Genomic DNA, 144,179 nt, shown 5'->3' on the forward strand with positions numbered 1-144,179 from the left:
CCAAAAGAGAGAAACTACAAATGTATGCAGTGTATAGATATGAATATATTACATGTAGATGTGTGTAATGTACAGATATGAGTTGGGTTTGGGAGGGATTGCTTATTCCCATGCAGAAAAGGAAATACTAAACATTATAGAATTATAGCATACGTTACACGATGATCAGAGCAGAATTCAGTAACCTATCGCTTAGCTGGCAATGTCAGCTAAGTATCTACTATTTAAGTCTCCTTAGGACATCTCTTGAATATGCCCCGTTCTCTTCTCTGACAATGCCACGGCTTTAATGAAGGTTCTCAGGCTTGGACTAAGCTGCTAAAGAGTCTGTCTGCTTGCCTCAAGTCTCTTTCTACTCTAATCCATCCTCCAGTCACTAAAGTAATTTTCCTAAAGTGTAGTTCTGATCCTGTCAAGCCTAGTCAAGCCCAATGAATTCCAGTGGCTCTCTATTGCCCCCAGGATCAAATACAAAATGCTCTGTTTGACTTTCAAAGCCCTTCACAACCTAGCCTCCTCTTACCTTTCCAGTCTTCTTATACCTTATTTCCGCTAGTTACTCTTTGATCCAGCGACACTGGTCGCCTGGCTGCTCCAATCAGACACTCTCTCTCTTGATTGTGGGCATTTTCTCCATCTCCTATCCCTGCAATGCACTCCATCCTCCACTCTGACTCCTGACCTTCCTGGCTTTTTTTTAAGTTCCAACTAAAATTCAACCTTCTCCAGGAAAGACTTCCCCAATCCCTCCTAATTCTCCAGCCTTCCCTCTGTTAATTATTTTCTATTTATTCTGTATACATCTTGTCTGTATATATTTGTATGAATGTTGTCTCTCCTATTAGATCCTAAGCTCTTTGGAGGCTGTAACTTTCTTTCGCCTCTTTTTGCAACCCCAATAGGACCTGGCACATAGCAGGTATCTAATAAACATTCATTGATTGATTGATTGATTGCTGAAAGTTTTGAATGAAAAAGTATTTATTAAATGCTCATTATGTGCAAAACACTTTGTGTTGAGAATAGAAACAGAAAACCAAGAGAGTCTCTGCTCTCAAGGAGGCAATATTCTAATTGGAGGAGACAACATAAATAGGAAGTATAAGCTGTGACTCAAATGGAAATGTTCCATGCTCCTTAAGATGTTTCTTCTTTAATGTCATCTCCACTGATAAAGCCATATCTATTTTTATATTTAGGCATTTACATTTATATTTTTATATTTAGGCATTTCAGAGACTTGGGTGGATATAACTTTCTTCTCTCAGTAGCTGTGGCTGCTGAGGAGTCAGAGTCTGTAGCGTCTGCAGAAGTATTTGCCAGATCACATTATCTACAAAAGCTGCTGCTTTGTTCCATGGTTACATGGTAGGCTGAAAGTAGGGCTGATAGTCTGGGGGAGGGGAATATTTCTATTTCCAGAACTCTTGGTTTCAGGGTCCTAAGATGCCTCCATCCAGTTCTAAGGGAAGGTGGTGATTGAAGCTTGACTCCCTGTGCATATGCCACCTCTTTTCTCTCTCTCAAAGTGTCTTACTATTCCACCAAGGAGAACTTGTTTCCCCTGTATGTAACAGTTGGCTGGCAGTTGGTGAGAACTGGTTGGCCCCTTCTCTACAAAGTTTGCTTTCCTGGATGATGGATACGGTCTGATCCGTATAGTTTCTAATTAATAATTTCCTAGTTCACCTCTGGGTGACTGTCCAAACATTGGGCATTGGGCATTGTCCTATCAAAGAGCAAAGCTTGATATTTGTGCCAGTGAACTCTCTCTGGTGCCAATTCTTTCCTGGTCACAAGCCCAATACGTCCTCTATTGCTGCTACAACCCTCATCCTCTGGTAGTTACTGCTATTGCCACCACATTCCTAGTCTTCCAGGCCATCCTAATGCTCACAAGCTAAATTACTATAGGAAAGCAAATGCAAAAGGAAAGGAGAAAGGAGCCAGGGTTCCCCATGCAAGTCCAGTTAATCCATATTCCATGTGGGTAGTAGCGACTCATACCAGCATTATGTTGAGAGTGGAGAAGGGTATTCCTTCTTCACCCCTCACTGAAATCACATCTCTTGGAGGGCTATATTTTAAAGTATCAGCTGAAAACTACATCTTCTTTTATAAGGTATAACAGCAGCCCACACTTTGCTGCTATAAGGAAAAGGAAGAGGAGATTAGAGCATCAGACCCATGCTTTCTTCCTGTATTTCTTTCCGTACATCTCTAGTCAGTTCCCGGTATTTTACACGAAGAACCAGCTTGCAATTGTACCAAACAGGAAGAAATGAATCTGAATGCTTGATTTCAAGATAGCCCCTAAGGTGAGAGAAGAAATTGTTCCATAGTATAGATTTATCTTTTCAACAGATTAGACCCTTATAGTTGTGTTGTGGGTCTGACTCAATGGGGTGAGTTTCTTTATAGATGAGATCACAGATCTATCAGTCAACCAACAAACATTTATTCAGTGCTTACAAAGTGATAGATACTGGGGATAAAAATACAATAAATTAAACAATCCTTATTCTCAAGGAGCTTACATTATAATGGAGGAGAAAACCACAATATGTATAAGTATATACAGAATTAATCTAAAGTGACTAAGTACCCCCAAAATACAAAATTGTCAAATACTAAGTAGCTTGAGAGGGAGGTCACTAGTAGTCGAGAAGATCAGGAAAGTCTTCACATAGAAGATAGTGTTTGAGCTATCTTGAAGACAGGGAGGCTACGCAAAGCTATGCTATGCTATGTGCATCCTGGTGTCCCATGAGGCACACCAGTGCAAAGGCACAGAGAGACACAAGAGATGGAAAGTTACATGTGAGGCACAGAGAGGACAGTTTGGCAGGAGCAAAGAGTGTTGAGGGAGATCAATGACCAAGGAAACTGAAAAGTTAGGTTGGGGGAAGGTCATGAAGGGTTTTAGAAGCTTAAAAGAGCAGTTAATATTTGGTAGTAGAGGCAAAGGAAACTACCAAAGTTTATCAGGTAGAATGACACGGCCAGATTTACGCTTAAGGAAAATCACTTTGACAGCAGTGGGGAGGATGAACTGAAAGAGGAAGAACAATTAGTCTGCTGCAATGATCTAGGTCAGAGGGGATAAAGGGCTTAGATGGAAGTTGTGTGAGTAGAAAAAAGGGGTGGGATGTGAGAGATGTGGCTTGGGTAGAAAACACAAGATTTGTTAAGTGATTGGATGTGAGGTAACTGTCAAGAATAATGCCAAGGAAACAACCTGTGAGACTGTAAGAGTGGTGGTGCCTTGCCACTAAAATGATGAAGTTGGAAGAGAGGGGGTATGGATAATGGTTTCGGTTTTTTGCACATGTTGAAATGTACTGTAAAATAACGTGATGAGGGATTGAAGCTACAGAGAGAGAATTAAACCTATAGGAGTTGGTGAAAGAAGCAGGAGAAAGAATGAGACAGAGGGAGACAGTGAGAGAGAGACAGAGAGACAGAGAGACAGAGGAAGGGAGCTAGACGGAGTCTTAAGGAACGCCTACAGTTAGGGGCACGATCTAAAGAATGAACCAGCAGCAAAGGAAACTGAGAAGCCATTGAACAGGGAGGGAGGGCAGTGATAAGACAGACCAGAGAAAAGAGAAGGTGGTCAACAAAGCAGGGTCAAGAAAGATGAGGACTGTAAAGGGGATCATTAGAGGCGTCAGTTAAGAGATCATTGGTAACTGGGGAAAAAAAGTTTGAGTCAGATAATGTTGGAATCCCAATGGCAAAGGGCTGACGACTGAGTAGTAGCCAAGCAGCTCACATGGACAGCTTTTTCTAAGAATTTGATTCAGAAAGGAAGACAGACACAGGGTGACCGTCTGAGAGAATTTTCTGAAGCAAAGGAATGTTTTGCTCTGATCGCGTACAAGTATAACAGGAGAAAACTTGGGGAAGGTCTGAGGGTAAAGGGATGGGTTCAGGAAGAGACGTTATTTTGAAGTTCAAAATTATGGTTACTCAAGCTGTGATAGCCTCCCCTTCCTTTGCACAACAGAAAGAAGGCTCCAACCAAGGAAATACCCGGAGGGGAAAATGTCTAACTTCGTCAGCTAAGACCCAAAGCCGAAGACTGAGCCGGGCTGGGGTATGTCCGGCTGGCTCTCGACCTAGAGGAGTCCAGGCTCGCCCCCCTCGTCAGTTATTCTTGCTCCTCCAGCGCCCAGAGCCGCGGCGGAGCCCAGCCAGGGTGGGACTGGAGTCAGGGCTCCTCCCTGGGCGCTTGATTGGGTTGCTCCACTCCACTCCCCACGGCTCCTGGAGCTCCTCCTGCCGAGGCTGGGCTGTGGGGACGGAAGAGGACGGGATCGGAACCCAGAAACCAGGCTCCTCCGTGCCTGCGGATCCAGTGTGGCAGCCCGGACTGAGGCGGAGACAGCGGCATCATGTTGGGCATGATAAAGAACTCCTTGTTCGGGAGCGTGGAGACCTGGCCCTGGCAAGTCCTGAGCAAGGGGGGGAAGGTAGGAGCAGGGCTGCCAAGGAAAGGGAAGACAGGCTCCCTTTCCCTCCAATCAGAAGCTAGTGGTTGAATGAGGAAGCTGAGACTGACCCGCACAATTTGGCTGGAGGGACGGGGCGGGGTCCGGGACGGAGGGAGAGGGGACACTACGGAGCATCGTTTGGTCTTAGCGCCCTTAATATCCTCCATCTGGATTCTGGATTGAAGTGCATGGAGGGAAAGGAGCACAGCCTTTGCAAGGAAGGAGGACATTCATTTACATGTGGTTTTCCATTTGAATAGAGAGCACCCACTTGGTCAGCTGCCATGCCCCCGTTAACGCAGCCTTTGACGTTTAGTTGTGTACCCTTGCAGTGCACCAGCAGAGATGGATCGCTGTGGGGGCAAAGGACGTTTTCATCACAGTTCCCTGAACTTCTGTTTTGTTTGTCAGCTGTTGAAACAGGACCTAGAAATGCAAAGATGAAAAAGTGATGGACTCCTTACCCCTTACCACCTCCTTTGGAAGTTTTACATTAATAACGGGAGTTAGCATTCAAAGCTCTTTAGAGATAATATTCCGTTTGACTATCTTTTGATGGTCAGTCTGAGAGCTGTGTTATTGTTAATTATGTTTATATAATTATTATTCATATAATATATAATATAATACTATAATGTGATATATAACACAATTATAATTAGTATGATAACATCATTATACTATATAATTAATATTAAATTAATTGATTGATTAATATAAAATACGTAATATAATATATAATTAATATAATATATAAATTCAGAGAGCCACATTATTATTAATTATATTTATATAATTATTAACATAATATAAAAACACAATATATTAATATTATGCAATAAATTAATGCAATATAATTGATATATAATATAATAATTATTAATTTAATTAAATTAATTAGGGTTGAGTGACTAGGTACTATTATTAACTCTGTGTTATAGAGGGGGAAACTTGAGTCAGAGAAAACAAGGAACTTTTCCAGGATCACACAGCTAACTAAATGCCAGAGGCAAGATTTAAACTCAGGACTGTCCTGACTCCTGTTCTAGTGACTTATCCACTGAAGCACAGAATTGACTCTTTAAAAAAAAAATAGTAAAATCCAAGGTAGAAGGTGATAGATTATCTTAGAATATTGAAGGAAGAGCTGAAAGGATTGGAGGATCCTCTTAGAGGAGCTGGATCAGGAAGAAAAGAAGGATTTTAACCAACCTGCATTGAGACTATACTAAAAATGTGCTTGTTGACTGACTGATAGGCAGGGAGTTCTAGAATGAGTCATTCTCTGTCGTTGTGTGAACAAGTGTAGAAAAACCAGGAGGGGACCAGAGCAGCTGCAGAAATGAAAACAGAATGCATAGAGGAGAACAGTGGCACATGACAGAGCAGTAGCTTGGAGCAGATTGTGGAGGGCCTTCTTTAGAGTCTGTCAGTGAGTCAGTACACATCTATTAAGCACCTATTATGTGTCAGATCCACTAAGCTCTGAGAATACAAGGAAAAGCAAAACACAAGCCTTGCGTTGGGGGAGGCAACATACAAACAAGCATGTACAAACAAGCTAAAGAATAATAAAAATAATAGCTGATACACACATGTAGTACGCGCCATTTACTGTGTACCAGGCACTGTGCTAAGCTCTTTACAATTACTGTCTCTTTAATCTTCACAAAAGCCCTGAGAGGTGCTATAATATCCCTATTTATAGATGAGGAAACTGAGTCAGAGATAAAGTGACTTGCCCAGGATCACACAGCTAGAAAGTGTCCAGGGTCAGATTTGAACTCAGGTCTTCCTAACTCCAAGCCTGGTACTCTCTCCACAAAAGGAAAGAGGTAGGTGGCTAAGAAGTTTGTAATTAATCCTATAGGTAATAGGGCACTGCGTAATGTTTTTTCAGAAGGGCCAGGCTTGTGCCTTTGAAGATTGTTGTGGCAACCTTGTGACATGGAGAGGAAAGACTAGGGGTAAATAGGACAGTGGGGAGGCTGTTACAATAGTCCAGGACGAAGGTTTTATTGGACATACACTAGGTTTAGCAGTGTAAGAGGAGGGGATAGATTCAAGAGATATTATTGAGGTAGCATTGACAGGACTGGGCATTGGACTGGATGTGTGGGATGACATACTAGAAAGTTCAAAATGATTTTGAGGCTTCAAGCCTAGACAACTGGGAAGATGGTGGTGCCATCGATAGAAAAAGCCAAATTGGGCATTATCCATATACTAACTTTTTGTTGATGACATTCAGAGTCAAAAGGTTCTTTTGCATGCAAGCTGGGGCTTTTCCAGACCCTACTCTGTATAGTAATAGCAATCGTGGGTCATTTTTTATTAATAGCAATCACCAATGTAGCTCCACTATCGTACATGTACCAGTAAGGTAGTATCACTAGAAATATGCTTAGTAATAAGCATTACTTGGCCAACTAACCAGGGGTGGGGAAACCTGTGGCCTCGAGGCCACATATGACTTTCTAAGTCCTCAAGTGCAGCCCTTTAAATAAATCTAAACTTCACAGAACAAATTCCCTTAATAAAAGAATTTGTTCTGTAAAACTTGGACTCAGTCAAAAGGCTATACCCAAGGACCTAGAAAGCATTTGAGGCCTGGAGGCCCTGATCCAACCCCTATCTCTTAACTCTTCCATCTGGATCAGTATTTTATTTTTTCTTGCCTTTCACTCCTTTTTTTGACAACTGTGCATATGAAAGAGTTCCAGTGACTTTTCTACCTTTCTCTAGTTCTAAAAACTTCAGCAGAGTAAGAAGCAGCTGTTCTGGAGTAGAGATTTTTGATCCTTGGTCGTCTCATGTAAGATACTTGTCTGTGTGCCCTGGACACTGAACTAATTCAGAGTAATACAAGAGCCACACATGGCTAGGCTTGGGATTTTCTACCCAAATTATATATCACATCATAGAAAAGTGATAGCTTTGTATAGTGGTTAAGGGCACTAGACAGTGTCAACAGACAGAGGTTAGACTCCTAACTTTCTTTGCCTAAGAGTATGACTGGGCAAGTCCCAGAGGCACAGTCATCTTCCTCTATGAAAAGGGGATAATAAGACCATTAATTACTTTAAAAAGTAGTTGTAAGGAAAGTTTTGTAAACTGGAAAGTAGAAAGTGACAATTAAAGCTACTACCTTTGAAAGGATCTAGGCAAGAAACCAAGAGGCCTTTCCCTATTCCCCTTAAGCCTATCCTTATATTTCTTTCCCAGTGTATCATAAACTTAAGTCCTCCCTGCTCTGCCTCTGTCTTAGAGTCAGATGTTAAGGACTGATTCTGTGTTGCTAGTGGCCTTATCAGCAGATATATGTTTCACCCTAGGCAATTCGTGGACTGTGCCCAGAGTCCCGTGTTAGTCTTGAGTAACTGGATATGCAGTATGGTTCAGTATCAAGAACACAGCATCTGACATCAGAAGAGTCAAGTGTTGGCATTTTTCCTTCCTAGCTAGTACTCACTAGTTCATTGCAATTACTAGCAATGACTTCAGAAGCACAGAATGTTAGTTACATAGAATTTACTTCTACTTGGCCAAGAATCTCGCCCCCCCCCCCCAATATCCCTAACAATTTATCCAACCTCTGAATAAAAAACCTACTACTGTGAGGGAGAACCCACCCCTTATATATATATATATATATATATACATATATATATATATATGTATATATATATATGTATATATATATGTACATATATATATATATTATGTAAAGAAAGTTATCACCCACGCATACCCCATCAAAAAAAGAAACCACTTCCCCAAGCTAAGTATCATAAACTTCCTTAGGCAGCTAGGTGATACAGTGAATATAGTGCTGGGCCTGGAATCAAGAGGACCTGAGTTAAAATCCAACCTCAGATACTTGTATGTAACCTTGGTCAAATCACTTAACCTCTGTCTGCCTCAGTTTCCTCAATTCTAAAATGGTGGCTTCTTAGACCTTTTCTAGCTGTAGCTCCATATCTGCTATGATTAGCTGAAAACTAGAAAAGATAACGTTGTGAAGGTCATGAACCACTATGGCTTTCTCTAGAACAGGTCATATCAAAATACATTCATTTCTATTTTTTAAAACTAGGTTACATTAGCAGAATTCTACAGATATAGTTAACCTAGATTTTGGCAAAGCAATTGATAAAAATCTTTTTTTTGTGCATGTAGACAAGATGGAAAGATGTGAACTAGGTAAGGATTCAGTTAAGTGGACTTGAAACTAGCTAGGTGGCCAGAGTAATTCATGATTCAACGTCAACTTGGAAGGAGATCCCTAGGGGAACGTACCAGGTTTCTGGGCTTGGCCTTGTGCTCTTTAACATTTTTTATCACTGGCTTAGTTAAAGGCATAAGTTACATATTAATCAAAATTGCAAATTACATAAAACTGGTAAAAACAACTAACACAGGTGACAGAATAATGATCCCCAAAGTTCAGGATGAATCACATAAGATGTCAAAATGTATCTTCTTGTTGTTCAGTCGTTTTTAAGTCATATCCAACTCTTCATGACCCCATTTGGGGTTTTCTGGGCACAGATACTGCAGTGGTTTGCCATTTCTTTCTCCAGCTCATTTGACAGATGAGGAAATAGAAGCAAACAGGGTTAAGTGACTTACCCAGGTTCACACAGATAGCAAGTGTCTGAGGCCAGATTTGAACTCAGGAAGATGAGTCGTCCTGACTACCAGGCCTGGTGCTCTCTCCACTGTGCCACCTAGCTGCCCTGTCACGATAAATAAACAGCTTCGCTGGGGCAGAATGAGGAAGGCATGGTTAAACAGCTGTTTGTCTGAGAAAAGACTTGGGGTCTTAGCAGACTATAAGTGTACTATAAATCAGCGTGATATGCCAAAAACAAAAAAAAATGACTCATACTGCATTAAGAAAGGCAATGGAATCTAGGCCTAAGGAGATGATCAGCCTATCTGCTGCCTTGGTCAGATCCCAACTGAAGAACTGTTTTTATTTGGGATGCCATGTTGATAAGCTGAACATCCAGAAGGAGACAAGCCAAAAACCCACCATCATGTCACATAAGGATTGGTTGAATAATAGAAACTATCCATTCTATAGTGCTTTAGCATCTGCAAAGTGCTTTACAAAAATAATCTCATTTTATCCTCACAACAACCCTGGGAGGTAGGTGGTATCATTATCACTATTTTACAGATGGGGAAATTGAGGCAGACAGAGGTTCAGTGACATGCTAGTATCGGAGGCTGAATTTAACATCAACAACAACAATAGCAATAATTTTAGTTGGCTACATGCTGGGCACTGCGCTAGTTGCTTTACTGCTATGAACTCTTTATTCCGTCAGCAGCCCTAAGAGGTAGGTGCCACGTGCTGCCTCTTGGTCTTCACTATTTCCTTTCTAGTTTTTAACCAATCATAGCATGTATCATAGAGGTACATCTGGAAAGGATCTCAGAAGCCATCTGATCCATTTTACATTTGAAGAAACTGAGGCCCCAGAAAGTTAAGTATCTCCCCCAAAGTCGCACATGTGATGTGTCAGAGGAAGGATTAGAAGTGAGGTTCTCTGACTTTGGAGGCCATGGTTTTTCCATTGCCCTGTGCTGCATCCTAAGGATCCTAATTATTCCTTTAATAAGACCCTCTAGAATTTTGCTAGGAGGACATGCTATGAAGATGAGTCCTCTGGCCAATAGTTTGTTGACCACACTTTCTATCACTTTTTGAAAATGAGGATTTTTTTAACATATAATTGTGAAAAAAATTAAGAAATAAATAAAATAAGTAATAATAAATAGTGAAAACAATTAATTATTAAAAAGAAAATTAGGATATTTATTTATCTCAGATTCTGTAGAACTTCTCCTCTTCTCCCTACTTTTTCAGAGTTCTCTAACAGAAAGTAACTCAGCAATCAGTCACACCTGACAATTTCTTTCAGTTCTCTTGGCTCTAGTTTCTTTTCCCCCTTCAGATTGTGAGCTCCTTGAGGGCAGGGTCCAGTTTTGTTTGTTTTGTATTTCCAGTGCTTAGTGCAGTGTTTGGATAGTAGGCATGAATAAATGCTTGTTGACTTGACTTAATTTGACTTGCATAAACCCCATGCCTGGAATGTGTTCTTTTCACAATTCTTAAAATAGCTAGTTTTCTATAATAAGTTTAAACAACACCAAGAAGCCTTTCTTGATTCCCCCAGATGCTTTATCCTCCTGCACCTAAAAAAAATTAACTTGCATTTCTTTTGTATATATCTTGTATCTATTTATATGTATTTATCTTCATACTCCCTAGTAGAATGTAAGATCCTTGAGGACAGGAGCTGTTTCCTTCTCTTTGTATCTATAGCAACTAGCACAGAGTCTGAACTAGTAAACACTAAATAAATGTTTGTTGATGAGGTGATTAAATAATTACTAAGTCTTTTACCCACTGTGTAAAACGATTTAGCATTTCTTGATTATGTCTAATGAAAGGTAGGTAGAGAAGGAATTTCTCTCTTTTAATTTACTATTTTATTTAAATATAAAGGCTAAATATTTAGATAGAAGATAAGGAGAGAGAAGCACAGCAGTGACAGAACATGTTAGAACCAGACTTATTTATCTTTCCCTGGGGTCAGTGGCACCTAGTTCAGGTAGGAGACCTTCCTTGACCTTTGTGACATCAACCTCAAACAGGTAAGGTATGTCCTCTGATGGATCTCTGTCATCAATATCAAGCATTTATTAAGTATCTTCAATATGGCAGGAGCTACGTTAAGCACTAGGAGTGCAAAGACAAAAACAAAACATCCACTGCCTTCAAGGAGCTTACATTTTAATGCTGGAAACATATACGGATGTAGATACAAACCAGACATAGACAAATGAAATACAAGTTTGAGGAGAAGATTCTGGTAAAGAGGGGGAGGGAAGGAAAGAGGACACTAGGAAAAGCCTCCTATAGTAGGTAACACTTTAGCTGAGTCTTGAAGAAAATTAGGAATTACGGGAAATGGAAGTGTGGTAGGAGAGCATATGCCCAATACAAGGCATGGAGATGAGAGATGGAGCATTGAGTGTAGAGTAACAAGTAGACTGGTATAACTGAATTGTAGAGTGGAGAGAAGAGCAATATCTAAATAGACTGGAAAGGTAGGAAAGAGCCTTTACTAAATAAAGAAGTTTACATTTGATCTTGGAGGGAGTTATAGGAGTTTATTGGTGAGGAAGAAGAAGGTTGACATAGTGAAACCTGAGCTTTTGGAAAATAGCTTTGCTTGTTGTGTGGATGGTAGATTGGAGCTGGGAGAGATTTGGGGGAGGCTGTACTAGGATGAGAGCCTGTACTAGGGTGGTAGCTATGTGAATGGAACAAGAGGACATATCAGAAAGGTAATATGGAGATAAAAATGAATGGATTTGACAAATGAGTGTATACATGTTGTGAATAAGAGTGACACTGAGGTTGTGAGCCTGGGTACTGGAAGAATGTCAGTGCTCTCACCAGTGATAATGAAGTTCACAAGAAGGGCCAATCTGAGGAGGGAAGTGGGGGGAAGGGAGGTAAGAAGTTCTCCTTTGGACTTGTTAGGTTTGAGTTGCCTTACAGAACAACAGATTTAGAAATGTCTAACCCAGTAGGACAAGCCAACTGGAAACTAACACCTCAACTCAATGGAACTGGAAAGGGCTTGGAATCTGACCTGTCAATTTTTCTGGCACCCGAGAGCAGTCTGTATTGCTCCTTGGGTCTGAAGGGTGAGAAAAAAAAAATCTAAGAATGAGAATCCTCAATGATCTCATACTTTTATCCTCTTCAGTTTCCACAATTGTTTGGGTCATTTAATTACATAACACTCTGGGTCTTGGGCACAAAAGAAGTAAATAGAGTTACGGCACGCTTTGGTTTTGGAGTTCTGACAAATCTAGAAATGTCAATAATGTATATGATATTGATATATGATACATAATACATATTATACATATGCACAATATATTGTAGCCTTGTAGGATTTTTGTAACTTTTTTGTATTATTCTATCATAATAAATCTTATTAAAATACACAAAAAAGAAATGTCTAAATTTTTAATAGTTTGTGATATAGGACTGGAGGTCAGAGAGACAAGAACTGGACATAGAGATTTGAGAGTTATCTGAATAGAAGTGATAAAGCCAAGGAAGTTGATGAGATCACAACATGAGAGAGTATAGAAAGAGAATAGGCCAGCACCTTGAGGAACATCCCACAGTAAATGGGTGTTCTATGGATGATGATTCAGTAAAGGAGAATGAGGAGTGATCAGATGACTTAGAAGAAAATCAAGAGAGAGAGAGAACAATGTCATGAAAACCCTGAGAAGAGAGAATGGGGGTGATCAACAGGGTCAAATGCTAGAAAGAGGTTGAGAAAGATGGGGATTTAGAAAAAGATTAGATTTAGTAATTGAGGTCATTAATGACTTTGGAGAGAGGAATTTCAACTGAGGTGGGAAGCTAGATTTTAGAAGGTTAAGAAGAAAGTAAAAGAAAGTAGAGGCATGAAATGTCAATGACTTTCTCAAGATATTTTACTAGTAAGGTGTTTTGTTTTTGTTTTTGTAAGGATAGAAAAGACTTGTTTCTTACAGGCAACAGGAAAGAAGCCACTTGATAGGGATAGATTGAAATTAGAGAGAAGGGGAAAATGTTCAGGGTGGTCTTCTAGAGAAGGCAGGGAAAAGATAAGATCAAAGGTACATGTGAGCCCTGGTGAGAAATAGATCCATCTCTTCAACAGGAAGAAGGAAATAATGAGAGGTGAAGTCAATGAGTGGTAAAATGAGAAGGAGGGAAAAAGGAATAGTAAGTGACTTTGATTTTCTCCATAAAGTATGAGATAAGAGCCTCAGCTTAGAGGGTGGAAGGAATGAATGCTTGTAAGCGGTCTGGAGCAATGGTTTTGGCAATGGTATGGTGAGGATGAAGAACAGACTTAGGAGGAATAAGTCATAAGAAAAGAAGGAATATAGATTATTACAATGTAAATTTGTCCTGGCCTAATTGCCGTGGGCTGCCCGGGTCATTTTACCTATCTTCAGGTCTTCGGTGGCCAGCCAGATAAACGTATCAAGAGAAGAGACTTCCAGGGTTAAACAGAAGTTGTAGGCTTTATTCAGGATCTTAGTTACATGTCAGCATGCAGGGCAAGTTCTTCCCGAGGAGAAAGGAACCCCAACCCCAGGCTTTCCTGTCCGCATTTAAGCTCTCCCCGCTGCATAGTTTGCTCGTGGATACTGTCCACGCTCTAAGCCCCTTAGCTAATTAACAAAAAGGTGTGCTCAGACCACGGACCAATCTCAAGGGTGGGATGCTCTCCCCAGCAAGTTTCCACTGAGAAGAGGTGGAAAAACAAGAAAGCTCGAGTCTCACACCTCAATTCCCAGCTGTTCCCTGGGGGGCCTCATGAGAGCTCACTATCAAGAAGCCCTCACTTTTACCTGCCTGAGACTGTTCATGTGAGAACTGAGCTTACACCCCAACATAAATTATTATTAGATAAAGGAAGTTCAGAATTCTTGATTATGGAAATGGAATACTTATGGGTAAGATAAAAATGTGACCATCCCTATGTTTAGCTGAGGTGGAGTGGAGGAATAAGCTATGACAGTTGAATAGATAGATTGAGGAAGTGAGAGAAATGTCAACATATATGTTGATGTTCTCAGTATCAGGACAGGAATGAAGATAGAGAGAAAAACTGTGAGCCAGCTTTTTAACTTAGTGAAAAAAGAGGAAGCACATTCTGGTAGTCATTAGATGGCAACCACAATGATCTGGGTTGGGTGATAAATTTAGGTAGACTGAATCTCAAAAGAGGAGAGGTTACCAAGTAATGGTAGTAGAGGGAGATTTTGAAAGTGGCAATGGTGAACAAGGAGTATTCCAGTTCCTCTTCCAGGACCATTAATTTGGGGAGGATGGGGAGACACTAGAGAAGGTACAACCAACATTGGAAAAGATGACCAGGAATACAGTGGCACTCTTTAATTCTCATCAAATCCATCATATGTTAACTGGTTTAAGCTTTCTTGGCCTTATTTCTCATTTTACCTACCACCACTATCTCAGGACAATGAGTTTCATTAATGTTATATTTACTCTTCAATGTGATTTGTGTATAGATCTGGCTCAGGTTTGCCTCTTTTTTGCTAAAAACAGAGTTCTTCTAAGAACTTTACCTTCCATGCTGGACCCTTTCTGTCTATCTGTCTCTCTGTTTGTCTTCTTCTTCTCCTTCTTATTCTTCATCTTCTTCTTCTTCTTTTTCCTCTTCTTCTCCTTCTCCTCCTTCTCCTTCTTCTTCTTCTTTTCCTTCTCCTTCTTCTTCTTCCTCTTCTCCTTCTTCTTCTTCTACTTCTTTTTCTCCTTTTTTCTTCCTCTTTCTCCTCCTTCTCCACTTTCTCGTCCTCCTCCTCCTTCTTCTTTTCTGATTCTGGTGAAGGTTTATTTCTGAAGAAATTAGCATGGTCTTTTTGGAGTATTTCTTGTAGGTAAAGCCTTGTACTGGTCATGGAGTTTTCAAAGAAATATGAGATGTTATTTCATAGGTTTCAGAATTAGAAAGGACTTAGAAATCATTCACTATAACTGGATAACACAGCTAGGTGGTACAACAGGCAGAGCCCTAGGCCTAGAGTCAGGAAGACCTGAGTTACCCTATTTGCCTCAATTTCCTTAGCCATAAAATGAGGATAATGATAGCATCTATCTCCCAGGGTTCTTGTGAGGATCAAATGAGATAATATTTGTAAAGTGCTTAGCATAGTGCTGGCACGTGGTAGAACTATAGAAATGCTAGACATTATTATTTATTAATTATTATCCTTGTGGTAGTTATCTGCCCATCTCCAGGACATTTGCTCTCCTTTCTCAGGAAATTCAGTTTCTAGTTCATTGGTGCTGTAGAGATGCCATGTAGAATGTAGAAAATTTGTCATTGTTGTTATTATACATGCCAGTGTTATTATTATTAATATAACTTCCCTCTCTTTAAAGATTAGAAAACTGAAGTCCAGAGAGTTTAAATGATTTCCCTTAGGGAATACAGATAAAAGTAAAAGATCTGGGATTCAAACCCAGTTCTGCTGCTTCTAACTACATTCCACTCTCTATATATCATGGAAGTCTCTTAAAGGAGTGTAAGTTAACTGTTAAAAAGTACTTGTTAAGGCTTAAATATCTGAAAAGTTAAATAACAGTACCAGACAATTATATGAGGGATGTTACAAAGGAGTATATGACTGATACATATGTAGTATGAATAATATTATGAGTTCAAAAACAGGGAAAGGTTGCTGTAGTTTGGAAAGCTACTTGGAGGAAGCAAAATGTTTTAGAACTTAAAGGATGGTAATACTTTGGTAGGTGAAGTACGATGAGGAGGGTGTCCCAGCTCAAGTGAATCAGTGGATCAAGAATAGGTGATAGGATTTAATTGATTCAGGGGGAACTCCTCTATGAGAGAAAAAATTCACTTTACCAATGCAAGTTGACTCTAAAACTTCTAGCATTACAGGAGCAGTTCTCAAAGTATAATGCAGTCCCAAAGCCCCTTTCACAAGGGCTCCATGAAGTCAAAACTATTTTTATAACAATACTAAATTGTTTTAACGTGAAACATATTAAATATCAATAGATATAATGCATATAAATGAAAGTTCTTGGGGGAGGGTACCTCAACAATTTGTGTGTGAGTGTGTAAATTTTTTATTCATTTGAAACTTAAATGCAAAAAGAGAAAAGAAAAAACAAACATTTCCATGTACACGGGAGAACATAAGAGAGGATTCTCAATAATTTTTAAGAATACAAATGGGCCATGAGGCCAGAGAGTTTGAGAATCACTATATTAGAAAATGGCTTAGAGAAGAGGCCAGTAAAAATTTTCTGTAAAGGGTCAGATCATAAATATTTTAGGTTTTGTGAGCCAAGAGGCAAAGTCAAGGATATTATGTAAGTACTTATATAACGAGAGAGAAAAAAAGCAATTCTGCAATTTTTTATTGATGAAATTCAAGATGTAATAACGAGTACTTTTTTTTGTTAACACAGGTCTTTGGAGTTCTTTTTAGGGGGATAATGTTGTTTAATTGGGATCCAAAGTTAATGTTCCCTACTAATAAAAATTGATTGTAAATGTGCACTCATTAGTTTTGATTTACAAATTCATTTTTGAAAATGTCTTTTCTGGTAACAATCCACCAGCATATAATTTTAATTTTGCATTCATCGAATTCTGTTAGATTCTTCTCATAGCATGACATTACAATACAGATTAATCACTTCCAATTGAAGATTAGGTAGAAATTCCTCAACTGCCCAAGCTTAATGGATTTTAAAATACGGAAATTTCTTTTCTTCATGTATCAAGGTATAAATAATGCCATTAGAACTGTAGTATGGGTTCAGAAAGTATATCCACTGCAAATTTGTGTGGGAATGAAGATCTCTCTTCTTATTTTAACTTTTCACAGCACAGGAAATGTATAAAGTAGCTTGATATTATCCAGGATTTAAACATTGATTGTCAAATTGACTTTGCTACTGCCTAAGTTTTGTATTTAAGCACTGTTTTTCCTTATCAGTTTTAGCTAATTTCATTAAGAAACATTGTCCAATTCAAACTTCTAAAACCATCTGGTGTTTGATAATAATGATTGCAAGAGATGCTTCTCATTCAGAAAAATTTAAATCTCAGCCTTGAGCTCAGAAAATCATAATAAGACTTTTTTTTCCTCTCTTTTCCTTTCTTGTTTTGACATGATGGTTATGCAGTGGCAATAAGAAATAAATAAAGTTTTGCAGTGCAGTGATACACATGGCACTCAAAACGTGATTGAGTTATAACTGTATCACTATAGGTTGTTCTGTACCAAGCATGAGAGTGCCATGAATGGTCTCTTTCACAATATTCAACTACCTTTAAAGAACACAAACAGCCACAGATAATATGCGAATAGATAAGCATGGTTGTGTTCCACTAAATATTTAAAAATTTAAAAATCATTTAGACATCTTAAAATGTAAAGAACATTTTTCGCTATACAAAAACCAAGCAGTACTAGATTTGATTGCGAAGTCGTAGTGTGCATACATCCTTGACCTAGAGCACTCAAGAGGTTAAATGACTTTCTCAGAGTCATATAGCTAGTATGTATCAGAGACAGAACTTGAATTCAGGTCATCCTGGTTCAAAGGCCACCAATCCATTAGGCCATTCTGCCTTTGTGATGATCAAAAGTATATCAACTGCCCATAATTGTGGCCTATCACTGGAAATGGAGAAGAGTTTGGATTTATAGATTACGTGCTACTCTCATTCTAAGACTTCAGAGGCATTTGCCAGTAAATGATGACTCTTTAGTCATCCCCATGGGGCTTCTCACTAACGTTTTTCTCATTCCATCTGTCACTGCCCTAAACAGATTTGTGGCTCATATAGCTGGAACCTTATTTTGTCTGGCTAGATCACAGTTTGATACTTCTATTACTTAATTATGAAGTGTTTTGTCTCCCTAGGGAGAGTTGACTTATGAAGAAAGGACCTGTGAAGGTGGAAAGTTTGCTACTGTGGAAGTGACAGACAAGCCCTTTGATGAGGCCTTAAAGGAAGCAATGCCAAAAGTTTTGAAGTATGTTGGAGGCTCTAATGACAAAGGTAAGTGGCACAATAAGACCCAGATTTTCAGTGCTTTCACCTACCCATGAGATACATAGTTATTTCATTTCAGCAACAGCAATTGCTGTTGGGCAACTACTGAGAACCTGGTACAGGTGGCACATGGGGGCAAGTAAAAGAGGTGTTTTATTTGGAAGAGCATTGGCAAGGGTATAAAGCTCGCTTCAGTTTGATTCAACAAGTTATTGTCTTTGTTTTAATTTATTTTGTAGTTCCTTTATAGACAGATCAATTCACATGCTTTTTTTAACTTTCAACATCCACTTTTATAAGATTTTGAGTTCCAAATATTTTTCTCTCTCCCTCTCCTCCCTTCCTCCCTCCCCAAGATGGCAGCGATCTGATATAAGCTATACATGTACAATCATATTAAACATAATTCCACATGAGTTATGATTCAACAAGTTATTGTGAAGTAGCTATGATTACAAAGCACCTACCCTGTGCACTGTAGGAGATGTAGCTTAACTGAGACATAGTCTCTCCTCTAATGGATCTAGTAGGAGGGTAAAACTTGACAGTAAATAACACCAGTATCAGTGAGCAGTCGTTTATTAAGTGTGTGTGTGTGTGTGTGTGTGTGTGTTCATCCTTTGTTTCTGAAGAAGACCATGCCATCAGAGAAATGATGACATGACTTGCACTTGACATTGTTTTGAGTGAGGGAAGACTGTGCAGGTCACCAGCCTCACTTCTCCTCCTGAGGCATCTGGGTCCAGTGACCAGGATGACTGGAGATGACTCAGGATGAGGCAATTGGGCAATTGCCCAAGGTGACACAACTAGTGAGTGTCAAGTGTCTGAGGTGAGATTTGAAGTCAGATCCTCCTGAGTACTGCACTGGTGCTCTATCCACTGCACCACCTAGCTGCCTTCATTTATTAAATAACTGCCATGTGTTAGGTAGGCATTGTGCAAGGCCCTGGGGCTACAAAAACCATGGTCCCTCATCTCATAGAATTAATAGGGATGAGAAAACAAGGTTGAAGTTTGGGGATTATTTCCTCCATAGGAGTTGGTCAATTATATAACACAAGGCTATGGGAAGTGATAGTTTGGTGGGAGTTTGCTATCAATAGGGGTAGCAGAAGGTGACAGATCAGAACAATTAATATAGAATGTAAGGTAGATAGTGATCATTCCAATTCTCAAGACCATCTTTGTCATTTTGGGGATTGTATACTTTTACAGAATCATAGTCTCCAGAACTTCAGAGTTGGAAGGGACATTAGAAGCCAACTAATCCAATCCATGTTTGACCAGAATACCTCTAAAACATACCTGACAAGTGATATCCAACCTTTCCTCAAAAATCTTCTAGTGAGGGGAAACCCATTGCCTCACTACCAACCAACTGTTAGGAAGTTTTTTCTTGCATTAAGTCTAAAACTGCCTCTTTATCACTTCTACTGATATTACTTATGAAAAAAAAATGATTTTACTTCGAATACTTGAAGACAATATCATGTTCCCCCAAGTCCCCTCTTCTCTGGTCTGAACATCCTTGGTTCCTTCAGCTGTTTCTCAAATGAGTAAATGAACTAGTGAATGAAAAAAAAAGCCACTTACTAAGCAATTATTATGTGCTGAGCACTGTATTAAGTGTTGGAGATACAAATGTGAGAGCTAAGACAGTCCTTCTCTCAAGGGACTTATATTTCAACAGGAGAGTTGGGGTCAAGGAGGTTTGGAAAGTTACAGGGACAATGAGTAGAGCTATAGGGAAGTAGATTTTTAGGTCCTTTCCAGCAGCAGTGGAAGAGTAGATTTGGTTCTAGAACTAGAAAACAGAAGTCAGAGGGGAAACAGAGATGGTTGTTGAAAAGATGCCCTGAGAGTGAAGTGAAGGAAACATGGCAGGAGTCAGGCCTACAAGGAATGGGTGACTGAAGCAATCACAGTCAAGACAATGAAATCCTAGAGTGGGAAACTAGGGTTGAAAGAGCTAAATCTCCCAGGGTTCTCATGAGCATGGCTTCTGTTCATCATAGCAAGGCAGTCTCACATAATTTCTAGGTCTTTCAACATTCCATTAAACCTCCTCCGGTTACTATCCAGCTTCTCAGTGTCCTTTGTAATATGTTATTCTCAGAGCTGAACATACCACTCCAGATGTGATCTGACTAGAATAAGTAGTTTTGGTCACTATGTCTTTTTCGACACAGCCAAAGATTATGTTAATTATTTTTAGCACTAGATCATACTATGGACTCATGTTGACTTTCTAGTCTCCTAAATCCCCCAGTGTTTTCTTCGCAGACAAACTGCTGTCAAACCCCACCTAATACTTGCCAATTTGATTTTTGAACATAAATTATTTTATCCCTATTGAATTTCACTGGATTCAGTTTCAAGTTGTCTATATCCTGCCTCTGTCATCCAGCATGTTTATTGTCCCTCTTGGCTTTCAGAGATGAGAAACACAAAATCTTAAGCTTTTATCAAAGTCATGGACCATCAAGTTATTACCAATAGCTAAAGAAATAGTCAGAATTTCCTTTGTGTACATGTCAGTTTGTGATATGATCCAATATGGATTTTCCTTTGCAGGAAACCAGAAACTGGGAACATCAAAGAATATGAAGAAAGGGGAACCATTTTAATTTTTAGGTTGCTGCTGGAGATCTTACTAGCCTACTGTGGTTAAGAAATTACTTATAATTTCAGTGATATTTTCTAAAACCAAAGATTTTGAAGAATATATCAACCAATAAGAAGTTATAAAAATACTTTCCTCCACATAGTGAAACTATCTTGTAATGGGAGGTGTATTATACATCAAAGATCCAATAACTCTCCCTTATCTCCAGAACCTTGCGCAAGTTATTTAATGTCTCTGTCCTCATCTGTAAAATGGAGATAAGAATATTTGTTCCGAGCTCTGCATAAGATAATGGATTTGAAAGCATTTTCTAAACTGTCAAGTACTATGCAAACATAAGATATTATAGTTTGGATGCATAGTAAGCATTAAGTGAATATTTATTGGCTAAGATTGCACCATTTGTTGGTTATTGGGAGGATTTGGGGGAGGTAAAGATCTGTAGTTTTATCGGTCTATGTAACTGTACTGTTCTGGTATGGAAACACCCTTCACTGATGTGGTTTAGCTGCTTGTCTGTTGCTTATGTTCATAGAGAGTTACTTGTGGTACTGAGATAATAAGTACTCGCAGTCATACATCTTGGGTGTGTTTTAAGTAGCTATTCTTGTGCCAAGGTCATCTTTCTATCCACTGTTATTCTGCCTCTCGTTATTATGGTGCTGGACACATAGAAAATACTCTACAAATATACCATCCAATGTTATGTATAGATTTTCTACATAAAATATTCAACATCAATTCCATTACAAGAAAAGAGACCATGTTGGCATGACTTTAAGATTATTAGTTTATCAATATGCAGTTATTTCATAGACCAGTTTTTAATATTTAGTTTCAGCATGTGCCTGTTACTATAACTAACATCTGGCTTTGTGTCCATGTCTCCATGTTTTTCCATTTTTAGGAGTTGGGATGGGGATGACTGTTCCTGTATCCTTTGCTGTATTCCCCCATGAGGATGGCTCTCTACAGAAGAAAGTGAAAGTCTGGTTCCGGATTCCAAACCAGTTCCAAGCTGATACTCCTATTCCCAGTGACAAAAGCATCGAGTTGGAAGAGAGGGAAAGCATCACTGTCTATTCCACGTAAGAGAATGCTTTTCAGAGGAAAGAAGTAGAATTTAATTCCCAAAATGATGATATTTTTAATAATATTTTATTTTTTCCAGTTATATTTAAAAACAATTTTTAGCATTCATTTTCTAAAATTTGGAGTTCCAAATTCTTTCCCCTCCTTCATCTTCTCCCCCTCTCTAAGAGAGTAAACAATTTGATATAGGTTATACATGTGCAATCATGCTGAACATATTTCTATATTAGTCATGTTGTGAAAGAAAACATAAACCAAAAAAGAAAAAAATGTGAAAACAGTATGCTTTGGTATGCAGTTCTTTCCCTGGAAGTGGATAGCATTTTTTATCATCAGTCTTTTGGAATTGTCTTGGTCATTGTCTTGCTGAGAATAGCTAAGTCATTCACAATTATCATTGTACAGCATTACTGTTACTATGTACAATGTTTTTCTGGTTCTACTCACTTCACTTTGCATCAGTTCATATATTTTTCCAGGTTTTCTGAGAGCATCCTGCTCACTATTTCTTATAATATAATAGTACTCCATTACATTCACATACCACAACTTGCTCAGCCATTCCCCAACTGATGGACATCCCTTCGATTTCCAATTCTTTGCCTCCACAAAAAGAGTTGCTCTAAATAATTTTGTACAAATAGGTCCTTTTCTCTTTTTGAAAAAATCTCTATAGGATACAGACCCACTAGTAGTATTACTGGAGCAAAGGGTATGCAAAGTTTTATAGCCTTTTGGGCATAGTTCCAAATTGCTCTCCAGAATGGTTGTATCAGTTCACAACTCCACAAAGAGTGCATTAGTATCTCAATTTTCCCAAATCCCCTCTAACATTTATCATTTTTCTTTTCTGTCATAGTAACCAGTCTGATAGGTATGAAGTGATACCTCAGAGTTGTTTTAATTTTCATTTCTCTAATGAATAGTATTTTTCCATATGACTAAAGATAGCTTTGACTTCTTCATCTGAAAACTGTTCATATCTTTTGACCATTTATCAATTGGGGAATGACTTGTATTCTTGCAAATTTAACTCAGGTCTCTATATATTTGAGAAATGGGGTCTTCATCAGAGACACTTGCTGGAAAAAGTGTTTTCCTTATCTTTTGCTTTCCTTCTAATCTTGGTTACATTAGCTTTGTTCATGCAAAACTTTTAAAATTTGATATAGTCAAAATTATCTACTTTATATCTTGTTTGGTTATAAATTCTTCACTTCTCCATAGATGCAACTGGTGAACTATTCCAGGTTTTCCTAATTTATTTACGATATCACCCTTTATATCTAAATCATATACCTATGTTGACCTTGGTACAGGGTGTAAGGTGTTGGTCTATACCTAATTTTCACCAGTTTTCCTAGTAGTTTTTGCCAAATAGTGAGGTTTTATCCCAAAAACTTGGGTGTTTGCGTTATCAAACACTGGCTTACTATTGTCATTTACTATTGTGTATTGGGCACCTAATTTTTTTCCACTGATCCACCACTGTTTCTTAGTCAGTGCCAAATTATTTTGATGATTACTGCTTTATAATACAGTGTGAAAGAGGGTACAGCTAGGCCACTTTCCTTTGAAATTTTTTTCATTAATTCCCTGAATATTCTTGACCTTTTGCTCTTCCAGATAAATTTTATTAACATTTTCTAGCTCTATAAAATAAATATTTCATAGTTTGATTGATATGACATTGAATAAGCAAATTAATTTAGGTAGAATTGCCATTTTTATTATATTGACTTGGCCTATCCATGAGCATCAATATTTTTCCAGTTGTTTAGATTTGACTTTATTTGTGTGCAAAATGTTTTGTAATTGTGTTCATACAGTTCCTAGGTTTGTCTTGACAGGTAGAATCCCAAATATTTTATATTGTCTACAATTATTTTAAATGGAATTTCTCTTTCTATATCTTGATGCCAGGATTTGTTGGTAATATATAGAAATATTAATGATTTATGTGGATTTATTTTATATCCTGAAGTTGTTACTTTAACTGCTGCTGCCTTGACCATACTGTTCCTCCAATGGACTGTGTTTCCTTTTCATCTGAGTGAAACAGACCTTTCCTGCTGACCTTCTAAGTTGTCTTGTACTAGAAAATTGTTTCACCCCATACTTAACATTAGTTCTGCCACTACAGAATTCATTTTGAGGCATTATTTTATAATTGTTTAAAGGTGAATTGGGGAGAGTTCAGGCAAGTTCCTGCCTTAATCTGACATCTTGGCTCCACCCCTCCTCCAATAAAGAATTTTCTATGTTCTTTATTAAAGAAAAAATTCAATTAACAAGCATTTTTTTCTCTCTCTCTCACCTTTTCCTAAAATAAACAAACAAAACCCCCCTCATGACAAATATGCATAGCCAAGCAAAATAAACTCACATATTGGCCATGTCCAAAAATTCTCCTTTCTCCCCCAAATGAATTTGTTTTCATTATTTCTCATATTCTTTTCTCATCATAAAACCCAAAGTTTATTAAGCCCTTGTGGTATGCTAGTCACTGCCCTAGGCACTGGGAATATAGGAAGAAAAATGAAACTGAGTTTTATCTCAAGCATATGTTCTGTTGGGAGAAATAAGCATAAACAAGATACACAAAGTAAATCTAAGATATTTTTGTGGGTTGCAGTAGGGGAGCACTAGGATCTGGAAGACTAAGGAAAGGTTTCTGTAGAAAGTAGCACTTGGGCTGAACTTTGATTCTTCTTTTGGTCTGTTTTCTTTTTAATTCTGATTTTTAAAAGGGGAACAAGAAAGATTGTGTCTGAACCCAAGAACTTCTCTTGCGTGTACAGGTTGCTTTTCTGAAGTATATATTAAATGTAACAAGGTAGTAACATTTCTGTTTGTTCATGTGCTTCTAAACCTTTGTTTTCTTCTATGTATTTGTGTTTGATTTTTTTTCTTTTTTTATCCCTGTTACTACCCTTTAACTCACTCTCGAGCACCCACAAACAAGTAAGTAAAGTCCAGTAAATAAAAACAGCACATTTATTGTTGTTCAGTCATATCTAACTCTTCATGTTCCCATCGGGGGTTTTCTTGGCAAGGATACAGGAATGGCTTGTCATTTTCTTCTCCAGTTCATTTTACAGATAAGGAAACTCATGTAAATAGGGTTAAGTGACTTGCCCAGGTCACATAGCTAGTATCTGAGGCCAGATTTGAAATCACATAGATGAGTCTTTCTGAATCCTGGCCCAGCACTCTATCCACTGGGTCACCTAGCTGCACAAAAACAGCACTTTGGCTTTGGTTTTTGTGTATGTCTCATTCAGAACCTCTAGTCCATAGGCTGTCCACCAAGAGGTATGAAGCTAACTAGGGATAACCGACAGAGATGAGGATGGAGGCCTCAGAGCATCAGGGACAGGGATAAATGATGAACTATAATGTTCAAGGAACAGCAAGAAGGTCAGTTATCTGGGCTAAAATGTCTGTGAAGGGGAGTAATATATATAATAAAACTGGGTAGGCTCATTGGAATCAGGCTATGGAGAAATTTAGATGTCAACTGAATAGTTTTTTGTTGTTGTTGGGGGGTATAAGTTTTATTTTTTTATTTTTAAAATTTAAATATTTTTATTTTATTTTAAATTCATGAAGTAAAATAAATATTTCCATATTTAGAATAATTGGAATAAAAAAAGGTGATTGTAAATTAAACTACAAATCTGTCATATACAACTTGCTATTTCCTCCAAATATTTAACAGTTACGTAAATTTCCTTTTTTCATCCCTCTTGCCTCCCACTTAGAGATGGCTACCGTTAGACACAAATAGGTATGCATATGTAGAATCATTGTATACATACTTCTATTTATCAGGTCTTTCTCTGGATGCAGATAGCATCTTTCTTCATATGTCCTTTATTTTTGATTTGTGTGTTTATAATAGCTCAAAATGACTAGTTTTTGATGCTACAGATAATAAGGAGTCACTAGATGTTCTTGAGTAAGTGTTGAACTTCTTTTATAGGAATATCACTTTGGCAGCTTTGTGGAGGCTAGACTGGAGAAGACACAAAGTGGAGAGAGGGAGATGTATTTCAATATTCCAGCTATTTCAATAATCCTGTCAAGAATAACAAGGAGCAGAACTAGGGTGGTAATTCTGTGAGAGTGGAGAAGTAGAAAGATGTGAGATGTTATGGAAATCAAATCAACAAGACTTGGTAACTAATTAGCTAAAGATGGGACGGGGGCTATAGAAAAAGAATGATTCTAACATAGTGACTAGAAGGCTAATAGAACCATTTATAGAAATGTGGAAACTCAGGAGAAGGATATGTTCAAGAGAAAAGATAGTGAATTTTGTTTTGGACATATTAAGCTTGAGATGTTTATGGGACATCCGATTCATAATGTCTAGTAGGCATTTGTTAACTTGGGACTAAAGCTCAAGAAAGATGGTAGGGCTAGTTATAGAGCAGGAAGCCATCTGCGTAGAGGTGATAATGAAAAATGCCCATAGAAATGCTCATGGAAGCTGATGGGCTCATTCCCAGAGAATGTGAATACACAGAAAAGGGAACAGGGTAAATCTGTTAGGGTACATTCACTGTTAGGGGCTTGGTATATAGATGATTCAGCAAATAAGACTAAAAAGGCTGGTCATGTAAGTAGGAGAAGAATCGAGAGAAAACAGTGTCCTGAAAATCCAGGGGAAAGAGTATCCAGGAGCACAGGCTAGTAAACTATGTCAGATGCTTCAGAGTTAAGAGAGATGAGAACTGATTATATTAAGAAAAAAACATGAATTGGCAAGTAAGAGTACCAGTAATTACAAAGCTGATTCAAGAGTGTGTTTTGTGATGCTCCTACTGGTGTCACACTGGGCAATTGTATACTGCCTGTTCTGGGCTCTAAAATTGTTAGTTATGGGTTTAACCCTACTCTGTGGCTCTGATCTAGTTCCTAGAGGCCTCCAAATCACATCATTTCTCCAAAAGTACATCATTGAATTACCTATAATAATAGAATATGCAGGACCAGATGTTCCCCAGAACACCACAGGGTCTCTTCAATAAGAGGTGTGACCATTCAAAAAACTAGGCTAAGAATTCTCATGAGAAGAGCCAAATGGTTGAAGAATATATAGAGCCGACTTATGACATGCAGTTAAATGGGAAGCCTATTTAATAAGTTCATTTTTATTTCACATAAATGTTATAGGATACTGTGTCTCTCTATATAAATACTATTAATCATGATTCTGGGCTGAGCCTGACTCAGGACAGACTCCTGAAAGTTTATGTTAGATTTTGGAATGAAATGAGACATTTGTAGATCAGTCAACAGTTAACAAAAGGAGATTTATTTATTCATAGCAGGGGAATGATATTCAACAAGGACGATCCTTGAGGACACCAAAGTACCTTGCCAGTGTGATCCTCCAGAAATATGATTTCAAATAAAAGTGAAAAATGGATTCTGTTAAGGAAAACAAAGAATAACATACAGTAATAGTAATATTGTTTTAAGAGCAACTTTGAGCAAATAAGTAACTTTTACTGCAATAAAATTATTTCAGAGTCTAACTCAGAGAAAAACCAAGTTTATGGAGATTTTTTGATTTCGTCACATTGACCACAGTCATTCTTCAAACAGCCACTGGGTGGCACTGCATAACCAAACACTGTGTCTTGCTCTGCAGGACAAGGCTTGTCACTATTACTGATTTCTGTGAACGGGATGAAAAAGTTGAGATGCAGAATTGTTATTTTTAAGAGAAATGAATTAGATGATAGGTTGGTTTCAGCGCTAAAATATTGCACCTTTAAGTCATTAAGTCTCATAATAGAGGGACGGCTGATTTATAAATTATTAATTTATTTTGTATACTTTTGGAAGTGTTCTCCATATTAATAGTGCTGTGAGGAAGGAGACAGTTGAAGTCATCTCCTTAATTAAGAAAAAGGGCCTGACTATATCATTTGTGCTTATAACAGATGAATGCAAGTATCCTTTGACTAAGACCAGTGATCATTTCTAAGCTACAGACATACTGTACCGTCACTCCCTCTTTCTACTCTAAAAATATAGCTCCAAGCTTTGGGCTTTATTTTCTTGACCCATTTCATTTCTGTTCACAATGAAAAAGAAACAGCAAAAGAGACCAGTTAGGGAAAGAGTTTAGTATCTTTCATACAGATCTCTGACTCCTGAGAATTTACTATCAGTTAGAGCAGAGGTACTCAACCTACTCCAAGAGGTCCATGGATAGATGTCATAAACTTGAATGGGAAAAAAATTACAATTTTATTTCAATATAATCAGTGTCCTTTGTAACCCTGTGCATTTTGTTTATGCATCTTTAAATGTTATTCTGAGAAGCGGTCCATAGGTTTCATAAGATTGTGAAAGGGTCCATGACAAACATACACAAATGCTCAAACAACCAAATAAAATTATATGCCAGATATTTGTCTTTAAATGGTCAGATTCCTGATTCATACCATTGAACAACTTAGGGAGATAGAGGGAGAACTCTTGACAGAGGTTTAATTGAATCTCTAAGCTGCCAAGATGTCTCAATTCTGTCATTTGTCATAATTGTGGCCATCACAGTGATATGGTAGGATAGTGTTAGTAGGAGTAAAAGTACTAACTCTCTCAAAAGCCAATCCAGTGTTGGGGTATAACTACAAAGCAGGGAAATACCAACCAGGTTGCTGTGTACCAGCACCTCTATGTCAAATATTGTGAGAGAATGTGTTCTTTTAGGTTGATTATAACAGATAACCAAGTTTGAAAATTTTACTCTTTTGTGGCATAATTAATCAGTCTACTAGCTGGGTTTATGCCATTAAATTTAAAAATGTTGTTTTGGAATTCCAATCTAAGTGTGCCTATCTCAATTTCAAAATCATTTGAGACCTCAAATTCTGTTTTGTCATTAAGTATCATTTCTGGATTTTGCTTTTAGTGACCTCAGATTCTCTAACAGGTTTTTGGAGGTATTATTGTCTTTATTTATTCGTTTTGTAACTTCTCCTAATTCATGCTCAAATATTCAGTCTCTTATCTTTCTTTGCTTAGAATTTAATGCTTACTGAGTTCAGATGACATTTTGGTACTGTCAGAGAAAGTTTCCATGATCACACATTAGCTACTTAATGTGTTTTTCAGCGAAGCCATGTAGGTTGACTTCATCCATGTATATCAAGTGACTAATAAGATATTTTGGTATGAATCTTCGGCTTGAAAGTCAAACTCAGTTCTATTCATCAATGATGATAATAAATTTAAAGTTAAACAGAATCATAATGAGCTTAAATGGTCTCCCTGGAAGATACCAGATTATAGATATTAATTGTTCTTGACATTACTTTTGGTAGCATTTTTTTAAATAGATAATTTTCCATACAAACATTAGATACACTACTGTATTCTCACAATGCTTGGGTCCATTTTGTATATTTGCAGTAAATGACAAAGCCTTGAATGCAGAAGGGAGTGAAAGGCTTTCTAGTAATCAACAAAAGTAACTTTTTTACCAAGAAGTCTTTAGGACTTCTTGTTCAAGTATCTCCCTTTAACTCTTAATCCCTTTTTTAGAATGAGAACACCTATGTCATTCTAGGTCTAGGTCAGATCAGACTTCCTCCGTGACGCCTTCCCTGACTACCACAGCCCAAAGTGATTGCAAACCTTTCAATGAACTCTTAGGTGTCTGTTGCAGTCATTTTGGCATTTAATCATATATTCACCTTGCCCTCCCAACTTGATTGAATGCTCCTTGAGGGTAGGTTATTAAATCTTGTACTTTTTTTTGTTACAGAGTGGGTACTTTATAAAAAAAAAATCTTGATTAATGATCACAGTTATAGGAAGAATTAGCATTGGAATGGTTGGTGTGGGGAAGCCATTCGTGGGCTTAAGGAACTTGAGATCATAGATTTAGAGTAGGAAGGGACCTTAGGGATCACCTAGCCCAACTCACTCAAGGACACACAGATGGGAAGCAGTAGTGCTGGAATTTCAACAAGAGTTGAGATTTAAACTAAGTCTTCTAACTCTAAGTTCAGCATCCTTTCCATTGTGAAATGCTCCCACCATTACATTTCTTTTTTCTTTTGCCCATTATCTACTCCTGCCCTAGATATGGTTCTTATTGCCACTGGCCTATTGCCCTGACCTGCAGGGCCAGTATGAGTGGGGGGATCGAGGAGAACGCCTACCTGAAGGGGATGGGTGAAAAGAGGAGTGAGACCAAAGGGGTGGTAAGCAAGGTCTGATTTTATTATCAGGGTTGCAAACTTATATAGAGAAAAGACAAAGAGATTCCAAGCAAATTCCGTGGTGGGCCAGCTCTATCTTAGGACATCGTACTTTGGCTATCTGTGTTTACATAACATCTACTGCTTCACCAGGTCCCGCGTTGGTATGTTTGCATAGCCTCAGGCAGTCCCTTCTCTTATCTCTCCACGGGATCGTGGGGTGCGGTTTTTCTTCTCAGGCGGGATGAAAGCAAGCAGGTTAGAGGAGGTACAGGTGGGGGGCCTCAGTCCCCGACATGTCCCCCTTTTGACTAAAATTAAAACATGCGGGCGGACTGAAATTAAAATATGCGGGCGGGTGAGAGGCCTGTCTTAGGCTATGAGGCTGGTTTCCATATTCAGAGCGCTTTTTCGGCAGATGACCCTGTCTTAGGCTAAGCAAGGGGATCTACGTGGCCGAACAGCCACGGCCTTGCTCTACTCCCGTCATAGGGAACAACTGCAGCCGCGCCTATGATCCTGATATATGGGGCCTCAATATTCCCGTCATGGGCACTCTCACAGCTGCCGCTCCGTGTTTATCCCCTAAAGGCCTTCCACCACCGCATGCAACGGGACTCTGACTGCACAAGCTTGGAGAACTGAAGTCCGTCCTCCTCGTTGTCTGCAGGGTTCTCCAGAAGTGCCAGGCGATGATAATGGATATTGATAGGGCTTTTAAGAGAAGCCTCAATCTGCGTTTTAATGAAAGAGGTTAGTCTACTAAAAGCCCAGGGCCCAAAAGAAAGAAGTAGGAGGAGACCAATCAAGGGTCCAAGGAGAGGGAGGAGATATGGGAGGACTCCATTCAAGCCACTCCAGAGGGGATTTTCGAAAAGTTCTTTGCGTCTTTTCCTTGCGGCAAGAAGCCTGAGCATGTTTGTTAGTGGTACCACGAGAGCTGGGGTTTAGCCCCCAATCACCCCCAACAGAGCCAGCGTATTCCCTCTCCTGCAATGCAGTAAGATATACTGTCCCTGAGGCACTACTACACTGCTGGGTGGAGCTGTAGCATGTAGAGTGCAAGGCCTCAAGGTACTTGCAATCAGTGGGGCAGGGCCCAGGCTGGTCACCATTTGGAGGGATGACTCGGGGTTTTCTTACGCATTCCCAAGATTGTTTGGAGATGCCTGTGGCCGTATGACGGTAAGCAGGTAGGCCGTCCTGTCCGTACAATCGATCGTTCTCGTGTAGGTGTTAGGGCGGACAGTGACCACACCCCCGCCGCAGTCACAAGGGCTCCCAAAGAGGGTACGGCTAAGCGCTGCTGGGTTGGGAGATTGAAAACCGCCATGGCTTCCATGGAGCAGGAGGAGAAATGCTAGAATTGTCATCTCCTGAAAAACAGGAAAAGAAAAACAGATGTGTCTCAGGGAGGTGTAGTCCCCTGGACGGTATTGTAAGCATCTGGCTTGTCCATCAACTTGATCAGCCTTTCAGGCAACCATCTAGCATTTTGGCACTTTGAATCATAAATACAAGCATGGCCTTTGCCCCAGATTAACACAGGATCAGGGCCCTGCCATTTGCCAAGAAGGGGATCTTTCCATTTTGCCTGAGCGTAGGTTTGGGCCGTAGAGGAATGCCAAAGGCGGTCTGCTGCACTCTTTGCCGCAGCGTCAAGGGTGAGAAAATTTAAAACAAAAAGGGCGTGATTGAGCAACGTTTTGGCATTGCCAGCTCTGGGATAAAGAACTTCCCCCCCTGACTGTAATTTCAGGACCATGTTTTTCAATGTTTGATGGGCCCTTTCCACAATTCCTTGCCCCTGAGGATTATAGGGTATGCCAGTTACATGCTTAATATGTAGTTGTGTACAAAAGGATCTGAAAGAAGAGCTAGTGTAGCCGGGGCCATTATCTGTCTTAAGAATTTTGGGCTGCGGGAGGACTGCCAAGGCACTAATGAGGTGATTAATGACATGCTTGGTGGCCTCTCCAGGTTGCAAGGTGGCAAAGATAAAACCACTGAAGGTATCAATGGACACATGAATATATTTAAGCCGACCAAAAGGGAGGTAATGAGTGACATCCATTTGCCAAAGCTCCCCGGGAATGAGACCTCGGGGATTGATGCCAGTATGAGGTTCAGGGAGAAGAGTCAGGCAGCCAGGGCACTGTTTCACGATCTGTCTGGCTTGTTCCCGGGTGATAGGGAACTTGAGACGAAGCGTATGGGCATTAAGGTGATGCAGCTTATGGGCTTGCGTGGCAGCAGCAACAGGAGAGGTAGACAGAGCAAGTAAAATGCGACGAGTTGCCTGATCAACCTGATCATTCCCTTCAGAAAGGGGACCGGGGAGGTCGGAGTGGGCACGAATATGTCCAATGAAAAAGGGGTGCTTGCGGGAGAGGATTAGAAGCTGAAGAGTGGCAAAAAGAGGAGATGCATTAGTGGAGGGACGAATATACGGGACAGTTTCCAATAGAGGGACCGAATGTGCAATGTAGGAGCTATCAGTATAAATATTGAGAGGACCCGGAACAGATTCAAAAACCTTGATGACCGCTGCAAGTTCCACCAGCTGCGCAGAGATGAAGGGTGTGTCAAAAGAGGTGGCCTTTCCATCAACACTGAAGGCTGCCTTCCCTGTGGCGGATCCATCAGTGAACGCCAAATGGGCGCCTCTGATGGGCTCCGCCTTGGTAATCCTTGGGAAGACAACAGGTGTTTTCTGAAAGAACTGGACAAGCTTGTCTGAGGGATAATGATTGTCTATAATCCCTGGGTAGGAAATGCAGTTAACTGCCCAATCGTCATCATTCTGAAGCAGCCATTGAATCTGTGAAGCGGTGTAGGGGCAGACAATATGATCTGGTTCCCGACCAAAAAGCCGAAGGGCTGCCTCTCGCCCTAGGCGCAGGAGGCCAGCCGTTAAATGCGGGTAGGAGGGGAGGATCTTTGTAGGTGTGGCTGGCATATGAATCCAAAACAACGGATGCTCCTGCCACAATAATCCAGTGGGGGAAAAAGCGGTAGAAAAAATTAAGAGCCAAAGAGGTTTTAGAGGAGCGTAATACCCAATATGTTGATCATGAATAGCTTGCTCAATTAAGGCAAGGGCCTTACGGGCCTCCGGCGTGAGAGAACGGGGTGAATTTGGGTCGGAGTCTCCTTTTAGAATATCAAACAAGGGTCTCAATTCCCCCGTAGTGAGCTTAAGATAAGGCCTAAGCCAATTCAATTCTCCCAGAAGCTTTTGGAAATCATTAAGGGAACAAAGGTGACTTACTCGCAAGCGAACCTTCTGGGAGAGAATGCGATTAGTTAAAAGTTCAAACCCCAAGAAGAGCTGCGGGGGGTAGGTTTGTATTTTATCGGGGGAAATTTTAAGGCCCCGATTTTCCAATGCCCTAATGAGCTCCTGTGATACCTGGGTCAATTCCTCATCATCTGAACCTGCAAGGAGGATATCATCCATATAATGGATGATATAAAGCTTGGGATACTGCAAGCGAAAAGGGTCAATTGTTTGTGCTACATATTTTTGGCACAGCGTAGGGCTATTAGCCATGCCTTGTGGCAAGACTTTCCACTGAAAACGCGGGGAAGGGCCCACACAATTGGTGATAGGAACACTAAAAGCGAAGCGCTGGCAATCGGAGGGGTGGAGGGGAATGGAAAAGAAGCAATCCTTAAGGTCAATTGTAATCTTAGAGAAACCTTGTGGTATGGCTACAGGAGAGGGGAGCCCAGGTTGAAGGGCCCCCATAGGAACCATAGTTTTATTGACGGCCCGCAAATCATGTAAGAGCCGCCAGTTACCTGACCTTTTCTGGATAACAAAAATGGGCGTGTTCCACGGGGATGTGGACGGTTCTATGTGCCCTGCAGCTAATTGCTCCTGCACTAAAGCGAACGCTGCTTCCAGCTTTATCTTGGGTAAGGGCCACTGGTCTACCCAGACGGGTAGGTCATTTTTCCACGAGATCCTATCTGCCTGGAGTGCAGGAGGACCCGTGGCCCTCACGAAAAATGGTTCTGATTATCTGGGCCTTCAAAGCCAAGGCCTGCTCGCCCTTTCCTCCCTTCAGCAACAATTGGGGACGGTTGTCCTTGCCCTCTTTTGCCTAGCCTTTTCCCTGGGAGAAATCCCTGGGAGACCATCTGACGGGTTACAACTGTATTTGGACTGCACATAATTATCCCCATCTGAGAAAGAATATCCCTTCCCCATAAGTTGACAGGTAGGCCGGGGACCACAAAAGGCCGGACAGTCCCTTTATTTCCCTCCTTGTCTTGCCAGGGCAACCATTGGGAACTCTGTAGAGTATAATGGGACTGGCCTATGCCCTGTAAGTGCGTCATGGATGGTTGAAGGGGCCAAGAAGGCGGCCAGCTATCTTTTGAAATAACAGTTGAGTCAGCTCCGGAATCTAATATTCCTTCAAAAGATCTGCCTTGAATGGTAAGCATAAGCATGGGGCGGTCCTGGGAAATGGCCTGAACCCAATAGATGTCTGAGGACCCGGGCTTGGAGTGGCCTCTAACGGTGGTGAGGGCAGGGTATGGGGTTTGTAGGGGGAGCGGGAGGGCCTGTGCAAGGCGTTGCCCCTGATAGACAGTGAGGGGTCCCTGTAGGGTTGAAGCAAGTATCTGGATTTCCCCCATATAATCACCGTCAACAATGGAGGGGTGGATTAGAAGGCCATTAATAGTAGTGGAAGCACGACCAAGAATAAAAAAATAAAAATTGGGGGGCGGGGGGCCAAAGATGCCTGTAGAAATTACATGCACCCCACCTTCAGGGGTCAATATTGTGGTGGAGGCGGCACACAGGTCCACCCCTGCGCTTCCTGAAGTGGCTCTGTAGAGTTGGGTGTGGGCGGGCTGGTCCCCGAGGCCCGCGGGACGGGGATCGGCTGGGGGGCCCGGGGCTGGCCCCTCCGGCCGTTTCCCTGCAGGGGGTGGCCATTGACATCTGTCGCGGAGCGACAAGTGTTCGCCCAGTGCTTCCCTTTCCTGCATCTGGGGCAGAGGGTGGAAGGTTGAGAACCCCTATTTTGGGTTGGAGGAGGGGGGGTATCTGGCGAGCTGGGGCACTGCCGGGCAAAGTGACCGGGTTGCCCACAGCGGAAACACTCCTTCTGGGAGTCCCCCGGCTGGAGAGCCGCCCCGACAGCTAAATGTACAGCCTGGGATATTTTCGTAGTAAAAGGATCTATGTCTCTGCAGAGGCGGATCATCTCCTCTAGGGTTTTATCCCTCCATTTCCCGCGCAAGGCAGAGCGACAAGCAGTATTGGAGTTCTCATATGCCAGACGCCTCACAAGCTGATCCTTAGAGGCCTCCTGACCGAGGGTCCGCTCGGTGGCCTCCAGGAGCCTGCTAACGTATTCAGAAAAGTCCTCCTGAGTCCCTTGTATTATTTTATTAAGCGGGGCAAGAGGAGAACCAGGGGTTGGTAAAGCGCGCCAGGCGGCAAATGCCGCGTTGGCGGTTTGCGCCAAGAGACCTATGGGAAGGCGGCGTTGCTTGGCCTCACCTGCATATTTGCCTTGACCACTCAGCTTTTCATAGGTCCATTTTGAAGCGGGGGAGTTGGGGGACTTCCCATTGCTCTTTGCCGTGGATTGACAACGATCATAGAAGTCGGCTTTCCACGTCAAAAATTGTCCCCGTGAGAGAACAGCTCGAACCACGCGGAGCCACTCCGCCGGCAAAAGATACCCTCCACGGGACATGGCCTCAAGGGCGGAGAGGGTGAAAGGGGCATTGGGGCCATATGCCTTAACAGCGGCATTGAGATCTTTAAGCCCCTTGAAATGCAATTTTCGGTATTCCGGCCATTCCCGTTCCGCCTTCCTACTGCTCTGCCCTTCTTCTCCCTCTTCTTCCTCCTCCTCCTCCTCCTTATTCTTTTCCTCTTCCTCCTCCTCTCCCTCACTCGCGGAGGAGTCTGTAAGTTCACCCGCCCCAGGGGTTTGTGGGGGCCCAAGTCGGCGGGACCGAGTTATAACGGGGAACATCATGGGCTGCGCTTCTTTTGAGTTTTTAGTCTTAGCGCCAGTCCTGTTGGACGGGTCCTTGGTCGACTGAGGCTTACTGGGAGAAAGAATGACTGAGCTCTGGAGGGAGTGCTGCAGGGAACTCAACTCCGAGGAGAGCTGTACATATTGCTTTTGTAGGTCTAAGACTTCTCGGAGCTCCTTAACCTGGGTGGAAAGTTGGTGTCTAGCATTGGTAAGGACCGAGGGAGTGGGAACAGGGGGCAAAAGTACAGGGGCGCAGGTTTGGGATAAGTAAGGAGGAAGCAAATGTTGAAGAGCAGGCCAATCGGGATCATTATATCGGGCAGCCTCATCCTCAAGTTCCGCTTCATCCCCAGGATCTAACGTATCAGGGTCAGGATTCTTTAAGGGAGGGGTCTTGTGTTTAGTAATAATAGGGAAAGTTAGGGACTCGGTTGTAGGGCGGGGCCCTGTAGGGAGGGGAGGATAAATGGGCTTTGGTGGCTCTGGCGGAATATCAATGACCACGGACGGGGGCCTTGGGGGACTTTTGGCTATTGAAGGTAGTGATTTTACAGGAGCCGCCCGTGGTAAGGGGCGCTCTAGTGACTTAACAGAGGCGGCCCGTGACAAAGGGCGCAAGCAAAATTCTGCCACCGAAAGGAGCTGTCGCTCACCCGGATCTCTGGAGGCGGATTCCACTATGTCTCTAATGATTCCCCAATAGGAAAAGACAGAAGGGGGGATGGCCTCCGGGCCCTCAGTTTGCAATTTCTTATTAAGCTCTCTCCCAACCTTTTGCCACTTGCCCGGATGGATGTCCGGCCCATTAACAATAAACCAGGGACAGACCTTATCAACAAAAAGAAAGAAGTTCACTAAGTCCTTTTTCTTAACCTTAACTCCTCTATCCTTAAGGGCATGCTTAAGGTCATGGATAAAGACCTGTTCCTTGGAAAGGTTGGAACCCATGATTAGAATGAGGCGGACGAAACTCAACTTACCAAAACGCAGGGGCTCTTCATGAGCGATGAGAAGGAAGGGGTCGCGACGAATCGTCTCTCAATGTTGGTCCGCCTGGCAGAAGTCCGGACCTCGAGCCCCACGTCTGGGCGCCACTTGCCCTGACCTGCAGGGCCAGTATGAGTGGGGGGATCGAGGAGAACGCCTACCTGAAGGGGATGGGTGAAAAGAGGAGTGAGACCAAAGGGGTGGTAAGCAAGGTCTGATTTTATTATCAGGGTTGCAAACTTATATAGAGAAAAGACAAAGAGATTCCAAGCAAATTCCGTGGTGGGCCAGCTCTATCTTAGGACATCGTACTTTGGCTATCTGTGTTTACATAACATCTACTGCTTCACCAGGTCCCGCGTTGGTATGTTTGCATAGCCTCAGGCAGTCCCTTCTCTTATCTCTCCACGGGATCGTGGGGTGCGGTTTTTCTTCTCAGGCGGGATGAAAGCAAGCAGGTTAGAGGAGGTACAGGTGGGGGGCCTCAGTCCCCGACAGCCTATAACCTCCATCAGTTATTATTACCTCTCCTTTGTAAGATCCAGTTTTTAATTTATTTTTTAAAATTAATTAATTTTATTTTTAAATTTTATTTCTCAGCAATATTTATCTTGGCTTTCTTTTTTTTGGTCAATCTTTTTAGCTCTTGTGTTTCCAAAATCTATGGCTTGTGTGTTCTTCCTTAGTTTCCCCAGTCACTGAATTATTTGTTACTCACACTGGGTGTGCAGCTGAAGTAGAATAATCCATGAGAACATCTTTGAAGAAGATTTATAGACCTGTTAACCAGGTATAAATAATAATGCCTTGTAATTTATATATGTATGTATATACTTTTTTCAAGGAATTCAAAGAACTTTAAAGGCATTATCTAATTTGCTCTCAAAACATCTTCACTAATTAGGAAAGGAGCAGGCAGGTACTCTATGATTCCTATTTTATACACTGGAAGCTGAGGCAGAAAGAGGTGAAATTACTTGTCCAAGATCATCATGAGCTGAGTCAGTAGCACAAGTGGGTCTCCTTTCATGTATAAGTGCTGAATGACATTTGTGCAACTTCCTACTGCTTTCAACGATTGCTGGTTCGCATCTGGAAGCTAGTATCATATGGGCCATGTGATTCTTGTTGGTTGGCGATTAGTGGATAACATGTTTATAAGGTGGAGCCATAGGGAATTTCTACACTTAAAGCAGAGGCAGCCTGATGTGGTAAACAAAGTGTTTGACTTTGAGACAGGAAGTCCTGAGCTGACATCATGCTTTGAATACTTACCGACTGTGTGACCCTAAGCAAGTTTCTTTAACATCTGGGAGACTTAAGTACCTCTATAAGACTTTGCTTCTAAATCATGGATGAAATGGAATCTGAGGTGGTTGAGGGAATTTCTATACTATGCTAGAATACAATCATTGATCCTTTATTTATGTAAATAACATCCAGATCAGAGACAAATTTTTAAAGTCCTATTTATAATGTTTCATTTCACAATATGGCTATGAGAATCCTAAATAAGATAAATGTTCTAAGGAGTTGGACAGCAAGGAAAAAGAGAGGGAGAAATGTTTGTTGTTGAAAAATGTTTAAATAATTCACTAATACTATCTGGGTTTTAGCACATCATGGTTTGATCTTTAAGTATACGCTATTGCTATACAATTATTATTGACAATCGCTAACTACTAGATGGTCTTATGTGAACATGAGTCTACTGGTCTTTTATTTTTATTGTCATTTTTAATTTGACTTCATTTTATCATTTATTTTATTATTTATTATCTGAGTCATTATTATTAATTTATTTATTCATCACTAATTTTTTATTGTTTAATTTTATTATTTTTTAAAAATTATATTTTAAGTCAATTTCATAATAATAAATAACATTTTTTAAAATCCTCCACCAAAGTCCTTCTCTGATACCTCTTCATTTCATAAAGGTAAACCTAAGTTGTTGAAGGCTATGTGCCAACAGGGAATATATTCTATTATATTAGAAGGTAGGTCCTTCTAAGTGGGAAAGGTTTTAACTCTAAAGAGAATTTGGACCAATAGGTGGTAGTTTCTGAGAGGTTATTTCAGCTCAATATAAGGAAGGATTATCTAACAATTAGGGATATCTGAAAATCAAATAAGATCATCATAGACATTTCTTCCATGATTGGAAGTGTTCAGAAGGGAGCCTGAGCAACAACTTCTCATAGATCTTGGAGGATATAAGCCATCAGGCATCCTTTGGACTAGATGACCTTTAAAGTCCTAACCAGCAGGGAGTTGTATAATTACTGGTAAAGCATTTCCAGTGTTTTACATTAACCTTATGGTTAGTATAGTCTCCTTTAAGAATCACTAAATCATTTAGGTCCATTTTTCTTGTGCTATTTTACAAGTAAAGATGAACATCAGCTTGCCCTCATTCACTGTATATTTCTTCTACTTGCCTTCTCTACTCTGTAGGGGAAATCATCTCAATCATCTATACCTTCTGTATCTGCTATCTGAACTTTACTTCAGTATGTCACTGGATGCGGGGATGCCCTCCATTAGGGAGGAATAGTATTTCACCCATAGGATCATAGATTTAGAGGTGGAAGGAACTTTCAAAGTTATCTAATCCATTTCCTGCCTTCTACGGATGAAGACACTAATTCTCATGGAAATTAGGTGACTTTCACAGGTCACACAAGTAGGAAGCATGAGAGGCAGGATCTCTGACCCAAGATCTCTGACTTTCAAGCCTCTTTCTTAGCCTACATCATTCCTGTCCATGTTTATCCATAGAGAGTCAAGAAAGTATCTACCAATGTGTTGAAAGACCTTTCTTTCTATCTCCAGCACTCAGTGCAGTGTCTGGAATATGGCAGACATTAAATAAATGCTTGTTGATGACTTCTACATCAGGGGTTCTTAACTTTTTTTGTCATGGACCCCTTTGGCAGTTTGGTGAAACCTATGGAACCCTTCTTAAAATGATATGTGTAACCTATGTTCATAATTAAAGAAAATATTAAATTTCCATTAGAGGTTAGTGAAAATAAAAATATAATTTTTTTTCCAATTCAAGTTCATGGACAACCTGAACTTTGTGGACCCCAGATTAAGAACTGCCAGCTCTGCGTCTTTTTCTATTTCAAGAGTAACAGTGAAGCTGTCCATCCCTTACTTGTACCACATGAACAGCCTGACTTATTTTCTAATTCTATATTTCCTTGGCAATAACATGAATGTAGTTCATCATTGGAAATAGGCTGTGGTCACTTACATGCACCATACATCACTGCCTTTTGGGTCATTCGCAACCTAATTTTTTAGAAATTATAATGTTCCAAGATTGCCAAGCATGCCCAGATGTTAAAATAATGAATTCCCTTCAAGATGAAATATTGGGTGTTTTCATAATCAAATTGTTGAGTTCTTACTAAAAATGACTAACCACTTATAAAAAGAGTAAATATAAGCTCCACCAAAAATAATGCATCTGACTAGAATTTCTTCAGTGCAAATGGACTTTTGAGTCATAAAAGCTCAATGGAAATACAAATTTCTCCTGATTCCTATGAGAGTTGTTCAGGTAATAGGCAGAATCCATATTTTCCCAATCCTTCAGCCACAAAATTAATTCAGGAAATGTTCTTCTATGGGGCGTTACTATAAATTATTTTTCTCATTCTTTATGGAGAGTATGCTATAAAGTATGTATAGAACCTTAATTTATGACTATATTCAGATTGTATAGGTTCTTTTTAAAAAGAAATGAATCACCATATAACTCATCGAGATTGAACAAATGACCCCAAGACCCCTCCCAGCTGTTGATCCATGATTCTAGGTCTGGAGCTGCTGGGTGGTAGGAATCTTAGCTGCTAAGCTCTCACTTACAGAATAAAAGGGATGATTTGGTCCTGTTGCCGTTACAGCTCTGTGTTCACTTTCCTCAGCTGTTTCTCTTTACTTGGTGCCCACAGCTGGCCGGGGAAAGAGGCAGAGAAGAAAGAGGAGTCAAGTTAAAGGAAGTATTAGAAGAGACAGCAGTGAAAAGCTATGGTCATGAGGTTAACACAGAACATAACAAAAAATCCTGGCAGCTCCCTATGGAATTTTGGGAGGGTCATGTCCCATATTTTTCTTAAAAATAGCAAGTGTCAGCCTAGATCCCTCCTCCCCTTGGTAGTCAGAGCTGGTAAATGCCATTTCTCAACACGGCCTCTCATCATTTTTTTCCACAGGCAGTTTGGTGGTTATGCTAAAGAAGTTGATTATGTGTCTCAAGTAGCCCAGCTACGCTCAGCCCTGGAAGGAACAGCAAAGTACCAGACTGATTTCTACTTCTGTGCTGGATATGACCCTCCCATGAAGCCTTATGGAAGACGTAATGAAGTCTGGCTGGTAAAAAAGTGAGTCACTGACTCACTGGGCAGCAGTCTTCCAGGAAATGGTTTTTTTAAAGTTAGCTTAATAGTCAGAATTTCTACTGAAATTAAAACTCGGAAAGGGGAATGGAGACACACAACATAATTTTCTGCCAAGTCAGTACAATATTGTATTCTTCCAACCTGTGGGATTTTGTTTTTATTTTTTGTTTTTTGAAGTTTCCTTTCTCTGGATGGGACATTGTATAACTAAAATAAATAGCATTGAATATCACATTGTCTTGTTTATAATAGGCATTTAGTAAATGTTTGTTATTATTGAATTGAATTGATTTATGGAATCCTGTGGTAAACAAGATAATTTTTTCCATCACTGACTAGGTCAAATAAAGGATAAAATGAAAACTGCCTTTTCAGAATATATCTATTAAATACTGTATTTTTGTGATTGAAAAAATACTCTCTGTAGTTAGGCTTTTTTTTCCTGCCACAAATTTGTATAGGTGCTTTGGCTTTGAAAGAATCTGAAAAATAAAGGGATTTGAATAAATATCCTTAAAAGAAAATCTCATTACACAATCAGTATTTGTAGGGCCTTCAAGTTAAATGGATAATATTGCATCAATAAACATTTTGTGATACCAGAGAAGCAGCATGTTGGAATGTCTCTCCAAACGCATCATTATCTAATTCTGTCATATGTGGAGACATCACAATTCAGCTAGATGGCACAGCAGATAGAATGCTACACCTGGAGTCAGAAAGTCCTAAGTTCAAATCCACCCCAGCTGTGTGATGCTAAGCTAGTCACTTAACCTTCTGTCTGCCTCAGTTTCCTCATCTGTAAAATGGGGTAATAATAGTACCTATCTCATAGGATTGTTGTGAGAACAAAATAAGATGTTTGTAAAATATTTTGCAAACTTAAAGCACTATAGAAATGCTAGTTATTCTTATTATTATATAGAACCAAAATTACTATTGCCATGAAGACTGGGCATTGCACAAAGTAGGCACTTCATTCATTCATTCAATAATACTTAAATGAATGCTACTACCTTTAGTAAAGCCTCTGATTTCCTCATACCTAGACTAATTAAACAGTCTGATCCTTCTGTCTTGAACCATCCTACAGACTCATTTTCCTTAAAGAACATTTTGGATCATATCAGAATCTCAAAGTTAGAAGCAACCTCAGAGGCTCTCTGGTCCACCCGTATCCCAATAAGAATCCATTATGAACTAAAGCATTAATTCATTTACTCAATGGGCTTTTTATTAAGTACTTACTATGTAAACTTGCTAGGTAATTTACTATGTAAACTTACTGTGCTTATTATGTAATAGACAATGAGGATACAGAGAATACAAAACTAAGCCAATCTCCTGCCATCAGACAGCTTGTATTCTATTTGGGGAAATAGCATATGTGTGTGTGTGTGTATGTATGTGTGTATGTATGTATATACATATGTGTATGTACATACGTATATGTATGTATATACATACATATATGTATGTATATACATACATATATGTATGTATATACATATATGTATGTGTGTATATGTGTGTGTGTATATATATATATATATAAAACAATTTAAAACTGCTACTGCACCCAGACTATCTCAAAAAGAGATACAATTCTAGACTCACGGACATAAATTCACAGCACCCTGGCCTCTAAAGAGATGTCAGAATCTTTTCCCTCATACTCTGGCTCCTTACAGCTTTACCCCAAAGTCCTGGGGGAAATCACTTAAAGTTTAGATTTGGCTTATGTATAGGATCTTCCCAAAAAGGGGAAGCAAAAGTGTGCTCAAGTTACAGCATAAATTAGGAATGGGGCTCAGTTTATTTCAACTATGCAAAAGAAATGCAGATAGCTAGATAGATTAGATAGATAGATAGATAGATAGATAGATAGATAGATAGATAGATAGATAGATAGATAGATAGATATAAATATATGAATCAGAAACTTGAATCAACAATCCTACAAGCAAGTAGCAATAAGTGATAACTCTTGTTAGGTTCTGAGGAAGTTGTTGCTTCAAAACATGAAGCACTTTGAAGTTTGCTTAATAGTCATCTCGTAGCAGTATGGCTCAGACCCCAGTGGTATAACAGGTTTTCTTTTCCAGCTTCTAAACCAATCTGAAACCTACACAAGAATAGTCAAGGCGGGAATCCCATATGAAGGGGAGCCCACAATTCTGTCACTCTCAAGTAGGAGAGCTTCCTAATTACTAATAATGATTGAATCCAGCAGTGGTGCTAGTTTTTTCCAATATACTTATATTTATTCCATTAAATATTTCCCAATTACAGGTAAAATATTTAATATTCATTTTTTAAAATTTAAAGTTCCAAATTCTCTCCCGTTTATTGCCTTTTCCTCCTTGAGAAGGCAGGTAATTTGATATCAAATATACATATGAAGTTATGCAACAGTGTACTGTTACTCAGACCTAAATTCAGATCAAGAACTTGCAGACCTCAGACCAAAGGGAGAGCAATCAGATGTTGCCATGGATCAGAACACTTTGGGAATTGCAGGTCCAGAGTACAAGCTTGAGTCATCCCTGAAATCCTGGAATAACAAAATACTCAATACCCCAAAAAAGCAGCAGCAGGAGGAGCCCAAGCTTTTCTTCCAGACGTGTGCAGAGCCTATCCCTAACATCAAGTCCAAGGTTAGGAAGTATACTGGAAAAATGAGCAAACAGACAAACAAAAATATCTCTCAGAACTAGAAAGCAAAGTGGAAATAGAAAGAATCCACAGGTCACCTCCTGAAAGAAATCCCCAGGTGAAAACTCCCAGGAACATTATGAACAAAATCAGCACTTCCAAGTCCAAGAATAAATGCTACAAACAGCCAGAAAGAAAGATTTCCATTTCAGCTCCCAGGGAACTAACTGCAGTCAGTATTATACACCACTTAGCAGTCACCACCTTAAAGGAGCATAGAGCTTGGAGTGTGATGTTCCAAAAGGCAAAGGATATGGGATTAGAGCCCAGAATAATTTACCTAATAAAATTTTATATACTACTCTGGGAGGGTGGCAGGAGGAATGCATCTTTAATGAATTAGAGGAGCCTTCCTGATGAAAAGATGAAAACTGAATAGAAATTTTGAGGTTCATATACAAGAGTTAAAAGAAACATAAAAGGCAAACATGAATGAACAATTCTAAGGAATTAAAAGAGGATAAAACTACTCACATTCAAATATATATAGGGAAATGATACGTTTCCTCTAAGAACCCTGTCATCATTAAGAGTCAGAAAGGGAGTCTAATTTGACAAGACCTGGGAATGATTCTGTTGTGTCTTGATGATCTTAAGAGAAGAATGGAAAGAGAGGAGAAAGGGAAGGAAAATTAGGGGAAACTATCTCACATAATCAGAATAATTATCTCACATTCTCTCCCTCCCTTCCTCTCTCTCTCTCTCTCTCTCTCTCTCTCTCTCTCTCTCTCTCTCTCTCTCTCTCTCTCTCTCTCCTCTCTCTCTCTCTCTCTCTCTCTCTCATCTGAACTAGTCAAAGGAAGGAAGAACACATAAACACACACAGAGATGGGTACAGAATAACATTTCACTCATTAGGGAAATAGGAGGGAAAAGAAAGGAGTAGAAAGAATTAGAAGGGAAAGTAGATTAAGGGAGGAATTAGTCTTAAGTAAAGCATGCTCTAAGCATGTACAAAAATATTTATCATTCTTTTTGAGGTAGCAAAGAATAGAAATCTGAGAGGTTGCCCATAAATTGTGGAATGTCTGAAAAAGTTATGGTGTGTGTGTGTGTGTGTGTGTGTGTGTGTGTGATGGAATAGTATTTTTTCCAAATGAAATTATGAAGGGGATGGTTTCAGAGAAACTTGGGAACTTCTATGAACTGATGCAGAGTAAAATGAACAGAGTCAAGAGAATGATTTATACAATGACAACAAGACGGTAAAGACAAACAACTTTGAAAGTAGGGACTCTAATGAACATAGATTGAACAATGATTCCAGAGGAATAATGGTGAAATGTGTTACCCACCTCCTGATACAGAAGTGAAGGACTCAAAGGGCACAATGAGACATGTTCTTTTTATTTATTTTGCTTAACTATACATGTTTACAACAAGGTTTTGCTTCTGTTTTGTTTTCATTTGAGGGGGGAAGGTTGAGGAGAGGGAATTCTTGGTGATTGGAAAAAATAAAATATAATTAAAGAAACAATGACTGAAATAATCACAAGTGGAACCTCAGAAAAAAAATTTAAAAAAACAAGATATTTTTGAAGAACTGTTGAAGAGATTATGAGAGGACAGGCATACTAATATACATAGATGGATCTATGCATCAGATCAATTATTTCAGAAAATAATTTTACTATACCTAGTTACTAAAGCATTCAAACCCTTTGACCCAATGAAACTACTATGTATACCAAGGAGGTCAAAGACAGGGCAAAAGGGCCCATATGTACAAGAATATTTATAACAGTTCTTTCTGTTATAGCAAAGAAATAGAAATAAAGTGAATGCCCCTTAATCAAGTAAAGGTTAAACAAAATGTGGCATTTAGTACATAATGGAAATTTATTGTAATAAAAAGATGGAAATATGAAAAGACTCATATGAACTGATATAGAATGAAATAGGCAGAATTAGGAGAACAATTTAAAAAATAAATACAGTAACAATATGGGGGAAAACAAAAGACATGGGGGCAAGTGATTCAGGTCTGGTAACTTGAATTCCTCAAGGGTAACCGAGGTTCATCACCATCTCCTACCTTATCTTGGATGTTTGCTCTCTCCTGACCATTTGTGTTCTGTCCATTCTACTCAAAATGGATCGTTCTCTTTGACATTCAGAACAGAAGCAGAGAAAGAGCTGAGCAGCCATGCTTTCTCTCTGATCTGTTAGCATCTTTGTTCCATCCCTCCTTTCCCTCCTTTTTATGCTTTTTGCCTTAATACAACTTTTAAAGGGAGGTGGAGGTTGTTTTTAACTTTCACCAGGAACTTTAAGGCATTATGTAAATAATATATAATGATATATGAAACAGATCAATAAATAACAATAATATAAATAAATATTAAAAATATCAAATAGTAATATAAGTAAATAATAAGGCATTATAGAAATATAAATAATAAATATAGAATTAATATAAATAATGCTATAAATATAAATTATAAATAAATAATAATTATTACATAATTTACCATACTTTTCTTCCTCTATTCACTTCTGCTTCCATTTTCTGCAAATGTCTTATAAAAATCTAAGCTGTTATATGAATTTCCTGTGTATCCGCATTAGTCTCTTCAGACAACTTTACCTCTTCATCAGAATTGTTTCCTGTCCTCAGAATTTTATTCTTGAGAGCTTGCCCCACCTAGGTTGACTTCCCTCATAGAATTTTACTCTATAGGATCTTGCCTAGTCTTTCTCTGAATCTTTTGAAATCTACTCTCCCCAGATTTGGGGTGCATGTTAATGTCTTCCTGGCTTTGACTTTCCTCTCCTCTATTATGGTTTTAAAGTCGAAGTGGTCATTTCCCTAATAAATCCTATAATTTACCCCCTTTTCTCTCCAATAACTATGCATGGATTTAAAGAGGATCAGAAGAGAGGATCGCAGATTTTTGAGCTGGAAGTCACATTAGAGGCCATCTAGTCTAGTCTACCCCCCTCATTTTATTTCATATTATTTCATATTTCAGTGGAAACTGACTCTGAGAGGAAATTGATTTATTCAAGGTCATATAGCTAGTTAGCGGCAGAGTTGGGATTATGAATTCAAGTCCTTTGATTCCAAATTCAACTTATCTTCCATTGTAGCATGGTTCCTCTCTGTTAATATAGTAGTCTTAGGCAGCTGGGGATCCCTGGCACCTGAGTGTAGCTGGTAATCAATAGAGCCATTTTTTCATTAGAATCAGATCCAGAATAAAAGTTCCCTTCATTAGTTCCTCCACCTTTTAAGGGATGAAAGTATTAGTAAGTCAAGAAATTACTTTTCTTCTCTGCTTTGCAGAGAGAGATTATTAGTAACTCAAGAAATTGCTTACTTTTCTTCTCTGTTTTGCAGAGAGAGACAGAGACAGAGACAGAGAGAGACAGAGAGAGAGAGAAAGACAGAGAGAGAGAGAGAAAGACGGAGAGAGAGAGAGAGGGAGAACCAACAGACATTTGGAGTAGATAACTGGAGTTTCCCATCCCCACATTGTCATACTTCCATGCTAGGCTTGTGATCTATTTCCCAAACTCCTCATCTTCTTTCTCTCCAGGAGCCCTGCACGGCAATGACAATACCATCTCTGTTTTTTGTTCCTGCTGCTCTTCACCCGAATGTTCTCTGTCATTTCCCCACTTTAGTTCCTGAATTTCTTCATATAGGCTCATCTTTACTTTCATTGTTACTCTCCTCCTTTCCAAAATGTTATCTATACTGTTCTTTTTTAATATGATATCTCCTTTCAGATATACCAATCATTGCCTAGACACGAGAGATATGAGGAGTTTGGTCATCACAGCAAAAAGAAGTCAACCAAGACTGTATTCAGTTTGTAGGAAAAGTGTGAAGAGGGAGAGTGTTGGTAACTGGAACAATAGTAGAAAAACTGTTCCCATTTTCATATTGTTCCTTAGGCATCTAAAGGGCTATTAATTTAATGCATTTATATCATAATTCATAAGAAAATAGATAATATTGAGATCTCAGGACTGGAAAGGACCCCAGAGACCACCTGTTACTAGCTATGTATGTTCTTTTTTGTTGTTCAGTCAGTCATGTATGACTCTTCATGACCCCATGAACCATAGCACGTCAGGCCTTTCTGTCTTCCACTGTCTCTCAGAGCCTGTCCAAGTTCACAATACTGTCTGTTGTTTTCATGATGCTATCTATCTCTGACTTCCTCTTTTCCTTTTGCCTTTGATTTTTCCCAACAGCAAGGTCTTTTTCCAATGAGTCTTGCCCTCTCATTATGTGGTCAAATTATTTAGGCTTCTGACTTTCCAGTGAATAGCCTGAATTCATTTCTTTTAAGCATTGACTGATTTGACCTCCTTTGTCCAAGCTACTCTCAAAAGTCTTCTCAAGAACCATAATTCAAAAGCATTGATTCTGTGACACTTAGCTTTCCTTATTAGTCCAATTCTCATAGCTATCTACTGCGACTGCTAGAATCTCCTTCGCCCAACAAGTGGTTTTCTTTCATCTTTGCTTGAAGATTTCCAGTAAGAGGGAACTCACCAATTACAGTTACGATCAGCTTTAAGTATTAGGGAGTTTTTCCTGACATTGAACTAAAATTTCTCTCTATGTAGCTTCGACCTTTTGTCACTGCTGCAGAGAGTTCTGGAAAAATGAAGACTGAGGAAAATTGTTGGATTTATCAATTAGGAGATCACTGGTAAAATTGGAGAGAGCAGTTTTGGTTGAATGATGAGGTTGGAAGACAGATTGGGAATTAAGAAGAGAATGAAAGGAAAGAAAATGGAAGCACCTGTTGTAGATGGTCTTTTCAAGGAGTTCAGCTTACAAAACTCAGAAAAGATATTGGACAATAACAGATATGGAAAGATTGTATAAGGGTTTTTTGAAGATGCAGGAGACAGGAATATTTATACTCAGTAGAGAAGCAGCCAGTAGACAAGAAAAGATTGAAGATAAGTGAGAGAGTGGGGATGACAGAGGGAGCAATCTGCCCTGAAGAAAATGGGATGGAATGAGATCACTTGTACAAATAAAGGAGCTTGCTTTGGCAAGGAGTAGGACTATCTCTTGGTGTGAGTTGGAAGCAAAGGATTTGGTGGCAAAAGGCATCTGAGTGATATGAGATGGGGAGAAGAGAGTGCTCTTAGTGAATGGTCTTCATTTTTTCAATAAAAAGTATGAAGAATGGTTCTTAGCTGAGAGGATAGGATAAGTGAGAGCTATATGAAATTTGAGGAAGGATGAAAAGCTTTGGAAGAGTCATTTTGGAGAGTAAGATAGTGAATTGATAAGGGAGGTATAAAAAATTGCCTCTGGCAATAAGGACTCAGTTGAGATTGTATAATATAAATTTGTAACAGCTCCAGCCAGAATGATTGCATGATTTTATTCATCTATGTTCAACAGCACATGCAGAGTGAAGGCAGTAGATGGTAGAAGTAATCCAAGGCTGATATTTGGCAGGACTCAATCAGTTATACAAAGGAACTCAAGAGAATAGCTCAGTATAGAGTGATCAAGGAGTCAAGATAAGGAAAAGAGGAAAGGATGTCTAGTGATGACCTGAGAGAGAACTGAACAGTCAAAGGTTTGGAGATCATGGTATAAGTGAAGAATAGTGTTTGGCAGGGGAAAGCAGAGGGAGAGGTGGAAAGTCAGTAGATTATGGTCAGAGAGGGGAATTTCTAAATTCTTGAACCTGAAGGTAGCTGATGGCATTGTGTGTGGCTAAGTGGGATGCAGGAATAAATCACAAGCAACATTGCCTTCATGTCAAACACAGTAATTAAACCTTCTCAACATGCTACATCATCAGGCATTTATTTGGCAATACCATAGGGTGGGATTTTTTTTAATCCATAATCCAAATTAAAGAGCAGAAGTTGGGGAGGAGAGAAAGATTGTGAGGCAATGCTGAACTTGTTGAGGAAGGAAGGAAGAAGAGTGTTGTCTCTAGACAACAGCTACCAGGATTTTGATTGAGCGGATGATGGAGATTATATGGATCTGAAATAAGAACAGGTTACGGTGCCCCATTCCAGTGAACGATGGTAATAGGGTAAGAAGGACTGATTGTGTTATGGTGTTACCATCACCCTATTCCCATATTCACACACCCATTTTTCCCATAATTCCCTCCTCCCCCTCCAGTTTAATCAATATACCCAGTGGTAATAGGACAGAAGAGGAAAGTGATATTGAGAGGAGTGCAAGAGGAGCTGAAGGCTATTATGGACACAAAATCAGTTTGTCCTGGCTAGGTAAATTAAAAAGACGACAAACATGTAGACAGTACAATGATGTCTATGGCACAGTAGACTGCAAAGACAGAGTGGTGGTATGAATAAAGTGCTGGATCTGGAGTCAGAAAAACCTGTATACAAATTTCAGAAAAGAACTGAATGAGACAAATTGTCTTAATTTTTTTATTTTATTTATTCTATTCTGAACTTAAGAAATAAAATAAGCATTACCATAACATAGTAGAATAAAAAAATTGATTGTACATGAAACTGCAAATTTATTATGTACAACTTTCTATTCTTTTCAAATATGTAGTAAAGTTATCATGTAACTTTCTTTTTTTCTTTCCCCCCACCCTAGAGATGGCTACCATTAGATACAAATGTGTGTGTGTTTGTAAGTTGTTTAAAATCATTCTATACATACTTCTATTTATCAATTCTTTCTCTGGATGCAGAGAATACCTTCCTTCATATCCTTTGTAGTTAATTTGGGTTTTTATAATAGTAAAAATGACTTATTCGCTCAAAGTTTTTCTTAAAACAATATTGTTCTTATTGCATAAGATGTCCTCTTGGATCTGTTCATTTCACTCATCATTATTTCATGAAGGTTTATCCATGTTTTTTCTAAGATCACTGAGCTCATCATTTCTTATAGCACAGTAGTACTCCATCATGATCACATATCCCAACTTGTTCAGTCATTCTCCAAGTCCCAATTTTTTTTTAAAACAGGGGATTCATAACACTAAGTATCAAGTTGACTTTCAAGGTTCTCTAAATGCCCTAGAAAAGATATACTGACAGAAATGTGCTCACTGGTCAACTGTATGGATCCAATCTCCTCCCCACTGTACTACTCAACTACTCTCCCCTGCCCATTGCCACAGTAGGGGTGGGAGTGACCCTATTCATGTGCATCCTTGATAGCTCAGAAGTTGAAAAACTGGTGGTTTTCCTTTTTCATACTTATTTTTAAAAAGGTAGCCCTTCTTTTCTCCTACCCTCCTCCTTCAGCTCCTTGCCATTGAATGGGGTATACTGGTAAATGTTTAGCAATAGGCTCTCTGAGGTAAGTGGGGGACGTACCTACAATTAACTTTTAAGGTTAGTCGATATATTTAACATTTTAACATTTTCTCCATCACTTTCTTACATCTGTACAATCAAGAAAAACAATAAATCAAGCCTTGGTTAGTAGTGTTTACTAGTTTCCAAGGTGTAAATGATCTACTGAAAATTTAATAATCACTCCTCAATTGGTTTAAGCCTTCTCACGCATGTCACTGATTTTAGGTCACAATTCAGCTAAATGGAGACCAAACACAAAGTCTTAATACAACTATCCCTATTCTCTTTGGAAAATTTATTGCTTCCTTTGTGTTTATAATGCCGTCCTAGACACTGTATAAAAGTTTTAAAAAATCCAATTTTACATTCCAAAAAGGAACCATCCCACAATGGATTCAACCACAGCAAGATATTTGTACCAGAATCTTAAAAGAGAGCAAAAGATAAGCAAACTCACAAAAAGGAAGCTTTTTCCTTTGGTGTGTTTTTTTCTTTCTCATTTTATAATGGAATTGCAATTAAATTTTATTCCTCTTAGGCAATACCCAAGCTGTTTGATCTCATTCTCTGATGCTGCTTGGCTTCAAAAAGAATCATGGAGGCAAGACAGTTTTGTGTGTGTGCGTGCGTGTGTGTATGTGTGTGTGTTCGTATCTGTGAATGGATGGGTGGTCCAAATTTCCTGCTGAAGCAGCAGGAAAATAATCCTGCAATACCATCAGATAAAACAATAATGATAATTAATGCCTTGTGCTGCCCCTTTTATCTATGCAGCTCAAAGGGCTTTGTAGGCTTTAACTCATTAATTCTTAGGCCATCAGGAAGAGCATGCTTAGAAGGCATCACATCAGAAATTAGAGTATCACGCTGAAGAGAAAAGAGCCCTCATGACTAATTGCAAAGGAAGCTGGCTCCATCTCATCCTTTGTGCAAAAAAGGGGTCATTAAAACAGACTATCCTAGAGGTTCTACCTTAGAAAGATGATGTAGAAATGCAGAAATCTTCCTATTGTCCTTCTAATAATGTTCTTAGTCATTCATTGGATGCTGTGGTTAAATTCTGATCACTGGGTACTTAAAAAAACTATCTTTTAAATGGATCAACAGAGTCCTTGGAGGGGTTACAGGACAAGTCTTTTTACTATGGCCACTTGTAGTATATAAATCTTTTATTTGTTTCTTCCATCCCAAATGGATACAGTACCATTACACTGGGCAGCTAGGTGGTACAAAGGATAGATCACTGAGCCTGGAGTCAGGAAGACTCATCTTCCTGAGGCCAAATCTGGCCTCAGACACTTATTAGATATGTGATCCTAGGCAAGTCACTTAACCCTGTTTGCCTCAGTTTCCTCATCTGTAAAATGAGTTGGAGAAGGAAATGGCAATCCACTACAGCATCTTTGCCAAGAAAACTCCAATTGGAGCCATGAAGAGTCAGACATGACTGAAAAACAAATGAACAACAATTGTTGCACAAAAAGAAAATTAGCGGGGTAGAACCATTGGCCCTACCCCTTCTTTCTAGATTTTGGGGGCAAACAAGTATATTTTATTGAGTTAAAAAAGCCTTCAAAGAGGAGAGACTCCTACAAAAAGTCAACTATGTTTGCTCATTGACAAAGCAATTCTTACTTTAGAAATAGAATGGATAGATAGTCTGTGGTGAAATTTGAATGTCACTAATAAAATAATCTTTAATTATTAGTAATGATTATAAAGTCATAGACTTGGATCCAAAAATCAAACTGAACAGAAGAGACAGTAGTTTTAATAGAAAAAATGTGGGATAGGGTGGGGGCCAGGGCTTTAGTGAGCTGTGAGTTCAATATCAGTCATCAATGAGAGTTTAAGTCTTATTGCATAAGCAATCATTACCCATGGAAGGATTTTAAGGAAAGAAACATGACCAGACATATGAATAAAGTTTGGCTGATTGAATGATGAAAGATGACTTGAAGAGTCTTCAATGTAGACTGGAAAAAACTGTTAGGAGGTTGTTGTAACCATTCAGGCAAATGGTAATGAAAGCTTAAAGCCATTGATGGAGGCAGCAGGAATCCAGAGCAGGAAATGAATGATGGATAATAGGACAGACATAGTGGAATAGACAGAATTCACAGAACATGGTATACTTCTATTAAATATCCTACAGTGCTGAGCACAAAAGCTTTCCTGTAGCTTTCCTCATGGGTATATCCCCTCCCTCAAGGTCTCAAAAAGAATTTTGTTTGAACATCTCATACAGTTGCAATGCATGACTGTACTCCTGCGTGAACAACACAATTCCCCGTCTACATACCTTAGACTTTTCCTATTGAATTCCTACTCATCCTATAAAATTCCTTTCCCCTTCTAACTCCTCCATGAAGTCTTCCATGATTTCCCCCAAATAATCATGATCTTTTCTTCCTAGAACCTCTAAAATAACCTTGTTTTTTTAACCTTGTATGTGCCTTTTTCATATTTTATCCTATATAATAGTCATCAAAGAAACATAGCTCCATGTCAGGTTCAGGATCATGTTTATTAGAGTCACATTTTCTTATTTCATGCAGCTATGAGGAGAACATAGTGACAACATATCACTTTTAATAACCAATAAGATCAAGTAACTTTTATGCGTTCTCAAGATTAATCAAGGTGGCTGTTTTAATTTAAACACATACGTATAGCACCTATGTTACAAACCAGGATAGAATTCTTATTTTGATGAAGTAAACTCTGAGACTCTTTGTAGTGTTAACTAGAAAGGACATAACATGTATTCTCAAGGACCTCTGATGTGGGACCTTAACAGTTTGCAGCTCCTAGAAACCCTCTTACTAAAAAAATCTCCTATCACAGCTTTCAAACCAGAGTTTTAATTTTGATGAATACTTTCCTCCTCTCCTTTCAACTAGTTCGTACATAATGAATGTTCACTGCAGGATGAGATCTGTCCTACATGCTCCTGCATAGTTATTCCAATTAGCAACCATATCTCATTTAGATGGTAGCTCAGAGGCCATAGGATCCAAATCATGCCTGAACTCTTTAAGAACCCCATTGGCAGTATTCACCATCATTGGTCATCCATCCTTTTTTGCAAACTTTTAGTGAGAGGTAACCAACTACTTGCCAAAGTAGCTTATTCTGTTTTCAGATAGTTGTATTTATTAGGAAATTTTAGCCAAAACCTGTCTCTCTGCAACTTTCACCCACTGACATTTTCTAATCCTTCTTCTAAACGACAGCCTTAAGCACTTGAAGACATCTCTCAGGTTCTCTTCTACTTCAAGCTAACCATCCCCATTTCCTTTAGCCGAATGTCATATGGCCTGATCTTCAGGCCCCTCACCATCTACAGAATGCTCTCTAGTTTATCAACAGTTTTCTTATAACATTGAATTCAGCTCTAATTACAATATTTCAGATGTGGGCTGACCAGGACTAAGTATAAAGAGACTACATCACTTCATTCTGGACCCTATGGAAGTCATGGAAGTCATGCAAAAGAGCTCAAATCTTATGCCTTTGTGTTTGGACATTGTGTTTTTCCATTAAAATAAAAATATCCTAGAAACGGGTTATGCACTAAGCCATTATCAGACATTTAATTATGTATCATTTCAAGTTTACTTAACAGTTCCCTGATGAAATAAGAAACAGGACAGGGAAATACTAATGTGCAGAGGTAAGGATAGATCTAGAACTTGGAAGAGAATATACGGACAGTGAGTCTATGGAATTGTTCCCCTAATCAGCCCTTGATATCCAAAGGCAATGAGAAGCAGGGAGGGGGGCATGTGCAGGAGGGACAGAATAATCATTTATGTAGTGCCTACTATGTGCCAGGCGCTGTGATAAGAACTTTACAAATATCATCTCACTTGATCCTCACAACAACCCTGGAAGGTAGGTACACTTATCATCCTCATCGAATAGTTGAGGCAACTGAGGCAAACTTTGGTTAAATGACATGCCCAGAGTCACACAGCTTATAGGCATCTGAGACTAGATTTGAACTCAGTCTTCCTGATTCCAGACTCAGTGCTCTATCCACTGTACCACCTAGCTGCTCAATGTTCTTCTATGGGGGGAGAGAGAGAAAGGAAGGGATTGGGAATGGGAACAGGGTACCTCAAAAGAAGGAATAAGGTCAGTGAGAGGGCAAAGACAATTCTTTCACAATTTTGCCCAGGGCTAACCTTGCTCATGGTTATAATGCTTCCTCTCTCCAGTTGTTCTGACCTTCCTAATAAAATTCTCATTAGCACATATTAGGCCTTTATTGAATACCTGGATATACTTTGTTCCCCTTGAATCATAAGCAAGCTGTAGGAAACTGGTTGAGACTCCCTCTGCTGTGATTTCAGACAAAGGGTAAGGGAAATGTCCTCATTCAAGGTTCACTGATATCTTTCTGGAATCTACTGGAATTTTGAGAATTGGGAATCTCATAGCATCTCTTGCACTCATATTCCATTGGCCTTTCAAAGTTGAACTGAAATCAACATATTTGCTTCTCTCCTAAGCTTGGGCAAGACCCTCTGATTTGTAAGAGATCAACAGGGACTTCCCTAGAGAATGGTTGCTGTAGAACTGGAATAGGTGTGTCCTCCTGGCGTGTGTGTGTGTGTGTGTGTATGTGTGTGTCTGTGTGTGTGTGTGTGGTGTATTTTATAGCTGCTCTAGGAACTTGGTGATGGCCTTCTCTTAACCCGCCCATTTGGGGAGAGATTAAAGCCACTGAGGTTGGTTGTGCCATTCTTAATTATTGAAAACTACATCTTCACTGCCATTGAAGCCTCAGCTAGCAGACAGGACACAGGAAAGGTAAGTTCAAATTATGGCTTATGAATCTAGATATTCTGAATTCTCCTGGCTTGGTGCAGGGGGTGGGGGGAGAACGGGTGAGAATATGGGGAGAGAATGTAAAATACATACATACACATATATGTCTATGTACATGTATGAGTCTGTTTATATACATATGTGTATATGTATACCTACATATATTAGATAGATATATAGCAGTTCTCAACAGAAAAGTATTATCTTCCCCCAAAGGAACATGAAATTTTTTCAGATTGGTCTTGATATTGTCATAGTTGAGACTCCCTAAGAGCAGGTACCAAATCTTTTATTTATAAATAAATATATTTATTTCTATATATCTTATACTTTTAGCTGAGCCTACACTGGACATTTAACAAATATGAATTCAATTGTACCAAGATGAAAAATTATTGATACATTTTAGAAAGCCTCTCTCACAAATCATGTATGGTACGATCACCAGAAACTTCAAGCAGTGTTGAAAATATTTCTATGACCTCAAATTATTGTCAGGAAGATGAACGAGGAGCAAAATGTAACAGGAAAACCAGCCCAGGTCCAAAGATTCTCCTTCACATTTTGTGAAAGATTAAAGGTTTTATGTAGCATTCAATAGAACAAGCTTAGTGAAAAGCATGACATGGATATGATCCTGTTAAGTTGAATTCATCAATGAAATCTTTTTTTGGTCTCCCATTTGAAAGGGATGGATTCTTGGCATTTGGGAACATTTTTCTCTTTTCAGTCATTGCCATCACATCTAAATGAGTTTTGTAATATTACATGATATTATATTTGACTGTCTGTAGGTGAAATGCCTGCTTTTTTCCAGAGCATGCTTTACCTTTTGGAGTCTGGTTGCTTTTTCATATATTTGTTTTCCTAGCAGAAGAAAAGATTAAGCTAAGTCAATATAAATACTTTTCAACCTTGGTTCTCTCCCTGATATTTTAAAAATTTTCACTTATTAGATCACACATTGTTGTTGTTTTTAGTTTGTTAATAGAACCCATAACTAACTAGCAAGCATTCTTTGGGGGTGGAGAGCGATGCTATGTCTCCCTCAAGTTTGATTGTCCGCATGTTTCTGCAGGATTCTCTGAGAAGAATATTCCATTTGGTGCCACTTAGGTGTCGCCATGTCTTCAGACTGCTTTGAGACCACCAATGACTACTATCTCCTCTGTAACACTGAAGAAGCATGGGGCATTATTCTAGAGTCACTAGCAGTAGTAGGAATTGTAGTAACGATCCTGTTCCTCCTGGCACTTCTCTTGCTCATGTATAGAGTTCAAGACTGCATTCGATGGAGCATCCTTCCCACCCAGTTTGTTTTCCTCCTGAGTGTGCTGGGTCTCTTCAGTCTGACCTTTGCCTTCATCGTCAGACTCAATTTGCAGACTGGGCCTGTGCGCTACTTTCTCTTTGGTGTCCTCTTTGCTCTCTGTTATTCCTGCCTCCTGGCCCATGCTTCTAACCTGGTGAAGCTTGTCCGAGGGAGAGGCTCCTTCTCATGGTCAACATTACTGGGCATTGCTATTGGTGTCAGCCTGTTACAGATCATCATTGCCATCGAGTACGTCACCCTCATGATGAAACGAGGTCCGATGTTTATATATATGACCACAAATCAACTCAACGTAGACTTTGTTGTGCTTTTGACCTATGTCCTCTTCCTGATGGCTCTAACCTTCTTTGTATCCAAAGCCATCTTCTGTGGCCCCTGTGAAGCCTGGAAGTGTCATGGTACATATATCTTCATCACGATGGTCTTCTCAATTATTATCTGGGTAGTATGGATCACCATGCTCTTAAGAGGTAACCCCCAACTACAACAGCAGCCCAGATGGGATGATCCAGTCATCTGCATTGCCCTGGTTACCAATGCCTGGGTCTTCTTACTGACATACATTGTGCCTGAGTTCTACGATCTCTACTGTTCATGTAAGCAGGCCAATGTCTCCCAAGCTCCAACCTACCAACAGAGCTTCAAACTGGAGACTCAGGATCTTTCTCGAGGTGAATAACATATACACCTTTTGTACAATGGGGAAGTGGTAGAATGAACTGGTTGACTTTAAGAAATAGGCAGATTTGAGGTGAGTTTTAAGAGAGAAGGTGAATAAGCAAGGCAGACATAGAAATGAAGGTGCTTGGAATTATTTAACAAATGTAGACAAAAAAAAATCAATTCCCTCAAAATACAGAAAATCATATGGAGGGACCAAAAAGGAAGTGAATCATTGGCACCAAGTGAGCAGAGCTTGACTTTGAGTGTATGTGGATAGCTATCTAAAGCAGATGATCTTACCAGATTTCAAATCAAGCTTGAACAGTGCAACTGTTGTGACATAGAATGGCAAGTCAGCTACATTGGCTATTTAATGAAAACATCAGCCTAGAAATAAGTGAAATTGAATTGAACCAAATAAAATGTATTGCACCTATGTTGACTGTGAGCTTTATACAACTAATTTTAAATATACCTTTATTAAAAAGTTGTAAGACCCAGGGGCTTCTATAGATCTGATCTTTTGAAATGGAGTTTGTGAGAAGGCATTTGGCATTTCAAACCCCGTAAATTCTTTCTTAGAAGGAAGAAAAAAGTTTAAACCAGGGTCTCTGCATAAAAAACTCTTAATAGGTGAACCTTACTGGGGGAAAAAATAACTTGTGTGGGTCACATTTTCTGTCTATTCCAGAGGATGTTATTGTCCTTTGATTTAAGATCAAGCTGTCTATTTATCTTTTCCTGAGGGATAAGTCCAGAAATGTGGTACAGTGGAAAGAGTACTGACTGTGGAATCAAAGGGCCTGTGTTCAGATCCTACTCCCTATGTTTTCTGCCTATTAGACCTTAGACAAGTTACATAATCCACTTGAACCTCAGAATTTATACCTTTAAAATTAAGGCTATTGGACTCGATGATTTTTCATAGAACTTAGACTCCATAGCAAGATTGCTTAAGACATTCCAGTTCATAGAAATCCAGAAGCCCTGCAACTTCTTTGGGAATTTGGGGGCTGATTATGCATAGTCCAAAGTGCTACTGCTTAGCCCCAATTTTCATTTCTCATTGAGAAATCCATTTATTACCAGTGAGTTCATAGAATGCAAGCCTCCAAGACATGCAATTTAATTACTTAATATCTTGTACAGCTCATCACACTCAAACAATGACTGGTAAAAATCTTCCCTTGAACACATGGAGGCACCAATTTATGAAATTGTAGGCGATGCTTCCTAAAAATTGTTTTAAATCCATAGCTCATTATAAATAAAACTTCAAAATAAGCCCTATTCATACTTGTCTATTAATTAGTATCAGGTCAATTTAATAAGCCTCCCACACTAATACTGTATATTACTCATTTATAGTGTTACTATAGTAAAACAAACTAGAAAAAGGGCTTTGCTACATCCAAGTACAACAGCAACAAAACAAATCTGAAGTTCATGATGGCTAAGCTGATGATGAGAAAACAGCATAGCATTGAGTTGTTTACTTTTGCTTTCTTAAAAAGCAAGCACTTGAATGGGAGCGTAGCACATGATAACAGAAGATCCTTTCATTGTGTCCATCCATCACAAGACTACCCGGTCAAGTTTTAGGATCTGCTAATGAGACATATGGGAAACTTGGAAAGAGTTTAAAGGAAATCATAAAGATGAGTAAGGAGTTGGGCCAGGAAACCTATGAAGAATGGTTAAGGCAATAAATCTCAGAATGGGAATCTTGAGCAATGTAGGACATTTTCAAAGGCAATCTGCTTTTCCAAATCTCTCATTTCTAAATTAGAGTCTTATTAGATTTAAGATATCTAGAGAGATGATAGAGAATTTACTAAATATTTAATATGTTCCAGGAACCAAGTTAAATGCTAGGGCTATCTACAAATAAGATAATCTCTACCCTTAATGAGCTTATATTCTAGTGGCAGGAAGACAACACATAAAAGAAATACTGGAAAGATAGTGGGGTTGGGGAAGGGAAGAAGAAATCCCAATAGGGGTATATTGGGAAAACTATAAGAAGTGATCTGGTGACCTGGTTCCTAGCAAGAGAAGGCAAAAGGCTCTCCTACCAGGACCAGAGGAAGTTAGGAACGGCTTCTTAGTTTCTGGAGAGGTTGAAACAGTCTGAGTGAGTCCATGGTGGAGATACTGCAGGAAATGACGTGGTGCCTTGGTTCCAAGACATACACTAATAGTTTAGAAGTCAGATGAACTGAGATTTAACTTGTTCACACAAGGCACAAAACCCTTTGGATAATTGCCATAGTAAAACTTAGAAAGTGTCAACTAACACTGACCAAACAATTTCACAACTGCCAAAATGATTTTCTTCATGGTTGGATGAAAAGCAATTGATACATTATCACATAACCATGCTTGTGCTTATAAACTTTAAGGAATTTCTCCTTTCCTTCAAAATAGATTCCTCCCCCAGAAGGATAATTCTCCTATTATATACTCTTTCTTCTCTCTGGATTTTTGTGATACTGCTTTCTCTTGATTCTCCTCTTACCTGTCAGACTGTGACCTCTCAGTTTCCTTGGCTGCACCTTCATCCATGTAATGCCCTCTAATGGGGGACATCCTCCAAGGCTCAGTACTATTTTTTCTTTTCTTTTCTATCTCCTTTGATGATACCTGGGTTCAAACAAGATCTTTTTTCTTTTTTAAAAAATAATTTATTTATTTTTAGTTTTCAATATTCACTTCCATAAGATTTTGAGTTTCAAACTTTCTCCTCCTCTATTTCCTCCCCCCTCCCCAAGATGGCTTGCAGTTTAATATAGGCTCTACTTATGCATTTATATTAAACACATTTTCACATTTGTCATGATGTAAATAAGAATTAGAACTAATGGGAGGAACCACGAGAAAGAAGAAACAAACCAAAACAACAAAAGAAAAGGAGAGCAAATAGTATGCTTCCATCTGCTTTCAGTTCTTTCTCTGGATGTGGATAGCATTTTCCATCATGAGTCTTTTGGAGCTATCTTAGATCCTTGCATTGCTGAGAAGAACTAAGTATAAAGTCAGTCATCACACAATGTGTTTGTTACTGTATACAATGTTCTCTTGGTTCTGCTCATTTCACTTAGCATCAGTTCATATAAGTCTTTCCAGATTTTTCTGAAGTCTGCCTGCTCATCACTTCTTAGAGCACAATAGTATTCCATTACATTCATAAACCACAACTATATATGACAACAGTCATTCCCCAATTGATGGGCATCCCCTCAATTTCCACTTCTTTGCCATCACAAAAATAGCTGCTATAAATATCAAATAAGATCTTTTTGCAGATAATTCCCATGTTTATCTATACAGCCCTATATTCTCTTCTGATCCCCAATCCTATATCTCCCACCACATTGTGAACATTTCAAACAGGATACCCTGTAGTCATCTCAATCTCAACATGTCCAAAATAGAAATTAGCTACCCCACATCCACTGGCCTACCTCTCTTCAAAAATTCACTCTTAGTGTTGATGCCACCACCATCCTACAAGATTCTTAGGTTCACAGCTTCAGTATCATACTTGATTCCTCACTGTCATTCAACCCATATAGCAAATCTGTTGATAAATCCTGTCATTTCTTCCTTTTCAACTTCTCTCCTATGGGTCCTCCTTCTTTCCATTCACATAGCCACCTAGTTGACCTCTCACTTGAACTGCTACAATAGCCTTCTAATGGGTTTTCCTACCTTGTCTCTTTCCACTTCAATCCAAACTCCATACAACTGCCAAAATGACTTTTCTATCTATAGGTCTGACCATGTTACCCTCTCCGCTTAGTAAAGCCCAGTGGTTCCCTACAACCTCCAGGATTCAAATTAAAGTCTTCCACATTTTAAAACTCTTCCCAGTCTGACTCCTTCCTACATGTCACATTCTTCTCATTCTACCTCCCCATCCATTTACCTTATGGTCTAACTGGATCAGCTTGTTTGCTGTCCAATCTCTGTGCCTTTGCATCAGCCTCCCTCAGGCTTGTAATATTCTCTTTCCACATCTCTACCTCCTGACATCCCAAGTTTATATCAAGACCTAGCTCAAAGACCATCAGCTGGAGGCCTTTCCCCCAAACCCCAAACACTTTCATCTTCCCTTTTGAAGCTACCTTCCTTCTATGCTGGACGTATCTTATATTTACCTATTTATTGACCTTCTGTCTCTTCCACTATTCTTTAAGGAACTAGATTTGCCTTTCTTTTGTATTCCTATCACTTAGAATAATGCCTGACACATAGTAAATGCTGAATAAACACTGTTGATTGATTGATTATCTCTTTGCCTGAACCATTATTAATAAGAAGGCTATTTATGAGGGCCTTCTGAAATGCTTTTTCAAATAATTCAACTTGACATTCAGTCAAGTAACTTTACAGTAATAGCTAGTATTTAGTAATTTAGTAATTATATATACCACTTTAAGGTTTGCAAAGCACTTTGCATGGTTTTATTATTTGATCTTTACAAAACCTCTTTAAAGTAGTTGCTGTTCTTATCCGCATTTTACAGATGAGCTAACCGAGACTAAGATAAGTGAAGTGACTTCCTGCATGATTAAGATGGATTAAGAGCTTTGGGTTTATGAAGCAACACAGTAAAAATGCAGTTAAGAGGACTGAAAATAAAGCAGGAAAGGGAATAACGAAAGGAATGAGACATCAGGAGGATTTATACTTTTTCTACTAAGCTTAGGTGGAGCCTGACTGTGTAGAATGACTTGGAGGGATGAGATCTTGAATTTCTTATAATAAACGTTTATTAAATTGAGTATGAGTTCAAACACTGTGAAATGAGTCAATATTCATTCATTCAGCAGCCAATAAATATTTGTTAAGGGCATTGCAAAGCACTGTTCTAGGTTCTAGGGAAGATCTGTACAAAACATAAGTGAAATCCTTGTTCTCAAAGTGCTTAACATCCCATGCAATTGATAAAGCTAGAACAAAATGAATACATAAAAGCTGTGCAAAAAAGTCTCATACTTGGGTGTAGTTATGGTCTTTATTTAATTATGAAATTAAGAAAGTCTCAACTTTTTATCAAGTGGAACAAAGCTATGATCAGGCTGAAAGAAGTATGATGGCATGATTCATGGTCTGATCTGATGAAATCTGGTCCTCAATGAAAACTTATTCCCGTGAGACAGTTCCCTCATCATGAGTCACTTATTCAATGTATTTCCTGGACTTTGAGAGCAAGAATCTGATACATTATATCATAGCTGATAGTAGTAAAACTAGTTGCCAAACTCACTAAACAATGTTAGCAGGAAGGAGTACACTATATTCCTTTTTTATTATTTTAACTTTTTAACATTATTTTTTTTATCAGATTTTGACTTCCAACTTTTTCTTCCTCTCTCCTCCCTAAGACAGTAAGCAATTTGATATGAGCTGTATATGAGCACACCATACCACCAAAGGGTCATAAATCTCAAGTTGGAAGAGCCCTCTAAGTCCACCATTTTACAGATGGGGAAACAGAGACCCAGGGATATTAAGTGACTTGCCCAAAATCATGCAGATAGAAATCATTAGAGGAAGAATTTGAATCCGAATCATGTGACTCCAGAGCAAGTGCTTTTAACCACCTTGTACGTGGGTCAGAACCTTTTCCTAAAAGGATATTTTGCGAAAAGGATACCAAAAAACAAACAAACAAACAATGACTTAATTTTAGCAGCCTTTCTCCTCATTTATTAACAGATTGTCTGGTCAAGCACAGTATTTCTCTTGATCATATACTAAACTAGTTCAATTCAATAAGCATTGTAAGTACTTAGTAATTCCCAGGCACCAAGCTAGACAAACTGAGAATACAAAACAAACAAAAAAAATCCCTAATCTGAAGGACCTTACATTCTCCTGTTTGTATGATGCATCATTGGATGTCCTTATCCTAAATATGAAGTAACAAACCACAAGTATCCTTGCACACTACAATTCACTTTAAAAAAAAAATCAACCTCCCTTCTTCCCAAGTTAAATTTTCTTTACTAAAGCACTCTCTTGGCTTGAAGGCTAGAAGAGGCTATTTGTAGATCACTGGGTCTCCTGGTGGTTCTAATACGATATTTTTTAGATTGATTGATGCTAACGCAGTGCATCTTTGGCTTTCAGCCCGAGACAGTGATGGAGCTGAGGAAGATATAGCACTAACATCATGTGGTACCCCTATTCATCTACAGGTAAATGTGCTCTCCTAATTTCACTAACAGAGGAGAACAGTTAAGTATCAAATGGAGCCTTTACATTTCATTTTTGATGTGCTCTGTGCATGCGAGAGAGATAAAGGTCACAACCAGATGAAGAGAAGGCATCAAATTTAGGGCTCTGCAGATCCAGGGTAATTCTTAGGAGCTTCAGCAAGAATAATTCACACACTGTGCATCTTGTTCTTTTCCTTCCAACATTTCTAAGTAGGGAAAATCAAGTTAAATTATAATCAACCGAGACTTTGAAGGAGAAAATAAGTTATTAAATATTAAGTTGGGGGGGAGGATATTCTCACTCTGTTGCCTTTGTAATGGAGGAAAATTATTGTTTTATTTTACTCAAGTGTTGTTGTTGAGTTGTTTCAATTATATCTGATTCTTCATGATTCCATTTGGGATTTTCTTGGTAAAGATACTGGGATGTTTTGCCATTTTCTTCTCCAACTCCTTTTACAGATAAGGAAACTGAGGCAAACAGGGATAAATGAGGTGACACAGATAGTAAGTGTCTGATGTCAGATTAAAACTCATGAAGATGAGTCTTCCTGATTCCAAGCCCAGCACTCTGTCCGCTGTGCCACCTAGTTGCCCATGTTGAACACATATACACATACACACCTAAAAACACACACATATATGAATATATGTATATGTCTCAAGGCACTTATGGTTTTAATTTGATTCTAAAAGTCTCAATTTGTTTACAAATTGAAAAGCAACAATCACACAGGAAAGAACTAGAAGCTTCTTAATTGGGCTGGAGCCCAGTCCTCTCCCACCAGTTTTCTTGTTAAGTCATTATCCCTCATCTGGCCACCTGTCTTTCACTCCTTCTAAGACGTTGTACTAAGGCAATACTATTAATTTGCTATATATTAGCAAATTTCATTTCAGATAAGGGCAGGAGACATAAAGGTAATAATAACAATAATTATTATTAACAAACTAGCATTTATGTAACAATTTAAAGTCTACAAAGTGACTTACAAATATTATCTCATTTAATCCTCATAACAGTACTGGGAGGTAGATTTATATTATCCCCATTTTTCAGATGAGGAAACTGAGACTAGAGAGATTAAGTGACTTGCCCAGGACCACACAGCTAGTAAGTATCTAAGGCTGAATTTGAACTCAGTTCTTTCTTACTGTAGGTCCAGTATTCTGTCCACTATGCCACTTAGTTGCTCCAGGTAGGGAAAATTGGAGATATTTTCTGTCCACCAGAAGACAATCCAACTCCAAAAAGGAAAAAAAAAGCCTATGAGGAATATTTCCACTTGAGGAAATGGGGAGAGTGGGAAATGGAGAAAATCAAGAACCAGATATAGGAAATTCCCCTAAGCTAATGTAGATGAACTGATCTTTCTGATATACCCACTGGGAACTGGCCTAATTTTACTTTAAAATGACTTTAGCAGCACAACATTGACATTTCATTTTTTGAAAAATGCCCTTTTAATTTCTCACATTGAGTAAAGGAAATCTGACTCTCATTTAATCCAATAATTCTTTGACTTAGTTTCTAATTCCATGAATTATCCATTGAAGAAACTTCCAAAAAGATCACTGTCAATGATTGAGGAGATGGGGAAGAAGGTGAGTAAGGCAATTTGGGAGGCAAGTTTCAATCTGTTTCCTCCCCAAAACGCCCAAACAACAATGTAAGTGGAGACAAAACTGGGAGTTGTGTGCAGCATCCCATTCCCCTGTGTTCATCTCTGATGGCTGATAGAGACGTTTATTCCTCTGTAGGCTGTTGATCCAAATCAAGAGTACTTCATTCCACGGGTCAAAGTTAATGTTCACCAGGATACAGGATCATAAAGGCAACAAGAAACAGAAATGAGAATTTGGGAAGAAACACAGAACCTACCTGAGCATACAATGAAATGCAGATATCAGCAGTGAAATTGAATTTCCAGAAATCACCATGTGAAGGAAGCAGCTGCTTCTCCTTGCTTCTTTCCTGATCTACAAGGAGCCCTTTTAACAGTTCTTCATCAAAAAAAATCATTTACATTATTAAAGAAATCATAGCTTTGTTGCCTGCTCTACCTTCACTGAGTCTCTCTTTCTTCATTTATTTTACTGAGTAATTCACCTTTCTGGTGTTAGAGTTGGCATTTGATTAATAGAATTTAGAGCAAGGAGTAGATAAACTTCCTTATTTTACTGATGAGCAAACCAAAGCCTGGAGAGGTAAAATGAATTGACAGCATGATCAATGAGAAGCAGAGTCAGAAACCAAGCTCCTCTGACTTCAAATGTAGTTCTCTTTTCATTATGTGAGGTTGTTTTGTACTGGTGGACCCAACAGGCCCTTGTCTAAAAGGACTGCCATTTTCTTATATGGCAGAAAAGAAGGGTCAGATTACACTAGAGAATCACCTCCTGTCTTCTAACAGTATGACCCTAATTTTCTGCCTGAAGGAATCATAATATGTATTTAAAATTTTAGTGATCTCTTTATCATTCCATTAGAGCCTGGTAATCCAAACTTCATTGCCATGAATCTTTAAAGATTCTCCCTTAGTATGACTGGCCAATACAACAGCAGACCTGGAATAAGGTCAGTGACTTGTTTGATGAATCAGTAACACCAAAAGCAGATGCAAGCCAATTTATACTTATAAAGAACTTTTTATAGTGAATATGAAAAGCTACTTGGCTTGGTGTTTCTAACACTCATATGCCTTCGAACTAATTATCATGCCTTCTTGAAGTTCAACATGTGCCTAGGAGATTTGCTGATTTTGTTGAAAATAGCATTTATTTCCTTCTTTCTTATATGTTTTCAATATCCATTTCACTCTGGAATAAAATAATCAATAAAAATAATAATATATCACATTCATAGAATGCCTTAAAGTTTGCAAACTGCTCTCTATATATTATTTCATAGTGTGAAATATAGCATTGACTACTAAGGATCAAATGAGATAATTTAATAAATTTAAATTTATTGAGTGCTTCCTAGTGAAAACTCTTTGAAAAAGAAGACAGATATCTACAAATAAAGTATTATTCCTGTTATACCCAACTTAAAGTACAGCACGGGTTACTTGGTTGGGTAAAGAATCTCTGGTCAGAACTTTTGTTCATTTTGATTCAGCAAATATTACTGAGCTCCATGTTACTTTACTGTGCTAGGTCCTGGAGGGAATACCTTGTGGACAGCCTCAGTGGATTTATGATCTCATCATTCTGGGTACTCCTTCCAATCGCATGGTTCACAACCTGTCCAGGCGTTCTCATCCTGTGGGAACTGGGACACTTGTTCTGCAAATTTTTCTTGGTGAGGCAGAGGAAATGAAGGTTAGCTCACCATGCTAGAAGCCTTCCTTGAGATCACTTGACATTAAGCCACACAGTTGTACATCAGGTACTGATCTCTTGGTATGGGACCAACCACCTCTTTTTCTGGTTAAGTATTTAATCAATATTATCTTTTATAGGCCACTTCCCTTGTACAATTTATCAGTAATATGCTGTAGACTATTTACACTAGTTATACCCTATGTGTTTCTTCATTGTCTTTTGGGCAACTTGCAACTGTAATTATTTGCACACTAATATTTCATACTTTGGGGAGGAGAGGAGGATTTGATGATTCCTACAGTAGAGGGAATCCTCAGCACATAACCTCCCTCCGTAAATGCAACCAAAAGTGTTAGAGTTGCCTGGTGCAGTGAAAGGTTAAATGACTTGCCTGTGGCCTCACCACTAGTATGTATAATATATGAGGCACCACTTGTACCCAAGTATCCCAGAGGTCAAGATCACCCTCTATCCACATTGTCAAGCTGTATCTACATCAGATATATCAGTTATATCAGCCTATATATCAGAATATCAGTTATAAAAGTGGTGGACCTTTGTTGCAGGAAGAATCTTGAAATTCCTAAAGGCACAATTCAGTTTTCCAAATGCAGTCATCCCACAGTTCTCCTCCTATTTAATTCTGACTACAATCCACTTCAGTATCTTTACCAAGAAAACCCCAAACAGGGTCACAAAGAGTAGAACACGCCTAAAGAACAACAAAAACAGTTCATTTTCTAGTCAATTTTAATCAATCCAAGCATTTATTAAGTATCTACTATATGCCAGGCACTACAAATGTGTATATGTGTATATGTGTGTATGTGTGTATATAATATAAATGTACATGTGCGTACATATATACATATATACATGCATAGATACACACAGAGAAATAGAGACAAAGAAAAGGAGAGAAAGAAAAAGAGAGAAAGAGGGATTGAAGGGAGCAAGTGCTGCGGATGATAAAATAGGGAATGAATTAAGGAGGCATGCAGTGAGGTCCAGTTGTGATTCAATAACAAAAATTTGTAATGGGCCCAGTTAGCATAGTTGTGTGACTCCCCCTACTTTCATTCAGCTGAACATGAGCAAAGGACATTATTTTATCATATAGGATTGGGATTTAGCAAAGCATGACTGAGGAAAGGTTGATGGGGCAAGGATTTCTGAGAACAAAGGCTGGTACAGTATTGTTTTGGGTTAGTACAGGTTAACTGTAGTTTTGAGATGGGGAAGTAAAGCCAGAGCAAGTTAGAAGGTCAGGAAAGTACGAAAGGATAGATGTACTGGAGGGCTATAGTCAAGCACTGTGCCAAGTGCTTTACAAGTGTTATCTCATTTGATCCTCACAATAATCCTTGGAAGTGAGTGCTATTATTATCCTTATTTTTAAAGGAGGAAACTGAGGCAAACAGAGGTTAAATAATTTTTCCAAGATCACACAGCTAGTAAAAGTCTGAGGCCACATTGAATTCAGGTCTCCTAAAAACTGTTGAACACCATGTAGAGAACACACCTTATGCACGGTCACCTTAGAATACCCTAGAGCTGCCTTGAAAATAACTGCATCTCTTTAAAAATTGTATAACTTCCACTGTGAGTGAGGTTGTTTTGTTGTTTTTTTATCATATGAATCTTAGCTTTTCCCTAATTCAGGTGTGTGCTTGTTCTCCCTAATAATGTGTAGGTAAATGTCTGCCTATAATTCCAAAGAGTTTTCTTCTCAGTTTAAAAAAAAAACTATAAAGAGGAAAGCCTTTTATGGCCATTACTTACATGTACTTGAGGAATGAAGACATAAAACTGGGCAGAAAATGCTGACACTGGTGCTTACCAAATGATTTGCCCCTGTGCTAACTTACTCACAGGAGATTTCTGGTCAGGCAGGATTTGAGTTCTTGCCAGCAGCCTCACAGTTCACTTCATTTGACTACTTTATTACCTGTAAGGGCAGAAGAGAGGCAATATGGGTTATTGGATAGACTGTGAGTTCAGATCCTGCTTCTGACACGTATTAGCTGTGGAAAAATGGACAAATCACTTAACTTCACAGTTCCTCAATGGATTCTTCAGGTTGTAAGTTACAAAGTTGTCCTCCAACATGTGATGAAGATGTTTCCATTTCAGGGGTTATTTGCATGGATGAAGTCAGAGATTTTGAATCAAAAAGAAAAAAAAAAAGATGATGAATATGCAAAGTTCAAACTACTTAAGTCTTTGTCCAATTCTGTTTTCTCTGGATTGCTGGCATCACTCAAACCACTTATTTCCAAAAGGAATAATTCAGGAGAGTGTAGCAGCAACAAACAAAATGGGCAAAATCCAGAAAAGTAATTTATAAATACTACTCCCCATATGGAGCTAGTTGCCAAGTTTTCTGCATCCTACTTCCAAAATCTCTCTGAATCTATCACTTCCTTTCTATTTTTGTTGCTGCCACTCTCATCATTTGCATACTTGGACAATTTTGACAATATTCTAACCATTTTCCTTGCCTCTAGTCTCTACCTGCTCCAATCCACCCTTCACATTTTTAACAAGATTGATCCTTATGCAGAGATCTTACCTCATTATTTCTCCACTCAAGGTCCTTCAATGTTTCCTGGTTGGCTATGGAACAAGAGCTAAGCCCCAAAACCTGACATCAAAACTAAGAATAAGCAAAGTAGGCTGCTTCCTAGGGTACAGAATATTGGTGACAGGGTTATATGCGTGGAGCAAAGGACAATATTTTCATATTACTCTTTTCTGTTATGTATATATACATAGATGTAACCTAATGCTGTAAAATTCTGCTTTGCCAAGTATGCAAATACCTATTTGTTACAAATCAAGTGTCATAGGTGAGAGTGGATGCTTGACACTTCTGGTCACACACAGAAAACAACATTTTCAAATGTAGGGGGTGGAGTGCCATTTCAAAACTTTGTGTAGCATAAATGCCTTATTCTACCTTTCCCAGGCAAATATGGTTCTCCATTATCTGGTACCATCATACCTTTGCAGGCTTATCCTATGTCATTAGATTGTGAGCTCCTCGAAGACACTTTCTATCTTTTGTCTCTTTTTGTATTCCTAGGGCTTAACATAGTACCTGGCAGATTTGTGGCTGTTCAGTCATTCAGTTGTGTCCAACTCTACATGACACCATGAACTGTACTATCCATGGGTTTTGTGGTTGTTGTTCTTGTTGGGGGGGAGGGGGGGTTGATTTTTGGCAAAGATACTAGAGTGGTTTGCCATTTCCTTCTCCATGGATTAAGGCAAACAGAGGTTAAGTGACTTGCCCAGAGTCAAACAGCTTTGAACCTGGCACATAGTAGGCACAAAGCAATTGTTTATTGATTGATATACCAAATATTCCTTTGAAATTATGTACCAAATGCTTTATTGTCTAGCCAAATAGGATGACTTCCATTCCCCATTTTGCCCCACACTTTTCTGTCTTTGCCTTTGCCTTTGTTCATGCCTTTCTCTACACCTAGAATGTTCTCTTATTTCTGACTGTTGACATTTTCTTTAACCTTCAAGGACTTGTTTGAAAGCTATTCTTGCTAAGAAGTCTCTTCTCACTCTCTCAGTTTGTGGCATGAGAACAGTGATGGATTCATGAGTAAAGAGGGAGATCTTGACTTTGACAACTGCAAGTTATGTGGCCATAAGCAAGTTTTTAAATCTCTCTGTGCCTTACTGCTCTCAGTTGTAAAGTGGGAATAATAAAGCATAAAATACCTTTCTCAATAGGATTTTTGTGAGGCTAGAATGGTACATGGAGTTCTTTGAAAAGTTTACAGCATTATATAAATGTCAGCTATGATCTTTTCTTCTTCAGAGCACACATGTACCTTTCTTATACACTTATGCTCTATTATGTAAGATAGTTATTTAAATGTGGCATCCTCCTACCAGATTTGCAAGTTTCATGTGGATAGACACTGAGTTCTCCTTAAATTTTTACTGTTGCCCCAAACTTGGCATGTTGTTTAAATATTTATTGTAGCTTGAATACTTGTTGAATTATATTGAAATACAAAAAAAAATTTGCATCCTCTTTGATTTGTTAGACCATGGATGAAAATCAGTGCCCAATTGGAACAAAGAATAAAAATGAAAAGATACTGCATGAATTAAAATAGCTCCACCCTGATATACTTAACATGACAACAATAATGAGAAATGGATGAAAGAAAGGGCATCAGGAAAGACTATCACCATTTCCCACAGAAATTTAACCAATGCAAATCCTGCAATGAAGAGGACATAGAGACTAGAAATTATTTTAGTGAGGAAATACTTGATCCTCTTGTCAAGCAGAAAGATATGGCAGTCAAAGCCAACACCTGTTTAGAAATAAACTTGTTTGCAAGATCGTATGGTGGAGGATACTGAAAGATTATGAAAAGTGCTGACTTATTAAACATTGGAAGTGATAGAGGTATAAGTACATTTACAGATATCTGGGAAAGAACTTCAATTAAGTTAGATCATGCAAAGATAAGGATAAAGCTGTATAAAGATTTATACCAAAAATTCTTTCCTCCATAAATGCCAATGGAAACACTCCATTTAGACTTCAGCATCCCAGTGCCCGGGTGCACCACAAAGAAGAACAAATGGCAGTAAAGAAAACAAAGATGAGAAGAAGAATTATATTAGGCCAAAACTATTCAAAGAAGGTTGATGCTGGAGGCAATGCAATTTGAAGGGCATTGAGAAATAAATTCTCTCAATTATGGGGCAGCTAGGTGGTGCAGTGGATAGAGCACCAGTGCAGGAGTCAGGAGGACCTGTGTTCAAATCTCACCTCAGACACTTGACACTCACTAGCTGTGTGACCTTGGGCAAGTCACTTAACCCCAACTGCCTCATCCTGGGTCATCTCCAATCATCCTGATGAAAATTTGGTCACTGGATTCAGATGACTCTGGAGGAAAAGTGAGGCTCTGGAGGAGAAAGATGAACACACACACACGCATACACACATCTCTCAGTTATCAAGATATGTAAGAAAAGTGGCAGGAGAGGAGGATATCAAATATTTGTAAAAAAAAAATCTTGTACCCTATTGTGACCAAAATAGAAAGGTGATTAGGAAATATCAGGAACTAATACCGATGTACCTATTTTCCTCCACCTCTGCCAGATATTTTTGACTGATCTACCCTCATATGGAGGACATAGTTGATGAATATGTGATGAGGAAAGATGCAAGCTTTCAAAAATATTAATCTATCACAAATCACACACTAAAAGGTATAGCAGATACAATTTTCTATTTTACTTATTGTTTATTGACTATAAAAACATTTGATTCAGTAGAGCAAAGTGCCTCCTTAAAAATAAATCATACATTTTTTTTACAAATTTAGCATCAGAGATAACTTTGTTAGATGACTGATTATTTATAGCAAGTAAGAGATAGAACAGGAACCTATATGCTTGGCAAAGGTGTTTACACTCACGAAGAATGTCCAAACTACAGTCCAAATGTAAGAGGGATTCCCTAGAGCCAGTGAGGTCTACCAGATGTTTCTGTTTGCTGATTGCTTTAAGCCCTAGATGTGGTGGCTATGACTAAAGAACTGTCAACCTGCCCTTATGAGGGAGCCTTTCTAATCACTATACTCTAGCCAAGTGGAGCTAGATGTCCAGCAGGTGTCGCTGAAGAGATGTGTCCTGAAGCAGGTAGCAATGCAATACCGAGTATGTTACCCAGAAGTTACTAGCCACCAGTTACCATAGGATCAATGGAAGTAACACCCACCAGGAGACCATCTCAGACCAGGAGAAAACTAGCTGGCTGAGACAACTGAGTGCAGCAGTGCCCAGAATGGCAAAACCAGTAAGGACCAAAAGAACAGCTCATCCAGAAGAAAACATACATATAACAAGGATGAGACCCAATGAGAACAGTGTGAAGCCATTACCAGAAGACACTAAGTGGTCTTGCAGCATCCAAGGCATGAATTTCTCCCCATGTTCCCTCACCATATATATCCCCTATATTTGTGCCCTTCGGATAGAATTCCTACACATCTGCACTTTCCCTACTAATGATGTTAGTGGAAGAGGTACCCTGGGTTTGAAGGGGACACTTCTATTGCAACATTTTATTTATTATATTTATTATATGGTTATTTAATTTTTATTATAAATTTTTTCATTAAATATGTTGACCTAATCATGTCCCCTCCTTGACTAGAGAGAAGGGAAACACATGAGTGGGAACTTTACAAGGCCCATTCTACCCCCTCTTTTTGGACTATCTGAACACGATTACAACAGTTCAGGTTTTGCCCAGTTTTTTTTCCTTTTATTTAAATTGACTATTTCAGCCAGTTGTTTCTGGTAAACAACTGATTGATTCACTAAATATTTCACTTGGCAAACAATGAATGCTACATTATCAGGCAGACACAGCCTAAGCCCCAGAAAAAGACACCCTGACCATGATAGGCACATAGTAGGTCAGTCTATCTGACACAATTATTACCCTTTTGTTGAAATCATCCAAATCTGAAACCTCAGTATTCTTAGATTCTTCCCTCCCTCTCTCTCTCTCCCCACATTCAATCACTTGCCAAGTCCTATCAATTCTCTCCATGTTATCTTGCTCATCTACTGACACAGCTAATTTAGTTGAAGTCCTCATCACCTGTTGCCTAGTGACTAACAATACAACTTCCTAAGTGATCTTCCCTGCTTCCAATTTCTTATTTTCCAATTCATCATCATCAATTACTGTATTTGAATTCCCAACATTGAGCACACTCACACATACCAGGCACTTAATATATACTTCTTAACTGGTTGCCTTAGGAGACAGTGGTTTTCGCCCCACTGGAGATTTTTGTTGTTGTGTAAATCCTTCTTTTTCGAAGAAGACCATGCCATCAGAGAAATGATGACATGACTTGCACTTGACTTTGTTTTGAGTAAGGGAGGGCTGTGCAGGTCACCAGCCTACTTTCTCCTCCTAAGCCATTTGGATCCACTTTTAAGAGAAGACTAGATGGATAATTCTTGAGATGATATATAGGAAATATTGCCCCTTGGCATCATGGTTGCCAAGATAAACTTCCTACTACACAGAACTTGTTGCAAAATCCCAGAATATCATTTGGAAGTGTTCCTAGAGATCATCTTATTCCAAATTGTTGCTGAAAATAATTCCCTGTATAGCAATTTAATAAACATCCATTTAACCTTGACTTGAAGACTTTCAATGAGGGGAAAACTATTATCTCTTAAGGCAAACAATTAGCAAGTTTTTATTAGGTGCCTAATATGCTTCAGCCAATGTTCTTAGAGCTGAGAATTTAAATACAATAAATGAAACTTTCCTCATAAAGTCCTTCCATTCTAAGACAGCCTATTTCACATTCAGATAGCTGTGATCATTGGAAAATTCTTTTTGACATCAGGCTTAAATTTTGACTTTTCAGCTTCCATCCATTGCTCCTCTTTTGTTCTCTAGCATCAAGCAAAACAAATCTAATCCTCTTTTCACAAAATAGCCTTTCGAGGGCTTGAACACAAGGTATCATGTTTCCTTTATGTTTTTTTCTTCCCCAGGATAAATAGAGTTTATTCTACTAATCTTAGAGATTCACTCACTGAGTAGTCTTAAACAGGATTGGTTTGATTTTTGACAGGTTTCTCTCAATAAAATCTGCTTATGTCGCAACCTGTTCAGCTGCTATTTGGCAGTTAGATCATTCCTGCCAAGCCTAGCAAAGACAAAAGAAAACAGAAACCTGCAATTTCAACTCAAAATGTTATCTAATTAGAGTTAAGCACCAAGGATCTCCTTTCTCTGATGCCCAGATATTTGCAGTTCTCCGTTTTCCCCTCTCATCTACCCCTAGGAGATTGATGCTCCCAGAGTACAAGCACCATATTTTATTTATTTTGTATCTCTCCCTGAAGCTGCTTAATAAGTGCTTGTAGGCACTGATACTGTTCATTTAAACGATGCCGTAGGACTGCTTGAATGAAAGTGATTTGAAAACTAACCCCAAAGCCAACTCTTTCTGTGCGCATTTCTAAGGAGGGACTCTCCCAAATAGAACCTAGGAGGACTGGATCTTTTATCAAAACTCTGACCCTGTGCCTGAAGGTCATTGATAAAGTCTTCGTTATTGTGTTTTCCAAGATTAAGATCACGGACAAAGAGAAGCTGAGAACATTTTTTTGGAAACAGAAGCCTATGATATGAGAGCCTGGAGTGGTAAAGACTTAAAAAAAAACTAAGTCTAGCTTACTAACCCTTTAGGGTGTATGTTCAAGAAGGACTAGCACCTGTTGCATGAGGCTCATCCACCTTTGGTGTCTACCTGGCATTCGACGCTCATCTGTGTCTCTGGGAAGCTGTAAGACCGCGCAGCAGTCACACTGGTAAATCATCTCTGGTAAAAAAAAAAAAAAAACTGTCTGGGCAGATGGGTTAAACCAGGTTAAGGTTACCCAATAGACTTCAAACCCATTGGTGAGTTAGGGCGGGTATCTACTCCAAGCATGTGAAGACTTTCCCCAGCTATGCACATGCTGCTCCTGTTGATTTTCTGTGGGAGTCTTGTGTACAGAATTAAGAATAGAAGGTGACTGTATAAATGTCCTTAGGAGAATGAGAATTTCTTTTCGCACAACTTTTATCCAGTAAGGTTGTTATTTGCAGCTAGAATGATTCTTCCTGTGCTGTTGTGTAAGGCTAACCATTCATTTCCAGAATACCAAAAAAATGTTTGACAGCAATAAATTTACAGCTAAGAAAAACCAGCTGTGCTTGCTTAAAACCACTGGTTTTCCTATCAATAAATCTCAGGTAAGGTTTTGACAATCTGATAGAACACTGGTCCTTCTATTTTTTCTGGTATTCATGAAACTAATTTGATTGGGGGATGGATAACTAAGTGTGAGCTTATTGGTGGGAGTTGTGGGTAGGGGAAAGATGTTCCCTGTTCCCCTCTCTTGTTCAGCTCTCATTTCTTGGTAGTTGTATCTTATGTTACTCTTATCTAAAACAGACTCTACACCTCTGCCTATTAAGATTTTTCCCTTCTTGCAAGACTCAGCTTCTCCATCCACACCTTCCCTGATCCTTCCAACTATCTGGATGACAGATTGCCCTCCTTCTCTCTGCAGAGGAAGCAACTGGAAAGGGAGTGGGTCATTTCCCAGAACACATTATCTAACCATGCTACATATGAACCACTTCATATCTTTATGTGTTTAGACAGTAACTGCACACATCTATCTAAAATGCGTAAGAACTATGAAGTTTATGGTTGAAAATCAAATCAGATAAAGATCTGAAAGATGTAATGTGCACCAGGAAACCAAATATATAATTTACATCTTTAAGATTTACAAAGTATTTTACTTTTTTCCCAGTCAGAACCTTCTAACCTCATTAGGACTTTCATAGCTATATCCTTTGTCTTATTTTACCAGTTTCCTTCTTTTCCTCGTGAACTTTTCATCATCTTCATCATCGTTCAGTTCTCTTTTTCTCCCTTCCAATCCTTCACTCCCTATCCCTCTTCTCCTTCAACTTAGGCCCTTTTTCTTTTGCTCCTCTTTCTTTTTCTTTTCCAGTCTTCCTCTTCGAATCTTTCAGGCAGCTAGATGGCACAATGAACTAAGCCCTGCAACTTGAAATCAGGAAAACCCAAGTTTGAAATCTGCCTTGCACATTTATTAGTTGTGTGACTCTAGGCAAGTCATTTAACCTCTTTTTGCCTCCATTTCCTCATCTGTAAAATGGGTCGTTGTGAAGATGAAATAGAATAATATTTGTAAAGCACTTTGCAAACCTTAAGTCCCTACATAAATGCTAGGGATCGTTAGTTTCCATTCTTTTTTTTTTTTTTGAGGAATCTTTGAATCATTTTCCTTTCCTTCAGTTTGAAGTCTTCCCTTTTTTAGACTCTTGACCTCTCCCATAATTACAAAACCCTATGAAATCTCCTTCCTCACTCTTCTTTTTCCTCCTTCTTCTTCAAATTCTTTTCCCATCCAACTTAATTTCACTGAAAATGGAAAACACTACTTTCTAACATTATTTTCTAACCAATAGCAGTAGCTATTGGGAAATTCAGAACAATAAATTTATTCTGATCCCTATCTCAAGCACTGGAGACTCATTGAAATTTGTTTTCTCTAATCTGAACTGACTGTCTTTACCCATTTACTTTAAAACAATCACTGGAAAATAATACCTACTTCAAAAATTCTTTTTTCCAACATGATCTTTTGGAGGAAAGGCCTAGAGGTGGCTGTTTGGTTTCCATAGTTGAGATTTGTTCTTATTTAATTTTCCAAAGGAGAAAAATTTTCTCAAGTTGGAAAAAAAAGCTTTAGGCAAATAACAGTTTAGATATGATGAAATATGTTCTCCCTGCAATGCGAGGATTGCCTTTCATTCCACCTTGCCTTTATATAACTTTCATCATATTGAGATATAAATGTCTTCAACATGAAAACAAGTTCTGCTACTTGACCAGTCAAAAATAGTTGAAATTCTTTGAGGACAAGTTGAAAGTGGATATTTCAGAACTTCTGAGTAGGAAATTGGATAGTAGTTTCCAGAAATAAAAGATTAAGTACTGAAACTGCTCTCTTAAAGATCTCCCATGGCCTCTTAATTAATAAATCTAGTGGCTTTCTTCCATTCCTCACCTTCCCTGACCTTTCTGCAACACTTGACCTGGTTGATCATCCATTCCTCCCGAATACTCTCTGCCTTGGATTTCTGTGAGAAATATGGCCCCCAGTTCTTCTCTGTCCATTTCACACCATTTCTTCATTATTCTCTGGTCTTTTCAGTGTAGACAGTCAATAAATAAATAAATAAATAAATAACTGCTATGTACCGAGTCCTGTGCTATGTGCTGGGTATAGAAATTAGAAGGAAAAAAAGATGGTCCCTGCCCTCAAAGAGCTTACCATATAGTAAAGAAGAATAACACACAAAAGGAAGTTGGAGATTGGCAGGTACCCCAAGAGGTGATGACCTTGGGAGACTTCTTTAAATGGAGGTTTGGGGAGGAACTCCTTGCTCCACAGTCTAATCAGAAAAAAATTTACTAAGATTGATGAGGTATGAGTACCAAGACTGATGCAATGTGGCAGAATGCTGAGTTTCCTAATGATGAGCATCCTAGGAGCATTATGGAGTCCAAAGAAGTGCAGCTGGGTGGGAAATGAAGACTCTTCCCTACATACTTTTCTCTCTATCCTCTATGCTCTTTTTCTTAGGGATTTCACTCATCCTCATTAGTTTAATTTACAAATCTATGAAAATGACTCCCAAATTTAGTTATCCATTCCTAATTTAGGGAGCAGAATGGATAGAATGCTGAACCTGAAGTCAAGAAGACCTGAGTTCAAATCTAGCCTCAGATCCTTACTAGCTGTGGGACCCTGGGCAAGGCACTAAATCCATTTACCTCAGCTCCTCATCTGTAAAATGGGGACAATAACAGCAGCACAAAGTTGTTGTGAGGATCTAATGAAATAAGAACTGTAAAGCACTTAGCATGTAGCAAACGCTATATAAATGGTAGTTATCATTATCATTATTCTCTCCTTTGAACTCCAGCTCCCTATCTCTCATCAGTTAATATAAGTCTTCCTAGGCTTCTTTGAAACAATCTCAGTTGGAAATTGAGGGGATATTCATCAATTGAGGAATGACTGAACAAGTTGCAGCATATGAATGTAATGGAATACTATCGTTGTATAAGAAATGATGAACAGGAAGACTTCAGAAAAACTTGGAAAGACTTACATGAACTGATGCTGAGTGAAGTGAGCAGAACTAGAAGACAATTGTATACAGTAAAAACAACATTGTGTGATGACTAACTTGGACAGACTTAGCACTTCTCAGCAATGCAAGGACCTAAGACAACTCCAAGACTCATGATGGAAAATGCTATCCACATCCAGAGAAAGAACTATGGAGTCCGAATGCAGATCAAAGCATAATATCTGGTCTCTGTCTCTCTCTGTCTCTCTGTCTCTCTGTCTCTCTCTCTCTCTGTCTCTCTCTCTCTGTCTCTGTCTCTGTCTGTCTCTCTCTGTTTCTCTGTGTCTCTGTCTCTCTGTGTCTGTCTCTCTGTGTCTGTCTCTCTGTCTGTCTGTCTGTCTCTCTCTCTCTCTCTCTCTCCCTCACTCTCGTGTTTCTTCTTTCTAGTAGTTCCTCCCATTGGTTCTAATTCTCCTTTACAACATGACTAATGTGAAAATATGTGTAATATGAATGTATATGTAGAGCCTATGTCGATTGTTTGCCATCTTGGAGTGGGGCAAGGGAGGTAGGGGGAGAAAATTTGGAATTCAAAATCTTATGGTTTTGAGTGAATTAAGTGAATATTGAAAACTAAAAATTAATTAATTGATATTTTTTTCAAAACCTCATTATTTCTTATAGTGTAATACTATTCTATTATATTCATATACCAAAACCGGTTTAGCCATTCACCAACTGATGGACACCTCTTTAGTTTCCAGTTCTCTCTCAATACCAAAGAATTGCTTTCAATATTCTTGTACCTATAGACCTTTTCCTAATGGTCTTGTTACTTTTTGACTTCTTGCAATTGTCCTCTGTATCAGGCATCTCTACTAGAATGCTCAGTGTAGTTGAGCTCATGTTGTCATGGAAATTTTAAGTTTCCTGACTTTCTCACTTTACTGCGAGCTCTTTTTTCCTCTCTTATTCTATACTAGATTTCTACCTTCTTTGCAACTACTCCTTACCCTTTCCCTCTCTCATCGCCAGCCTTCACACTTTTGACTCAGCTTTAATCTCCTCCCCTGGCTGTCTCTTTACAATTAGTTGTTAGAACATCACGAAGGTTTTAAAAATTCTGCAGAGAAGTTGATGACTCAAATGTTTTAACTTTTACTATGCAAATTTGACCCAACTACCTTTTTTATTTTTGCTGAATGATACAAATCATAGGGTAGTTTTATTAAAAGCCACAGCTAATCACTTTCCAACTATAGCATGTGCTGTTTTATGTCCTTTCATAAAAGGTAGCTTTCCAATAAAGAACTGAACTAGGTAGTGTAACCCTTATGTTACAAGTCTGACATGAAACAAGTCTGACAGGTAAACCCTGGAGGCCTCTTCTCTGGCATGTTCTCTAACTAGGCAACTGGAAACTCTCTTAGAAGAGCCATCAGTCCCCTTTACAAGCACACAAGTAAGTTCTTAAATTCAAATCCAACACTTACTAGCTGTGTGACCCTGGGTAAGTTGCTTAGCCCTGTTTGCCTCAGTTTCCTCATCTGTAAAATGAGCTGGAGAAGGAAATGCAAAACCACTCCAGTGTCTCTGCCAAAAAACTCCAAATGGGGTCACAAAGAGTCAGACACGACTGAAATAACTAAACAACAACAAAGTACACAAGCTAAAAAGCTTCTTTTTATATCATAAATATATTATATATAATGTATTTATATTATAAATAACATGTCCTCAGGCATCTTGTACCCCAGTTTGTGGGTTCCGATCTCCAAAAGTGAGTTAATTACTACTCCTTCAGGGTCCTTGGGGTAACTCAAAGGGGTTGGATTTCTAATATCTCCCCCTTCCCCACTCCCTTCTCCAGTATGTTTCTCATTGACATTGGAGTGTCAGATTTTAACTTTTCGGGAAAGGGTATTTACTAAGGCAGTTTAGTAAGAAGAGTTGGTACAAAATACTTTCCTCCCAAAAGCCTAGGGCACACTCTTCCCACAAATACACAGAGTCAATATGAGTCCTCAGAGTTCTTTTTCTTTCAGGTATCTATCTTTCTGTGTTTATATTTGTCCTCCGTGTGTCTCTCCCTGTCCCTGGGTGTGTAGCCTCTCCTTTCTCAGGTGACCATCTGTTTTCCCTTAGTATGTTTCTCTGCTCCCAACTAGGTGCCTTGTCTCTAATTGGTCCCTTCTTTGTGGTGGCATGGTTAATGGAGAGAGATAGAGACAAAGAGACAGACACAGAGAGACAAAGACAGAGACTCCCCTCCTCCAAGAGGGATTACCTCTCAGGTTCCTGAACCTGAGAGGAACCTGGGACTATTTGATGTAGAACTGCTTCACGGATTGACTGCATTCACCACTGAACCTGATTACTACCTTTATAAGAAGCCTAAGAGATGTGCAAGAATCAGTGACTCAGTGGGAGAAGGGAAGCACTCAATCTTCTCAACTAATCACAAAATATTTCCAATATGGTATCATCTGTCTTTCATTCAATGGTCAAAAGTCTATGATTCTTTCAATCTGATCAAAGGCTTATCCCTACATTTTAATGAGGTTATAAAGAAATTCCTTAATATTGAATTTAATCTGTTGATTGATAGATAGATGGGTTGAATCAAGGTTTCTATTTCTTCTGTAATTACATTAATTAGGGTGGAGATAGAAACTACCACCCTTACACATAAAAAATTTATTTACATAGTAAAGGACTCAGATCTGAGACCATTAAACATCCCTGCCTCCATTGGGTTGCTCTCCCTTTAAGATACAGCCCCTTTTTGTTCTACTGAAGACAGGTTGGGACCGTCAAAGGCAGCCAGCCTTTACTCCCCCATGTCAGAGGTCCACACCACATTGCTCTCTCACCAACAGTGCTCTCTGTCCTCCATCCATGGTCTTCCACCCTACTACTATCTTCACTCGATGTCTGAAAGGTGACATGGATCCTTCTCATTGCTCTTACTGTTTTACCTCTCCCCACTGCTCAGCTTTCTTCCAATGGAAGGTGGTGTAGTAGATAGAGAGCTGGGCCTGGAGTCAAGAAAACTCATCTTCCTGAATTCAAAACTGGCCTCAGACACTTAATAAACTGTATGACCCTGGGCAAGTCACTTAACCCTATCTGCCCTGGTTTCCTCATCTGCAAGATGAGATGGAGAAGGAAATGGCAAACCACTCCAATATCTTGGCCAACAAAATCCCAAACAGGGTCACAAAGAGTTGGACACAACTGAAATGACTGAACAACAACAAATGAGAGTAATAGATGTATCTCTGACCTTATAAGGGTGCTTGTAAGATTCAAATGCAATACTTGTTGAATCAAAGTTCAAGCCCCACTTCCCCTTTTATTATTTAAAATTTATTTTTAATTAACAAAGTAATATTTTCTCTCCCTCTTAAAGAAAGAAAAATAAAACCCTTGTAACAAATAAGTAGATCAAAGGACAACAAATTACTATTAATAGTCACATCTAATGAAATGTCTCATTCTGCACCTTGAGTCTATCACTTCTCTGTCAGGAGGTAGGGAGCATCTTTCATCACCAGTTCTCTGGAATTAATTGTGCTTGGTCTCTGCGCTGATTAAACGTTCTTGTCTTTCAAAGTCATTTTTCTTTACAATGTTTTTATCATATACATTATTATTCTGGTTCTCCTTACTTTGTTCTGCATCTATTCATTCTAATCTTCCCAGCTATTTTTCTGAAACTATCCCTTTTTTTCTTATAGCACTATAATATTCGTATGCCACACTTTATTCAGTCATTCCCTAATTGATGGGCACCCCTTTAGTTTCCCTTTTTTCCCACCACACAAAGAGTTACTATAAATATTTTGTCCATATGAGTCCTTTTCCTCTTCTTTTATCTCTTTGGACTATAAGACTAGTAGCTGAATCACTGCAAAAAAAAAAAAAAGAGTGTGCAGTTTAATAACTTTAGGAGCGTAAAACTAAATTACTTTCCAGAGAAACTTGACCAACTCCCATCTCCACCAACAGGGCATTATTGTATCTGTTTTCTTGTAACCCTGCCAATATTTGTCATTTTCTTTTTTTGGATATCATTGTCCATCTGATAGGTGTGAAGTGGAACCTCAAAGTTGTTTTAATTTGTGTTTCATTTTTAGTATTTAGGACCAATGTATATGATTATGGATAGCCCGGATTTCTTCTTTTCATAACTGCCTGTTCATTCATTGACCATTTACTCACTAAAGTAAACACCATGCCATTGGACATCAGTGTCACTGCTTGTTGTATGTTGCTGAAATGACGTTGAATATTGCGCCAACGTAATTGTGATGAAACAAAGTACAACTTTTGTCATCATATTAGTATGTAGTAGTATATGTATTGAAGGCCTTTCTTTTGGACCTGTCATTGTATAATTTTTGGAGAATGAATATTTTTGTAGTGAGACAATTCTCATCAAAGACTAATGATTTGGAAGAGTACCATTTGACTGCAATAATGATGTTTAAAGAACTTTACACCATTATGTAGACGTTTTGAAATAACATCAAGTACTAAATAATATATATAGAATAGAAAACAAAACAGGGGGTGTACTTTTGAACTCTCTGACACTGGACTATGTTCAGAAGAATTCAGAGATGGGCAAGTGATGATATAACTGTTTTGGGTACTCTCAACTGGCCTATTGCAGTAGCCTTCCCATTGGTCTTCCTTCTTCAAGTCTCTTCCCACTCCAATTTATTCTCTACTCAGCTGCCAACAATTCCTCACAGGTTCAACCATGTGAGCCCTCTACTCAGCAAACTCCAGTGATTCCCTATTATCTCCACAATCATGGGGGTAGGAAAGAGTGGGATATGTTTGGGAATAGCCTAAGTGTTACAGTTTGACTGGATTGTACAAGAAGGTTGAAATGGATGGTTGAAGCCTATGGTAGGTGCTACCATGGGGCAATCACTGGGACTGGGGTTGAGGAGGAGCAGTGCCTATGAGCACATACCCATGCTCCTGGTATTGATGTGTCTGGGGTCAGGGCTTCTTCCTCCCTCCTTTGCCTTCCTTCCTCCTGCTCTCCATTCCCCTGTCATTGCAGACAACTCCCCCGGAATGGTCTGGGCTTGTCCTTTTTTGGAGGAGGGGAGAAGGGAGATGATTTAAAAAGTCCCATCCAAATAAGATGTGTCTGAATACCCTTGAGCTCCTAGAGCCTGTAAAGAACATTCTCCTAACCTGGTGATTGTGGAGCTGGAGAAAAATACTTTTGTATCCTCTTAACTGTGAAATGGATTCTTTTGGTCTTTTAAGCAGTAAAGTGACTTTTATTCCATTTTAAGATTGGTCCATAAATGACTCATTGAATGTTAACCCTTGATCCTGAATCATTAGAATGACCTGGCCTGGCCTGGAATAAAGCCAGATTGCAGAAGCCTTGAGTACAAAGCTAAAGAATTTGAACTCATTTTTTTAATAGACTGGGAGAGGTATTCTTACATAGTAGTCATCTTACTGAGTTTTTCAGTTAACCATCCTACCAAACAACTCAACTCAAATTGACCATACCCTTATTAGTAATGGAAATCTCACTGGATTTGGAGCCAGGAAACCTGGATTCTAGCCATGGTTTATTACTAACCAGTTGTGTGGCTTTGAGTTTCATTTTCCTCATATGTGAAAAGAGGAGATTGGGCTTTATGCCTTCTAAGTTCCTCTTCTCATTCAAACATTCTGTAATTATGTGATAGTTTGGACAGAAGAGTTAGCAAATTTATTCAAGTTTGCAGAAATCAACACCAGCTGCCTCCGTTTATGCAACAGGAATCTGTTTTGATAGCTCTAAAAGGACTGTAGCCTTCTTGAATACATTGGTTGGAATAAAGCAAGTTACTTTTTGAGGGCTGGAACTACTTTTTGCCTTTCTTTGCATCCCAAGTGCTTAGCACAGTGCCTGACCCAGAGTAAATACTTATTAAACATTTGTTGGCTGACTTGCAGAACAACCCAGAGGACTACTGTGCTGAAACCATATAAAACTCATCAAGGAAAAACAGTCACTTCCCAGAAGAGCAGCTGCTCAGACACTTGAAAATATCTCAGAGAACAATATTTCTGTGATTTACAGATTTGTGTATACAAAGGTCTGTCTCTCTGAGGCAATCTCTTTTCCTTTCTGCCATGTTCCAAATGAGTTTATAGAGCAACGACTGCCCCACTAATTTGGGATAGAAGCAACGTGAAATAAAAGACTGGTCAGGCACACTCCAGTAATGGAAACGGATGTATAGTACCAATTTTTTTTTTGAGTAAGCTTGGTACTGTCTGCTTAAGCCCATAGCAATGTACTTCTGCTGTATCCCATGGATACCAATCAACATGCAGTGACAGCAGAGCCAGCTGACATCAATAAAGACGTTATATGGACATACAGCTGGGCTTGAAATATCTCTGGGTGTTGCCCAGAAATGCTTTTGCCAAAGGGCATTGAAATTAAGAAAGGAGGAGGAAAAGAAGAGAAGAGAGAGAGAGGACATTAAACCACCCAGAAGCCTTTTAAAAAAGACAGAATTAAAGTCCACAGTATGAGTAACACAGTAGACTCTATCCTTAGCTTTTCAGAGACAAGGTCACAGTCATTTTATGTTCCAGTGCCATGCTGTGACTCTTATGAGTATGACGGTCTTGCAACAATCTCTCAGTCTAAAGGGATAAAACATAATCTGTTTCTCATATGAGAGCGGAAAATGGGAAATAGACTACTAAAAGTTATTTTCCAATTACCCATTTAGTTCAAAAGGGGTTGCCATTTTAATTACCATCTGTCAGTCCATTGCTAAGACCCCTAAGACCTGCAGGTTTTACTCATTCATTTGAAACAGAAATTGATAGAAACTATTTTAATGTCCTCTTTGGCAATATCTGTGAAAATACACAACTGCTTACACCTACTTATTGAATGTGTGTGTGTGTGTGTGATTATAGCTATGTATATGTACATGTCATTTAAATCAGTGAAAGAGATGGGAGATGCAGTAAGATTGACAAGCATGGTAAATGTCAGATACTTCTCAATGGGGCAAAATAATTTTTGTGATCTGATGTGAGAGAGTTTTTAATGAGAGAATGGGACTGATTAACCTCAGCTCTGAATCTTCATGTCTCGAAATAGCTGAGGTGTAGAAGAAAAAGGACATGCCTTGAAGTCAAAAGAACTGAGTTCAAGTCTCAGATCTCTTAATAACTTTAAATTCCTGGTCAAGTCACATAATCTCTTTGAAACTCAGTCTTCTTCTATGTAAAATAGAAATAATAGTGCATTTATTACCTATTTGACAGAGTTATGATGATTCTGACCAAGAAAAAGGAACATGAAGCTGAAGTGAGAATTTTGGGGAAAATTGACTGCCTGCTTTTAAAATGAGCAAAGAAAAGGAAGAAATTCAAGCACAAGCTGACATGCATCCCAAATTATGGGACTCTATATTTTAAAGCATTCAGAGAAAAAATAAATGAGAATATCATGGTCTAAAACTCAACAATGGAAATAAAATAGAAAAGGAAGAAATTTTAGAAATGCAATCAATAATCAAGCATGGTGGTACACACTTGTATCTGGAGAAGATGAGGCTGGTGGATCACTTGAGTTCAAGAATTTTGAGCCAAATGTAGTAAGGCTAAAATTTATTGGGTAGTCGCACTAAGTTTAAAGGGTCTGATGTAGTTGCACAAGGAACTCATGAAGAAATGGATTTTTCAAAAGCCATGTATAGAAAATGCATTCAAGGACAGGTAATGGAATATGAACACAAAAGGGTAAAAAAAATCCAGAAAAATATATCAAACTATAACTCAGAATAAGCTAGAGCTGGTGGTGAAATAAAAAAATAATAAACAATAAAAGAATTTTTTATCTATGTTGAGGAAAAGAGGGCTATTAAATTAAAGCTAGGACTGCTTGTTCAAGATGACTGAGATAATGAATAACATAGGGGAGCTGAACTATTCAACTCTTAGTTGGCTTGTTTTCTCTGTCAAAAAGAAAGAATGCTCTAGTACACAGAAAAAATTAAAAAACATGGAGAATTGTCTTTGGAAATGAAAAGGATCATATAAAATGTGTAACATGAAATGGCTAGTATGGAGTTGAAGGTCAAATAAAATAATAATAAAAATATCCTTAACTCTCCTTGATGAATTTAAGTCATCAGGCACAGATAGGTACATCCCACAGAACTGAAAATAATGGCAGCTGTGATTGCTGTCAGTCATTGGAAAAAGCTTGTGGAGATTGATGGAAGAGCAAATGTCTTGATTTTTAGAAAAGAGGAGAATATGATCTTCTATCCATAGACCAATGATTCCTTACCATATCATGGAAAGTATGAATTTGTCAGGTAGGTTCAGAACTAGTTTATTGATCAGACCCAAAGAGTAGTCATTTATGGCTCAACGTCTGTCAGAGATAAGATAGATTTAGGATGCAGAATGAGACAAACATATTTTTGTATATAGCCAAAGAGGAAGACTATCTTGCTCAATTATACATATTCATTATGAAGAATTTCTTTCTTTTCTCCTTTTTACCATGGAGTGGGGGATGAAGGGAAGAAAAAATAGATTTCTATTCATTAAAAAAAAATTAGAAAATAGATAGCGTAGGGAAAGGAATGCTTCAGATGTGGAATGTTGTATGCACTTTATGAGGTCACTATATTGTTACTTTAATTAATGATTTTACGTTCCTATGAGACCTGTCATGGAGTGGGAGTCATCTGGAAATGTTTGTAATTTAACACATCAATAAAACTTTTTTAAAATGAATGCCACAATTATACAGTAAAAAAATCAAAAGTGAATGTTAACAAAATTATATAGATCAAGCAGGATTCTAATGAAGAGCTATGAGAAGTCATCCTCAATAAACTCCTTTGTGATGATGGGAGGTCCATATGTGCTACATATTGTACAGTTTTTTTCGACATATGCCCATCAGTTGTGCTTTTTTTCCTCTCTAAAAATTGCCATTTGTTATATGGGATTGTTCTCTGGGAGAAGTAAGGGAAGGAATACTTAGGATAGCTATTATGATTTTAAAAATAGATTAATTAAACATGATCAGTAAAAAGCTATTTTAAAAAATGAATGACAATGTCACCACGGACATCTCTAGTGGAGTTCCTCAAGGATCCTTGGCCCTGGGCTACTTAACATTTTCATCCATCACCTGATTAAAAATGGATATATGTAATGCCTATCAAATTTTCAAATGACACAAAGCTGGGATAGGCAACCTACATTTTGGATTACTCAAGTCAGGTTTCAAAAAGATCCCTGCAGGCTAAAATCATCTAATGAGATGAAATTTAGAACAGATAAATGTGGTTTTATGTAGGTTCAAGAAATTGCCTGGAGAGGTGTGGCTAGACAACAGTTCCTATGAAAAGGATCTGTGTTTTAATGGACTATGAATTCAATATAAATCAACAGTGAGATGCAGCAGCCAAAAAATATGTATGATTTAGACTTAGGCTATGATAAGGGAGATATGTGACCTAGACTGACAGTCTAGCCCACTATACTCCACCCTGATCAGACCTCACATCTGCATGTATTGTTCAGTCCTGGGTACCACATTTTGGAAAGTGATGCTGATAGACTGTAGAGTACGGAATAGAACAATGAAGAATTGGTTGAAGGAACTGATGGTATTTAACCTAGAGAAGACTTAAGGGAGATAGGATAACTATTCAAGTATTTAAAAGGTTATCACCTGGAAGTGAAATTAGGCTTCTTCAACTTGGTCCCAGAGGGCAAAACAGCAGAGAAACATTGGAAAGAAGTTGTAAAGAGACAAAAGAAAGTTTGAGATGAAGAAAACTTCAGCTACCCCAAAGTGGAGTGGGCTGGAGGTAATGGGTTCTCCCTTGCTAGCAGCCTTCAGACAGATTGGATGACTACTCATTGGGAAAGTTGTAAAGGAGATTCCTGAATAGGTACTGATTGGAACAGATTGCATGGACTTCCCTTTCTACTCAGATATTCAGGGGGGGTCATCTCCAGTCATCCTGATGAATATTTGGCCACTGGACCCAGATGGTTCTGGAGGAGTACATGAGACTGGTGACCTTGCACAACCCTGTCTCACTCAAATCAATGCCATCTGCAAGTCATGTCATCATCTTGGTGTCATGGTCCTCTTCAAAAACAAAGGACAAATACAATAACATATACTCCGATTCCTTGAGAAGAGAAGGGTTAGCCAGTTAGAGATTGACCACACCCTCTGGTGTAGGAGCTGTGTTCTCCCTGCCTACCCAACAGACAGCTGAACCTTGAAAAGTAGACCAAGGACTGTTGCTAGGGGCTTAACTCAAGGAAATCTAAGTTTCAGGGACTGCAAATTCCCCCTACAGTTTATGGTAGGACCTCCAGAATAACTGTTCCGTTGAGTGTATGCTAGATGATTCACTTCCCAATTTTCATATACTTCTAGTTCTCAGTTTTTTTCAATTCCAAATAATATTATTCCCATAAACATTTGGATAGTTTTATGTTATTACTATTGATACACCTTTTTATGCAATGAAACACTTCCCCCTTCCCCTCCCCCAAAGTCACACACACATATACAACAAACTCCCAACAAAGTTAATTCCCCCAAAACAGGTAAGGAAAATTGCCTAAATGAGTATATGCAAATAATAGTGCATGTCATTTTTGTGGTTTAGTATTAGTTAACATGAGGAAAGATAGTATACCTTAACTTTAATTACTTAGTGCCACCAAAGATAGATTATATGTATATAATCAAGATCTTTTGCAGTGTTCCTTGACTGTTTTAGGAAGTTCCTTGACTATATTAAGAAATGTACTTTGTGGAGCAGGGAAGTGTTTCTGATCTATTCTGATCTATCTTCTGATATGTAAAAACAAAATGACCCCCCAAAATATTTTAACAAGTTGCTTCAAGTTATGAACTTAATAGCACCTTCATAAACCATACCCAGGAAACAATTAGTCTAGTGTAACACTCGGCAGTAGTTGAATATTCATAATAAAAGTCTGGAACAAGTTGTGGTATATGAATGTGATGGAATTATTATGCTATAAAAATGATGAGTAGGTAGACTTTCAAAAAATCTGGAAAGACTTACATGAAGTGATGCTGAGTGAAGTGAGCAGAACCAGGAGAACACTGTACACGGTAACAGTCGCATTGCTCAATGACTAACTTTGATAGATTTGGCTCTTCTCAGAGAGGCAAGGATCTAAGGCAACTCCAAGAGACTCATGATGGAAAATGCCACCCACATCCAGAGAAAGAACTATGGAGCCTGAATGCAGGCTGAAGCACACTATCTGCTCTATCTTTTTGCTTTGTTGGGTTTTTTCTTTCTTGTGGTTTCTCCCACTCATTCTAATCCTTCTTTACAACATGACAAATGTGAAAATCTGTTTAATAAGAATGCACATATAGAGCCTTTATCAGACTGCACACCCTCTTGGGGAAGGGAGAAGGGAGGGAGGTGGAGAAAATTTAAAACTCAAAAGCTTATGAAGTGAATGTTGAAAACTAAAACTAAATTAATTAAAGGGGAAAAAAGTCTGACCTTGAAGCAGGGATATGCTGGAGCCAGCTTTTACTAGCTTAGGAGAGCCAGTTATTAAATTTTACACCTCAGAAATCAGCAAATGTTACAAACAGGACTTGATGAATAGTTTTGTTGATTGTCTACTGACTCAAGAATGTGATGGAGGAAGCATTCAATTAAAAGGTGTCATGCATACATTTTTTTTCAGAGAGTTAGTTGTGAAACCCTTACCAGCACACTACTGCTTGAGAAGTCCTTCCCTATATAATGACTTTCCTTGATAGCTGCTCATCATGGGGCAAAAAATGCTTGATAAAGAAAGTGTTTGATGTAGCTAGTTCAATCATTGAATCAAGAGATATTCATAGGGAACCAAACTATACAGAACCAAATGCTACGATGAATGTACAGAAGTATATGAAATAGGGTCAGTCTTTAGAGGATGTACAATTGAAGTGGGAGACATAGCTCTATGTATGACTGGGCTGTGTCTAGGAAAAGAAAGGGGTCAGAGGGGAATTCTTCAAGAAACATATCAAACTTCTGCTCTTCACTGGGCCTGACTCAGGGCAGTCCCCTGGTAGTTTAGCTTCAATATTGGAACAAAATGAGACATATATAGGTCATTCAATAATTAACAAAGGATCTATTTAGCCATAGTAGGAGAAAGATATTCAACCAGGATAGGGACTGAAGATACCTCAAGCTGATTCATGTGAACAAAGATCCCTTTCTTGTTACCCATCCTGATCCACCAGCCAAACTTCAAAGAAAGCCTGGAAATCCTCCTGGTTGATTTGTACTCAGGTGATTAGGGAGTAACCTCAACTACTCAAGTCTTTAAGGTCTCATTACCTTTTTAGCAAAAATTAACTTAATTTGCATAGGGTAAGTGATTAGGCTCTTATTCTCACTGAAACTACTAAAATGATATTATTGACTTATGGCCACTTGAAAAACAGGAGATAAAAATACTGACTGGGGAGGTGGGGTGAGGAGGGAAGAAAGTAAGGAGGAAAGGACATTTAACTACATCTAACAATAGAAATAATTTAAAATCTGTCATTAATCAGAAGAGATCTCAAGCATTGTTTAAACCCAGGGATTCTTAATCTTTATCATGTCATGGACCACTTTGGCAGTGTGGTGATGCCTGTATTCTACTTGTGTGAATAATGTTTTTAATTTTAAGAAATAAAAAATTTAACTTTAAAAAATAAAATACAGATAAAACAGGGATCAGAAATTAGCTTGAACCTAAATATCATGTCCCCAAAACTAAGAATATTTAAAAGGGTGCAGATAGAAGTAACTCTAGTCCCTTACCCCCTCTCTCTGAGTGGTCACCAGCCTCAACCTTGTACTTCCTCTCCTGGCAGGAATTAAAGCCTCCTTTGGAGATGGGTGGAAGGAAAGAATTGTAAAGATGTCTATTCTGCCCTCCTTTGAGACCCACAACATCCCATGCTACATGGGGGTGGAGGGGTTAGCCCTCAGATGTGAGGCCTCACCATGTGTAGGATTATAAAAGAAACTTATTAAATTGAAATATTTTTATCAGAATATTTTAAAAGGCAAATTCAAAGACTCTAGGTTAACAACCTCTTCTTGATACAACCCCCTATCAGATTCATGAATCCTTTTTCTGCAACATCCCTGACAAATAGTTATCAAGCCTCTGCTTGAAACCTGTAGTGAGGGAGACCTCATTACCTTGACAGGCTACCCATTACAATCTTCAGTGACTCTAAAGGTTAGGAAAAGTGTGATCTTACAATAGAACTATTGCTGTCTTGTTTGGGGCACTAGGAGCAGCTAGGTGATGCAATGAATAGAGTGTGGAGTCTGGAATCAGGAAGACCTGAGTTCAAATTCAGACTCAGACACTAGTTGTGTGACCCTGGGCAAGTCACTTAACCTTGCTTTCTTCATCTGTAAAATGAGCTGGAAAAGGCAAACCACTCCAGCATCTTTACTAAGAAAACCTCCAATGGGGTCATGACACAACTGAAACGACAGTACAACTCAAACTAATGTAGTCCAAGGCTGTTTTCTCTCTGGGGACAGCACTGATGTCTCAGAATACCAATATCATCCCCACTTTTAATTTTTCTTTTGATGAAGGGCAAACAGTTAGTACTGACATGATACCATTGGAAAAAAAGAACTCTCCTTGAGGAAACTCTTCCACCAATGTAGACAGGTACTTGCTCTGCAATTTATAGTCTTAGCAAGTTACCTGGGGTTAACCAGGATTATTTTACCAGGGAGTATCAAAGGGTAGACTTGAAGCCAAGCTTTCTTGACTCAAAGACCCATTCGCTATTCATTAAGCCATGTAGTATCTCCTTTTCCTTTTGAGGAAGGTTGAATAAGCAATCAGATACTTACCAGTTAATCTCCTGACTCAGGTACAAATTTAGAAGTCATCCTCCATGAAGGGAGGAAGTTAATATTGCCTCACCCCACAGAAATGCCAATAGATTAACAATAATTGCTTGGTGCCATGAATTTGCTAATTATTACTATAATTACAAATAAGTTCTGCCAGACTGGGAGCTGGGGCTTTGCTCACTCCTTCAATTAAAGCTCTGGAACTCATTTTAAGGTCTCCTCCCACTCTTTTCTTGCTGTCACATTTCAGTTCAGTGTTCTCCTAGAGTTTCCTGGGTGACAGATCTCACAACCCTACCCACTCTCTTCCAAGATTCCTGTGAGATCACCAAAAGGTCAGGACCATTACTGCTGTGATGACATGCATGCTAGACAGTAGTTTACATGTGGCTGTGATCTTCTTCCACACCAAAACCATATGGCAAGCACTCAGCTTCAGAAATTCTTCACTAAAAGGACTCTTCACTGAAATGAAAGACTTTCTAGGTGATGATGAAGGAGATGGTCAGGGAGGGAACAGGTGGCCTTGGAAATTCATTCCAAGGAAGAAAAATGGAGGAAAAATGTAATGTCAGAAGAGAAGATTCCAGAAGGGCTACAAATTTATTCTTCCGCGTTGATTAGGTAGGGAAGAAGAGGGCCAAGTTAAGGAAAGTTTCTATCTGACTTCTTTTCAGAAGGGCACAAAACCAAAAACACATCCACTACTTATTAGTAGGTTTAAAACCAACTTAAAGGCATGCAAGTCATGCTAAAATTAGCTTATAGTGGCAGCTAAAAAAACCACTTCTCTCATCCAGGTTCCCACCCACAACACCCATTGTGAGACAAGCCTAAATCTGGTTTAGTACAACAGGTTCAAGGCTTTTATTATTATTACTTAATGCAATAGGCATTTGTGAACCATGAAAATCCAATTAAACTCCTTTAATAATTGATGTTTAAATCGATGAAGTGAAACATCACTTCCACAGCCAAGAACTGTAGACAGCTTATTCTGGAATAACATTTCTGACAACAGAAATGTTGGGACAAACAATCTTCCTCACTCCCACGCCAATCTTTTTATAATTTGAAGGCACCATGGTAGCTTGCAAAGCACCAGGTAGGGCTGAACCAAGGTTTTGAAGCTGAGGATGGCCGGTGGCCACAGTAGGTGCCACAGCCCTGACAGTTCATCCAAATTCCCACTATATTACCCAACTACTAGCCCTGCATCATTATGGTTCTTTTAAGGAGAATCTGGGAAAAGAAGGATTTTGGAATTGTGGCTGGATGGTTTCGAAACCAAACAAACAAAAATGCAGCCTAGATGGATAGGCTTCCCAGCAGCTTCTAGGGTGGTTATTTTAGTTGAACCTGTGTAAATTAAACAAATATTCTCACTATGAGATACACTGGAGCTTTGGGAGAAGCAGCTCCCTCCTCCCCTGATCTTGCTTCCAAACCAACTCTCATAGTTGTAGGTAAGCAACTCCTATGGAGAAGGGGCCAGCCATTCCCAGAGTAGACAAGTCAGCCTAGCAGAAGTGTCAAAGAATCATGAGGCAATACATGCCAGGCAAGTCAAACCACCACCACAAACTTGACCACCATCTCTCCTCAGACTGTGATGGACACAGCCTAGGACCCTGAGCCAAGAGCCTTGGGAGGAGCATTACTCTGTGAATATAGGCTTCCATCCCTGGGGAGCCTGGGGAGCCCAGGAATATGAGTCCAGAACCTAGAATCTACATTGCCTGCCCAGCATTGATACCACAAGGAATAAGGACTCAGAAACGTCAGCAACTGAGACAAACACCCAGCCAACACTCATGATACTTCTAGACAAGAACTTGGTGGGAATAATGCTATGTATATGTATGTGTAGTACTAAAGTAGTGTGCTACCCAGTCCTAGCCTCTCTTCTCCCCATCCCTTTTAGCCAGAAACATTAAAGCTGTACATTGATGGAAGAACTCCATGTGGGGCTAGGTTAAAGTTTGGTTCCTATTCCCTAAAAAGCATGACATCACCATGACTACCCTGGCTTTATACAAACTGACTGCCCACATCCCCAGAAAAAAGCATTCTGACCACTTCACTAGGGCAGATACCCATGTCTCAGATGTAGAGTGGAGAAAGGAAGGGGCAGCCTTCCTCCGTTGAATTCAGATCCATCACTCCCTCAAGCTCCCACACAAAGTTTGTCAGAGGCATGTTCTGACTTCCATGATACATGATCCCCACAACTTGTTCTGTTCATGGAAGGGGTGGAAAATAAATTACTTCAGTTACTAACTCACCTTTTATTGCTTATTCCATTTGAGAAATGGTGAATAATTTATTATATAACAAAAGTCATCCACATTAGTAAACACCCTCCACACATTTACTGAACAGGGAGGGTAAAGGCAATATTGGACTATTTACAGAGGGTGTATAGTTAGGGTTAGGAATAAGGGTCAGTGCCGCTTTGCTTCCCAATAGAGCAAATTCTTCTGAGAAAAGACCATCAGGCTTATTCAGGCAAGGGACATCTGGAAGGGGAACTGCAGAAAAAGAGCTTCAGTTTGGGAATTTAATGGGAAACAAATGGAGGGTTTGGCCTATGAAATAATGCCAAGGAAAGGAAGAGGTCCGTTTATTGGACAGGTCTGTGGAGATTGCTAAATCTAGAGTGGCGGGGAAAGTCCATTGTGCCTATAGAGAAAGATAAATGTCAGGGATTTGGTTGGGGGTGGGGGACAGGATTAAGACAGACATGGATTGAGAGGCTGCTTTTGGCCCTTTTTTGTTTTAACTCAGTTTCTCAATCTTGTTCTTTGCAAAGCCCATGGATCATAACAAAAACAGCAAGGCAATCTGTCTTCAGAAGGATGAGTTGAATTCATAAAGCGCAATGAACCAAAGATATGCATTCAGAATGACCAAATGGAGGTCACACATACACTGAGATGGGGGCCTCCCTCACTGGACTAGAGCTTCTGATTCTGAGTTGACAAAAACTACTTGTGAAAGAAAATACTTTGGGGTGGGGACCAAGGGAAAAAATATGCAACATTGTCCAGAACATCAGCCAGGTTTACTCCATTCTTTCCAAGAGTGAGGAGAGAGTTGGGGCTGCTAGGAGAGAGGAGGGTTTCCCCTCACCCTCTACCACTCTCTAGTCCAGTTTCCTTGGCATTTCCCTGTAAAACCTCAGATGATTCCGCTGCCGTTTGCTGTTCATCTCATCTCACACAGAAAGATTAATTGCCCCCTTTCCTTCCACCATAATCATGATAGGGGCTCGAACGGGTCTTGGGTCGTGGGATTGAGAAATCCTTTTGAGGGTCCCGATTCTGGAAAAAAAATAATGTTACTATTAAACTCATTACAATGTTGTTATTAAACTGAGGCAGCTAGGTGATACAATGGATAGAGCACCAGGCCTAGAGTCAAGAAGATTTGAGTTCAAATTTGACCTTGGACGTTTACTAGCTGTGTGATCCTGGGCAAGTCATTTAATCTGTTTGCCTCAGTTTCTCTTCTGTAAAATGGAGGTAACAACAGCCCCTTCCTCTCACGGTTGTTTTGAGGATCATAGTTGTGAAGCACTAAGCATAGTGCCTGGCATATGGTAAGTTCTGTTGTAAAGGTTATTTTTTTTTTATAAAACTTATCCCAGATCTTATTAAAAAAACATACATGGAACCCTACTCTGGGGCTCCCTTTTCCCTAGTTTTCCCTTCAATTACAGTCCCTTCCAGGATATCCTGGCTGAAAGAAGAGTCCCATCTGTGCTTTCTAGGCCCAGAGTCCAAATTAGCATAAGAGATGCTCTAATGCTATTGGTGAAGAAAGGAAAGGAAACTAATTTACCTGCAGCTGGAAATGGGTAGAGTATGGAGCATAGAGTGTGCTGCTGCCAGGGTTTTCAGGACCTGAAAGAGAAAAAAAAGAAGAAATCACACATTCCTATACCAAGTTACATAAAGTCTCATCATTTGCTACAGAAGTAAATCAAAGAAGTCCTTTGATCTTGGCATTGCCTCTCCTCCAAGAAAGTGTTCAAAAATACTTTTCCAGAGACTTTAAATATGTCTAGTGGCGGGCAGATAGAGTCCTGGGACCAGACTCAGGAGTTTAAGTCTGGCCCCATACATGTAGCAGCTGTGTGAACCTGGCCAAGTCACTCTACATCTGTTGGCTTCAGTTTTCTCATCAGTAAAGCAGACATAAGAATAGCGCCTACCTCCCCTGGCTGCTGTGAGGATCCAATGAGATAATCATTGTAAAGCACTTGGCATAGTGACTGGCATACAGTGTGTCAGTCCTTCATTGCCAAAGAAGACCATGCCATCAGAGAAATGATAACATGACTTGCACTTGACCGTGTTTTGAGTGGGGAGGGCTGTGCAGGTCACCAGCCTCACTTCTCCTCCAGAGCCATCTGAATCCAGTGACCAGATATTCATCAGGATGACTAGAGATGACTCAGGATGAGGCAGTTGGGGTTAAGTGACTTGCCCAAGGTCACACAGCTAGTGAAGGTCAAGTGTCTGAGGTGAGATTTGAACTCAGGTCCTCCTGACTCCTGCACTGGTGCGCTAACCATTGCATCACCTAGCTGCCCCTGACACATAGTAAGTGCTATATAAATGTTAGCTATTATTATTTTTTCTCCATTGGAGCATTTTATTTGTATGTATTATTGTTATTAATCTTGAGAGTGCCAGAAAGACTCTGTAAGTGAATCCCACTCCTGATTTTACCCATTTTTACCTTTTACTTTCCTAGATTAATAGAGGTATGCATAGAATAATTTTACTTTTACATATGTGTGTATATATACATACACATATATACATACACACATTCATATTTGGGTCTAATGGTGGGCATCTCAGGGGGGAGAGAAGGGAGTAGAGAAAAAGTAAAAGAAAAAATTAAAAGCTAAAAAAAAGAAATTTACGTGATAGCTTCATTGTATATTGAAAAGGCATAGCAAGTTATACATAGTAGAATTGCAGTTATATGTGCAATCACCGTGTTTGTTCTTTCCCAGTAAATAATAATAACAGTTAACACTTATATAGTACCTACTATGTGCCAGGCACTGTGCTAAATGCTTTACAACTGAATTACCTCTTTTTTTGTTGTTGTCGTTTCGGTCATGACCCTCTTGGGGGGATTTTCTTAGCAAAGATACTAGAGTCGTTTGCCATTTCCTTCTCCAACCCGTTTTACAGATGAAGAACTGAGGTAAGCAGGGTTAAGTGACTTGCCCATAGTGACATAGCTGACAAGTGCCTAAGGTCGGATTGTAATTCAGCAAGGAAGTCTTCCTGACTCCACAACCAGTGCTCTATTCACTGTACCACCTAGCTGCCCCTACCTACTGATGAGATTTAAATTCTAGTTCCAGTTACCCACCATGTGACTTTGATTAGTTACTTGAGCTACCTGTGCTTATGTTTACTTATCTGTAAACTGGGACTGATAATAATTGTATTAATACCTCACAGAATTGTTAGGAGGATGAAATAATATTTTGTCCCCTCTGTCACAAATGGGATGAAATAATATGATAGTGTAGATGGTAATAAACTGAAAAATGCTGTACAGCTTTGAAGCTTTAAAAAATTATAAAATATCCAAATACAATAATAATACCTGCTTTCTTTATGTCATAATGTTATGGTAAAGGTTCCATGAGATCATGTGTTATAAAACCTAAAAAGAGTTATTCAAATATGGTGAATAGTAGATGACAGGCAACCATGGTAAAGTGGAAACAATACTGGATTAAGAGTCAAAATATCTGGGGGCTTATCGACTTATTAGCTTTGTGACTTTGGACAAGTCATTTGAATTCTCTGTGCCTCAGTTTCCTTTATCTATAAAATGAGGGAGTTGCACTAGTAATATCCAGACCTTAGCTTAAAAAGGCCAACGTCTCCCACTGCATCTCGGGCCATCTCCTGTCATTCTGATCTGTTTCTTGCCACTGAGCCTAAATGGCTCCAGAGGAGATAATGAGGTTGGTGACTTTGCACAGCCCTGCTTCACTTAGATCCAATTCACTTGCAAGTCATGGCATCACATCTCTGAGGTCATGGTCCTCTTTGAGAACGAAGGACAAACAACAACAATCCTTTCTAGTTCTCAAATTCTACTCATCTTTGCCGACTCCCCGTGTGAGTGAATTTCCATGCATTACCTTGAGAGATTTCCTCTTGCAAGTAGGCTCTGTTCTCCATACCATAGCTCTGCTTTATGAATTGAGGTTTACAAAGGTTGTCTTCCACAGGGTAGTCGCTTGGGTTATGTTGCTTGGTGAAGAGGATAAACTCAGGCAAGATGTACATTAAGAGGAATACCCAACCATTGGCCACCAAGGCAGTGCTAAGAATGGTATCATCCCAAATTGGATCAAGGGGTTTATTTAAGGAAAGCAAAGTAATCCATGCTACCCAGATGCCAATGGAGAATAGCATGGTTATGTAGATGTGTGCACCATGCCGCTTCCAACCAGTAAAGGAGCCACAAAAAGTGAAGACAGACATGATGAAGGTGAAAGCCATCAAAAAGAGGACATAGATCAGCAGCATCACAAAATCTTCATTGAGCCGGGACTTTGGCATTTCAGCAAAGACATTAGTATTGGTCCTGTTCATGGTGATGACAACATACTCAATAGCAATAATGTCCTGAACCAAGCTGAAGCCCAAGGCCAAGCCTAGGATCATCAGTAATGAGAGGGGCTTCTTCCCTCGGACCAGCTTGACCAAGGTGAATGTATGCGCAAGTAAGCAAGAGAAACAGAGACCAAAGAGGATTCCAAAGAGAAAGAAACGAGTGGGACCAGTCCTCTCATTCAGTTTGATGATGAAGGCGAAGGTGAGGCCAAAGAGGCCCAACACACCCAGGAGAAAGACAAACTGGGTAGGAAGGACTTTTCTACGAGTGGAGTCCTGGACCTTGCTAATGAGAACAAGAAGAGATAACATGAGGACTATTGAGGTCACAACTCCAGCTGCTGCAAGTGCCTCTAGAACAATGCCCCAAGGCTTGTCCATGTCACAAAGGTTATAGTATATGGAGTTTAGGCTGGAGCTGCATCCCTTAGGGGAAGAAGTCATGATGACTGAAACAGTAGTCCTAGAAAAAAAGAAAAGGGGTAAACATTAATAGTTATAAGTCACAGAAGATTCAGTTAAATATATCAGGATGGTAGAAAAACCAGAGGCTTTCTCTCTCTGATAATAAGACAGATTTATTAAAGTAAACCTCATATTTTTCTATCTCCATTTAATTAAACTATATATGTGTGTATATACACACACACATATACACATATAAACTATACATCAGATGCTGTCCTAAAATCCTTATTCTTTAATCCATTTGGTCCCAAAGATTAATTCCATGAACCATTATCTCAGCAAACACCTGGTACACCAGGAGAGACACAAGAATTGATTGCTGTCTAAGGGAGTAGCCTGGGGAAAAAAGAAGTAGTCATCCGGCTACCTTTTCAGCTGCTTTTGTTTACCTACAAAAAGGAACCGTGCATAATGAATAGAAGACAGGTATCAGACTAGGGAGAGCTGGGTTCCAGTTCTGTCTTTGACATACGCTGGCTATGTGATCCTGGAAGAGTCATTTAAACTCTTAGTATTCCCAGGCAACTTTTTAAGACTATAAATTACAGAAGTAATTGATGATCCATATTGACAAAGGGAGCAGCACTCAATTAATAAGCATTTATTAAGCACCTCCTATGTGTCAGGCATTATTCTAAGCACTGGGGATTCAAAAAGGACAAAAGACAGTCCCTGCCCTCATGGAGCTTACAATACAATGGGAGAAACAACATGCAAACAAATATATACAAAGGAAATAGGAAATAATTAACAGAGAGAAAGCACTAGAATTAAGAGGGACTAGGGAAGGTTTCCAGTAAAAGATGGAGTTTTAGTTGGGACTTAAAGGAGTATCCTCATTGGGAATGAGGAAATCATAGATTCCCAACCAAAAAAGCAAGGTCTACCCCACACCCTCAACTCTCTGAAAGGTGATAAACCTGGTGCCAATTTTGTCATGCCTTCATGCCCTACACAACCCTTTTAAAAATAATCACTGTGGATTACATCAGAAATTACTAAAATGTTTTGAGCAATGTATTCTCTAAATTTTGGGAAAACAATCTGGTTAGTAACTTTTCTGATATGTTTCATTCAGCAAATATTTTAGATTTTTGTTTTCTTCAGGAAATAATGAAAGAAATAGGTGATTGATTTCCATTCTTCGCAGCGATTCTCAACTTTTTTTTCACCTCTGGGCACTTGCCTAAGCTGCTGACTCCCCATTGTATATTTTAGACATTTGCCATCCTCCCACTCCTTGGGACTGAGGTTTTCTTTGCCTTTACTGAGACATCCCTACATCAGGCCAATAATTCCTATCTGAATTATATCCTACCTGAAGCCCATTCTTATCTCTGCTACCTGTACAGCCAAAGGTTTTTTTCTTTGATTTGTAGGTAGACGCCTACAAAAACCAATAAATGGTGGAAGGGAGTCTCATGCTATATGCAGTTATAAATGGTCCACAGTTGTTAGAGAAGGATCACCATAGATAGGGTCATAGATTTCCTGACTCCAGGCCAGGGGTGGGGAAACTGCATCCCTGAGGCTGCATATGACCCTCTAGTTTCTAGACTGAATCCAAACCTCAGAGAAGAAATTCCCTTAATAAAAGGAATTCTTCTGTAAAACTTGGACTCAGTCAAAAGGCCACACCCAAGGACCTTGAGGCCAAGGCTCCTTACATCTGCTCCAAGGCCAGCACTCTATCCACTACACCATGCTGCTTTTTTCTTACTTCAAGTCTAAATATGCCTTTCTCTAATTACCACCATTGTTCCTGGATCTTCCCTCCACAATCAAGCAAAAAGCACCAACAACAAAATCTAACCCCTCTTCCATGAGACAGACATCTTCCACCATTGGAGACAACAATCATGTCAACCCTCAGTCTCCTCTTCTTCAAGTTAAAACACCCTTAGTCCCTCCAACCTAATCTCATCCTATGAGATCTTAAGACCCTTTACGACCCTGGTCACCCCCTTCTAGACAGTAAATTATTAATGTTTTTCCTAAAAGGTGACACCCAGAACTGAACATGATTTTACAAAAATGTTCTGAACAGGACAGGACTATGTAGTCCTAATAAGCAGGGATTAGCCTTTGAGGATTCTATTCTCTCTTATAGAGCATGTAGTCCACTAAAATACTCAAAACTTTTTCACACACACCTTAACCACACCTCCTAACTCTTATACTGGTGAAGTCTGTTTTTTAACTTATGTATGACTTTACATTTATCCCAATCAAATTTCTTCACAGATTCAGCCCCAAATCTTACCCTGCCAAGACCTTTCTGGATGCTGACTGTCTTCCAGTGTGTTGGGTATCCCTTCAGCTTTGTGTCATCTGCAAACTTGATAAACATTCCTTCTACACTTTTATCCAAGTCTGAGAAAAATCTTAAATAACACAAAACTAATCACAGATTCTTACGGCACTGCACTAGAGACCTACTTCCAAGTCGACAACAAAGCATGAATGTTTTTTAGTTCTGTTTATTCAAACAGTTCTTAACCTAAATGTACTAATGCTTAGCCACGTCCCTCTATTTTCTTCACAAAAAGACCAAGTTAGACTCAAATACTCCACTAAAACCTAGATGAATAGTATTTATAATAATCCCCTTACCTATCTATCAAGTAATACTATCAGAAAAGGAAACAATATCGCTCTGTTAAGATTTGCTGGGTTTTGTAACTAGTTTTCTTGGGTGTTCAGTAACCATTATTTTAACAAAATCATCTAGATTTTTGCCAGGAATTCAAGGCTCCACTCCCTTCTATTTTCTAAAAATTGGTATCCTAAGATCATAGATTTATAGCTGAAAAGGACTCTATAGGTCATCTAGTGCAAATATCTCATTTTAAAGATGAAGATATTAAGATCTACAGAGGCAAATTTGAACACAGGTCCTGTGACTATAAATTCATTGTTTTTTCCATTGTACCACACTTTTCTTTAATCCAATGACACCTCCTTGATCATTCAAAGATCTCTAATAGCAATGGTTCAGCAATCACATCTGTCAGACATTATGGGTCTGGTGACTTGAATTCATTAAGAGCAGCTAGGAACTCTCTTACTCTGTACATATTTACTACCAGCTCCCTATCATAGGCCTTTTTTTTTTTTTTTTTTTGCTCTGTCCTTTCTAGTCCAAAGATCTTTATTTTTTTGGAGGCAATCAGGGTTAAGTTACTTGCCCAGGGTCATACAACTAGTAAGTGTTCTGAGGTCAGATCTGAACTCAGGTCCTCTTGACTCCAAAGCTGATGCTCCATCCTTTGTGCCCTCCCATTCTCTTTCTCAGAAAAAATAAAAACAAATAATCAAGAGAGGAAGTAGCAATATTCATCAAGGGATAATCAAGAAAGAGTACATTGACCCAATTGCACAAGCCTTATTTTCCTCATCTGACTCAAACCATAAGAGTCAGAGTTCTGCTTTTTTTTAAATATATCCCACAAGAAATTACTTTCATTCCTTTTTAGTTTCCCACTGTCCATGATGCCAAAATTCTAGCAGATTAAGGACAACAGCAAATGATTAGATTAGGAAAGGGTTGGGAGAGGGGTGCAGTTGTTCTGGAAAGGATGAGTAATATAATGGTTCATTATGAACCTATCATAGATATTACTTCAAAGCTCCATGGGCAACTTAAAACAAAATTTAATTCAACAAACATTTATTAAACCTCCACTAAGTGCAAGGCCACATACTATAAAGCAGCTAGAATTCATTTCAGGTCTAATAACTTCTCTACCAAGTACCATGAGTTACTATCACTTAGCTAGCTACTTGTAACTTATTCTTCTGGCATGTTTTTATTAAAGCCTCTATGGTTTTTGTTAGTATTATTTTAATTTTAAATAACAGAATCCTGTTTCTAATTCTTACCTACACAATGCACAATACATCATCACATGAATGAACTTTCAGACTTCTTTTTGTTTTTCCTGTTCACTGTTGCAAGTAAGTAATTGTGGTGAGGAGGAAGTTGTGGTATACACCAATAGCACTTATAGTAATGTGATTCTGAAATCACATTTCTGATCATCAATGGATATGACATTTTTCCAGGAGCAAATTTTTGGCCTAGGAAAAACATTCTCCAGTTCCTTAGTCTCCAAGTTTCTTACTTTGGAATAGTTAGAGGGGATGCTTGTTCAGGTATGAGTTGGACTAGATGACGTCAAACATCCCTACCTCTCCTAAGATTCTGTGATTTCTATCGTAAACAATCCCTCCCTTATACTACCAGCATACCAACCCCATGCCCTCAACCAGGAAGTACTACGCCAAGCAGAATAAGGTGGGGGGAGAGAGAAGTAGCAGGCAGATAGGAAAGGATTATTGTGGCTAAAGAAAAGCATTCAGGATTTATACCTAATGTTAAAGGAACCAGAGTGGGAAAGGGATCAGGGAAAGAAGAATTTATAGGTAGAAAAGAATACCAAGCAGGCAGGCCACAGACATTTATTAAGCATTTACTGTGTTCCAGGTACTGGGCTAAGTATTGCAGATACAGCACAAAGAAAAACAGCCCCTGACCTCAAAGAGTTTATAATCTAAAGGAAGCTCCATTGGTGAAATAGCTGCCATGGTGAAGCAACGGGAGAGATCCCAGACAAAACCGAGTCCTGGACCAAATGGACGTTTAATTAATTTAATTAAGAGGCATCAAGGAAGAAAGCCAAACATGGAATCAAATATGAATCTTGTCCTTCAATGATACCAGGAGTTAAGTAGATTGTTCAGGGTCCAGGGAGTGAGGGATTTCCCTCTATTGAAATGCTTTTCCACTGAGGTAAGGCTGTTGTTTTTTTCTAGCAAACAGGAATTTGAAAGATGTCAAACTAAGGTAGTACCATAAGTCTGAAGGGATATACAGGTCCTTGGGAAATTGGGGTTCACCAAAGAGGGAAAGAAAAGTGTTTGTACTCTTTATGGACTCAGGTACAAGGCCTTTCTTTTTTCCATTGCCAGGAAAGCCTGTCCTATATTCAGTGTCTTGCTATCTTGGGTGCTTGCCCAGAAGTTAAGGCCTCTTTTCTTTTATCGTGAAGTCATAGACATTATAGGTGAATTCTAATTCCCAAGAAAAACCCTGAATTGGGGTAGGATTAGCTAAATTCTGATGTTGGAGGAAGGAGGGAAAAGGATGATAAACTCTCAAGATTACATGAACTCCAATCTGTGTAAACCTGGAGCTTTAGATTTGGGCCACAAGTAAGAGAGAGGAAAAGAGAAAGATGATAGATAAATAGATATTAAATATGTTTATGTAATATATTTACATATAACTATATACATACAAGTATGTATATACACATGATGCAAATGTATATGTGTATATATATCTGACACACACGCATCTATATGTACATGTATGTGTGTGCATAATATGTAAATATATTGTATTATATGTTTACATATTAATATATACATAACATAGGTGTGTATATAATACACATGCATGCATGCAAATGTATATGTGTATATATACCTGATGTGTACACACGTCTAAAAGTACACATGTCTATATGTGCATGTGTGTGTGTTTTTACATATTTATAGGTAACCTAAATTCCTTCCTAAATTCTAATCCCCAGTCACAAAATGTCTGCTTTACATTTCAAAATCAATGGCCCACAAGCATTTCAAATTCAGTATGTGCAAAGTGGAATTTAATTTCTTCCTCTCTATACATGCCCCTCATCCACATATCTCTATTTCTGGTAAGAACACTACCACCTTCCCATTCTCCTTTGTAACCCTAGAGTCACCTCAGAGTCTTCCTTGTTTCTAATGTCCTATCCATGGCCACTTAGTTGCCAGGTCTCTTTGTTCTATGCCCACAACTCTCACACATGATCTGATCTCTATACATGGCTCATGCCTTAGTTTAGACACTCCAGATCCCTTTTTTGAATTATCATAAGGTTTCTCTGCTTCCTGATCCAATCCATCCTCTCCCATGTGACAAAATAATTTTCCTAACTGTTCAAAGATCCTTCTTTAGTGGCTTCACATTTTTTTTTATAAACACCAACTCCTTAATGTAGTATTTAAAATCCATTATGATCCAGATTCTACTTAGGTTTCCACGCATATTTCATCCTCTTCCACCTTCCACAAACTATGTGGCTCTTCTCTAAACTCTATGCTGCTCCCTCCCTCCTCTCTGTTCATTCTCTGCCTCTCATGCCTGGCATGTACTCTCTTTACATCCCCTCTCAGAATCCTTCACCTTCATTCAAGGTTCAGGTTGGTGGCTACTACCTTTGAGAAGACTCTCCTGATCCTCCTTAAATAGCATTGTTACTATATTCATTGTTTATATATTTACAATTACACATTATTAATATATAATTCATATATACATTTACACATTATTGTTACACATTTACTGTTTATTTGCTACACACTTAAGAATGAGGGCACAGAACATTTTGTCTTTATATCTCCAGTGTTTAGCATAATGCCTTGCACAATAAATATCTGTTGAACACTAATTGTGAAACCCCTGTCTTCTGACTCCAAACCCAGGGTCCTTTCCACAACTAAAGGAGAAAAAGGAGTCTGAGGTCAGAGTATCTCCTAGGCATCTTCTGCTGTCCATGGTAGGCAGAACAATCTGGGGATAGTAATAACTCACATTCATATAACACTTTAAGGCTTAGAAAGCACTTTATGCACAGGTATTGGGAAAACTAATCATTATTAGACCTGTTTTGTAATGTAGAAAAGGAAAGTAAGATTGTGAAAATATGTGATTTGCCCATGATCACAAAGCTGGTAAGTACCTGAAGTGGATTCAAACCCAGTTCTCTTGCCTTCAGGTCGAGTACACCATAAGCTACACCCTATGACCTCTACATCCTTTTACCACTCTACACCATATCTTCCTGCACCTATATACCATTCATATTACCTCCACTCCATATACATGCTTTCTCTCTCTCTCTCTCTCTCTCTCTCTCTCTCTCTCTCTCTCTCTCTCTCTCTCTCTCTCCCTCTCTCTCTCTCTTTCTCTCTCTTTCTCTCTCTCTTTCTCTCTCTCTTTCTCTCTCTCTCTTTTTCTCTCTCTCTCTTTCTCTCTGTCTGTCTGTCTCTCTCTCTCTCTTTCTCTATGTCTCTCTCTTTCTCTCTCTGTCACTTTCTCTCTCTATTTCTCTCTCTCTCTCTCTCTCTCTTTTTCTCTCTCTCTTTCTCTTTTTCTCTCTCTCTCTTTCTCTATCTCTCTTTCTCTCTCACACGCGTGCACACACACGCACACACACACACGCACACAAGTGTCTAATCGGCTAGAACTCATTGACCCTATGTCTCTAAAACAACTCTGTCATACACAATGGTCAAAAAATAGAACAACAGATCCTGACTTTGCTCTGATGTGTCATCTCAAGAGAATGAGAAATAGAAGGAAGGAGGATATAAATGAAGGAAACAGATGTGAAATACAGATAGTACTAGAGATATAATCTCCTTTAATGAACATACCTGGTATAGGAGCCCCTCTTGCTGTTACCACAGAAGGGGATGAGGAGACAGAATTCCTTCTATTCAGTGTCGTAGGCAAATGGAGCAGGAATTCTGTGTCATTAATTTGTTTATTTACTCACTCAGTCAACAAACATTTTCTGAGAGACTACACATTAAGAAAAACATATTATAAATTTCCTCTGTCTGATAGCCCATAGAAGACTTCTCCCTGAAAAAAATCTCTGCTTTTTTCAAATTTGGGTTTTTCATGAACTTAATAATCTGCCCATATACTCCCTCTCAGTGTCTGTAAGAGAATTTAGGGATGGACAGTGGGAGGTCGACAGGTCCAGTAACCAAGTCCAGTTTAGGGTGCAGGTAGGAAGACCAAACCCAGTCTGGTGGGATCACATTCCATGTCAGGTTAAAATTCCATTTCAGTTCTCAACACTCTACTTCTCTTTCTCTTTGAACAATCCTAAGAGTGGTTGGTGTCTGGCAGGAAGAATGTCTCCCTCCTCTTTTCATTCCTATTAAGATAGTTGGTTTGTTGACAGGTATTATTAACTGTTACTAGGTAAACAAGGGGAACTAAACTTTGCAGACCTCAAACTGATGGAGACTAAATAGGGTTTTGTCCAATGGACCTAATTCTGATGTGAATAGCAGAGATTTTCCTAGAAGAGGACTTTACAGGGCATCTTCCTCCCCTAATGTCTTTGCCTTTCGTCTCTTGCCCTTCCTTCCCTACCTGAAACTAGTGTCTCAACAATTGGTCAGGAGGACAGCAGAGGAGAGATTGGTCCTTGAGATGAATGGGACATAGGTCCCTGCCACCACTGAGCAAGGAAAAAAGAATAAATACTTCCTTTTCTCTAGAAGGTAAGGGAATAACAGCTTATTTTCAGTTCTGATGGGCCCTTCTCCATTGTGGAGGGAGAAAAAAGGACCCTTAATTGTCTCTGAGGCACTGTTTGAAGGAACAACAATAATCATAAAAGCATTCCTGTTTCCAACTATTTTTCATTTCCGACAGATGGCAAAATCCCTCTTTCAAAAAAATGTTAATTTATATTAGTCGAGGGCTCATGTATTAAAATTGCATCATCGTAGGATCTCAAACTGAAAGCATCTTAGAGTCTCATTTTATAGATGAGGAGAATGAGGCCCAGAGAGGTTAAGTGATCACACAGCTAATTCATAGCATAGCACACAGATGGAATTCCAACCTGTTTCTTCTGGCTCCAAATTCGGGGCCTTTTCTATTACCAGAGGCTAAATGTAGAGTCTTAAATATTTACATATTTTTGAGAGAAAAATCAGGCTTTTAGTAGTCCAGAGTGCCTGCTTAGCTTTAGCATACAAATGTAAATTAAGAATCATTGAAGAAGACCCCTGTGACAAGAAACAGTATTGGACCTTGGATCAGGAAACCTGAGCTGAAATACCACTTTTGATCTGCCACCAGGACTAGCCACTCTGATCTTCCCTAAACCAGTCTTCTCATCTTTGAAATTAGGATAAGAGGACCCATCCTACATACCTCATAAGGTTGTTAACAGGAAAATACTTTGGAAACGTTAAAGTGCCATAGAAATGTAAAATATTATTATGGCTCTCAGATGGGCTTGATGGATACAGAATTGTAAAATGCTAAAAAAACAAAAAACAAAAAAACAAACCAGGATAAACTAGGAGGTCTGGTATGAGAGAGAGAGAGAGAGAGAGAGAGAGAGAGAGAGAGAGAGAGAGAGGTCTCTTTGAAGGGACAAAGTTCAAAACACCAGACGCTTACTCTACATAAGAGATACATCTACTGGTTATGTGTCATCTTGAGATGAGGCCAATGAAATGACACTTGGTCTAAGTTCAGTTACACCTCTGATGACCTGATCACTATCCCAGATAATCAACCCATTCTTCCCGCTGTTTGGCATTTAGAGACAGATTTTAGAAACTCATTGAATATAAGTTCCTTGAGAGCAGGAATTATTTTTTTCTTTTTTGATTTTGCAACCTGAGCACCCACCATTGTGCCTTAATGAGGAACACTTAATAAATGGCACTTAATAAAGGTACTTAATAAATGATCGTTTTTTTTTTAAGAGAAAAAGTTGGCACTGGACTTGACCATCATAGACTATAAGAGGATAGGAGTTCTACTCAACTGGACCTTCTTCCATCTTGTTTTTAGTAATATAAGAGAGCTTCCAACTAAGCCTGAGACATTTTGCTTGCTGCTAAGTTTTCTTCTGTGCTAGAACTGCTATGACTCCTATTTGGTGGAGAGAATGTAACGCTGAAACCAAACATGAGACGTTGAACTCACCCAAATGAAAATAGTCTCCACAGTCTCTAAGAGGCAGGCAAGCTGGAAATCAGGGTACACTTCTCCTCTGGGGAAACCATGGCCTCCCTCTCTTGGTTTGAATACCTAGTATGCCTCCCCCTTACACAATTTGATAGCATCAGATCAGCATTCTTCACTCCAACTGGGAGTCATATCTCCTTTGCAAATGTTGCTACTGCCCCAGGCTCCGTTGGGAGTCAGATTATGGCTACCTCCATCCTCTGTAATCACTGCGATTGAACCCCCATCTCTTTATTACTCTCCATTCTCTCATCTCCATTTAGCTTGGCCATATTCTCCTCCTTCCATTAGACTTCTGAAACTCTGTTCAATCATTAACAAATCCCCCTTCTTTCTTCCTCTCACACTTTTTCCATCTTCTATTCACAGAAGCCTTGCTTCCTCCAGAAAGCATTAAATCCATTGGGAACTTTTAGTCCTTGGTGCCACTAAGCCGGGAGGAGAAGTAGGTATATTCCATTATTTATTGTTGCTTTTAGACCTACCTCTACTCTCATCAATCAGCAACTTCTCCTCTTTTGAACCCATACTCTAGTTGTGGTAATTTGTCAACATGCAGGTCTCTCCCCCTCCTTTCTCAAGAATTTCAATACCTGGCTCAGTCTTCCTTTCCACAGCATCCCCTTCCCTCATACTTAGAGATCTCAGTCTACATATGGATTAATACACCCTCTAACACGATTCATCACAGAACATGAAAATTGGTAGTGATCTCAGAGTGTTCATAGTCCTATCCACATCTGAACAAGCAAACCCTCGACAATATGCCCAATAATCAGTTGTGCAGAGCTCCAGCAACAGGGAATCCATATCTACAGAAGCAGCCCATTCTGTCTGAACAACTCTGATCATTAGTATGTTTTTCCTTATCTAAATTTCAACCTAAATTTACTTCTCTGTATTTCTACCCATACCTCCTTTTTCTGTCTTCTATAGCCAAGCATAAAAATGTCTAATCCCTCTAACTCATGACAGCCATCCCCGCTAAGTCTTCTCTTTTCCAAGCTTAAACATCCCCAGTTTCTGCAACTGATCCTCTGACAACAGTCTCCAGTCCTCTCACCATCCTGATAGCCCTCCCCTGGACATGCTCCAGTCTGTCAATGTCCTTTATATGACGGTGCTCAGAACTAGATTTGATAATCTATTTGAAGTCTGAACAAAGCTCCTCAGTTTCTATGACCCATATTTTCACTCCACTTCAGCCATCTTTAGAGATAGTCATGCTTTATATCCTCCCACCATTCATAGCTATGCTCCATAATCCCAAACTTCAAGTTTTCTGCCTATATCACAACCTTCTGTCCTTCCATCTTTCTTTCTACCTCAACTCTAAGACTTGTTCTTCATTCTTTCCTATCTGCTTTCTCAGTCCTCTGTTCTGGCCTTCCTTTCTCCCTTTTATGCTCTTAAACTCCATCCAAAAAGTCTTACTGCAGTTTTGAGCTGGCAAGCCTAAAAAGTTTCTATGGAAATTTTGATCATATTTGACATTCCAACAGTACACTAACTCTACCCCTGAATCTGTTCCTCCCTTGTCCTGGCTGCTCGTGCCTGGCCTATCCTTTGAAACTGATTTACCTCCACTTAGGGTTTACCCCTGCTTCACGCTCATTTACCTTTTTCACTAGTGCTACTATGTTTCAAAAATAATTTTCCTAAAGTATAGATCTGACCATATCACTCCTCTGCTTAAAAATTGTTAGATTATTCCCTATTGTCTCTCAGATAAAATAGAAATTCCTCAGTCTAGCATTTAAAGCTCTCCACACTTCAGCAGCTGTCTATGTTTCACATTTATTTCGTCTCACTCCCCGTCATGCCACGCTGACTTGCTAGAAATTCTTTCCACTCAGTATTCCACCTCTAGCCACATTGCCTCCCACAGACCTGGAATACACCTCATTCTCACCCCAACCTCTTAAAAAACCTTCCTTTTCTTCCAGGCTCAATTTAGTTGCTCCTACATAAAGCCTTTTCTGACCTATACACATTATGGTATTCCCCCCCAAGGGAATGTGTAATCTTCGAGAGTAAGGTCTGTTGGGTTTTATGTTTCTGTTGGTTTGGAGGGGAGGAAGGGGGAGTTCGTTTGTTGTCATATCCTCAGCACCTAGCACAGTAGGTTACATACACACACTAAATACTTAACCAATAATTATTTAATTGAATTGTGAGGAAGAGGAGCAGTAACAAATAAAAAGAAAAAGAAATATAAAGAAAATTGGTTTGTATGTATGGGGAAGGAGGGAGGTAACAACATGTCAGTACTGAGTCTAAAAATTATTTTAATATTTAACCAACATATAATGTTGATACAATATGTACTAATGTCTGCCACCATCATAGATTAGCATATGACTCCTCACCTGTACTTTTTATAGTAAATTCTTTTTTTAAAATTTCATTTTTATTCTAAATGATAATCACCAAATAGAACGAGCGTTTCCATTTACAAAGTGGCACAGAGAAAGAAAATTGTACATAAAATCATAATTAGCTCTTAAATATGACTTATTTTTCCTCTTAAGTATATAATAGTTTTAACATGCAATTTTCAAAGCTATTTGTTTCTTTTTTGTTTCTTTTTCCTTCTAGCTTTCTTTCTATTCTCTTCTGTGCATTTAAAATACTTCAAAATGATTCTCTTTCCTTTCTTTTTCTTTTTTCTCTTATTTGGCAACCTAATTCTGGCCCCCATTTCCCTTTTGCTTGTCACCACCTTCACTGACAAGAAAAAAGGAAAACAAAAAGTTGTGACAAATATGCACACTCAAAAAGGACAATTCTCAAACTGACCATGTCTGAAAATGGGTTGTCTTATTCTACATTTTGAATTCATCACCTCACTGTTTTCCCACAACCCCTCCAACATTGTAATATTCTGTCCTTTCATTATCTTTGCCAATCTGAGGAGCGTAAGGTAGAATCTCAAAGTTGTCTGAATGTGCATTTATCAAATAATTAGTGACTTAGAACATTTTTTCATATACTTATTAATATCGTTGGAATCCTAATAAAGCTGCCCCCAGCCCCAATATTCTAACTTCCTTATGGTCCTCACTGAATAGCAAATGTCTTGATTTAACCACATAATGTAGCTTTGACCACCATAGGCCCCCCAGCTCAACATAACCACTTCCCTTACCTAGCCACCCCCTGTCCAGGACTCAGTATCCTAATTTCCTCATATATGCCCTCATTGCTCACTAGAATAACAGGTGTGTCCATGAACTCATATTTCTCACAGAAACCTCAGGCATGTCCATGCGATGGGATCCCAACCACAACCTCTTAATAGCCACTGCGCCAAGACCCATTCCTCATATTTCCCACAGAAACAGCAGGTATATCCATGCACTCAACCACAACCACATCCATCTAGTCTTGCACAGGACCACAATTCTCAGCCAATCAGAAAGTGGCACCAGCTTGAGTAGGATGTGGACTCCAAAACAATAGAAAGGACTTTCCCAAGTAAGTACCTGCTCAGCAATAGCAAAAGCTGTCCTTTAGATGAACTTGTGACATAGAGAAGCTTATTATAATATTATTATCATATATACATACCCTCCTAAATAGGTTTCTTGTATGCATTGTGGGTAATCACACGTGAAGTTTCATTGAGGCTAGGACCCCTCCCCATTATCTAATCCCTTAACAAACCCCTCCTATCTTTTTAATATAAATAATTTTTGTTACGTAATTTCATCTTTACCCTATAAAAATCTATCTTGCTTTCCCTAAAGTTTCTGGTTCCTCTTGGAATTTAGCCCATTTCATGAGAGGCATCATTCTCAATATACTTAGATTAGACATGGTCTGGCTGTGAGATAGTACCACCACAGCACACCATGATATCAAAACAGTTTTTGGTGTCCCTGGGTAGGCAGAGACTCTGACTGTGACCCCCGCCCCCCTCCATGTGGTGCAGAGTCTCTGATTTGAACCTCCTCAAATACAAAAGTAAGACTTGAATTAGAGGTGGTTTGACTCTGAATTCTTTGAGACACATACATCCTGAAACATACCATGAAACCACAACAATATCATGCATTTTTTCCTTTGAGAAATAACCTTTGACCATTTATCTATTGAAGAATGGTTTTTGTTCTATGTTACTATGCTTATTTTCTATATTTCTTTTTTTTCCTTATTGTTATAGCTAGTATTTCTAACCTTACAGCGAGTAATAGTGATGATAATGGTCATTCTACCTTTAACCTTGATCTTATTGGAAAGGATCCTAACTTTTCTCTATTAGATGGTTGTTGGTATTAGATAGATGCTGTCTACCATATTATGAAAAGTCTATTTATTCCTATGTTTTAGTGTTGTTATCATTTTTAATATGTGTTAAATTGTGCTTTTGTAGCATTGAAATAATCATGTGACTCATTATTTTTTGTTGTTAATACGATCTATTACATTTATGATTTTTTTATGTCAAACCACCCTTATAGTCCTCAGATAAATCCAAGTTGATCACTGTGTATAACTGTATTAATATGTTGTTATAGCCTCATTGTTAAGGACAACTAATGAAAAATGCCTGAATAACGTAACAGGGTTGAGTTTCCTTATATATCACTTCTGAGAAAACGATCTAGTAAAAGCTACCAACAGATCAAATATCTCTCCCAGACAATTGCCAGCCTCATCAAACAAGCTAATATGGATTTTATTATTCAGAAGGGTAAAAAGTAAGGCATGGAAAGCCTTAGGATAGAAATCGGTGATGAAATCCTTCTAACTAATTCATGCTCAACACTAGACATTCACTTTCATCTCATTTTATAGGCCTGGAATTACCATCGTGCCCTTAGTTAATGAAATGATTGGCAAAGAAAATCATTAGTTGCAATTAACGATGAAAAGATAAGAATATGCAATGCAGAGTTGAATACAGAATAAAAAGCTATTAAATGATCAATGATTATTTTTCTACTAACTTTTAATAATTGTGCTTCTAAATTTGATATACTGTATTGAGATCAAGCCATGAAAATGAAGAAGAGTGATAAAGGGAAGGAAATAAGTATTTATTAAGCAGTTACACTGTGCTAAGCACTTTACAAATATTATTTCATTTAATCTGCACAGCCACTCTGGGAGGTAGGTGCTCTTCTTATTAACCCCATTTTACAATTAAGAGGTTAAGTAATTACCCAGGAACACAGAGATTTGAACTCAGGATTTCCTGATTCCAGGCCCAGTGTTTTGTGTACTGTGTCACCTCGCTACCTCTGGAAAGAAAACAATTAGCTAGCATTTATATAGCATTTTAAAGTTTGTGAAGTGTTTTACAAATACAATCTCCTTTTATCTTTACAACTCCTCGGGAGGTAGGTGCTATTATTGTTCCCATTTTACAGGTGAGGAAACTGAGGCAGAGAACAGTTAAGTAATTTGCCCAAGATCATATAGGTGGTTAGTATCTGGAGCAGGATTTGAATTTCCATTTTTCAAACTCAAGCCCCACTTCTCTGTTCAATGTACCACCTAGCTCAAAGAGGACTAGACCAAATCAGAAAGATGTAGGCTTGAATCTGACTGCAATACTTATAGTCTGTGTGACAGCCGTTTCTCTGGGCCTCAGTTTCTTCATATGTAAAATAAGTGAGGTTGGACTAGATGAACTCATATCCCATATTCCTATGAGCAAGTAACCTCCAGAAACTTGTGGAGATAAGATCATTTCTAGGGCCGTTCTTGCACTACCCATCATTCCCTCAGTCCCCTTCCTATACACTGTGGCTATTCCATAAATACTTTGTAAAGCATCATTGTATGTAGTGCTAGCACATCCTATAGCTACCTTCTCCTAGCCCTGTGATACCACCTTTCTTCTGTACATATGAATTCAGAGGTGACCATCTACCAAGCCAAGATTCCAGAATAAGAACTCAAAGTGATTCCAATTTTCCTTCACACCCAGAAGTCAGAAGCAACGGCCCTTCTGGCATTCTCAATCTAGGATTTCTCAATCTGAGGAACAAATAGGCCAGTGAGCATTCTGTGGAAAGTAGAGGGTAAGAAGTAGATTCCTACAGCTGTGTCTCTTCTCAAAGACAAGCCACTACCAGAAGAAATCACCAAGCAAATTCTACATCGATAGGGCTAAGTCTCAAGCTATGCCCCGGATTGCCAGGAAATTCACATTTTATGAGTTGCTAAGTAAGATGATACAATCCAAGATAAATATGAAATAAAGTGTTGAAAACATGCTAATGCATGTTTATGAGTCTTTTTTTCCTTCCAGCAATTATTTTACGGCTGAGGAAATAAATAGACCTCCTATATCTGAAATCTACTACTTTATTCATTGAGTAACTTTTCTAGAAGGGAAGCTTTTAATCCTTTTGAAAGTAGACTATAGACATGAGCCATATCTAAATTTTGTTAAAAGAGATTTTCCCAGAAGCTACACTCTAGGGTGGAAATATAATGAGTGATAGATTAGGAGGAAAAAAGTCTGACTTCCCTCTCTTTGGGGGCCATGCTTCCTCCAGGATAAAATCCAGTGTGCATGTGTATGTGTGTGTGTGTGTGTATGTGTGTGTGTGTGTGTGTGTGTGTGTGTGTGTGTGAATCTAGATCTGGAGCCCTTTTCATCTTGGGAGTCTGCACTTTGGGCCACAGATGACAATAGAATTATCATATTTGAATATTATAGTTGAAAGTGTCCATATAGGTCATCCACTCTAAAGGTGTAAAACTCTTATGGAAAGGGATCCCTGCAGTACACATAGTGACTTGGAAAACCACAAATTAACATTATCTATGTTACGCCGTATTTTTTATTTATTTTGTTAAACATTTCTTAAACACATTTTAATCTGGTTTGGCCTCAATTTGACTTCCCACACTTTGATCTAATCCAGTCTTCTATATTCTACATAAGAAAATCTAAGCCTAGTGAGCACAAGTGAATTTCCCAAAATTACAGAGATAACTGAGGCTCACTCAGTGGAGAGAGTGCTGGGCCTGGAGTCAGGAAGACCCAAGTTCATATCCAGCCTCAGACACTCACTGGCTGTGTGACCCAGGTTGCCTTAATCCACTGGAGAAGAAAATGACAAACTACTTCATTGTCTTTGCCAAAAATACTTCATGGACAGTATGCTCTACAGGGTCATGAAGAGTCAGGCGAGACTGAACAAAAACAGAGAAAATGATTTAGCAGAGAAACTAGAACCTAGTTTCTTAACTCACAGGCCAGGGCTTTGAACCACACTGAACTATAGTTTGCAGTACTCTTCCTTGGTCAGGGCCCCTGTTTAGGTGCTGAGGAACTCTGTGGGTTTACACGCCCTTGGGAGGGTCTCTTTTATGTACCCAAGGTATCACCTTGTGTCCCTTGCCTCTCTACCACAGAAGACTACAGCCAACACACACCTGGAGGGTGGGGCTCTCCTAGTTTCGGCAAGCTAATTCTCTACTGAGTAGAATCTATTCCGTCTCCTTCTCATGGGCCTCAATCCCTTAAGCATCCCTTGAAAGAGAATTTGGAGTGATGAGAATATTCCCCTCAACAAATTACTACTCACTCTTTTATATACACATACATATATATATATAACACTTTGAAGCTTTCAAAAGTCCCACCACAGAAGTTGGCTTATTCCAATCATCTACAGAGAAAGATAGCCTCGTCAAAACACAGAACTAGAAAGCTAAACCTATATAGGTCACCTAGTCCATTCCTTTGACATGAAACAGAGCCCCTCTAACATGAACTTTTCCTTTGAGATGCTTACACCTTGACTTTAATTAGTTAGTAATTAAATTAGTTAGTAACTAGTCAAAGCATTTCCAGCCATTAGCGGATGATCAGTTCATTGTAATCACGGTTTAGATAGTAATAAGTCCAGCTTGGAACATGGACTAAAATAACGTGTTATCTACAGTTAAATTTGTTTGCTCCTTTCTCCCTAACCCCAGGCTGATTGTGATCTCTAAGCAAAGATTTCCTCTCTTCTGCCAGCCAATGGAATCAGAAGCGAGAGAAGAGGAGTCAATAGTACAATAGTCCACTTTTATATCAGGGCATTTATATTAGCAGAATTAAATACCCTCTGAGATCTAGCTCTCAAACTACAGATAATCAGGATGAAAACTGGAAATCAAGGCCTTACTTTTTCTAGAATGGAAGATATTGCCTCTTCACCTTGAGCAGAGTGAAGATTATAGCTTACTGGAGAACTTATTGGGAAAAGAAGAAAGAAAAAAGCTAAGTGTGAAGAAAGCAGTGGCACCAGGGACCAGCCATCACTATTCTACCCCTGGATCCCCACCACAAACTGACCACTTCCCAGGAAGCTAAGAGCTTGAAACCTCTAAAAGAAAGTGGCAACAACAAAAAATGACCTTGTCTGCTTCCCTCTACCTTGACCAAAGTTAAGCTGTTGGGGGATAGGTTTCTTCCCACCTTTTCTCTATGCTCACAACTGCGTAGGCTGAGTCTGAGCAGTACCCTCGCTATTTCTTAGTCTTGAAAGTCCAGCCCAAAAAGTATGTAAGATGAAATCAATCAAAGAAATTCTTTTCTTGAGAGCTTTTTCAGGCAGTCAGACATATCACATTACAGGCATTTCTCCCCGTTTTCTGCAGCCCCTCCCACGCTCCCCTCTTCCCCCGTCTTAGCATCCTGATACTGTATCTCAAGCCCCAAGCTATTTAACTCAGAAGCTACAGGGTGGCATTGGCCCCGCCGAAGCCTGACTTACCCTTGGCTCTGGGAAGTAGCTTGAAGTTTGAGGGCACTGAACGTGACCGCTCCTTCCAGAAACGTTTGTCTCTATCCTTGTGCTCTGGGGCAGCAATCCCGCAGTTGACCCCAGCAACAGTTATAAATGCAGCTCAAGACGGAAGGGGGCGGGGAGGGGAGGGAAGGACAGGGATAAGGGGTGGGGGAAAGGTGAGGGGGGTGGACCCGCCTACTCCAGTGTCACTGTACTTCATGCTATTATGAAAATAAAGTTCTGGTGCCAGAGAATGAACTCAAAACTTCCTGACGTAAGCTGCACAGTCACCCCGAAAGGGTGGGGATGAACCTTATTCTTTCCCAGCCCAGTTGAATCAAGTGCGATTCATCAGGCTGGCTCCCTTCCTCTGAGAGCCGGTCACTGAGCAAGAGGTGAAAGAGTGAGGTCGTGCAGCGACCCTGCAGATAGTAATTCTCTTTATCAGCTCCCCAGGCGAGGAGGGAGACAGTAACACCCTTCAGCGTCAGTCACAGCCAGGAGGCCATCCCTGGCTGTACAGGTCATGCTCCCCCAGGGACACTGGTCCCTGGCAGATGCTCTACAAACATGGCACCCAAGTTGTCACCCAAGCCTCCCCTGCTGTTCAGGGATTCAAAGGTAGAGGTGTTTAGCATGAAAGGGAAAGTTGCTCCTTGGGACATCTAATTAGTCCTATAAATTCGGGGGAGGTCTTCTGACTTTGGGGAAGAGGAGTGAAGAATTTGAAATTATGCTTCAGTCCCTCTTTCTGAACTGGGAGCCAAAAGATTAAAACTTCTGCCCTACGCGCTTACTCCTTCCACATGTACAGTCTTTCTTGGCACGGAGAGGTTGGTGGCTCCCACTTTTCCCTCTAACCTGGCCAATCCTTTCCCTCTAGCTCTCTCTCCTGTAGATAACTTGGATGGAAGCCAGAGGAATTCTGAGGATGAGAACAAGTAGTCACCGTTTCTTTATTCTCCAACAGTGAACAAGGACAGTCTTATCAAAGAGGTGCTTTGATTACCCTTCAATTCAATTCAACCAGACAAATATTTAAGTAGTTTCTATACACCCAGGCATCATGCTAGATTCTGAGGATATAAAGAGGAAAGCAAAACTGTCACTGCTCTGGAGGAGCTTACCTTCGCCTGTCTGGACAGAACATGAACACAGGCAAATATAACAGAGACTAGGAAGGAACCAGATTACTAAACTACCAGGAGAATGGCTATGGGTGCTACATTTCTAGATTTTAGCAAGTCATTTGACAAAGTTTCAAACCAAGTCCCTGTGAAGACGATGGACTGACCCATAGTGTAATTAGATGCACTCAGAACTGGTTAGAAACAACTAGGGGATGCAATGGATAGAATTCCAGACCTGGACTCAGCAAGTCTCGGACACTTACCCTGAGCAAATCCCTTAACCCTGTTTGTCTCAATTTCCTTATCAGTCAAATGAGCTAGAGAAGGAAATGGAAAGCCACTCCAGTATCTTTGCCAAGAAAACCCCAAATGGGGTCATGAAGAATCAGACAGAATGAAATGACTGAACAACAAGATCTGGTTAAATGACCAGATACAAGTAGTATTGATTAATAGAACCCTGTCTTTGGTGGAATTCCAAAGGGTTCTGTCTCTATTTTCTGTTTGATATTTTTTCTTCATAATTTGATTGAAAGATGGGATGGGTTTGGACCTTTCATTTATAAAGGAAATTCCCCTACCAATACTTTCTCTGCACTTTATAGTCTTAGGGAGATGCCTCCGGTCACAAAGTCAAGTGACTTGTCCAGTGTTATGCAGTGAATATTTGTCAGAGGTAGGGTTTGAGGCAGGTCCTACCTGGCTCCAAAGGTCAGCTCTTTAACCACTGATTTGCTGCCTGTCCACTTAGTTGAGGGCTCACCCTAATGTCCTATGCTGATGTCTTGTGGTAGTATGGAAGGGACCCTGTGTTCTAAAAGACTAAACTATCAAAGATTTCAAGTAGGGGGTCTAATGAAGGAAAGGTTGTCTAAACTAAAGACAAGCCTAGAAAAGTTCAGAAAGGTTTTATGATTAACTTGGCTACGGGATGCTGAATTATTCAACCACAGGAACTCCTAAAGAACATCTACGGTATTGTAGAAGTGTTTTAATTTACACCATTAGAGGAAATATTCATACCAAGAAAATCACAAATTCCTGAAGCATTGAAGAGGAGCAGCATTCCCCTGCAATATCCCCCTAAGAACTTGTTCTCACAGGTTGAGTACCCCAAAGGGCAAATACTGTTCCAATTTCAAGTACTCTATGGGTTACTGCTTCTAAAAGTGTATTTCATGAGCCTCCACTTACCTTAAAGAATCAGCCAGTAGACAAATTTAGCTCAAAGCAGAAGCATTTACCAATAGAGCATTGTTAAGAACAGTACCTGCAAAGCATTCCCCCCAAATCCTGAAACGTAGTCTTTACAAATACATCCAACATCAGTAGGAAGAGTGGGTACATACCTAGCATACACTAGTAGTCACCCACATACTTAGGGACCACATGGGCCCAAGGCAACTTATTTCTGGTGCTACAAAATCTCAGTGTCCTTTCTCTTCCTGAGGTGTCCTTACTCTGCCTGAGGTGTCCTTACTCTGCCCTCCCTGGGTGCAATGTCTCTGATGGGCAAGTTAATCAGCTGGGATCCCCAGGGTCTTCTCTCCTTGGTGGGAAAGCAAACAACAAGCATTTACTAAGCATGTGCCATGTGCCAAGCACTGGGCTATGTTGAGAATACTAATTCAAGCAAAAAGACAGTCCCTTCCTTCAAGGAGCTTATATTCTAATGGGAGAAAACAACACATAATGGGGAGATAAAGAGAGTTGGGGAGACAGAAGATAATCCACAGAGGGTACGGTGGTAAAGTCCAGAGGGTCACAGTTGGAAGGGGAATGAAGAAAGTATGGCTAACCTGGGCTATTCCTCAAAATGGAGGCCCCAGAAGGAGAGAAAAGGAGGTTAGAATGGGAGAGGGGAGAAGTAGCTATCCCAGGGCTAGAAGGTCCCAGGTATTAAGGGAAGTTCTAGTGTAAGGAATAAGCTGAGGCATGGTGATGACATCCAGAAAGCTAGTTTGATTCCTAACTGTTGGTTAATTTTCTCTTGAATCTGTATCTGGCTCTTGTCTCAGTTGCTAGGGATCACTCTCCTTGGATCTGCTTCTGTTATCTCTGCTTACTTCTGGGTCTGGTGTCTCCTACTAAACAAGATGCTCCACTGCAAAGTGCTATAGCTGGTGGAGGGGGGAGGAGGAGAGAAAAATCCTCTTCTCTTCCCAATAGGAAAGCTAAATGAAAGGCAATCCTATCTCAGGATCTGGGTTCTTTCACCATAAATTAACTCTCCTCTAATTTTACAGCAAGTACCCCTTCCAACAATAGTTCTCCTGCCTCTACTGCCTCCAGAGCTAGCAAGCTAGGCTTTTAAAGGCCATCAGGTATGTGGACAATCTTCAGTTAGGTAAACTGACCTCTAACAGAGAAAATTCCTTCACATCTATTAAGGGGATGACAGTGCATAGACATGTCTCTGCCCTTTAACACACAAACATTTCAACATCTCTGTTACCAGTTCATTATCAAGCTTGGATGATATAAAAGTCAAATGGTCAGAGCTGTTCTGACCAACTTTGTCCCACTTCCCCAAAGTATTGGATAAAAGAATAGATGGCTTGCTTATCAAATCTATGGATACCATAAAGCTGGGAGTCATGGTGAACCCAATTAATAACAGAGTTGAGATTCAAAAGATAATGGGCTAAATTTCCTAATATTAAATTTAACAATAATAACATAGAGTCACATATTTGAGTGCACCCACACACTCAAAACCAACAGCACAAGTATAGATTTCAGAGAGTTGTTGCTAGACAATAGTTCACGAGGGAAGAAAAAATAAAAGCCTGGGTTTGCTTCTGCTTTTTAAGTGGTCGGAAAATTCATTGTGAGAGGCAGCTTGGGTTAATGAGCAGTACCCAGAGCCATGAAAAAGAGTTGAAGTCTCTCCTGGACAAGTCATTGAACCTCTTAATGCCCAGGATAGCTCTCTAAGATCCTAAGTTTCAATCCCAGGTCTAGACTCAACCCTGTCCCTGACCTAAGAGTGTTATACTAGAACATAAATGCCATATGATCTTAGATCTAAGTCTGCAAGGAACGTCAGTATCCATTAAGTCTAATTCCCTTGTTTTACACATAGGAAACCAAGAGGTGGAGAGTTTAAATGATGTGACCAAGATTGCCTGGGTAACAAATGTCAGAGGTGACTCCTGTGACATGGGAGCCAGCACACTCTTGTGATTCTTTTTTTTTTTTTTTGACCTCAGAAAAACCACAAGAGGATGACACATAAAAGAATTAAGATTAGCAGGAAGCATTAGGGCCAAAACCCTATTCAAAATTGTGAACATGAGTTTTTCACTGGTGCCCTGAATGCCCCTACTCACAGAAGCTCATTGACATCTATCTGCAAAGATTCTTATCCTCTTGTGGCTAAGCTATAAGACCCTCCCAAAGTGACAATGAGTTTATCCCATAAAACCAACTGTATCTAATTTATGGGAAACTTTCAGGGCTAGCCTTTCCAGTTCTTTTCCCAGGTAGCATTGTAACAACTGCTTTTTAGAGACAATGGCCCCATTGTTTACACCTAGGAGGAAATAAGTCCCCTCTTCTCTTGCGAATAATTTACTCTTCCCTTCCGAACTCCTTAAGTCCACTTTTCTCCTTCTTCTTGCCCAACATTCCTCTGCCTGTCCCACTCCTGCTTTTTAGTTCGCAAAAGAAGTAAAGTCTGGTAGAGAGGGGAAGGGGTATAGGGAGAAAGATAGGGAGAGTCAGGAAGAAGGAATGAAATAATGAAAGAGACACATAAGAAGAAACAAATGGTAGTACCCGTGGATGGCCTCTCATCTGCCAAAGAAGCTAAAGAAGTTTAAAGAACCTTGAAAATCTGAAAGACAATGGAAAGACCATGTGAGGAGCCAGGAAATCTAGGTTTTAGTCACCTTTACACCATTTCTTTAGGTAAATTGCTTTGATAATGAAATCTTGTATGACAGAGCTGGTGGGTAATCAGGAAATCTAGCAAAGACAGCATCCAAGTTCATTATTTCTCTACCGCTTGAACGGTAGTCAAATTATGCATCATCTCACCTCCAGAGTAATTACACTAAGTAGTTTCCAGGATCATCCTGTAAAGTTATCATGTATGTTAAAATTGTATCTTGTTCTGGTCCCCCTGACCACCACTACCTCCTCTAGTAAGTATAGTAAGTTTATATGTAACCAGGATAAACTCAGAAAGACCTGAGCTCAAATTCAGCCTCAGACACATCAGCTGTCTGATTCTGGGCAGGTCACTTAACCCTGCTTGCCTCAGTTTCCTCATCTATAAAATGAACTGGAGATGAAAATGGTAAACCACTCTAGCATCTTTGCCAAGAAAACCCCAAAAAGGGGTCACAAAGAGTCAGACATGACTGAAAATGACTAAACAAAATGGGAAAAAGGGAACACTAGAAGTCACATAAGAGACCATCCCAAAGCTCAAAGGAGCATAATTTGCAAACTGTATCATAGATGAATCAAAAATCACATCCTGGTAACATGTGTGAAGTCAGAGAAAACCACGCAGCCTTTGCCATAAGGACCTTTTGCTCCCATGATATGTAAATCTCAGATAAGTTCCAGATACCATAGTAAGACCAGCAGAACACCAAGTATTACTGATAACTTTAAGATAATTTGGGTTTGTTAATTAACTAACCCCAACGTGGCAAAGACAAAAGTATATCAACCAAAAAAATAAATAAAACCCATAAAAATGAGATCCCCAAACTCCTGCTCCTCCCAGAACACTCTTCCATCTCCATCCTGGGTCTGTGCTGCTGAGTGCCCTCACCTCTAACACATGGTTCCTGAGTTACTCTATATGCCTCTCCCCCTCTCTATCCTCTTCCCTACACTGCCTGCCTTTCTTCACCACCTGATTCTCTATTCTCACACCATCTGTCTCTGTACTTTCTGTGCCTGTTCACCCCTATACCCTCTTTGTCTTATTAAAGTGTGATTACAACCTTACTTCATGCTGGCATCGTAGTCTTTTCTGCTCAGTACCCAAATAACTGGGTGTGCCTGCTACCATTTCATAACATCATAAATTAATTAGCACATCATCATGGGAAATAACTTTGCCATCTGGCTCTGTTTGGGACACCCCTCTGCATCAGAACCCTCCTTTTCTGGGATTGAGCCCAAACCCTTTGGACATAGATCCATGTTGCATTTCAGATTTATTTGCCAACTCTCTTCCTGGATCAACTGCTATATGACTTCAGGCAAGATTCGTCTTTCTCTGCCTTAATTTATTTTTAAATATATTTTATTTATTTCATTAAATATTTCCCAGTTATACATTTAAAAAATTCACAATTTTTTTTTAAATTTGAGTTCCAGGTTCTCTCCCACCTCCTTGAGAAGGCAAACAACTTGATATCAAAACATATCAAAACAGGCAAAACATATTTCCATATTAGCACGTTTCAGAAAACCGACCAAAAAACAAGAAAAATAAAGGGGTGTGTATGTGTGTGTGTGTGTGTGTGTGTGTGTGTGTGTTCAATATCCTTCGATCTGCATTCAAAATTCCCAGTTCTCTCTCTCTCTGGAAGTGGATAGCATTTTTTATCCTAGGTCCTTTGGAATTATCTGGGATCATTTTCTTGACCAGAGTAACTGTTTCACAGGTGCTCATCCTTACAGTATTGCTGCTACATTGTACATTGTATAATGGACACTGTACATGGCTCACCTGGTTCTGTTCATTTCACTTTGCATAAATTTATGTGGTTTTATATGGTTATATATTAATTTATATAGAATATTTACATGTGTGCATGTGTGTATCAGTTTATATGGTTCATATAATCAGATTTTTTTCTGAAACCATTCTATTCATCATTTCTTATAGAATAATAGTATTCCATCAAATCACATAACACAACTCATTCAACTATTCCCCAATGAATGGACATCACCTCCATTTTCAACTCTTTGCCACCATAAAAAGAGCTACTCTAAATATTTTTGTATAAATAGGTCATTTCCCCTTTTTCTTATTCTTGGATACAGACCTAGTGGTGGTATTTCTGGGACAGAGGGTATTGAGAGTTTTATAGCCCTTTGGGCATAGTTCCAAACTGTTCTCCAGAATGGTTGGACTAGTTCACAACTCTACCAGCAGTACATTAGTGCACCTAATTTTCCATATCCCCTCCAGCATTTGTCATTTTCCTTTTCTGTCATGTTATCCAATCTGATAGGTGTGAGGTGGTACCTCAGAGTTGTTTTAATTTGCATTTCTCTAATGGATAGTGATTTAGAGCATTTTTGTATGACTATAAATAGATTTCATTTCTTCTAAAAACTGCCTCATATCCTTTAATCATTTATCAATTGGAGAACGTCTGCCTTCATTTCTTTAACAACAGAATGAGGTAATATTGCCTACACATCCTATTTTCTACTAATGATAGGCAATATGGCAGAACTAATAGATGGATGAATGGATGGATAGATGGATGAATAAAAAGGCAACTATTAAGATATTACTTGATGTCAAGCACTGTGACAAACCCAAAATACAAGTACAGTCTGTGTCCCCAGGGAATTTATATTACAACATAAAGAAAAAAGATATATGGCAAGTTATAACCACAGGGATGGTGAATGGAGTAAGCCAGTTGAATGATGCAACCTTTCCAGAAGAAGTAGCAGCACTGATTCGATCGTTATTCCCAGAACAAAAGGTGGAACCTACAAGGGACTCGTTCTGATGGCATGGCAAGAAATGAGAAGATTAAGTGGCCACTGTCTAGCAGTAATGAGCATTCACCAATAAGCAGGGCCATGGAGAGACAATAACACTTAGAGTCAGGATATTTGGGTTTTAGCCTCATACTTTCTAGCTATCACGTCAGGCAACTTATTTCATTTCTTTCAGTCTCAGTATTCTCATCTGTAAAATGGGACAAACTATTGGCATCACCTACTTTAAAGTATTACCGTGGGAACATGCAATAAGTTAACATGTAAATGTAATCGTATCAGCGAGAAAGTGTAGGCAACTGTAGCCTAATGGGACTGGTTAACTGAAATGTTGGAGACAAGGCACAAAACACACTGGTAGTAAACAGTTAACCTTCAAGTTGCCTTGGCCCCACCTCTGATTAAGTTCAATCTTGTGCACCATTACTTTGGTTCAGGGGAAAGAAGTGAGAGTATGTGGAAGAGTAAATATATGTCTACTGAGAGATGACACTTGAAACTCTGGAATGCAGTCCGTAGAGAATGAGAATGTACACTTGTGATTGGCTGAGTCCCAACTATGGTTATTTCATTCCTTCTGTTTATCAGTTAATTTTTATTGTACTTCCTTTAATACTGATTCATTTTCATTTATGAAATAACAATTTTTGTTTGCCTTCTGTTGATAAGTACAGGCACCTAAATATATGAGTAAGAGCAATCTTTTATTATCAAATTTTGTTTACTTTGTATATAACAATAATATTTTGTAATTATTGCTGGCTTGGACTAGAAGGTTGTATCTAAGTACATATTGTACACATTCTTTGATTCTGCTTTCTTTACTTACTTTCTGTTAGGATCATAAATTTATAAAGGATCCTTCTAGGTCATCTAGACTAACCCTTTCTTTTTAAAGTGGAAGAAAATGATCCCCAGAGAAGTTAAATGACTTGTCCAAGGGTCACACAGACTCAGGAATTGACACTAGGTGTCAGACTCCAAATCCAGAACTCTTTCCCCTACAAATGTTTAAAATACAGAGGCAATTTGCATACAAAAAGCTACAAACTATAGGAGTGGAAGTTTTTTTCTTAACATAATATACCAATTAGCACTATTTGTTATAGTTCACACACACACACAAATGGTATCCATTGATTGGAAGTGGCTAAATAAATGATGTCATATAGGTTTGTTACTGTTATTTTAATGGATTAATTAACATTTCACAATTTTCTCAGTTTTAATTTTCTAATACAGTAAATATCAATAAATAGAACCTACTTTTTAAAAAGCTCTCTGAGAACTGCAAAAAATTTTAAGAGTGTAAAGGTGTCTTAAAACCAAAATATTTGAGAACCACTGATCTAACCTATTCCAGTGATCTATTTTCTTACAATCTAGAGCTATAAAATGTTGATAATTACTACTTTATAATATAACTTTAAATCTAGGAGTACTACTTCCTCTCCCCTTTTCTTTTTAATAGTTTCTATTGATATTTTTGACTTTTTGTTCTTCCACTGAAATTTTGTTATGATTTTGTCTAATTCTATAAAGTATACTACTGATATTTTGATTAATACAGCATTAAGTGCATTGATTCATTCAGAAAGTAGTGTCATCTTAACTGTATTCGTTTTTTATATCAGTGATCAATGAAAATCTTTCCAGTTATTTAGTTCTTCCTTTCTACTAAAATTTTCTTACAGTTAATTTCATATGTCGTATATATTCACAAACTAACTTCCAAATATTTACCATTATCATCCTAATTTTTAAAAGTATTTTTATTTCTATCACCTTTTCCTGATTTTTATTGGTAATATATGCTATATACATGTATATAGTACACATATACATATTGTAATGGTATTTATTGTATGTAATTTATTTTTGTATGTAATTTATTATTGTATATAATTTATTGGTAATATATACTTTAATTATGTATATAGTACACATACATATATACATATATGTATGATTTTTGTAGGTTTTGTTATATTCTACTATTTTGCCAGTTTAGCATTTTATTTAATGTTTTTATTGATTCCCTTGGATTTTCTCAATAAACCATCATAGTGTCTTCAAATTGAGATTTTTTTTAACCTCCTATTACTAATGTTTATTTCTTTAATTTATTTTTTTTGGATTGCTGCTATACACATTTTAAACATCAGGCCAGGTATAAATACAGAGAGGTAGATGCTTTCTAAAGCTGTTCAATACTATGGTAGAGGAAAGTAAGCATAGGGGCCAACTTTAAAAGTCCATATGACTGATAATATCCTTGAGATATTCCTTTTTGCAGAGGTTAATGTACCACTCGCATTGTCTCAGAACATTTTAGAACCTCCTGGTAAAGCTCCATAAGCACTTGAAAGGGGCTGGCCTTGTTGTTGTTCAATCATTTCAGTTGTGCCCAACTCTTTGGGACCCTATTTGGGGTCTTCTTGGCAAAAACAATGGCGTGGTTTGTTATTTCTTTATCCAGTTCATTTTGAAAATGAGAAAACTAAGGCAAATAGAGGTAAGGTGGTCAGGGTCACACAGCTATTAAGTGTCTGAGGCCAGATTTGAGCTCTGGCCTTCCTGACTCTAGGCCTGAGGCTCTATGCACTGACCTACCTAGCTGCCATGGTAGCTGGCTTTACTATCTACAAAAGAAAACCAAGTGGATGAAGAAGGCCTTTTGCCCAGATTATGATATACAGTTAGCTGAAAAATCTACAGAGCTTGACATCAGTATATATAACTGGGCCCTACAGTACAAATGGACAAGTTAAAACAGAAGAAGGTGACCAGGTTGTATCAGCTTCTGAATATTGCAAAGCTCATTTAATGACCTCAAACTTCAACTGAAAACAAAGACTCACCTTTTTTTTAATACTAGTATCCTACCAGGGTTGTTGTATGACTACAAGTCATGGGACACAAAGGTTTCCACCCAAAATGAAAATAAATATCATGAAGAAGTTAATGGAGAGGAGCATGGTAGGTGTTAGAAGATTGTAACATGAAACAAATAAGGAACTTTGAAGAATAGGAGTAAAGCATGCCAATAAGGAAACTATATAATAGAAAAAAAGTTGGACTAATCTTCTAGCACTCTGCTGATGTCCTCATGATGTTATCAGGAAGTGAAGAAGGCCCAGTATGTTGGGTGAAACCCATATGACAAGTCTGTGGGAGAACATGGGCAATGGTAATCCACCTAATAAAAGCCAAATCTATGAAGAACACATATTGCTCAGATGATGGCATGTATTTGTAGGAGATTTTAACTCTCTTCTATCGGAACTGGACAAGTCTAAAATAACTATGAACAGAAAGGAAATTATGGACTTGAAAAGGATGTTGGAAAAATTAAATTAATATACATAAATTGAATCAGCATTTTTAACAATAGCACCTATATTTTCCAACTGATGCTATGTGGCTATGAGTCATGGATTACCAGAATTCCAGAAAAATAAAAATTACACAGGGTAATGTAAGAATGATTGTTAGGTATAACTAGGATATAATATATCATATGATACCCATGTGACCATGGCCAACTTATTGAAGCTCTCTGGACTTCAGTTGTCTTATCTGTAAAGTGAGGGGGTTTGATTAGTTGAATCACATATAGCTCCCCAGTAGTGAAAGTACTAGAAAGAAAGAGATAGCAGTAAGGAAAAAAAACTGGCAGGCTATTTTGAAAAGGTGAGAGATAAAAGATGGACAGATTCTATGTTGCACTGTCCAGGATGAAATAATAAAATAACTGGGTATTGAATTGATCCTCTTTCAGGAATTTATGGGAAGGTATTAATAATAACCACACAAAATGAGAAGGCATTGATCGTTTTTATCTACACAAGTGGAAGGGATACCCATAACATTGAGAACATGAATATAATGAAATAAAACAAGCTTCCACTTTTAAAAAGGAAATATCCCTGAAAAAGCTAAAACATTGAGTTAAATTCACGTCTTGGTATAAATTAGTTCAGTTAGTTCCTTTTCTCCTAACTGTATTTTGGGCTCTACCATTTGATAATGGTAGTTTTAATGAGGAGAGGTAAAGAAAGGGTAATTCTGGCCCTCAGGTCCTAGACATAACCTAGAAGAATGGCAAAATGGGGAGTGAGAGAAGAAAGTGGGAGTCAGAGAGTAATATAAAAACTGCCAGAGAATAAGGGTGCTGATATTTGAGAAGGGATTCTTATTAGGATATAGCGAATATCTCATATGCTATTATGACCCTTCCAGCTCTGAGATTCTGTGAGTATGTGTCTATCAGAAGATGGGAGAAAGCTGAACAATTTTACAATTTTCCCTGAGAATATTCACAACACACAGAAAGTAGAAGACCTGCCTCTTGATCCAGACATTCATTACATTCCTTCTTATTCTCCTAAATGACTGGTGCTGATGGAATTCCTCTCTGAGTTGTTTTCTTTGAACTTGTTAACTCTTTCCCATCAAATGGAGCCCCAACACAGCTGTGACAGGCCCTGCTTCTCTGCAAGTATTATTATCCTCATTTTATGCATAAGGATACAAGCTCAGAGAGATGAAGTGGCTTGCTTATAGTCTCACGGCTTATAAATGGCAGAGTCTGGCAGAACTAGAATTCATATCTTCAAGTTTCAAACCTAATGTTCTTTCCACAATACCACCACCTCCCTAAAATTATGTTTTGAAGGAAACTGAACAATATGCTCTCCCTGTTTCTTTAGGGGAGGCAATGCAATTGACTGGGATAGAAACAAAACCATATAATCACAGAGCATTAGAACAAGAAGAGAACTCAAGATTCTCTCTAGTACCACCCTTCTCATTTAGAAAAAAGAAGAAAATAAGAAGATCTGGATGTGGTTTTCATATTTATCATTGAGTCTTCATATGTGACCTTAATCTGTTGTTCTTTAGCTTTCTTATCTATAAGAAGAGCTAATAAATACTATTTCTATCTTTTTGAATCATTAATCAATAAGCATTAATTAAGCACCTACTGCATGTCAAACACTGTCCTAGGTGGAATGGGATACATAAAAATATGAGGGATGCTCTTGGGATAGAGGGCCCATAGATAGGATGCAAAGACCTGCATCCATCATCTATAGTATGGAAGGTAGATATCAAACTGAAATCGAAGAAGTAATGCAGATTAGAATATGTCTAAAAATATGCAGAGTGAATGAGCTCTTCCCAGGGGGAGCAAGATATCTCAGTTTCACCAAGAAAGAAGCCCTGATCTTACCCAAGGAGATCCTACCCAAATTTCCCAAAGTCTATAGGGAGGCAAACTAGAAATCAAAGACATGTTGAGGGAGTGGATTCTCTATAGATCTACTGTTGGAACAAATTGTTTTCATCTGCCCATTCCACTAGGGAAAGTCTTCACATGCTTGGAATTGACAACCCCCTTACTCACTGAAGGGTTGGAGAAATGTCAGTTGTCTTGATTTTGCCCATCTACCAAGATGGTTTACTGGGATGTGGCCACTATCCATACTACAGCTTCTTGGAGCTATGGGTGAGAGTTAATGAAGGTGGACATCAAAGGTGTTTGAGCAACCCTGAGAAGGGGTTGGCAAGACTTTATACCAGAGGGGCTTTAGTTCTCCCAAAACATCCAGGTGCTGTGGAGGGCTTACAACTTGGTCAGGTATCAAAGATACCAAGGTCATCCATTGCATCCTGGTCATCTTGACTTTTCTCTTGCCACTGGACTTTGATGACTCTGGAAGACAAAGTGAGGCTGACAACTTTGTGCATCTCTGCCTCACTTAAGTCCAATTCATTATCAAGTTAAGATATCACTTCTTGATGTCATTGGTCCTCTTTGAAAACCAAGGATGAACAACCACAAGAAATAATATAAATTCTCTCTCCTTGGGTTTCTTTTCAAAGAGAGACTGAAAACCACATGTCCTCTTTTGAAACAGGAAAGAAAGAAGCATGTCTCTTTTCTCCCAAACTCTTGTGCCACTTCTGTCCCTCACACAAACGTGTAGTATTGAGTCAACATCCTCTCCACCAAAAAGATGAGTCTTATGCAAATGAATCGGCTTGAACCCTATGTTACACATCTCTCATAGTGCCTACAACTTGAATCAAGAGTGTAGTATACCAAGACTTACACCTATAACTCAGTATCCCAATATTGCTGGGAGAACATTTCTGTCAGAAAGAGGAGTCTTTGAGGGATAAATCAGATGGAATCATTAAAAGCATTAAACAAGTTACCAAAAGTAATCCAGCCTGGTTTGTTTCTCTATTTCAATTCTAGGACCAAATCATTGCATATTTACAATGTCTATCCCAGTTTTATGATGCATATAGCCATAAAACTGTATGAAGAGCTATAAAATATTTTAGTCACTTATAGCCATAAAATTGCTTAGATAAGCACTCAAAACATGATCTTTTTCTCTTCCTGAGTGACTCTTTAATGAATCACTCACTAGTCTTTAAAACCTTGAGGAGAAGGGCAGAAGTGCTACAAGACTGGGGAAGATTAAATATTGTCGTGGTTTCTAAAATAGGAAACAGAATGCAGTATGTGTCCTATAGGCTACTGAGCTTGACTGGTCTAGAAAAATTCTACAGGTTACTATTAAAGTGATCATTCGTGAGCATCAACAAAAAAAAAAGAAAAAATATAAGAGTAGCTAGGTGCTGTAGTGGATAGAGCACTAGCCCTGAAGTCATGAGGACCTGAGTTCAAATCCAGCCTCAGATGCTTACTAGTTTAGTCACCCTGGGTGAGTCATTTAACCTTGATTGCTTCCCTCTCACCTACCTGCCCCCTTCCAAAAAAAAGAAGCAGTGAATAATAGATGACTTCATAACTAAAAGGTTATGTGAGATATTTTGACAGATGCCCTAGAATGGTCAATTAGGAGAATACTAAAGATATTTTAGTAAAGTATTGACCTTTTCCCAAGCTAATTTTTATGGACAAGATAGGGAAATGTGAGTTTTGCTTTGTTTCAATGGATTTGGAACTAGATAAAGAGGTGGATGCAAAGTGTCATCATGAATAGTCCAGTGCTGCCTTTTTTTAAATCAATGACTTAGAAAAGGGAATAAATGGCATGTTTATCAAATTTTCAGATGGCAAAGAGCAGGGAGGATGACAGGCTTAGAAGCCAAAAAGTTCATTAGAGACTATAAAATTGGGTCAAATGATAGAATTTAATAGGGATGTAAGTTGTGGCCAAAAGCCTCAGATTCAATTTACATGGACTACACTCTGCCTTGGGAGTCTGTCTTCAGAATCATATCTTTGACTCTTTTGCTACCACCCCGGTTTTCCTGGAAATCTCAGAATATAACTGTTGTATGGGTTTACACAGATATGGGTTTTAGGGTCCTAGCTCCTATTTTAAGCACTAAAGCAGACAACAGCAGATATAGGACTGTCTGGATTTCATTTCATAGAAAATGTAAAATAATTTATAGTAGCTCATAAACAGTTCATAAAATTCTTTTTTCCTTTCTGGTGTGTCCCACCTTTCACCCCAGGGGTCTATATAGATCTCCATATGCATAACACCATCCTGTGATTTGGATTCCCAAAAAAGGGAAACAAAATTTGGCCTTATTACTAAAGAGTTAATCCCTCATATTTCTTTGAGAGGCACTTTTTGCCTCAGAAATTTATGTCACACCCTAATTACTTGGACTTCTTCAAAAAGAAAATAAACTTGGGGTTGCTACAGAAGCAACCCTTTTCCTGTACCATCCAAATAACTCAAGATAATAACAGAAGACAAAGTCCAGTTTTTCTCCTCTGCCTCTTGACTCATTCTGCTACTACTTCTACAGTTCTGGGGCCATGTTCTTTTCATCTCTCCAGCTGGCTGCATCTAGGCTCTTGGTAATCCCCTACTGCCTCTCTATGCTGCTACTTCTCAAGTCAAAAAGCTCTGCCACTTTCTTTCCGAAGATAGGTCCATGAATTTCTTGGAATTGATAGCCCCCTTACTCACTGAAGGGTTGGAGAAATGTCAGTTGTCTTGATTTTTCCCATCCGCCAAGAAATTTCAAACACAAATTTCAATATTACTCAGGAAGTTTGGGTCTAGGTTCACCCACTGCTCCATTGTTATTTCCAGCTGCCACGGCCCCTTGGGCCACGTGGCTGAGAGCATATACAATTGCACTGTACCTTTGCTCCAGTTTTCTCTCTCTCCCTCTGACTGGCAAGTTGGTCTTCCCATTTTTATAGGCCAACCTGAAGAGGTCGGACAGGACAGTCTGAGCCAATCAAATAATCTACAATACTGAGATTAAGACATTCCATGATTTCTACCTCTCAAGGTTATACAATCAAAATTCTTCACACTACTCAATCACTCCCCAGAGACCATCATATCACTGTTTCTCTAAGAATTTATTGTCATCATTGGTTACCCTGGAACCCCCACATCTGGACCTTTAACACTAGTAGGACCTTCCCCCATCTCATCAATACCACCATCACTACCATATGCACACACACACATACACACTTACAGATAGGATTATTGGATATGGAAGCTACTAAGAGAGATAAACAAGAAATGGGGGGCGGAGAATCTAAAAAAGAAATAGGATGAGTACTGAAAATAATGACAATTCACATTTATATAATGCTTCATGATTATAAATTTCCATGGCAATTCAAAAAAGGGGGAGATCACTATGAGCTAGAGATTAAACATGGACTAAATATTCTGTTGGGAAAGTATTGCCTTAAGTATAACATAGAAGAAAAGAAGGGACTTCTTTGAACAGGGAAGAAAATGTGAAATTCCTCCTCCCCACCTCCTTAGAAGAATGAGCTAGTTTGGGTGGATTATTTATATTGAGGGAAGGAGTTTAAGTACCTGTTCATTTCTTCCTAGGAGGATTGTTATTATGGAACAAAGACAGGTAATTAGCTCAATAACTGGTTTCCTGGTTTGGCTGGGTGTGGAAGAGCTTTGGTGTAGAGGAATCTTGCTCCTAGACTTCCTAGGAATTTGTGTGGTTTATAAGAATCAATGAAATACACTGTCTGCTGTCAACACCAGTAAGATAACATCATGACACAACCACATCTCACAAATTGCATGGAATATCAAAGCTAGATGGAATCCTAGTGACCATTTAGTCCAAATTTCTTATTTTATAGTTGAGGAAAGTAAAGGTTAAACATGGCAAGTTAGGATATGGATTAGAATCCAGTTTTCCTGACTCTCTGGCCAGGGCTCTTTCTATGGCAATCACATGACTTTGGCTAGCCATTTGACTAGGTCTCTATCTTTCCCCTTAGACAGCTTCTTCTCTACCCTTCTAAAAAGGTAGCAATTATGCTCACAAGCAGTATTTAAATTATTTGCATGTATACTAGCAGTTGTTTATGTCTTTATGGTCACTTTGGTAAAAAGCACCATCCAGTTGAAAAGGCTATGTAGCAAAACAGGAACACTCATATATTTTTTATGGAACTATGAATTAGCTTAACTATTCTGAAAAATAATCTGGAATTATGCAAGAAAAGTGTCCAAAATTATCAGCAATCTCACTACTGGGCAGATATGCCTGAGGCATCTCCAGTACAAATATTTGTCATATCATAATGCTCATAACGGCAATTTTTGGGTAAAAAGGCAGACTGGAGTTAGTAGTAACAGCAGAAAAATACATCCAAAGACTACAATGATATAAATGAAAAGAATACTAGAAGGATACTAAACTGAGTTATTGTAATAATCAGAGAACAAATAACAAAATACATCTATTCCTTCTCATCAGGAATCATATGGGCAGAATGTTGTATACATGCTGTTGTCAGACACGGTTCCTGTATCAAACTGTTTTTGCTTAACTGGTGGGGTTATTTGTGAGGGGGCCGGATATTTAGGGGGTTTTTTTGTTACAAGAGAGGTTCTAAGGTTCAACTGAGTGGTAAAAGGAGGAAAAATATATTATAAAATGGATGATATAGAAATATTTTATATTTTCCTTCCTTCACCACTCAATTGAAGTTTAAAACTTCTCCTATAGCAAAACATGTGCATATATGTGTGATAGAGAGATAGATGGGTAGATAGATAGATGATAGATAGATAGATAGATAGATAGATAGATAGATAGATAGATAGATAGATGGATGGATGGATGGATGGATGGATGGATGGATGGATGGATGATAGGTACATAATGAAATGGCTGTGGTTTAAAAACAAAAGCAGACAGGAAGGTGGCACAGTGGATAGAGTACTGGGTCTATTGTCAGGAAGACTTGAGTTCAAATTCGGCCTCAGATACTTAATAGTTGTGTGATCCTGGGCAAGTTACTTAACTCTGTTTGCCTCAGTTTTCTCATCTGTAAAATGAGCTGGAGAAGGAAATGGCAAACCACTCCAGTTTCATTACCAAGAAAATCCTAAATGGGGTCATGAAGAGTCAGGCACAACTGAAAACTACAACAAATAAAAACAAAAGATATCAATAAGTCTTATTTTAAAATAAATAACTAAAAGTGACATCCAAGATCTTTTCAGTTCTTTCAGAATCTCCACTCTCTGAGAAGCAACATTAGACGGAGAACTAAATATGGTGTCAGGGAGACTTGAGGTTGAATTTCCTCCTCAGATATTTACAAGCTTTGTGACCCTGGGCAAGTCACTTGATTTCTCTGTGCCTCAGTTTCCTCATCTATAAAATAAGGATGCTAAACTATATAGTCTCTAAGGTTCCTTCCAGCTCTAAATCTATGAACCTATCATCCTGTGATCTTGAAAACTGCTTCCAAAGAGGCTCTGAAATGATGACATCACAATCAACTCTGGTTTCTTCTGTATTTATTTGGTCAGGTTTTGCCTCCCTTCCTGACTTTAACAATTCAACAAGTATTTATTAAGCAAACATAATTAACAAGGCACTGTGCTAGGCTCTAGGGAAACAAAGAATGTCCCTGTCTTCAACACTCAAACATCATCTGGAAGAACACAACATGTGTAAAACTAAGTTAAGACCTATTTCAAAAACTTCTTCTGAGGAGACTATAACTAATATTACTGTACCTGTAAGAGTCAAATGAAATATACTGGATATAGCATTTGGGGCTAGTAACTTTCAAGAAACTGAATAGAGAGAGAAACTATGGAGAAGACAGAAAAAGAGCATGAGGAAAAATTTGTTTCTTGGAAGAACTATATTAATTGTTATTTTATGAAGAAACATAGTAAAGAGAATATGATATAGAATTAGTATGGAATTAGACTGTTAAAAGTGATGACTTGAGAAAAGCTGGATATAATTTTAACATCATGGCTGAAGATAAGTCAAAGAAGACAGAGAGAAAGCTAGAGACTCCTCCAAACAGATCTAGAAATGTGTTGTTGTAGTCTGTTCTTCATTCTCAAAGAAGACCCTCTCAAAAAGGGTGATGTCTTGATTTGCAAATGAATTGAACTTACGTGAAGCAGGGCTATGCAAAGTCATCAGCCTCACTCTGTCCTCCAGAGTCATGGGAGTCCAGGAGCAACACGGAGGTCAGGATACCTGGCAATGGTCCCTGATGAAGTGGGAGACCTTGGCCTTTTTAAGCTAAGGTCTTTCCTGGTCTCAGTTTGTCTAAGGCAATGCCCATTCTAGTTCTAGACTAAATCCTGATGGGGAAATAAGAAAAAGCCACAGTGAGTCATTTTGTTCAGTCCAAGTCAGCATGGGGATATGGAAATGTCTTCAGACTGTGGGAACAGGGTTGGTCAGCAGAATGTTGTGAGGGGAATCTATGCATCAGGTCAAGAAGAGATCTCAGACCTATACTGGACAACCCCACCACCATACTGGGATACCATAATGACAACCAATGCCAAAGGGCGGCTTTATTATCAACTACCCAGTTCTGGGTCACAGATCCAGGGCAGACTAAGGAGGTGTCCATGGATGGGAATTCCTGGGTAAAGTGCCATCTCACATCATTACAGGTTCTAAGAAATGTACTAAGAGAGAACCATGTTCAGAAGCAAGCAGCAGTAGTGTGGCCAGGAGTACAGTGGACTCTCAGTTCCAGTTTCTAGCCTAGTCTGAAGCCTACAGAGAAATAACCAGGGCAAAAATCCCACACAAGAAGGGAGCTTCGTTTCTGTCACTCTGAACTCTCAGACCTCCGTAGCTGGATGATAGTGGCTCAGTACCTACTGGTCAGACCCAAACCTAGATCAAAGGCTTGTAGAGCTCAGACCAAGCAGACAGCAATCAGACTTTGCTCTGGATCAGACCCCTTTGGGAGGACTCAGAGCTTGCAGGTTCCCAGCCTAAGCTGTCCCTGTAATCCTGGGATAATAAAATACTTTACTGACCCCCCCATAAAACAGCAACAGGACTAGCCCAGAGCTTTCTTTTAAAAATGCTCAGAGCCTAGACAGAACATCAGTTCTAAAGCCAAGTAGCAGGCTGGAAGAATGAGCAAATGAGCAAGGAATCCCACTGTGCAAAACTCTTATGTTGACTGACAGGGATGCTCAAGACACAAACCCAGAAGAAAATGTCTAAAACACAAGGCTGCAATGAAAAACACATCTTGGACACAAATTCAACTAGATTTCCTAGAAGAAAAGAAGCAAGAGGTGCTGGTTTTTTAAAGAATTAAAAAATGGTTGGTTTTTATCAATGAAATGAGAATGCTGAAGGGAAAATGAGAGTTAAGAAGAAATTTGAAAGGGAATTGACAGCTTGGAACAAGAGGTACAAAACTTTGCCCAAGCAACAAACTGTCTGAAAATTAGAATGAACTAAATAGAAACTAATGACTCCTAGAGACAATAAGAAATATTAAAAGCAAAGCTGAAAGACTAAAAAAATAGAAGTAATAGGGCATCTCATAGCAAAAACAACTGTACTGGAAAACAGATGAAAGAAAACAAATTTAAGAATCACTACACTGTCTGAAAGCCATGACCAAAAAAAATTTACAAGGGCCTTGACATTATATTTCAGGAAATCTTAAAACAAAACTGCCCAGATTCCCAAGAAACAAAGTATGAAGTAGATAGAAAGGATCCACCTGTCACTTCCTGAAGGAAGAAAATAAAGAAATTTTCAGGAAAATGATAGCTAAAATCCAGAGCTTCAGGTCAAAGAAATGTACAAATGGTCAGAAAGAAAGAATTCAAGTACCAATGAGTCACATTCAGGGTCATATACAATTTAGCAGCCACCACTTTAAAGGAACAGAGAGGTGGAATATGATATTCCAGAAGGCAAATAATATAGGCTTACAATCCAGTCAATAATAACTTGCTACACAAAATTGAGTAAAATCCTACAGGAGGAAAAATGGATCTTGAATGAAATACAGGACTTCTAAGCATTCCTGATGAAAAGACCAGAGCTGTGCAAAAACTTTAAAGTTCAAACACTGGTGTTAATAGAAATATAAAAAGGTAAAGATGAACATGAACAGGTAAAGTAAAAAACAAGCATCAACAATGATAAAGAACTAAACAAAAATGAACTGCTTCCATTCTAGTATGGGGAGATAATACATATGTCTCCTCTGAAACCTATCATCATCAGAGATGATAAAGGGGGAGTGATTCAGTTATATCTTGATCACAAGAGAAGAACTGAAAGCGAAGGAAATAGGAATATAGGAGGGAAAGGATGGAAGTTAGGGAAAATTATCTCACATAATTAGAGTACACAAATAGACATTTAATACCAACAAGGTCTTGAACTAGTCAAAGGAAGGAAGAGCACACACACAAAGCTGGCTATAGAAACACATCGCACTAAACAGGAAAGTAGGAGAGAAGAGAAAATTAAAGGGAGAATCAGTTAAGAAAGGGATTAGTCCTAACCAGAACTAAGGATGTATAAAAATATTTATAGCTTTTTTGTGGTAGCAAAGAATGGGAATCTAAGGGGATTTCCATAAATAGGGGAATGGCTGAACAAGTTATGGTATACAAATGAGATGGAATGATACTATTGTGCTATAAGAAAATAACTAAAAGAATGGTTTCATGAAAATTCTGGGGAACTTGTATGGATTGATACAGAGTGAAGTGAACCAAGAGAACAATTTATACAATGACAACAGTATGGTAAAGATAAACAACTTTGAAAGAATTAAGAACTCTATCTTCTTCCTAGAGAATATGAGTCAAATAGCTGGTCAACAATAAATCCCAAGCCCAATTTAGTAGTCATTGTTTGGACCAGGATGGCTCAGAGTGAATGTAAAAAGCAATTGTTTCTGTTTTGGCCAGAAACCCTGATTGTCTTACAGATTGATTTTTTTTAACTGGGTAACAGGCCATTCTTTGCCTCACTTCTTACGTAGCTTTAATTACCAAATGGCTGCCTCAGCCAAACTGAAACCTGGGAAAGACCTTAGCTTAAAAAGGCCAAGGTCTCCCACTGCACCCAAGGCCACCTCCAGCCATCCTTATCTGTGTCTTGCCACTGGACCCAGATGCCTCCAGAGAGGCAAATGAGGCTGATGACTTTACACAGTCCTCCCTCACTTATATCTAGTTACCTTCCTTATGTCATGGTCCTCTTCAAAAACAAAGGACAAACAACAAAAACGAATCAAATAGCATTAAGCAACACTTACTAGATCTCGATTGGAGCCAGTATTGGGGCAGTCTGAATCTAAGCCCCTGAATCGTACTCCTGGAACTCCTAGTCTTAGAGTATACTTATGGACTAGAACTGAGCTACTTACCATTTCCACCCCCAGATTTTATTAGAGATGAGTAATGAGGGAAAGGGAGTAGTTGAATATGACTCTGAGGTCATGAATTTGAGAGTTTACAAAGATGGTGGTATTTACAAAGATGGTAATAAGGAAGTTTAAAAGAAGGATGGTTTTGAGGGGGAAAACAATGAGCTTAGTTTTAGACAGAATCAATGTCAGACTGAAACTCAGGGGAGAGACTAGAGTTGTATATCTAAATCTGGGAGACATATGCATTGAGAAAATGATTGAACTCATGAAAGCTGATGAGGTCACTGAGAGAAAGTGTAAAGAAAGAAGAGAAGACCCAGAGCAGAAACTGACTAAACATCTACACTACCCAAAGTAAATGGGAAATACATTCGTTATCAGATCCCATGATGTCCTGCTAGGGCTGAATGGGCTAGGGCTGAAGTCCAAGACTAAGGGATAGAAAAAATGGACTAAACACGTGCATCCTTATCCAATGAAGGGCAGGGAGGAAAGTGAAGTAGAATGGTTCCAATAGAAGCAGTGGACTGATGAATAAACAAAAAAGGGGAGATATTTAAGAAATAACTGGAAGATTAATAGCTAAAAGGAAGAAGGGCATGGTCATCAATCATTGAATGAAGTGTATCACCTCAATACAATCGCTAACAAAAGATTGTAGATTTAGAGCTGAAAGGGACCTTAAAAATAATGTAGTATACATATGCATACAGTTATCCCTCCCATATTGTGGCTTTCCCCATTTCGGTTTCAATATATCAACAGTCTGCATAAGAAATTAAGTGGGAATTTTGGGGGAGTTTTGTGGAAGCCACAGACAACACAGAGCCTATGACCAAATATTTAACCCAAATTTGACAATAAGGTACTCTAAAAACTCCATAAAAGAAAAAGAAAAAAAATTCAGAATTCTGCTCTGGTACAAAGAGAGAGCCAAAAAATTTTATACAGATTTTCCACATCACAGGGGCACTGCACCCCTAACTCCTGCAAAGTGGAAGGGATAATTGTTTATACAAGATATCACTGGAGTGTGGAGGGTTAAAAACTAACTAGGTTGTGCCATAGAGCATAGAGGTCTGGCTCTGGAATCAAGAAGACCTAAATTCAAATTCTACCTCAGACACTTTCTAGCTATGTAACCCTGGACAAGTCACTTAACCTCTGCTTACCTTGGTTTCCTCATCTGTAAAATGGGAATAATGACAACATCTACCTCCCAGGGTTATTGTGAGGATCAAGTGAGATAGTATTTGTAAAGTCCTTAGAATAGTGCCCAGCATAGAGTAGGCTCTCAGTAAATGCCTGTTTGCTTTCCTCTTGCGGGATGTTCCACCTGTTACAGTCAGGGAAATGGGGAAGGGAGAGTAACAGTCAAAGTCACTAAAGGGGAAAAAAAGTAAAACTAGGGGGAAAAAGTTACTGGTAATGAGGAGAGGAAAAGATGAAAGAATATGAACTCCTTGGTGTCGGGGACTATTTCACATGTGTTTTTGTATCCCTATCATCTAGCACAGTGCCTGGCATATAGTAGGAACTTAATTAATGTTTGTTAGTTGCTTGATGTATGTACTTTATGCACAAATCTAGTTATGTCATTTTAATGGCTTCCAAATAGTCAAAACTCCTTAGCCTAGAATTCAAGACTATGTACAATCTGATGCCAGCCTACCTTTCTAAACTTATTTCACACCCACGGCTACTCTGTACTTCAGTTAAACCCATATACATCTCTTGATTTCTCATTTCAGTGCCTTTGTTTTTGCTTTTCCTTATGCCTGGAATGCCTTCTTTACAATGTATTGAAATCTTTGCCCATCTTTCAAACAACTGCTCCTCCAGGAAGCCTTTCGTGATTCCCCAATCCAAAATGATTTTTTGCCTCAAACATGGAACATTTGAATAGTTGTTGCTCTAATTGGTAAAGGGGATTTTTTCTCATCTAGTTCCCTATATCAGTGAAATCACACTTTCCTCCAAAAAAAAAGAGTTACTTGCCTATGTCTTCTATTAGGTTGTAAACTTCATGAGAGCAGGAACTGACTCTCCTTACCTTTTCTCGCACCCTGCATGGTGCCTTGTACCTAAGTAGGTACACAGTAAATGTTTGTCAGATTGAATACTCTAAACCAGGAGCAAAAAGCGACATTTTTTTCTTGATAGCTACACAGCTTTGCTCCTACTCTGTGTTAGGAATCCTTACCTCCTTGGGCAGCTCTGCTAAGCAGCTAATGGAAGCTAATTTCTTTCAAATACCTGTTAATAGATAGTTCTCATACTCCGACCCAGA

At 38.9% G+C, this 144,179-nt stretch overlaps 3 protein-coding genes across 3 annotated transcripts; 2 read left to right on the forward strand and 1 right to left on the reverse strand.

Annotated features, from left to right (window-relative positions):
- The first annotated feature begins 4,226 nt into the window (after positions 1-4,226).
- On the forward strand, positions 4,227-41,885 carry HEBP1 (heme binding protein 1). The gene is made up of 4 exons (XM_072653896.1): positions 4,227-4,475; positions 18,028-18,166; positions 21,697-21,877; positions 41,337-41,885. The coding sequence occupies exons 1-4, from the start codon at positions 4,398-4,400 to the stop codon at positions 41,506-41,508; spliced, it is 570 nt and encodes a 189-aa protein (XP_072509997.1). The 5' UTR covers positions 4,227-4,397; the 3' UTR covers positions 41,509-41,885.
- Positions 41,886-57,252: 15,367 nt separating this feature from the next.
- Positions 57,253-67,333, forward strand: GPRC5D (G protein-coupled receptor class C group 5 member D). The gene is made up of 3 exons (XM_072650327.1): positions 57,253-58,364; positions 64,495-64,562; positions 66,345-67,333. Exons 1-3 carry the CDS (start codon positions 57,485-57,487, stop codon positions 66,414-66,416), a joined length of 1,020 nt encoding a protein of 339 aa, XP_072506428.1. The 5' UTR covers positions 57,253-57,484; the 3' UTR covers positions 66,417-67,333.
- A 28,570-nt stretch (positions 67,334-95,903) lies between these two features.
- Positions 95,904-119,464, reverse strand: GPRC5A (G protein-coupled receptor class C group 5 member A). Its single transcript, XM_072653897.1, has 4 exons — positions 119,336-119,464; positions 99,820-100,760; positions 97,479-97,540; positions 95,904-96,958 (listed from the first exon to the last, which is right to left on the reverse strand). Exons 2-4 carry the CDS (start codon positions 100,739-100,741, stop codon positions 96,866-96,868), a joined length of 1,077 nt encoding a protein of 358 aa, XP_072509998.1. The 5' UTR covers positions 100,742-100,760; positions 119,336-119,464; the 3' UTR covers positions 95,904-96,865.
- Between the last annotated feature and the right edge of the window lie 24,715 nt (positions 119,465-144,179).

The sequence above is a fragment of the Notamacropus eugenii genome, chromosome 3 (assembly GCF_028372415.1).
Source record: "Notamacropus eugenii isolate mMacEug1 chromosome 3, mMacEug1.pri_v2, whole genome shotgun sequence".
Taxonomy (NCBI): domain Eukaryota; kingdom Metazoa; phylum Chordata; class Mammalia; order Diprotodontia; family Macropodidae; genus Notamacropus; species Notamacropus eugenii.

Coding starts and splice junctions, on each gene's coding strand:
- GPRC5A (XM_072653897.1), bottom strand. CDS start 100,741: ATGACTTCTTCCCCTAAGGGATGCAGCTCCAGCCTAAACTCCATATAC. Junction 97,541..99,819: donor GCAAGAGGAAATCTCTCAAG/GTAATGCATGGA, acceptor TTTCTCTTTCAG/GTCCTGAAAACCCTGGCAGC. Junction 96,959..97,478: donor CTACCCATTTCCAGCTGCAG/GTAAATTAGTTT, acceptor TTTTTTTTCCAG/AATCGGGACCCTCAAAAGGA.
- GPRC5D (XM_072650327.1), top strand. CDS start 57,485: ATGTCTTCAGACTGCTTTGAGACCACCAATGACTACTATCTCCTCTGT. Junction 58,365..64,494: donor GACTCAGGATCTTTCTCGAG/GTGAATAACATA, acceptor TTTGGCTTTCAG/CCCGAGACAGTGATGGAGCT. Junction 64,563..66,344: donor GTACCCCTATTCATCTACAG/GTAAATGTGCTC, acceptor ATTCCTCTGTAG/GCTGTTGATCCAAATCAAGA.
- HEBP1 (XM_072653896.1), top strand. CDS start 4,398: ATGTTGGGCATGATAAAGAACTCCTTGTTCGGGAGCGTGGAGACCTGG. Junction 18,167..21,696: donor TGGAGGCTCTAATGACAAAG/GTAAGTGGCACA, acceptor TTCCATTTTTAG/GAGTTGGGATGGGGATGACT. Junction 21,878..41,336: donor AGCATCACTGTCTATTCCAC/GTAAGAGAATGC, acceptor TTTTTTCCACAG/GCAGTTTGGTGGTTATGCTA.